General features: G+C 58.4%; 3 protein-coding genes across 4 annotated transcripts; 1 reads left to right on the top strand and 2 right to left on the bottom strand.

Moving 5' to 3' along the window:
• Window positions 1-10,798: 10,798 nt before the first annotated feature.
• On the bottom strand, window positions 10,799-72,916 carry MORN1 (MORN repeat containing 1). Its single transcript, XM_087446977.1, has 14 exons — window positions 72,834-72,916; window positions 71,548-71,619; window positions 70,350-70,448; window positions 69,648-69,758; window positions 68,211-68,301; window positions 67,493-67,580; window positions 55,718-55,814; window positions 53,614-53,724; window positions 44,700-44,823; window positions 44,029-44,201; window positions 26,215-26,348; window positions 26,005-26,084; window positions 13,162-13,208; window positions 10,799-10,983 (listed from the first exon to the last, which is right to left on the bottom strand). Exons 1-14 carry the CDS (start codon window positions 72,907-72,909, stop codon window positions 10,835-10,837), a joined length of 1,452 nt encoding a protein of 483 aa, XP_087303103.1. The 5' UTR covers window positions 72,910-72,916; the 3' UTR covers window positions 10,799-10,834.
• Window positions 72,917-73,138: 222 nt separating this feature from the next.
• On the top strand, window positions 73,139-84,856 carry RER1 (retention in endoplasmic reticulum sorting receptor 1). The gene is made up of 7 exons (XM_004425503.3): window positions 73,139-73,341; window positions 76,548-76,635; window positions 77,887-77,991; window positions 79,948-80,047; window positions 81,850-81,928; window positions 83,321-83,456; window positions 84,183-84,856. Exons 1-7 carry the CDS (start codon window positions 73,154-73,156, stop codon window positions 84,270-84,272), a joined length of 786 nt encoding a protein of 261 aa, XP_004425560.2. The 5' UTR covers window positions 73,139-73,153; the 3' UTR covers window positions 84,273-84,856.
• Window positions 84,857-85,068: 212 nt separating this feature from the next.
• Window positions 85,069-93,039, bottom strand: PEX10 (peroxisomal biogenesis factor 10). Of its 2 annotated transcripts, XM_087446975.1 has the most exons (6): window positions 92,911-93,039; window positions 92,044-92,124; window positions 91,115-91,521; window positions 88,824-88,999; window positions 88,515-88,650; window positions 85,069-87,247 (listed from the first exon to the last, which is right to left on the bottom strand). In XM_087446975.1, the coding sequence occupies exons 1-6, from the start codon at window positions 93,020-93,022 to the stop codon at window positions 87,179-87,181; spliced, it is 981 nt and encodes a 326-aa protein (XP_087303101.1). In that variant the 5' UTR covers window positions 93,023-93,039; the 3' UTR covers window positions 85,069-87,178. The 2 variants fall into 2 exon arrangements, with proteins under 2 accessions (XP_087303101.1, XP_087303102.1); XM_087446976.1 differs by lacking the exon at window positions 88,824-88,999.
• Window positions 93,040-105,051: the final 12,012 nt, after the last annotated feature.

Raw genomic sequence — 105,051 nt, 5'->3', positions numbered from 1 at the left:
TTAGGGTCCCCCTCCCCATGAGGCCCCCATTAGAGGCCATGCATCCAGGGCCACCTGAGTCCAGGTGAGGCTCAGGCAGGGATGGAGGGGGCAGGGCCACACTGCAGCCCAGGGGACAGACCCAGAGAGGCAGGGTGAGCTGTGGGCTCAGCCACAGCGTCCACGTGTGGGTGTGCATGGGAAAGCCAGGTTGGCTTGCACACGAGCCTGCAAGTGTCAGGCGCCTGCCCCCTCCCCTCCAGGTCCCCACTTCCGCCCTCCTCCCACGTTCCCTCACCCCCCTCCACGAACCCCTCCCCCCTCCACATCCCCCATCCCCCCTAGGGCCTCTTCCTGGTGCTCAGAACCCTCTGGCCCCTCCTGCGAGGCCGGCCCTAGCCAGGCTCCTTGGAGGAGACAGTACCAGGCCGGGGCAACTTGAATGAACGCAGACTCCCCGGCCAGGCCCACCCCACGGGCCCCGAGCTCTGTCCTCCATCGCCTTAGGGTTCCCAGGCCCACAGCGGGGGCGAGGTGGGATGGGGCCCAGCAGTGACCCTGCTGGGCCTGGAGCTTGGCCTGGCCCGCTGCTGGGTATGCAAAGGGATGTGGGAGGGCTGAGTCGGGTCGCTGCTCCAGAGTGCCTCAAGTTCACATCCAAGTCTATGTCCGTGGTGCACCTCCACGGGCTCCTGGCCAGAGGAGCTCGCAGCGGGACCGCCAGGACAGGGCCTCCCGTGAGCGCACAAGGGTGTCAGACCTGGGGACAGGAGTAGAGTCGCAGACTCCCACATTGCCCAATGAGCAGGACACGCAGGGCCTGGGGCCTCCGCTAGACAAGAGAAAGGGTCTGGGGCACCAGGGATGGGGACGGGGTCCCAGGTCCTCCGGGGAGCTGGCAGAGCTGGAGGTGCCCAGGAATGGGAGGGGCACCTCGTCTGGGGCAGGCGTCTGCTCCAGCGTGTATGCATGCTTGTACACACATGTGTGTGTTTGTGCAAGGACATTCCTTGACTACGGGACTGGGGACTGGGAGGAGGAAGAGCGGGACCAACAGCAACACACGCTCTGCGCTCCTCTGTGTCTGAACTCGTTGAGACGGCACCGAGGGGGTTGAGAAGGGACCCCAGTGCTGGGGCTGGCACCAGTTTAGGCCACGGCCCCACCGAGGCAGCCGGGCATCCTCCTTCCCCTACTCGTTCCTCTGTCTGCTGTCCCTCTCTGCTTTGGTATCTGGGGTTCCCACGGGCACTGAAGAAGCAGGGCAGGGTGACCAGTTCCCCTGGGGTCCAAACCCCCAGCCTGCCCTGTTCTTGGCAGGGCCTTGACCTGGTGGACGTGTGGCCCACACCCCAACTTCCTGTTTCTAAGAAAAAACAGTCCCAGAAAAGGCTCTGGTGGTTTGTGGGGGAGGCTCCCTGCCAAGGCCTGGGGCAGCTGGGAGGCCTAGGGTGGGCTGGGGAAGGTGGGGGAGGGCTGGGGTGGCCTGCCGACTCCTGGGGAGGACTTGGCGGGGGGCAGGGAGGCCTGGGGAAGGCTGAGGAGGGCTGGGGAAGGCTGAGGAGGGCTGGGGAAGCCTGCATTCGGCTGGGGAGGGTTGGGGTGGGGTGTGGTTGCATCCAGAGGCCTGGGGAGGGCTGGGGGGAAGGCTGGGCAGGGCTGCAGTGCGTGCGGCCAGGTGGGTGTCACTGGCCCCTGACACTGGGGGAGCCATCTGCCCTCCCCCACACCTGCTTCCCCAGGCATATGGGCCAGACCTAGTGTTGGTCCCAGCCAGCTGGAGCTCTTTGGGCTCAAGTGTGGCCACCCTGGGTCTAGTCTCCCCCACCGCAGTGTGCCCTGGCCTCCTGGTAGCCACCCCTTTCAGGACACCGGCCCTCCCCCCAGCCATCCTACACCCCCATGCTTGGGGTTGGCAGTGGACAGGGGTGCCCAGGCTGTCCCCCAGTCCCTGTTCACCCAGCACACACAAAATCTTGTTTCTGGCCAGGGCCTGCCCCTGCCCCGCAGTAGCCCCGCCAAGCAGATGCAGATGGAGCTCCTCTCCCTCGCCCGGCCATCCCTGGGGGAAGGGCAGGGGCAGAGAAGCCGCCGGGGGAATTATAACGCTGGTTCAAAACATTCCGAATTCCTGCTCCTTCCGGCATGGCCGGAAGCCGGACCGGGGAGGGCTGGGCTGGGCGCTGTCCCCTCGCGGGGCCCCCAGGCCCGAGGAGCACGGGTGTACTCTCCGGGGGCGCGGGCTCCTGGCAGGCTCTTCTGGGGTGAACCTAAACCCCTTTGCCACCTTCCACAGGATTCCGTGTTCCCTGTCCGGCCATTCCCGGTCCGGAGTCCAGGATACGGATATGGGGCCACGCCCTGCTGGTCAGAGGCAGGGCGACCCCCCAGCCGCGCAGCACCCCCACCAGGGCCCCCTAGTCACGCAGGCTAAGAAGCCCTGCAAATGCACGATGGGGGGCAGAGCGAGAGCCCGAAGTGCGCCCCAGCACGAGGAGCCCCTCTCTCCGCCTGGGCTCGGCGCCCAGTGAGTCAGGCCGGGAGTGGGTGTCACCGGTCGGCGTGAGTCACCGAGAGGGTGTGCGCCCCTCGAGGGCGGTGCCAGGAGCCTTGGGGGACTGACCGCGGAGCGGGGGAGGGGGCTGGGCCCTCCCCAGCAAGGCCCCGCCCCCAGTTGGGGGGGCAGGGCAGACACCCCCCCCACCCCGCTTCCTTCGGCGCAGTTGCCTTTAGGGATCCCGCGAGGCTGGAGCGGCTGAGAAGGGGAGGGTCCTGCGCCCTCCCCCTAGTCGCCGCAGCCGAGCGGGCTTCCCGGCCAGGGCGCCGGGCGGCGGGAGCGCAGCCGGCTGGGCCCGAAAGGACCGCGCAGCTGTCGCGGCCCCGCCCCGCGGCCTCAGTTTCCTATTACAAATCTTACAGAAAGCCCGACCCAGCCCCCGGGGCTCCCCCGGGGCGCCCCCACCGCCCGCTTTCACTTCCCCTCCCCCCGCCCGGCTTCTGGCCGCGGGGGGCGCGCCTGGCACCCGGCCCCATTCCCGACCGCCGCCCGGATTCCGACGGCGGGGGGGGGCCTCCGGCCGAGGGGCGCCCTGGGGGCGAAGGCTGCGGTGGCGACACCACACGGTGCCCTCCCTCCAGCAGCCCCACCGCACCGGGGCCGGCCCTCTCCACGCCTGCGCGGGGCGTCCCGGGGGTGGGGCCGAGCGGTCCCCCAGCGGCCACAGGACCGATCCCTCCCTGCTGCCCCCTCGCGAGGGGCGGGCCGGGCTCAGGCCTGGGCGGGGGTGGGGCGCGAGGGCCAGGGGCGCAGGAGGGGGCCGGGGGGCCCCGGGCGGCACGTGCTTGGGAAAGAGGCGCGGGCCGGGCAGCAGGAAGTGCCCCACCCGCGCCCCCCCACCCCTCGTTCTGAGCGCGGTTAACTCCTCCCGCCCCTGCGCGGGGGAGGGGCGGGCTGGAGGGAGAGGAGGACCCTTGGGGACGGAGAGGGCTTGGGGGCACGTTGCGCTGGAGCCGCAGCACTCCCCCGTCGGGGCTAGGAAGGGGGCGCCTCCGCGCCGTCAGAGCGTTTCCCAGCCCCCTCCGCTGACATGTCCACGTGTCCGGAGTCCGAGCGCCGCGCGGCTTCTGGGGGGTGAGGTGGGGGTCGCCGCGACCTCCGGCGGTGGAGGTGGGAACTACCGCTACGGGCCGAGTCCGGGGAGGGGACCGGGACACCACGGGGATGATGCCTGGGCGCGCCTCTCCCTCCCCGCTGCCCCGCTCCGGTCTGCGTCCGAATCCGCTTTCCGCAGAAGGTTCCCGCTCAGCCTGCTTGGATGCCCTTCTCTGGGGTGCCGCATCCCATTAATGCGAGATCCGTTGGAAAACCGAATCTTTTATGACCCCCACCCCCACCCCGCAGCCCCCTGAGCCCTGGGAAGCGCGTCTCGCTCGTGTGGAAAGGCGCCCCTGCACCCAGATTCCTACCGGGGCTCCATAGGGGTCCTGGCCCCTGCCCTCCCCAGTGCCCCCCAACCAGGCCAGCGGGCCCAGACTTGACTCAAGCCACCTCTCAGAGGGGCAGCCCCACGGTCCCCAGCTGCTTTCCTCTCTGAGCCCTGCCTCCCTTGGTCCCGCCAGTGGCTTGCCCGGCTGTCAGGGCCTGGCTGGGAGATGGGGTGCAGGCCTTAGAGGATGCAAGCACAAGAGACCCCCAAGACCACAGAAGGCCACATGGGGTGGCCTGCTCCCCCCTTTAGAAATGTTCCTCCTCTGGCCTCTCCCCTCCTTTCCTCTTCTAGGCCTGGCCTCCCCTGACCCCTGGGCCTCACTGTCATCATGATGGCGACGCCCAAATCTACACAGCCTGCTTCTCCCTTGAGCTGTCCCCTACTTGGGCCCCCACCTGCCCCCTCCCCAATCCACATCCAGGCCTGGCACTGTCTTGCCTCTGGAACCTCTTGCCCTAAGCCCCTCCCCTGCTGCCCAGGCTGCCTCTTCCTGCCATTCTGCTGCTAAGGATTTGCCGAGGAGAGAGAAACCCCTGGAGGGCCAGCCCCTCCTCGCCTGTGGCTGCTGTGGCCTGTGGCCCGCACCTGTGCTGCAGGGACCGCCAAGGAGGCTTGAGGGGTTGGGGGTGGGTGGCACCCCTCCCCAGGCCACCCCAAGAGGTCCACTGGGGTCCACCCGCTGGGCTCTAGAGCAGCATTCATGGGGGACACCTTGTCCTGGTTCCCCTGTCTCTGCTTGTTCAGGGGGCAAGGCGGGAGTGGCTGATGGTTCCCTGAGGCCCTGGGAGGAGAAGGGACATCCAGAGTTTTGGGGAGTGTCGCTGTCGGCGGGCCACGCAGGGGGGTGGGGAGAGCTGGCCTGGTGGCAGAGCCCGGCACATCTGGTGGGTCCTGTCAGGCTGCCCGGCCGGCCAATGACAGTGCTATTTATAGTCTCCACCAGAAACTGTCCCTGGCATGGCAGTGGGGTGGCCGCCTGCTCCTCGAGACCCGGGCCTTCATGCCAACAGGAGCCCAGGCTGGGGCAGCTGTGGCCGGTGTGGGTCCCCGCCTGGCCAGCTCACTGCTGCCCACCCACCCCCAGGCTTGCTGAGGGACCGAGGCAGCCCTGGGCCTGGGGCACTGGGACCTGGCGTTACCCAGAGCTGATGGGCAGGGGGCCCAGGGCAGCCCCTCCCCACCTGCTCGGGCCCCTGCTAGGATCCCAAGGTCCCCTGTGCCTGTCTCAGCCGGCCTCTTCCATCAGAGAGGCCCTGGGCGGACCTTTGCTGATGGCAGGAAGGGGAGGGCCCCGGGCAGCTGTGTCTGCAGAGCACTGTCTGCCTGGCAACTCCCGCTAACTCTCCCCCAGGGCTGAGGGCTGCCAGGGCGCTGAGGGCCACCTCAGGCAGGCAGTGAGCTGGCGGGCGGCGAGGCTTCACAGAAACCAGTCTGGCGGGCTGGGTCCCCAGGCACCCTCCAGGAAGCCCTGCTTGGGGGGGGTTCCACACAGCTGGCCTTCCTACCCGCCTGGCACCGAGACCAGGCGGCCTGCCCAGGCTACAGAGAAGAGAGGCCTCCCCTGGGAGCGTCCTGGTTGACCCGCCGGCCAGCGGGAGAGGAGGCCAGGAGGAGCCGTCTGTGCCAGGCGGGGCCCAGTGGGAGGACGGGCACAGACAGGGCGGGCTCTGTCCTTTGCTGACCGCCGGGCCAGCGGCTGGGTGGTCTGAGAGGCTGTGCTTGCCAAGGTTCCACTGGGAGGTGGGCTGGGCAGAGAGGGGCAGGTGCCCCCACCTTGCTGTCTCTCTGTCGTCTGTCTGTGGGCCCTGCTGCCTCTGCGGTGCGGTGGACCCAGACGCCAGAGTGGAGGGACACGGGAGCTGTGGGGGCTGTGTGGTTCCGTGGACAGTCTTGGGGCCGAGCCTGGGGGCACTGTCTCCAGGTGGGGCCCTGGCCTGGCCTGGGCCACCTTGCTGCCCTGGCTCTTCATGGTCACTGAAGACGCTGGACCTTGGACGCTGCCGTCTCAGGCTCCTTCTTCTCTCCGCCCAGCACCTTACCCAGCAGACTTGATGGCCAGCGTTTGTGGCCACACAAGCCTCTGCTGACCTCTCTCTTTTTTTGTGTGAGAATTCGAATTTCATAAAGATTTGCCTGTGGGTTACAGCGTGAGGACCGGGGGTCTGGTCAGGGTGGGAGCAGCTGCCTCTGGCGTCTGAACCCGTCCAGCACCCCCACGCCTTCAGCAGAAGTCCAGGCGAGTCCCAGGGGCTGTAGGCCGAAAGGCCTGCCGTCCATGGGCTCAGAGGTGCACTGGCCAGGAGAAGCACCCCTTCGCTCAGCGGCACGGCCGCTCCCTCACCGGGAGTCCTGGCAGAGGGTGGGCAGTGGGGTGAAGCAGGGGACAGCCTGCCTGCTCCACGCTGGGACCCTGGTCCTGCCCAGACACAGCTCCCTGGGGTCTGAGCTCTCCCCCACCCTGCTGGACAGCCCCCACCCCCACCCCCGCCCCGGCAGCAGCAAGAGGCCTGTCTTGTCACCTCATGGGCCCTTCAACTGGGCAGCCAAGGGGCACAGGGCCAGGAGTCCTGCCAGACCCTTGGGGCGGCCGGAGGCCCTCAGGTTTGCTCTAATGACCTTGGAAAGTAGGAGGTTTCAGGGTCACCTGTTTGCAGAGATTTACTGACTGAAGAGCCAGCAGCTCCGTGTCCACAAAGGAGTCCACCATGGGGCAGACCCTGCATCGGGAGCCCGCAGTCCGTGAGGGGCGGCGACTCGGCGCTTCCAGCCCTGGCTTTGTGGCTGAACTCGCCCTGCTGACCGGGAACCGAGCGCCAGGGGCACCTCCCGATGCACGGGGAGCATGCGGCTGCCTCTGTTCCAGAGCTTCCTTCTTTCTAAATGAAGACGTCGTTTTCGTTGTTTTTCTTTTGACGGAGACGTGGCTTCGTCTGGAAGAGAAGAAAGAACTGCAGAGCGATTTGCCAGATCTCAGGGGCAGGCCCCAGCGAACGACGGGGCGCAGACGTGGCAGTTCCAGGCAACTTCAAGGGCGGCCCTTCCGACTTCTGCCCGTTTCCCCGGGCTGCTGCCTGAGGCTCTGGCCCCTGTGTTTATGCCGCCGTGTGTGGACACAGCTCCCACTGCAGCTTCTCTGCCACCCCCTCCGGAGGGGGCTCTGTCCCGCAGCCCCCGTCTGCCTCTGCACACTTCGGGCAGGACAGGGACCCCCCCACCCCTGGCCCGGCACTCTGACCCAGGGGTCAACGGTTCCCGAGGATGGGCCCCTTCTGGGGATTCACCGCTGGGACACCTGATGGACAGTCAGAGGCAGAAGCCCTGCTGAACCAGGCTGGCAGCATCTGTGGTCATGTGTGCTCCTGGAACCAGAAGGAGGCTGGCAGATGCGGCCTGCTCCAGGTGGCCCCAGCTGCCGCCCCATCTCTCGGGCTCAGAATTGCATCGAGGCCCCGGTCATGGAGATTCTGGAGTCCCCTTCCCTCACTGGCTGTCTTTTCTCCAAGCTTCCACAGTGGTCTGCCTCGGCTGTCAAAGCTGGCCCTCTGGGCGGCTCGCTGCCTGGCTGCTCCACTGGGTCTGGGAGCCGGGAACAAGTAGGGGTGAAGAATCATCTGTGATGGGGGCCCAGCTTCTCTGGTCCTGCAGGGGGACCAGCTCCCTCTGGGCTGCCCCATCTACCAGCCGTTGATTGGCATATTGAGGCAGGCAAATTGTTGTTCAGTTATGTTGAGGAAAAATTGGGTGGGAAACCTACGAAGAGAAAAGCATGAGGGGGGAAGTGATGGGGTGGCTGCTGGGGGCACGAGGGAAAAGGCTCCCTGGTTCCATTGGTTTTGATGTAGGAATGCTTTCTTCATCTGCCGCCTCTCACCTTTCAAGTAGGGACAGAATTATTCCACGTGGACGTACCTCCTAAAGACAGACAGACCTGTGCTCCATCTATCCGTAATTACATCCATCACACATCCACCCCCCTGACCATTCATCCATCTGTATGTCCGTCCGTCCATCCATGTAGTCATCCATCCATTCGTTTATCCACACTTCCACCCAACCGCCTGCCCACCCACCATCCATCCCTCCATCCGTCTGTCCAACCATCCATCCATCCATCCCTCCATCCATCCATCCATGTGCTCATCCATCCATTGGTTTATCCACACTTCCACCCAACCGCCCACCCACCCACCATGCCTCCATCCATCCAACTGTTCAACCATCCATCCATCCCTCCATCCATCCATCCATCTGTCCAACCATCCATCCCTCCATCCATCCATCCCTCCATCCCTCCATCCATCCATGTGCTCATCCATCCATTGGTTTATCCACTCTTCCACCCATCTGCCCATGCACCCACCATCCCTCCATCCATCTGTCCATCCATCCATCCATCCATCCCTCCATCCCTCTATCCATCCATGTCCGCATCCATCCATTGGTTTATCCACACTTCCACCCATCTGCCCATGCACCCACCATCCCTCCATCCATCCTTCCATCCATCCGTCCTTCCTTCCATGTACTCATCCATCTGTTTATTCATATTTCCATCTCTCCAGCCACCCACCCTCACACTCGTCCATCCATCCACCTCCCTTCCATCAATTCATCTAGTTTTCCTTTTGTTTATTTACCCACCTATGATCCATCTATCCACATGCTCTTTCTTCCCTTCGTTCACCCGTCTGTCTAGCCCCCACCCATCTTTCCAGCTATTCAGCCATCAGTCCTTCCTGCACACGTTCTCTGCCCTGTTCATTCTCGGTGCCTCCAGTACTGCCTGGCACAGAGTCAGTGCTCCAAATTCACCCACTCATGCAGCAAATATTTGCTGAGGGCCTCCTGTGGGCCCCTCACTTCTACAGACTGACTGCAAACAGGATGAGTAAGTGCGATGCATGGTGCAGAAGGGGATAGGAAGCGTTGCTGGAGGCAGGTGAGACTTCGGAGCAGGTGGCCAAGTAAGACCTTGTGAGAAGGTGATATCCAGGAGACGAGCTGTCCAGGCAGAGGGCAGAGCCTGTGTAAAGGCCCTGAAGCAGAAGCCTGCCTGACATGACTGAGAGTCTGCAGGGACCAGTGTGGCCTGAGCAGAGAGCAGGGGATGCGGGGGCCAGTAGGTGAGAGCAGCGAGCCGTGTGGACCAGCTCAGGTTGGGCCTGAGGTCCTGGTGACAACTCGGGGGTGTGACCTGCTGATCCCTGCTGTGCAGGGACGAGATTGCAGGGCATGGCGGAAGTGGGGGCGCTGCATGGTGAGGTGGGCTCAAGCTGGAGATGAACTTTGAAGGCAGGACCAACGAGGCTTGCTGGTGGACTACAGAGTAAGAAGGAAGTGAAGGCAGATGCCAACAATTTTGGCCTGAACAACAGGGTCACGGTCTCGTCAGCTGAGCAGGAGGAGCTGGTTTGGGGAGGAGCGGGAGCTCAGTTTGGGGTGTGTAAAGTCTGAAGTGCCCTTGATGCCCTAGGGAGGCTGACCCGGCATCGCTGTACCCTGGGCCTTGCAGCTGGCTGTACGGGTCTGGAGCCGGGAGAGGCCCGGCCGCAGAAAGGCGCAGGGGTCGCTGCCCAAGACCAGGGATCGGGTGAGTGCACCAGGGAGGTGGAGAGTGAGCCTGGGGTCCCAGTGCCAGGCGGTCAGGGAGATGGGGGGGGCAGTGCCAGGGCAGCCAGTGGTGTCCCGAGGAACATCGGTGTAGAGAGGGGAGGTGGCCCTGCCGTGTGCACCGATGGTGACGTTCTCATCGGGAGGCTGGGGAGGGGTATAGACAGCAAGTGTGGGGGGGAAATGGGTGCTGGATGGAGGGGCATGGGGTCAGTAGAATTTTTAGGACAGGAGTAGCAGCATGCTCCGTGGCTGGGGGCTCGGATGGTCCACTGGGGCCCAGGGGTGACTGTGCCGGCGAGAGGCTGGGGGTTCCGGATGAACCCCCACCCGCCAAGTTCACATTTCTGCAGGAAGGAGGAAGCAGGTGGGCAGCTGAGACGATGGGGAAGAGGTGGTGGGCTTCTAGGCAGAGGGGTGAGCCCAGCCCGTCCAGCACGCGGGCAGGTAAGGGGTGAGCCCCAGGGCGCGGCCTTGGACCAGGGTCTCTGGAAGGTGGTGAGCCCGTGAGTGGAGGGAACGGTAGACGCAGGTCTGGCTGCCAGTGGGCCTCCTGGCGTCTCCCCCACTGGCATCCCCGCCGGCCTGGCTCAGTGGCCGTGGGTGCATTTCAGAGGCAGCTGTGAAATCCGAGAAGAGAAGTCATCCCTGCAGACCCGCAGCCCATTTCCGGAAAACCAGTCACCTGCTCGCTGCCTCTTGATTTCTCCTTTGGGAGTTGGGTCCGACTTCCCCAGGCCGCCCGTGGGCCCCTGTGCCCCCCTCCTAGGTAGGGATGGTGGGGAGGAAGTAGGCGCTGGCCAGCCAGGCTCTGGACAGTGCTGGGCGGAGGCTGAGGGGTCAGCTGAGCCGGCTTTGCTGCAGGACTCTGTGGCAGGGGACCAGGACTGCCCTCTCCCTAGCCTGGCCTGGGCTCACCCTGGGGAGAGGGTGGGTGGGGCAGACGTGGCAGCTGAGACGGGCTTCCAGTGACCACTGCAGGCCCCGGTCCTGGGGTGGCCAGATGAGCCTGCACATGTGTCTGGGGTGTGTGGGACAGGGCCTCCCCGTCGGGGTGAGGTACCACTCGATAGTTGGTGTCAAGCTTTTTATTAAAGCCGGCAGCCACAGGGCAGGCAGCCCGCGGGGGGAGGTGGAGGACGGCCCCCCCGGAAGCAGAGGCGGTGTTTCCTTCCATTCACATGGAGGGCGGTCTCCCGAGGGGTTGCTGCATCCCCAGGGGCTGGTGACTCTCGTGTGCACCAGGGGCAGCCCTCTTAGCTGGGGGCCTCTGGGCCTTCTCCAGGGACGCAGGGCTGCTGTCTGGCCCCCTTCGCAGAGATCCGAAGGTGTTTGAAGGCGGTGGGCAGCGTGCGGCCCAGGAACGGGGGGGTAGTCACGTCACGGATCATGACGACGTACTCCCCTGCAAGAGATAGATGCTTGGACGCAGCCCCCAGCGGCCACTGCTGCCCAGGCTCCTGCGCCTGCCCGCCCCCTTCCTCTGGGCTGAAAAGGTACAGATTCCAGCCCCAGCTCTTCACTCCCCACGAGGCCCTGCCCCGCCTGCCCTGGGACCCCGGGACCCCAGGACCCCAAGACCGTGCCTCCATGCCCCGCTCGGGGCTCCAGGCCTTCTTCTTGGGCCTGTGGGAGTGGCCACCATCTTCCCTGGGTGCCGGGCGCACAGTCAGTGTGGGTGAATAAATGAATTTTGGGTGAAGGAAACCACCTCGAAGCTCAGGACACAGGCCCAGTGACGGCCCCAGCGTCCTGGGGGCAGAGTTGGGGTGGACACAGGGACAGCTCGGCAACTGGGCTGGTCAAAGCCCCCTGGGAGGGCGGAGAGTCTCCCACTGCCAATGGGGCCTCGGGCAAGGATTCTTTTGAAAATACTTTCTTCTCTTTTTAGGAGAAAAATAATTTGTTTCCTCTAAAACAGTTTTTAAAATAGTTAAGCCTCTGAAGACAAGGTCGTCTGGTTGGTTCTGAAGCCCCCGCCCGTGGGCTGTGGGAAGCAGTGGTTGGGGGTGGGGGGCTGCCTTGCTGGGGACTCCAGAGAGAAGGGAAAACACTTTTCCCCTCTGCAGTCTGTAAACTGTCTGGAGAGCTTCAAAGTTGGAGAAACCATAAAAAGGAAAATAAGAAATAACAAAAAGTGAGGTCGCCATAGAAACCGTCCTCTCCCCTCCCCGAGCCCGCTGGGGCTGGCACCGGAGCGTGGAAAAAGCTCGCCAGGCTGGCCTGGGCTCACACCAGGAATGCGGCCGCAGCTGAAATGGGGCGCAGGAGTCGGCTCGCACCATAAGAGAGAACATTCCAGCACCCGGTCTGGAAAAGAGGCCGCTCTCCTCGCTGTGTGGTTTCCCTCCGCCCCAGGCCAGCCCAGGGGCCGTGGACACCGTGCATTCCTGGGGCAGGACAAGAAAGGGCCTCGGGGGCCGCCAGGAATTTGCTCGGCCTTGAGTCAGTTCCTTCAGAGAAAACCGCGGTTCTGGGGGCTGGGGGCCGGGCCGGGGCGCTTGGGAGGGGGGCCCACATTCCGCGGCCGGGCCACCAGGCCTCCCTGGCCAGCCTGGAGGAAAAGCCGTGCATAGCAACGCCGAGTGTTTCCAAGCAGCCGGTTTCTAGGTGTTCCCGAGAACACAGCTCCACCAACGCGGCCAGGGGGCCGCCGGGGAGCCCGCTGAGCTCAGTGGGCAGCGGCCGCGCAACCGAGCCCCAGCCCTCATCTGACCTCGTCCTGAGGCCTTTCTCTCGCAGATGGGAAAGGGTCTGGCTGGTGGCCACCCTGCTGGCCTCAGAAACCACCAAGCCCATCCCCGACTGCCCTGTGGTCCCGTGGTGAGCCCTGTGCCCGGCTCCCCGCTGAGCCCGGCCTGGCCCGCATCTTGGGGACTTGGCCATCCACCTGGCTTTGCCCCTCACAGCCTGGAAATCGCTTCTCCTCAGGGCTGGGCAGGGTCCAGCCAATCCCCTGCCACCCCACCCGACTAGTGCAGGGGGCTGTCCTGTCTGCTCACCCCCACCGCCTCTTCTTTGGGCACACATGAGGGTGCCGGGGCCCTGAAAGGGGTGACTACAGTGCCAGCTCTGTTGGCCAGTCAGCAGACAGTGTGGCTGCTGTAGGGACGGCCGATGCCAGCGCAAAGGAGAAGGCGGAGGCACCTCCCCCCCTGCCCTCCACAGGGGGACCTTTCTGGCGGCAGCCGGCCAGCAGGGGCTTGCGGGCCACAGGCTCTGCTGACAGGCCCAGCTGCTCGAGGGGGCAGAGAGGGCCCGGACCTGGAAGCCCGCCGGCCTTCCAGTCAGGAACCTGGAGACAAGGAACCAGGGCCATTCTCCTTGGCCAAGGGAACAAAGAGGCACCCAGGATGGGCGAGTGTCCCCCAACCTGACACCCTGCCTGGCGCCCACAGCTGTTCTAAGGGACCGAGCCTTGGGAGGGCCCTGGGCCGGTCGACATCCCTGTCCACCGGCCCCGGGCCGTCACGGTCCTGCCTCTGGGGGTGCCTGCAGAGGTCGACATAAATGACCCGTTCGGATGCTGGAGTGACAGCTGGAGATGGCCTTGCTCAGCCACGTCTCTCCACTGCCCGCCTACCTGGGAACGTCACTGCTGCCAGCTCTGCCGTGGCCGCCCTGTCAGGCCTGCAGGAGGAGAGAAGGAAGCTCCTGAGTGCACTGCCCAGGGCCCCCCTGCCTGTGGCTTGCCCCCAGATGGGGACCACAGCTCCTGGGGCCCTGAGGATGCAGTGACCACAAAGTCCCCGCCTGCAGGCCTCGGGCAGGCGCAGGCATGACCGTCCTCCGAGGCCCCATCTCTACCTTCAGGCGGCAGTGTGGCCGCTCTGCCGCACCTGGAGGAGAAGCCCCCTGAGGCCTGTGACCCGGCTCCCTGCCCCTCGGCCAGTGCCTCACTGTCTAAACCCAGACGTGCCCGAGGAGCTGCCAGAGCCGGAGTGTGGCAGACCCACTCTTGTCTCCACAGTCGCAGCTGCTTCGCGCAGAACGGAGGTGCAGCTTTTGATAAGTTACAGTCAGATCTGCGCCGAGGCCTCACCACGCGAGCGGAGGAACCGTTCGGAAAACAGCTGCTGCACAGAGCCTGTTGGGAAGTGATGTAGGAGTGCGCTTATTTTCCAGCAAGAAGTGACAAGTGGCAGCCGGGGTCAGGGGGAGTGGGGCTGTGGGGCACCCTCGTGTGCCCCTGGAGGACTAGAGACCGTTGTCACCTCGTGAGGCGGGAAAGAAGAGGCAGCAGGAGGAGACAGGAGGGGCGGGGGCCCCAGGGGCCTGGCCCACATCTGAGGGACGGAGACCCTCGCTCTGGCCATGGCTGCCATGAGAGGCCCCTGCCTCAGCTTCCCGAGGGGGCTGCAGCCCCTGCCCAAGGCCACAGACGAGCCGGTCAGCGTTCCCACCTTGGCTAGAGGGTTTGGGGGGCACACCACCCACATGGGTTCCCGCTGCACTGAGTGATAGGCCCACCTCGCCTGCCCACTGGGGAGGGTCACCTGCCCGGAGGAGCCGGCTGTGTCCCTGATGAAGACCACTTGGACTCTGTTGTGGAGGGAAGCGCAGGTGGGAGCACGTGGCGCAGTGCCCCCAGCTGAGCCCTGGCCTGCGTCCTCGCTTCTGCCCCTGGGTCAGGCCCTCCGCCTCCTCCACGCTTCCTCGGGGGGACCAGGGAGCTGGCGCCGTGTGGACGGCCACCCTGAGTCCTCCAGCCACCGGACGTGCTTTCTGGGTGGCACGGAGGCCCCAGGTGTGATGGGCTGGGCTCTGCCCTCAATTTTCCATACAGAGGGACTTAGGGGAAGCCAGGAGGGCTCCCCACCCCTGCCCTCCTTGCTGGCGGTTTCCTGTCCTCCGAGCTGGGGGCAGAGCGCCAGGGTCTCCCTGGCATGGGCGTGGTGACCCACCAGGTCCGACCCCTTGCCAGACTGAAATACCACGTGCATGGTTTGGGCAATAAAAAATTAAAGACAAAAGATTTTTAAATTACTTCACTTTGAGTCGGGGAAAATGGGCCTTGGCTCAGACCCAGGAGCCACGTTAAAGATTCTGAAGTGTGGGTGAGGAGGGAAGGCAGATAAATAATTTAGCACTAAGAATAACCAGAGTCTGTCAGGCTGCCAGCTGTAAGAGAAACAAACGGGGTTACAAAAATCCTGAGAGTTTTCACAGAACCCCCAGGGCTTCAAGAAAACAGAGTCAGAGCCAGGAAGGAGTTGGGGAGTCTTGGCTGAGGAGCCACAGGGGCGCCCATCAACTGGACGGTTCTCTTGACCCTCAGGGTCAGGGCCTGGTGCCCGTGGAATCGTGGGAGGTGCGTCCTGGGCAGTGGTGTGAGGTGGGGGTTCTGTTTGACCCCAGAAACATTGATTGGGCACCAACTGTGTACACAGCACTGGGCTGAGCCTCCAGGCATCGGGAGAGATCAGAGCCAGGACAGCTAACGGGCTTCCTCTGGGAATCCCCCTCAAGTCTACATCGGCAGAAGAGGATGCTGGCGACTCCGGAGCTGGGCTGGGGTGGGGTGGGGACAGGGAGTGAGTGGGGAGGGGCCGTGAGCTGGAGAAGGGCTGGCCTCCCCCTCCATCCTGCACATCACGTTCTAGGTTCTCCCTTCATCTGTGGTTCGTGTCCTCATCTTCATGTTTCTTGTGCTTGGGGTTCGGTGAGTGTCTTGGATCCATGGGTTTATAGTTTTCATCAAATTTGAAAAAATTTTGCCCATTATATCTTCAAATATTTTTTCCGTCTCCTCCTCCCCTCACCACTCTGGATCCTCCAGTGTTGTGTACGTTTGGCCATAAAGTCTCTTGCAGTTTAATCAGCAAGTGCAGTCCTGTTTTCCTTGGTGGGGTTCATTTTGGGTAGTTTCTTTGGCTGTGTCCTCATGCTCACTTGTCTTCTTGTCTGTGTGTCTCCTCTGCTGTTGATCCATCTGGTGTGTGTTGTAGTTTTCATCTCTAGAAGTTGGATTCGCCTCCTTTTCACATCCTCCATGTCTCTACGTACCATGTTCCCTCTTTCCTTCCGAACACAGGGAATCCAGTTATAACCGGTTTCACGTCCTTGTCTACCAATTCTCTCATCTGCGTTGCTTCTGGGTCAGTGGTGATTGATTGATTTTTCTCCTCATTATGGGTTGTACTTTCCTGCATTCTTTGGTGCCTGGTAATCTTTGGTCAGATGCCAGACATTGTGAATTTTATCCTCTTGGGTGCTGCATATTTTTGTATTCTTATAAATATTCTTGATGCTGTTAAGTTACTTAGAAACAGTTTGATCCTTGTGGGTCTTGCTTTTAAGGTTTGTGAGGTGGGATTTAAGATGGGGCTAATTATTCCCACCATGAAGGCAAGACCCTTGTGAGTGCTGTAACAATGCCCTGTGAATTCCGAGGTCTCCTGCCTGGCTGTTGGAACGAGCACTTTTCACGGCCCTGTGTGAGCTCTGGACAGCAGTCCCTCTGATCCTCTCGGTGGTTCTTCCCCCTCCTTGGGCACATTCCTCGCCCACACGTGCTGATCCGTGCTCCACAGACTCCGGGGCTCTCTCCTCTCCAGTGCTCCGTCCTGTGAACCCTAGCCATCTTGGATTCCCGGGACGCCCAGCTCCATCTCTCTCCTCAGGGGGACCCCTCAACCCGCCTGGGTCCCCTCACTGAGCCACAGCTGGAAACTCTCGAGGCGGTGAGCTGGGGCGGTCGGAGGGCTCTCCGTCCTTTGTCACCTGATGTCCAGTGTCTTGAGGGCTGCTGTTTCCTGGATCTTGTCCAGTTTTTACTTGTTTACCTGTGGGAGGGCAAATCCAGCCCCTTGCACTCCATCCTGGCCAGAAGCAGGACTTCGTTTCCACAATTACAGGCCAAATGGAGACGTGGTGCCCCGACTCAAGCATCAACTCATCTTTCAGTGCTCCGTCCTGACGGGTGGGCTCCTCAGGGGAGGGCAGCCTCACACTCCCGCCCCCCTCACCCTGTGCCTGCAGCACGAGGCTGTCCCTCCAGGGCCCCCAGTGGCATCTTGTCCTGACTGGATGTGTCCCAGTGAGATGGGGCCTTGCCCAGCAAGAATCGCTCTGTAGTGAGGCTCCGTGGTGGGTCCCCCAGTCCCCCATGAGGCCTGGTGGGCCTCGCCCTCTGCCTGCCCCTATGGAACATATGGCCAAGCTGGTGCACAGAGAGCTGGACCCTCTCAAGGAGCAGAGCTCGTTGGCCTCTGTGATGGTCAGCACGGTAACCTGCTGGTTTCCACTAGGTGCTCAGCTACCCAAGTGACCCACCAGTCCAATCGGCTGTCCCCTCGGCACGGGGGGCCCTGGTGCTCCCCTGGCCCTGTGGCTAAGCCTTTCCCTTTCCTGAGGCCCTGAGAGCGTCCTGTCAGAGCCGCGGGACCTCGATGGGCCCTCCTGCCTCCACCTCTCCTAGGACAAGTGCGTCCCCTGGGGACTCCATTCTGCTGAAATTACCACAAGCACATCTGACCCTAAGCAGGTTCCCACAGCAGCCTGGGCAGGGCATGGGGGCCACAGCCCATCTCTGTGGCCTGTGGCTTCTTGTGTGCTTCTCTGCATGGCCTGGGTCAAGAGAACAGATGGCAGAGCTGAGAAGACGACCATAATCAGAGAGGAGGCCTGAGACCGGTCAGCCAGACCCCAGCTGAGTGGGGCTGGAGCCCAGAGACCCACTCATGCCTCGCTCTTTCTCTGGGGCAGCTGAGCAGAGGGGGGCACCCAGGGAGCGGGTGGCAGGAAATAGGGGTTCCCCTTCTGGAGTGACCACTGCCCTAGTGAGTCAAGGGTCTCTAGAACTCCATGTGACCCGGGCCTGTCCACCCACAGGCCCACTGAGAGACTCACCGGGGTGGTGGCTTGGCGCCCCATGGTCAGGCAGAGGAGGCTGGTGGCTACAGACCAGACTTAGAAACCTGCAGACTCCGGCTGGGCTGGACCTGGGGACGCAGCTCTGGGCTCTGTGGCTCTGGGCCCTGACCCGTGTCGTCACTGGTTTTCCAGTCTGTGAAGTGGGCACATGGGCACGGCATGGGCTGTGGATCTCCTGAGACCTGACCTGGGCACGGGGACCCCATCCTGCAGCCTGGTCAGGGGAGGGCCGCCTGGGGCCGTCTAGGTCGAGGGCCAGGATCCTGGGGGCAGGGGCATTTGCCCCCAGCCATGTGGGCATCACGCGCAGCCTCCAGTACTAACAGGCTGTGCTGACTTAGGGAGCTGGGGAGCCACCGAGTCAAGTGCCAATCAAGACACAAATTGGGGAGAGCTGTCAGCCTGAGGGTGCATGGGTGCAGAGAAGCCGCCTGGCTCTCCCGACCTGCTCAAGTAGGATGTGAGCCCCAGGGCTTTCTGCAGCCCTCACGGAGAGCCCATGAGAAATTTCCAAAATTAGAACAGTCAGTTAATTGCCATGGCACGGCTGGCCTGGATTTGGGACCCAGCTGGAAACCGTGTTGCCTCCCCGGGACCCCAAGAAATGGGGTCCGCAGGGCCCTGAGCAGGCGAGTGAAGCCACAGGCACAGACTCAGACGGGAGCCGGCGCCTGGCCCCGGGCGGGCTCCTCTCCCAGAGAGCTCAGCCCCTGTCTGCAGAGGGTCCTCTGCCCCACGGGGCACCCGGGAGTCCTCTCCTCACCCAGGCCCACAGGGAACCGGGGGGGCGCGCTCCACGGTGGCTCCTCCAAGCGAGGCCCCCCTTCACGGGGCTGGGAGAGCAGCTGATGGTCAAGAAAGTGGAGGTGCAGACGCACTAGAGACTTAGTCACCTCTCGACCCTCGCCCGGGGACGTGGGGGCCCGCCGAGGTTCAGCTAGGGGCTCCTGTCCCCAGTGGGCAGTTGGCTCTGAGCCCTGGAAAGCCTGCAGAGTGTTCTCTGTTTGGGGGTGCCTGCTTGCCTGCCGGGCCCTCCCCGGGGGCCGTGAGCGATGCCCCAGCCGGTGGTTGGAAGTGGGCATGCGAAGGGTTAACAGCCCCGCCCGCCCACCCGCCTGCCAGCCTCCATCTGCCCTCAGGCGATTACTCCAGCTCTGCATCACGTCAGGCGGGAAATGTCCCGCTGGGCTTCGTGGGGGATTAGGCAGACCCTGCACAGCCACGTCCCAGCTGTTCTTGCCCGGCCCTCACACCTGCTCTGGTTTATTATTCCTGGTCGGACAGGCACTCATTTCTCAACCTTTAAAAGTTTCTAAAGAAGTAAAGGACCCAATCAACCCTTTTCTCTTGTTTTCCCTGAACACCCACCCCAAGGAGCTTCCAGCAGAGGGCGGGAGGCCAAGGCGGAGCCCACCCTGCGAGGGGTCCAGGGCCTGGGTGAGGGAGCCCCGAGGGCCGGCCCTGCCTAGGATGGGCTCGGGCAGCAGAGGCCCCATGTGGCCCTGGGACCCAAAGCCCCGGCCGCCCACATGGGGCTCAGCCGTCCCCTATCTTCCCGCTGCCCTTGACGTGGCACCCTGTTGTCCTGAGAGCCCCCACCCCCGGGCACCACCCAGGCCCTCCTGAGCTAACCGTCCCCCCCACCCCCTGCACCAGGTCTGGCCTCCGCTCTAACGATTTGCCACGACATTGCCTGGGCGCAGGCTGCCCCGAAGCAGACCCAGCGTGGTGAAGAGCCCTGAGCACATTCCCTGGAGAGGGAGGCGGCGAGCGTAGCAGGGCCTTCCCAGCCGAGGATTCAGCCTGTGCCAGAGGCCAGAGGGCACTGTGTGTGCAGAAGTGGGGCGAAGGCACAGGTGAGCTGGAGGCGGGGCCTGTGGACTTGACCCCGGATGTCACACGGGGTTTCTTTGGGTCATTCTAAACTCAATTCAAAATCATTTGCCTGTGGGCCCCTGGGCTGGGCACTGTGTAGGACACGGGGTGGAGGGAGAGGCCGGGGGGCACCCAGAATTGGCCCCCAGAGGCTACTGTGCTGTGGTGGGAGGCAGGCATCTGTGGGCCTGCAGTTGGAGGCCTGGGGGTCCTGGGCCAGGTGGGCCTCTGGCCTGTGGCTGAGGGGGTTGCCATTTACTCTCTGGGGCGGAAGGGGCAGTTGCTGGCTGAGGCCAGCGAGGAGCCCAACCCCGTTCCATGGCCCGGCTGAGCCTCCATTGAGGGGTCTGCCCTCTGTGGGGGCCTCCCAAGGGCTCGTGGCTGTGCTCTGCAAGCCCAGGCTAGGTCTTGCTGCACCAGCTAGACTGTCAGGTGCACACCTGGCACTGGCTGCTTCACCGGCCAGGCCCCCCAATTGGGCCCAGCACACCTGCTGGGGCTGGCGCTCAGAGAAAGGACAGGTCACCACCCTGAGCCTGTCCCCTTTGGGACCCCGCTGACCCTGGTGGCTCCTGCCCAGAGCATCTCTGGTCCTGGTGGGGCGGCCCGTGGTGGGCTTATAGGACAGCACTCCCACCCCCCAGGGCTGTTCTGTTGACTTGGCAGATGCAGGGCGGATGGCAGGTTGTTCTCCGTCCCCGGGTTGGGGTGGGTGAGGAGCCCAGGATGCTGGCTCAGGCGCTCCGCGGGGCAGCCTTTCGAAGCGGATGGAAACCTGCCTTCGATGAGCAGCGGTCGCCCACGACTGTGTGAGAGGGGGCTGCACAGGCTGCGAGCATCAACTATCTATTCAAGGAAAAAAAGTTAATTGGCTCCATCTGTGTCGGCCTAATGACTGATTAAATGACTAATCACGGAAGTCTTAATTAAAGCCATTTTTCTCTGAGCGCGCAGGGGGAGGGGCTCTGTGGCCGAGTGTGTCAGGTTCCGGGCGGGCCTTTGCTGAGCCGTCAACAAGCAATTATGGGCAAGGTCGTGCTGCAAACTCCCGCACACATTACCAGGCTGACCAGTCTCCTCTAGGGCTGACAGCATTGCGGGCGGCGTCACAAAGCAGGCATTTAGGATTTCTGGGGAAAATGCAACCAGAGTCATGTGCCCCCTGCCTCAGTGGAATTCTCATGTGTGGCTGGGCAAACTCACAGCCACATTTGTGAAATCGAGTCCATCTTTTGCAGCTGACACAATTTCACATCATGCAGGAACTGACAGAGCTCTGTGTCATGTTGCGAAATTCCGTAATATGCCAGGAATGTCTCCGCAGGAATGCAGCGGGAGGCCAGCCACGGAACCCTGCTCGCCCAGGGAAGCAGCGCCGCATGCGGGGCCTTCCGCTGACCCTCCCGGTCCCGGTCCTCATGGAGCGGCTGCCCCGTCCATGCACGTCTCCCCTCCAACGAGCTGGTCTGGTGCTGGGGGTGGGTGACCAGGGCAGGCCCACCGACCGAGGTGAGGCGGCAACTCAGGACCAGACTTTGAGACAGCGAAGCAACTACTTATGTAACAACAGGGAAAGGCCAGAGTCCTGTCCGCAGCAGTGCACCCCTCTGTGACCCCCAGGACTCGGCTCAGGACGCCGGCCGGCCCCTCCCCGTCCTCCACACCCAGCGCCCTACCAGTGGGGACTCTGCCCCGGGGTGGCCAGCGTCAGGGCAAACCCTGCCTTGCTCCCTCCGAGGGGTGGGGGAATGCGTGGTGAGGGGCCCCAAGGCGGCCGGGGGCTGGGCCCTCAGGATTGGCTGTACTTGGGCGCCCCTTCCCAGGGCGGGCTCGCCCCCCCGAGAGCAGGTGGTCAGAGCGGGTCAGCTGGAGGGGCAGGGCCGGGCTCCGGGAAGGCCCCACAGTGCCCGTCCCTCTCCCAAGGGTGCGGGTTCTGCCCCAGCAACCACGGCCACTGTGTGTGCGGCACCCTCGCGCCCCTATTTTAGGGAGCACAAAGGTAATGTTTCTAGGTCAAAGAAGATATTGCAGAATTGTGCCCGAAAGTTGTTAACAAAAGGCAAATGGTTCCTCCTGAACACTCTCCCCTTCTCATGTAAATTAAAAACCGCCACTTGGCTCCGAAATCACAGGGCGGCTGTCACTCCTGTCTCTGTGGCGATGAGGAGGCACTTCCTCAGTCATTTCTATTGTGTGAGCCTCCTGGGTGCAGTGACAACGGCTGACGTGGGCAGAGACCAACTTGGGGTGAAGCTACTAAAGAGCAAACACAAGGTCCACTGTGGCTTTGAGGGGTCACCAGGCAGAGGGGGACAGGCGGGGGCACAGGTGACCCGGGGCCCCCGGCAGATGCGGAAGGCAGCTCCCGTCTGTGGGGCTGCACAGGGCCGCGGGCACAGCCGAGGCTGTTTTGAGAGAGAGACTGTCCCCAGCCCCACAGCCTGGCCATCTTGACTACTCCCACAGACACCCGCTGGACTGCCCTTGGTCCCCACTTGGGTGACCCCAGGCAGGATGGTGGCCACCTGAACTCAGCTGCTTCTCCCTCCCTCCCTGGACCTTGGGGTCCAACACTTAGAGGCCAAAAGCTGCACACGGGCCGGACATGCGTGTCAGCCCAGTGGCTCTGCTGTCCCCCTGCCAGCAGGAGCTCTTCATCCTGGTGTTGGACACCACGCAGGCCACTGAGCCCCCCACGACCGACAGCCCAAGACCAGGCCGCTGGGCGTGGGGTCTGAGGGAACGGGAAGTTTCCAGTGTCGCTGCACATTTGCTGACAAGACGTTGGGTGCAGCGTCGCCTGCACATCGGCCTGGGTGGGGGCGTGGAAGCCATCTACGCACACTTACATCTTGCTCCCACAAAAATTCTTAACACCGTGGGAACCTTGTCCCTGGAGCAAGTGTCTGCCAGTTGGCCCAAGACTTGGGACGAACAGGAGACACGTCTGTGCAGTTTGTAATTAGCTTCTGTCAATATCTGTGTCTTTAGCGAAGTCGATGAAACACGTCGGGAGACAGGAGGGAAAACATCCCTGCGAGCGAGCGGAGGCTCTGAGGTTTGCCGGGAGGCAAGAGGGAGGGTGTGAACCCGGGTCTGGGGGTGGCTGTGGCAGGTTCTCAGACTGGCCTCGGGCTGTACCAGGAGTGACCACTGCTCTCTGTCCCTGGGTTGTTTTGGGTGTGGCCCCTTTGTGGGCACAGGGTGAGATGGCGGGCTGACCCCATTCGGGCCTCTCCCAGCATTGGCCGGTCAGCCACTTCCCTCTGGCCATCCCCCCAACATCCCTTCCCCGCAGGGAGCTCACTCTAGAACTGGAGAGGCAGATGGTAAACAAATGGACCAATGCAGGATTACTGATTGTGATGCTGGGCAGGGGCCGCCCTCGCTGGACAGAGGACCAGCCCTGTGGGCTCTGCCTTTGCCTGAGCCAGCCTCGGGGGGAGGACACCAGGGCGAGACCCGACGGGGAGCCTTGCACCCCACCTTAGCACTGGGTTAGGCCCAGCAGGCCCACTCCCCGTTATAGAAAGAGGGGCTTCCCCAGGAAGCTGAGACGTCTGGGAGATGGCACCGTGGAGGATCCTTGGGATGGGGAAGGAGGCTGCCGCGTGTTGCGTTGAATGGGAACTGGGGGTGGCAAGAGCATCCTGGGCAGAAAGCGCCGAGGGCCCGCTGGCCACAGGAGCCCACGCGCCCTTCTCCACCCGATGTGGGTCCATCATCCACAAACAAGAGCCCCATGGGGACCTGGCAGCGCAGGGTGCGGCTTCGCAGGGCGTCCGGGGCACCTCATTTGCGGGCCCTCACCTTAGCCCCGTCCACATGGTGGTGAGGTTGCCCTTAGCATCCACGTGCCCTGCTCCCAGCGGACCCAGCGGGGAACGTATGCCCACGACTTTGCAAGGATTCTTCATGCAGACCAGATGCGGCGTCTCCAAGTGCAAGTGCTTTAGATCTGCCCGAGCCAGGAGTGGTTGCTAGAAAGGATGGTTTTCTTAGAATCCCAAAGGGTGGGCTTTTTGGGTCAAGAACCAGGTTTGGATGCTGATGCAGGGAGCTGGTGCCCAAACCAGAGTAAGGAAGCCAGCGGGGGACAATCAGGACAGCCCATGTCCCCAGGCAGAGCCGGCAGGGGGCGCTGGGGGCACGGGCAGGCTCCCCCACACTCTTCCCTGGGTGGAGGTCAGGGGTCGCACATACACCCAGATGGGGTCAGGAGACAAGGGAGCACAGAGCTGGGGGCCCCCGGAGGAAGTCTTGGGTTTGCATGTCAACACTCAGACGTGTCTGTTTAACCAGTGGCCACGCCAGGCCGGCGAGAACTCTGCAAACGGGGGCCCTGCACCTCCACGGCTAGGGGGGCGTGAGCTGCAGGAGGGTTGAGGATTAAAAATCTCTCTCCAGGGTTTCTGTATCCAGAAAACAGAAGCTCAGCTGCACCCCGGGGAGAAGGGGCCAGGCCTCACCCTCGCCCGTCCAGCCCACACCTCGAGGCTCGGCCCCCAGGAACCTCAGACATGGGTAGAGATGAGCCGCGGCCGCTGGTCACAAGTTCACACTCAGAGAGACGTGGAGCCTTTGAAAACGCCACTCCCCTTCCCTCCTGAGATGGTGACGACCCGGGTGCGAGGACGTTGTTTCGAGTGCTTTGAAAGTTCTCAGTGGTGCCAGCAGGGCCAGGAGGGTGAGCTGGCCGCTCTCTCTGTTTTCTGGAGAGGAATCGGACAGCGAGGGCCTTCTTTTTGCTGAAATAAGATGTTTCAACATCAACCTCAGCGGCCGAGTTGCCACAGTTACAAAATCAAGCAGAAAGTTTGCCCTGAGCATTTGGGTCTGTGCATATTGATGTGGCTTATTCTTGGTGTGTTTCAGCTTTTGGCTCTCACGTACGTTCCAGAGACCGAAACACTGCGCACACGTGGGAGCTCTCCGTTTAGCAGGATCTTGGCTGTTTTTTTGGTCTGTGCTTCTCGTTATTGTGTCAAGCGAGCTTCATATTTAATTCACAAACCGTGACTCAGAATAACACAGGAGGGCGGCACCTTCCACTGGAGACGCCGTGCGAGTGGGATCAGAGGCTTGTCAGCCTGCCGACACCGTGCCAGCCTCCAAGCGTTCCCGGCTCGTCCCATGCCCACTGGCGTCACCGATGAGCAATCTAATTGCAGGAGCATCAGCAGGCTGTGGTGGCTCAAGATGGACACTGCAGGCTCTCTTCCCATTTCCACTGAATTCCTGATTTTCCTAGAGTCTCCTGGTTGGGTCTGTGCCCACAGGCTCTGCTCTTTTGCGTGGCTATCTCAGCACGTGCCCCGAGCGGGGGCGTGAAGACAGGCACAGTCATCCCAGGCAGTGTGAGGCGTCCACGGCACGCTGACTTTGGCTTCTGCGGGCTGACGAGGCCTCATGCTTGGGTCAAAGGCCTGGCCTTGGTAGCTGATGGGCATCTTGGAAGGCCTGGCACCTTCTCTGGCCCTTGAGACTCTTCTCTGCCACCTGAGGGGCGATGTTCTCCCACCCCCCGCCCGGTGCCTGCCTGTCCCCAGGAGGTTCATGTCTTTCAAGGGCAGGTGATTTTCCTCAGGGTCTGTGCACCGTGTTGTCAGGATGTCCTGCTTCCAGCCCCAGGTCTGCTCCGCTTGGGCCGCAACCCACAGCTTCCACAGGCAAAGGAAACCACAGGCAGCAGGGGCGGGCGAGCGCGGGCCGCTCCGCAGGGACTGACCGGCGCTCTTGCTCTGCAGCGCTCTGCAGCCAGCTGCCCATGGCTCCAGGTGCTGGGGGAGTGGGCGGAGGGAGGCAAGGGTCAGTCCCTCCTGAGCCTTCCTGGGCCATGTGAGTTGGCGGGGTACAAGCTGCTCCCGCAGGCAGAGGCCTGGAAACCTTTCTTGGGAATTCAGCCTTCCTCCCCGCAGGGCAGCAGGCTGGAAAGAGCGCGTCACCCAGCGACAGAGGGGGTATCTCCCCAGCTCCCCACATGGCGACATACAGCCCTCTCTGATTTGTCAAAGGAAAATCCAAACTGGATTTGGAGGAGCCTCAGTCCCCTCTTCTGCAGGATGGGCTTCTCATGGCCCTGGTGTGTGGCGGGCCCGCGGTGGCCTGGTGCGGAATAGTGAGGAATACGCGACCACAGCGCCAGGCCAGCGCGCTCCGCCCGCCTCTGCCTGCCGGGCGGGCCCCTCTTGCCTCTGTGAGTGGCCTGGTGAGGAAGGAGGCCCCGTGTGGCCACGCTCGCCACCAGCAGTCTTCCGCAGGAAGCAGGCGGCTCCACTCTGCCCACCTTGGGCCCATCTGAGCGAGCTGCCGAGAGGACTGTCAGCCATGGGGGCACGGCCCGGCGACACTCCTGCTGCCCCTGTTCCCGGGCGAGGGCCCTCAGTGTGGGCAGCATCGCCGTCCTAGATTAGGCCTGGGGCTCCTGCTGAGAGAGCAAACCTGACCCCTTTCTCCAGGCCACAGACGCCTTTGCAACCCCTGGGCAGATGGAGGCCTTGCCCGCAGTGTCCACGTTGTTGCACAGCTGGGAGAAACCAAGGCAGGTGTGTGGAGAAGGGCATCCTCGGCCCCTGCCCGTGAATGGGCATTACTGGGAGGCCCCACCCATGTCCCAGCTGGTGGGGAGGCCAGACCAACCCCCCAGACACCCATGAGTGGGGTTGATCTCTCCTACCTGCTGCCTCCTGGCGCGTCCTGTGCGGTGGGCGCTGTCCTCCTGGGGCGCAGGCAGCCTCTGGGCCTGCTGCCTGCCTTCTAGAAGGAACAGGGGTGGGAGGGGCTCAGGGGGGCTCTCTGGGGCGCTCCGCTCCAAGCACCCCAGACACACTGGGCTCAGGGTTGGGCAGCGTGTGGGCTGAGCCACGGGGGTGTCTCCTGCCCCTACCTCATGGGGGCCATCCAGGAACAGCACGGGGTGGTACCCGGGCGGAGGTGGCCCAAGGCGGATGTCCTCGAACTGGGCACAGCCTTGTTCCACTCGCCGACAGTCCGCAGGACAGCTGGGCTCGCATCCCCCGGCTGAGGAGAAAGAGGTTTTTCCAGAAAAATGAAGACCAGAAAAGCCTTTTAAGCATCACGAAGCAAAGATCAGAAAGAACTGTTCACTAGGCTTCTCTGAAGTGCGGTTTCTGCTGCTGAGGTGGTCGGGGCACAGGCGGCCACGTGGGCCCGGGGGCGGGGGATCATGTCTCTGCTGCCCAGAACTCTGGCCACACGGCCATCCCCAGGTGAGTGGCCAGGTGGGGGCAGGACCGGGACAAAGAGGCGCCTTGGTCCTGGCGCTCCCCTGGCTGGCCCCGGTGTAGACAGAGCAGGCTCCGTGGTGCGTGTACTTTGGGACTCATGGCCCCTTGACGCCTCCTTGTCTGGGGTCCACCACTAGGGCCTGGCAGGCCGATGCTTGGGGTTGGGAGGGTCTTCTACGACAATACTCCCACCGGCTAAGGCCTTGGGTGTCCAGGGCAAGGCCTGGACAGGCCCCAGGTCAGTGCCCCTGTGCTCAGCCCAGCAGAGCCCAGCACCCTCTCCTGGACAGTGTGACCAGAGGAGGACGTCTCTACGTCATAATGGTGGCATGCTACGGATGACAGCAGGCCACATACGTGACAAGCGTGGAGCGTGGAAGCTGCTGGCAGCCACCAGCCCCCACAAGGGGCAACAGCCCCCCAGGAGACCTCGAAATCTTCTGGTGCCCGAGAATGGCAGAGGGCTGGGCTTGGCCTGTCTGTCCGCACAGGGGTACCCCCACTGTGGATCCCTGCCCATCCTGGTGGATCCCTGCCCATCCTGGCTTCCTGCATCTCTCCTCTCCCAGGGGTCCCAAGGGGTGAGGGTGATGGGGGCATTCCTCTGGCCGTCCATCCCCAGGCTCTGCCCCACTCGCAGGGGGAGCTGCAGCCTTAGCCGCCCCCTTCCCTCCATCTCTCTTTTTTTTTCCTCCTCTGAGGAAGATTTGCCCTGAGCTAACATGTGTGCGGATCTGCCTCTATTTTGTATGTGGCCTAACGCCACAGCATGGCCGCTAATGAGTGGTGTAGGTCAGTGCCTGGGAACCAAACCCGGGCCCCTGAAGTGGAGTGCGCCGAACTTAACCACCAGGTTATGGGGCCAGCCCCTCCCTCCATCTCTTTTGCACAGAAAATCAGTGGCTGAAACTAGACGGTGATGACTGCGATGTTGGGTTGGTGCAGGGGCCACCCTAGGACCATCCCAAACACACATGCAGCAGGACCCTCTATCCTATGGGGCCCGGCTCCCTGGCTCTCCCGACTGCCCTCTGTCCTGAGGGCCCCTACCCAGCTCACCATCGGGGAGGAGCCACCAGCAGGAGCCAGCCAAGCCTGGGGGAGGTGGCTGGATGGGGCTGTGGGGACGGCTGGAGGGGGGCAGGGCGGACTGGACGCTCCTGCTTTAACAGAGTCTGCAGGGGGGACCATCGAGGGAGCATTGGATGGGGCCTGGGGCTGCAGACATTAACGCCCAACTTCCCCAGAGCCCAACTTCTGCAGAGAGAAGTGGAGACGGGCCCCAGAAGTATTTCCAAATCATAGGTGGGGAGTTATTTCTCTCGGAGGTGTCTTAATTTCATCATTATGGCGCATTATAAAAAGTAAAGTCTTTCCTTCTGCAAGGACATTCTTTAACTAATGTCCTTCTCTCCATTAGCTTTTGCTGTCCTCGCACTATTTACGTCCTGGGCAATGAGTGGGAACCGTATTGCTGATGGTATAATTTCCATTTCTTAACGCACTGAGGGTTTCCATGCGGACTTGAGAGGAGCGAACTTTGACTACCTCTTTTATCGACACCTCCGGACAATAACGACCCCAGCTCTGTATCCTGATAACCCTCTGCCAAGGTGACCGTGCGCGAGTGGGTCCCAGAAGGAGCGAGCTAATGCTGCTAGTTCCTCCAATAGCAGTGGCTTCAGACCTGAACCCACAATACACCGTCTCTGCAGGACGGGGCAAGGGAGGGCTGGAAAATGCATCTGGTGTGCAAATCAGCGTCCGTCCACACCAAGCCTGGAGTGTGTTGCCTCCCTTGGGCTTGGGCACTCTGACGGAGCTGTGTGAAGAGCTCTGTTCTCTCAACAATCACAGTAGCTGAGGCACCAACTTGGCACCAAGCACTTGCAGGCGGATTCTCAAGGAAATCTCAGGCCTCCCTCGGAGCAGAGGTTCTGTCATTATTGCCACTTGTCACGTCACATGTCATATTGACACGTCAACCACCATGCTCTATCTGGGTAGCACCGATGTCACTGAAATCAACCAGTTGACTCGGCAGGGAGACAACATGGAGAAACAGATGATTGCTCAGTAAAGCCTCCGTCTTTCAGCTGACAAGGTGTGACACTTGAGCACGCAGGCAGAGGCTTCCCTCTGTGCCATTCATTGTCCAAGGGCAAAAGAGAAGGAGGCTCTAAGACGCTTTTTGTTGCAAGTGAAAGAAACCCAATACGAATTGGCTTAAAACAAAAAGGAAGCTAAGCCTGCAGTCCTGGGAGGGAATCTTCTAGATTCAGGCCACTTGAACTCAGGTGTCCACGCCATGTCCCTGGCCTGGACTGGGAGTAGGGAGGCTTGTCTGACCCCGTGGGACAGCCCTACAAAGAGGGGAGTTCTGCTGTGAGGGGGATGGGAGGAATAGCGGGCGACAGGTGCTGCCTTTGGAAGTGGGACCACCTGGACACAGAGACCGAGGGGCGCCTTTACTGTAGACGAGCACCCGTTCTCCACAAACATGACCGCAGCACGCTGACCACACTGGGCTCACACATCTGACTGCCCTCCTGCCCTCTCCACTTGTTGGTCTCACATACTTCTCAGATGGAACCCCCAAATCTTCCCACCACCTTTCCTGGTGATTGGCACCCCAGCTACGAGCGCCTGAGCCAGAAGTGGGGGGCAGCCTCCAGTCGACCCCTCCCTTCTTTTACCCCCAGCATTTCTGCAGCAGCAGCAGCAGTGACATCAATTCTGCCTCAAAATACACTCGTATCTGAATCCACTGATGCTCTCCCTCGCCTGCCACACCCTTGCCGGCCTGGTACTTCCCACCTGACGCTGGCACTGCCCTCAGCAGGACTCCTGGGTCCTACCTCCCCCTTGATCCATCCTCCATGTGATTGCAACAGTGGCCTTCACGGGAAGCCAGGCTGGCCCCCCTCACTGCCACCAGAGCACAATCCAGGCTGGCTGAACTCAAGCCACGCACACCGACCTCTCTTCTTGGACACCCTCCCTGCCACCTCTTTCGCCTCCTTAGTCTCAGCTGGACCATGGCTTCCGGCCTGGTCCATCCAATCAGTCACTCAGCTTCTATTCACTCTACATGTTTGATGTCCAGACAGGCCAAGCCCACTGTCCCCAGCCACCCCACCCTAAGGTGGCCTGTGCGTGGACTGTGGTGTGGAGCATCCGTGGGGTGGGTGGTGCCAAGACCAGACCGGATACAGCTTGGGGAGACAGCATGGTGGCTGCAGTGGCACTTCAGAAGCACCTGGAAGCCTTGTAGGGAGCTTGTACTTCCCTAACGGAGATGAGGAGCTCATGAGAAGTCAGGAGAGGCCTGCAGGTTCTGTCCTCCCACTGAGCTGTGACAGGGCTCTCTGGTTTGCTCAGGAGTTTAAAATCATTCAAAGCTGCATCTGGTCAGAGCACCGTCTGCCCGGTAGCAGGAGGTCGGTCAGCGCAAGTCTTCTCCGTTTGTTGAGATCCAGGTTTCCCACGACTGCGGCCCAGTGGCCCCTACCCCTGACATCAGCACGGCCTTGCCCGGGCCCCACATGCTCTGTAGCCACAGCTGATCTCTCCCCCCTGCCTCCGTTTGTCTCCCTCCCCGGCCCCTTTGCCGGCCGTCCCCGGTGCAGGTGGCCTCTTCTCTCCTTTGTCCACTCCCCCTCGCTCCCCATGGAGGTGAGCACCGTTTCATCAGATGAGCCCCCAACTCCTGCCTCCTCTGCGGGCCAGACGCCCGGCTCCAGCTCCCTGCAGACACCTCCACGTGCTGTCTCTCGGACATGGAGCTCTGGGTCCCCAGACCCAATTCTCATCCCTCCTGCAGCTCAGTCTCCCACTCTGGGTGAGAGGCCCCACCCTTGACCTGGTGGCTGGGCCAGGAGCGAGGGTGACATCCTCGATTCTGCCCCACCCTTCGCTGATGCCCCCAATCCTGGTCTCTCCACGGCCACCATCTTGGAGTCCAGCCCACTGCCTGGCCTCTCGGCCCCCACTCTGGCCCTCCATACACCCCTGACACCCCAGCACACAGATTCACAATCAGGCGCTGTCCCCACCTGCTCCAAACTACCTTGACTTTCTCCTGCATCCTGAGCACAAGTCCAGGCTTCTGGCCGCAGGGCCTCCAGGATCGCCCACGCCCTCAAGGCCCACGTCTCCTCGCTCACGACTGCCGCCACGCTGAGCCTTCTGGCCTCTGCTCACGTCCTGACCTCGGGACGCTGCTGCAGGTGCGATGTCCAGGCCACCCTGCCCCTGCTGCCACCGGTCTTGCTGCCGCGGGGTCGCCGAGCATGCCCACGCCATAGCCCCTTCCTCACCCTGCCCACCCTGTTGGCAAACACGGTCCCATTAGGCCAAACCACCAAAAAGGCTAAAAGTCTGCTGGTAGGTCACCCAAAGGAAGAAAGACCCGACTTCTGATAAAAGACAAAGTGGCAGAGACACCACCAGGCACACAGCGTCGGCCATGCGAATCCCGCTCCTTCTCACTCGTGGGCTTAGCAGCAGGCCAGTGTTCTCCTGAGCGCAGTCTCCACTCAACCCTGATGGAGCTACTTCAAAGTCATCAAATTCCCTGGTGAACGCAGCAGGTATTCCAAGTCTGGGCTCCGTGGGCCCCAAGGGAAAAAAGTGTCCTGTCTTCCCTCGGGCTCTGGAGGGGACAGTGTTCTTGGCTGAGGGTCCCGTCTTCGCCTCCAGGGACCCTTGGAGCTGCTGCGGTGTGTCCTGGGGGACACGCCCCAGCCAGGCCGACCCACCAGGCAGGGCCCCCTGCAGGCAGACGCCTGACTCCAGCTCTGGGGAGTTACTTCTGAAGCCTTTCTGTCGATTTTAATTACAACCATTATGGCTTTATCAGCAAGATAAAGGTCACCATGCTGCCTCCAGGGAGGGGTGACGAGGAACTGGAGGATGAGCCGGCCAGGGAGATCGGGCAGCTTGACCTCTCTGGGAGGGAAATGTCAATTAATTATCTTTTTACAGCAGACTCAATTAGACTCCCTAATCACCTGTGTAGGACATCCAGGCAGGAGGCGGAGAAACCGCCGGAATAAACAAGGCTCGCAGGGGCTGGGCCATTACTGGCAAATGGCCGCCGTGGGCCCAGGATCTTGCCTGGCAGAGAGCCAGCTACAGCCCGAAATGTTTTCTTCATTTACATGAATCAAAAAAATAAAACGTTATTGGCCCTAAGGGGACGAGAGCCGTCTCATCTGGAGGTGACCAGACACACCGCGTTAGTCTTTAGGGCAGATAATGAGCCAAGGAATGAGTTCGTTAGAAAGACACGGGCCACACAAGCACCTGGGAAGTCAGCCAGGCAGAGCGGTCTACGTGGGGAGGACACCCGGGAAGGACACACGGGGCCATGGGTCTCCATGGCCCAGAGGGAGAGAAGACAGCCTGAGGGCTGTGCAAGACCAGGCAGGCACCTTGTGGTTCCTTTGAGAGCTGCCCAGGCCTCCGGGTGAGGGCTCCCTCTGGGCTGCGTGCCCACGCCTCCCTCTGTTTGTCCAGTGGCCACATGCATCTCACTGCCTGGCTGGTGCAACTATGGCCTAGGGGCTGCCCTGGAGGGTCTGCTATCAGCTGGCCGGGTGCAGGCAGGAGAGAATGTGGGGGCACCTGTACCCTGGTTCCCTCCCCACCAGGCCACACATAGTGGGGCCTGCCTTCCTCTATCCAGAGTCCATGGTCATCATCACCACCATCACCATCACTATCACCACCATCACCACCATCTTCACCACCATCACCACCATCATCACCATCACCATCATCACCACCACCATCACCATCACCATCACCACCATCACCATCACCATCATCACCATCACCACCATCATCACCACCGCCATCACCACCATCATCACCACCACCATCACCACCACCACCATCATCACCACCATCACCATCATCATCACCATCACCACCATCACCATCACCACCACCACCACCATCAATATTACCATCACCACCATCATCACCGTCACCACCACCATCACCACCATCACCATCACCACCGTCATCACCATCACCATCATCATCATCACCACCACCATCACCACCACCATCACCACCATCACTATCATCACCACCACCATAATCACCACCATCACTGATGTCACCACCATGACTGTTCCCGCCTCCACAGCACGTCACTCAGAACTTTCCAGGGGGCAGATCCTTTGCTAAGCTCTCCCCATGTGGTTTACACCTACTTACCCCTCACCTGAACCTATTCATAGATGAGAAAACTGAGGGCAGCCAGCTCTGGTCTAGGTACCAGGCTGCTCTGCAGGTGCCCAGGGCTCTCCTGGCTATGGGGACACCTGTTTTCTGGCCTGGACACTTCTTTGTGTTACTGAGGTGCAAATGGATGCACCAGATCTCATCTTTGAAGACAGCCTGGGGCTGGACCCGTGTGCTTCTCAGGAGCCCCTACGAGGGCACTCCTCCGCCACCTCGCCCCATTTCTCCACGCTGTCTGCACCCGGTGGAGACACCGGCCTGCAAATCAGCCCCAGAAACCAAATTCACCGTGAGGGGAAACATACCACCACATCTGTAACCGCAGGCCCTCTGCCTCACTCCGGCGTGAGGCTTGGTTTATTTTTTTATCAAGAGATTTACAAATTCGAGAATTTCCAAAGCTGTGTCTGTGTGAGAACAGGGCCATGAGGGAACGCGTGGCCTGGCGTGACTGGGAGAGGTAGGCACGGCAGACATGTGGAAGGTCCAGTCCCTGTGGTGGGCAGTTGTGGGTCAGGGACCCCAGGCAGAGCGAGGTTCTGCGGCCACCGACACTGAGCACCCTGCCAGTGCCTAGGCCTCGCAGCCACCTTGGGCCAAACTCAGCAGATCCGGCCTCTGGGGCCACAGCATCATTTACCAAGGAGAAGCCCAATGCTGGCGTCTCCCTTCCTTCCCTGAAGCATAGAAAATGGATGTGACACAAAGCCATTGTCCCCATCAGCCCATGTCCCTTCCGAGTGCTCAGAAAAGGAGCACCGTGTGCTCCTGGAACGTGAGCCATGGAGCCCTCCTGCTCCTAGACATGTTCTCTCAGAGGAGCTGTACATTCTGTGCATAGCCAAGCTCAGCTGAAGCACCCCCTCCAGCAGCGTCGCCCTGATGCTTCCCCACCTTGAGGGCACGCTGCTGTTTGCAGTCTTGCCTTCTGGTGCTCTGATGTGCCGGAATCGCAAAGGGGGCGTGTTTCTGGCAAACCTCCAAGATTGGGGGACTAATTTGGAGTTCTTTCTGAATCTGTTTTTGACGCCCCCGCCCACTCCTCGCCTCCAGAAGTCTCCCCCAGCCAAGCTGTTTGTACACGGCTCGGCAGAGCAAGGCTGGGCCAACACCGTGCTCCTGGGCCGGTCCTGCTAGCCCGGAGAGGGCTCTGCTGGGGGCACCACCTGGAAGGGTGAGATGGGCAGCCAGCCACCCACACGGGGGCTCCCTGAGGTGCCTACTAACCCACGATTCCTGGTCTGTCCCCTTGGCCAGAGACTGGAAAGCAGCCAGACGGACCCTGGTGTCCCCAAATTTTCACTTTGTCTTGTCTTGTGGAGGCGGCTCAGGTAAAGAGCAGCAGCCTCATCCTGGGTGGAGGAGGAGTGGGAGGAGCAGGTGACCAGGCCCCAGGGGCGGCCGGAGGACATGGGCTCTGCTTGCGTGCAAATACCGGATGGGAGGCTGTGTCCGAGGGCTCTCTTCGCAGGTGATGTGTCCTGTCACTTACTCGGAAGTTGCCGTTCCTAGTGCTTCAGCCCTGCTGCCACATTGACGACGTCCATCCGGGAACGACTGGGCGAGAGCTGCTCTGTCCACGGCTGGCCTGGGGTCTCTCGGACGGCCCTGCACAGAGGCCTCAGGGGCCATGAAGTGGCCTGAGGTGGAGCAGCTGGGAGCAGCTTTCCAACCTGAGGGCCACTGCAGGGAGAGGTCACCCAGCCCGATGGTGTGGGTCGTCAGGAGGTGGAAGAGGCCTGGACGGTGGCGTGGGGCTCTCCGCTGGGGCCCATCGGAGAGGGAGGTCTCCCGGTGGAGCAGCATCTTCCAGGTTGGTGGGGTTAGCCTCAGGTTGGGGTTTGTGCGTCTCAGCAAAAAAGAACTCATTGCCCTCTGTTCTTCCGGGAAAGATCAGAAGGGGTGTATTTGTTGCTGTCTCCAGGAGGAATTTGCACAGGCTGGCTGCTTGGAGACCATCAGGCCAAGAAGCTTGTGGCTGGCACACTGCAGAATGGCCAAGGGGAAGGCTGGCCCCCCAAGTCATGCTGTCTCTGCCTCCGGCCTCTTTTCCTCGGCTCAGGACAGGGCTGCCCCCCAAGCCTGGGAGAAAGGAGAGAACCGAGCCAGCAAACTGCCTTTAAAAAGAAAAGATGATTCCCGAGGCTTCGAGAAAGGACCTGCAGGGGCTCCCGCGGCCTGACCCACCTGGATGTCTCCCCACTGCACGGGCGTTGCTCTGGTCCTGGAGCGGCATCTGAGGAGGCAGCGTGGCTTGCACACACTTACCCGGACACTCCCACTTTCACACCTGTTGGCGAGTGTGCACACCACTCACACATTCTCACATACAGACTCCACCACACCCGTGCACACATTCACACGGGTGCACACAGCCCCCCACTCCAGTGCAGGCACATGTAAACACACGTGCACGAATGCAGGTCACTTGCACATTTATACACACAAGCATACGTGCATGCACACTCACCCACGTGCGCAGACTCACCTGGCCTGTGTGCTCACACACCGTAAACACAGCCACACACACGTGCACGCCCACGTTCCCTGATGCGCAGGCGCGGCCCCTCAGTCGGGGCGACCCCTCAGCTGAGCCCCAGACCTGTGTGTCCAGCTAGCCCTGGGCATCTCCTCGTCAGGGTGCCCTGTGCCTCGAGGTGCCCTGCTAGCCCAGCCCCCACCTCCGCATCACCCCATCTGGACTCTGCCCCCTTCCATGGGGGCCTGGGCCAGGCCTGCACCACCGCCCACCAGGACAGCAGCAACCCCTAAGCAGACCCCTACCCGGCACCTTCGGATGAGGCTGCCAGCAGACTCAGCCATGTGCTTCCTGGTGGTGACCGGGTCCTGGCCCCTTGCAGAGGGATCCTGCCCAGGTCAGGACACAGAGCACCTGCCTTGCTTCCTGCCCTCCTCAAGAGTCTCCCTGCCCGGAGTGGTTCCTGAATTACAGGGGCCACGCCCTGTACCATGAGACCCCTGTGGCCGCGCCAGCAGGGCCGTGGACGTGCCGACCAGCGGCAGCGTGTCAGCCGATGCAGGGCCTAACCGAGCCCTCAGTCTGCTCCTCAGTGGACAGAGACCCGCGGGCAGCATCATGGCTGACAGAGGAAGGCCACTGGTTCTGTGACTTGGGGGTGACACAGGAGCAGACTGTACGTGGAAGGGCCCCTGGGTCGAGGCTTCGGGCAAGCGGGGCTCTGACCACAGAAGACCAGGGAGCCCCCGTGGCAGTGTCCAGGTGGGCGGCAGAAGGGCTGACACAGGGGCCCTGGGCACAGGGTCATGCAGGGGCAGCTGGCTGGGCAAGAGCTGCTTTGTCTGGTGCGGGAACAGCCAGCGGCCACGGGCCAAGTTCACTTCTGGGCCCCAGCGTCAGAACCTGAACGTGAGGGAGACCGGGACACAGACGAAGTCGGCGTCCCTGGCTGGTCTGCTGGTTCCACGTGGCCTGGGGCCTGTCCAGCAGACAGTCACAGGGTCACTGGGGAGAGAGCCCACCCCGGCCCTGCCCTGAGCAGGGTGTCCTCCCCGCTGGTGTGAGCGTGGGAGGACCCATCTGCAGACCGCCACCTCTCAGCCACGTCGGGGAGCTTCCCCCGGCTCCCCCTGGGGACGGGCCCCTGAGGCCACACCCGGGGTGAGAGGAGAACCCCAGGCAGGCACTGTGCCGAGGGGGCACACCTGGGTCACCCGCCTGTCAGTCCTACAGACCCTTTGAGAGGCACATCCACGCAGGGGCAGATTCGCCCCCTGCAAGACCTCGGCTCCGCTGAAGATCTACCCCCAGCAAAGCCAGATGGAACCCCAGGTGCCCGCCCGCCTCCCTTCTTTCTCTCCAGGATCCTAAAACTTCTCCACCCAGTGGTTTCTACTAAACGGCCAGCCAAGATCTGCTGTTAGGGGCTGACTGGCATGGGGTGTCTGAGGCAGATCCAGGGTCCTGCGGGCACTCCATGGGCTCCTGCCTCTGCTGCGCCACGTGGCTGCAGGACACAGAGCGGCTGGCGCTCCCCAGCTCTCTCCTGGCCCCAGACCAGGCGTGGAGCTGCAGGGAGGAGGGAACGACAGGGGGAGCTCCCACCAGACCCCAGGGAGTCGGGCCCCCCACAGCCCTACTGGCGGGCTGCTCCTCTTCCTGGAGCTCCCAGATCGCGGGGCAGCTGCAGGGACAGACATCCAGTGTCCAGGAGAGCGGCCGGCTCCCGAGAGGTGTGGAAGGGGCCCACCCAGGTGCTGTGGTCTGCTGGTGGTCTGAGGGGTCTGCTGCCCCCACTCCACTGCTGCTTGGCTTGAGGCGGACACGCCCCCGAACATCTGAGTTCACTTCCACTATCATCACCCTGTTGGCACCGGAAACAACGCAATAGCTTTTTCTACTTTTCTGGGACATTCCCTCTATTCGGTACGGTTCCTAGACAGGAAATTTATAGCACAAATTTTCCTTTAAAAATACGGATCTTTCATGCTACTCTGCCATAATTAACCATAGACAATTAATATTAAAACGTGTTATCACTCCTAGAGGCGATGAAATTTCCAGAAGTTCTCTGCTACACATTCCGTCACTTTTATTGGCGAGATTGGATTAGCAGCAAAGGGCACCTTGATTTTAGAATCATCCTACAATTACAGATGATTCTTTGTAGATCCCATCTGATGAATACTCAAAACCATTTGTTCAACGCATGAAAAAGAGAATTCACTTGGATCAATTGGAAACATTTCCTGGGAGGATTTTGTGTGTTTAAAAAAAAAAAAAGGCAATCTGAGGTTCTCTCTCACTGCTACGGCTTTTTTAGGTTCCCAAATCCAATTTATGGGGGATTGTTTGAAGCACTCTGGCTCAGCCAGCCTGACAAGGTCCCTCCAGAAATTATCAGCACCTGCATTAGGATTCAATGCGCCTAAATTACCGGGGTGGGGGTGGGGGGGGGGTGTTGCGGCAGACCCCCCACTGGCAACAATTAACATAAAACGGTTCTAATGTTTAAAGCTGTGGGTGGGAATTACAAAAGGTTAAGAGACTAAATATAAAAATCTTTCTGAATATAAAATCAATGTGCTTTGTGACTAAAATCTGGGTGCTGTAATTTAACCAGAATAGGGTTTAGAATATCTGGCAACTGTCCATGTCTATGAAGTCGTCTTTTCTTCTCAACGAAAAGCAAATCGTCTATTCGAAAGTTAGAAACAATTAAACAACTGAAATATTTCCTATCAACAAAATAATAAAATACTGAGTTTTGCAATTACGTGTCACTGACAGTAGGCCTCTGGAAAGAGAAGGGTTTTCTCTCCTCATTTTACTTATTTGTATAATTGGAAACCAAGTTTTTAGAGGATTTATTTTCTTAACTGCCCATCAGATCAGAGAGGAGAGAGGTCAATCCACTGTCTTTGAGCGAGAACCTGGTCCTGGTCGGGCGTGGGGCGAGGGCTGAGGGCCCAGGGCAGGTGCTGGGCTGCCTGGAGCCGTCCAGCCCACCTGGCAGCCCGGAGATGCTGGGTGAGCCCCGGATGGCTTGCCCCTGCGGGGTGGGGACAGGGGTGGGCGATGGGGCAGGATGGAGACCCCTGTGGCCTTGACTCAGTGGGGTGGGGTGCCTTCCGGGGCCCCTCTCCTTTGTGCACAGAGGCGCGTGGTCCCACGTGCCCGGGGCTCTGAAACAGGGACTCAAGGGGCCAGGCAAACACATCCGGCCATGCTGCCTTCCGTCCACAGCAATCTAGGGGTGCGGGGGAGGCGTCGAGTGCCTGCAGCTGGGGGCAAGCGGGTCCCCCTGTGGCTGCCCCTGCCGGGGACCGTGTTCCATGTACCCCAGCTGTCGGCCCGCGAGCCTCAAGAACACGTGAAACATGGATAATTGCTTTAAAATGTGAGACAACGCCCGCTCTGCTTGACTCGAGGCCGCCTCACGCCGCGACGCCTCTCTCTAAGCAGGCGAGGAGCCTCTTCCCTCCCTCCTCCCCCCGGCAGCCCCACCTCCCGGCTGCTGAGAACCGAGACCCCTAACTGCTCAAAGGCTGGAATCCAGAGGTTCACAAGAACATTCTGTTCGATCTCCACATCACTTCCAGTCTGTGGTCGCAGCGGCAGGCGGGGAGGCCGCCAGCAGCACGTCCCTACTCGTCAGGGGGTCCCCGCATGTGCCCCCGGTGCTGGCCACCCAGACCTCACCTAGCACTACCTCCAGAAGCAAAGGCTGCAGGTGAGACCTGCCATGTGTCCTGCGATGCCGAGTCCAGCTGGGACCTGGTGGGGGTGCCATGCCAGGGTGGCTAGGGAGCAGACCCTATGGCCAGGGCTCCCGGCTCCGCTTCCGCCGGCCAGGGCCACTGCTCAGGACCCTGAGGTCAGAGCCCCGAGGGGTCACCATCCATGACCAGGGTGGCCACCCCAGGGTACTGTTTCTCATCCACAAGTGAACCCGGTGACAGGGAAGGAGGGCAGGTCAGGGCGTCGGCTCCTCACCCCGCAGCACTCAGCACCGGCCAGCCCGCTGTCTGGTGGGCTGCCTGCTCCCGGGGGCGCTCATCAGCTCCTGACGCTGCGAGACCCTGGGGGCCGACTGCAGCCATCTTCACACTCCCCACTCTAACAGAATCAGCATCTTCACCTCCAGCCCGTTTCACCAAACCCATCAATCATCGCCTTAGGTCCTGCTGTGGGGCTGGAGGGTGAGGCCACAGGCGTGGCAGGGTCCCACAGGGCACGCTTCATCAGGCAGGTGCGTGGGTAGAGGGAGGTGCACAGGGAGGGCGCCGGCCTCTGGCCTCCTTGGCTGGTCCTGTGGAGGCGGCAGGAGGCCCAGACCCTGCCCACCAGGTCCCCCGTCTGGCTGTGCACCCAGTAGGGCCCAGCAGTGTAGGATGACAGTGAGATTTGTCATGTGGGCGTACAGACCATTTGGAAAGATGGCAGGTTGATGTGAAATATCCATTCTCCCCTCTTCTCTGGTAACAGAACCTGGTTTTAGCTGGCAAATTGCTTTTCTTGTCTCATTGTTGCTAGTATGGTCAAGTAACTGAGTTCTGGCCAACGAGGTGTAGTCAGCAGTGGGTGCAGCACCCCCAGGAAGCTTCTCAGAAGGCAAGGACCCCTTTCTTCTATGCTTCCCCCTTCCTGCTAGCTGGAATAGAGGCATGATGGCTGGTGCTTGTGCAACCCTCTAGGTCCATGAGAAGGATGACAGAGTAGTAGAATAGGAAACAGGAGCTGGGGTCCCTGGTGATGATCAGGCGGGAATCCTGCCCCCATCACCCCTGCCTCTGAACTTTCACGTGAGAAGATGGACCTGAAGACACTATTGTGTTGTTAGAAGCAGCCAAACTTCATCCCGAGCACACAGCCTGCCCAGGATGAAGTCAACCTTAGCAGGCACGTATGTGAGCTCAGCACCATGTCTCAGTCAGCTGGAGAGAGACGAGTAACCAGAGTGGGAGCTGCTCCTGGTGAGCGTGAGGGCGTCCTTGTGACGAGGCCTCGGCAAGAGCCACCAGCACATGTTCAGTCACCGGTGGGCGTTCAACAGCGCCTGCGACTCTGGGCGGAGAAGGGAACCCGGACCTGGAGTTCCTGCCCTGGATATCCAGCTCGGGGTCATCATAAGTGGCTTCAATAGGGACAGACACCTTGGAGATGTTCTGGCCCGAATTTATTTCAGGCCTTGTTATCGAATTAGCTTTAGACCTGAAACTCTCTGGCTGAAGTCTCTGCCCTGTGCTTCAGACCTGTCCAAGAGGGAGATCCTGGCTGCTGGCCTGGCGCCACTCGGGACGCTCCCTGAGACTTCCAAATGCATGCACAGGTGCCCCTTGGGAGGTCGCAGCAGGTGCTGCCCTCCGCGTCCTGCATCCTGGTCACCCAGGTGAGCACAGAGGCAGTAACTCTTGGCTGAACCAGCACAGGCCCCACGACCCCTAGACTCACCCCAGGCTTGGAAAAGGCTCGAGGGTCCTTGGCAAAGGGAGGGACGCTGGAGCCGGGACCAGGGAGGAGGCGACTGCGCTGGGGAGACGTGAGAGGGACGGGCTGATGTCTCCTGTTCTGAGAACAAACGGCGCCCCGATGAGGACAGGATCCTGGTTCACGTCCCTGCACACGCGGGGGCTGCCTCAGAATGCCGCGCTTTCCGCTTTCTCTCAGGATAACAAAGAAGAGTTATAAGTTAAAGCTATTTATCTCCATATAGTCATATGCCCACTTCCCACCCCAGCGGCTCTGTGTCCCCCTCTGGCTGTTTCTGCGGTTTTGCTCTGCAGCCCCCCTGCAGCTAGGAAGAGCCATGGGGCCATGCCCCCTTCCTGGCTGACTGAGTGAGGGGTGACACCCGCTGGACCAACAAGGTGGACACCTCCAGGCCTCCTGGACACCAGAGAACAACTCCTTGCTTAAGCCATTATTATGCTAGGGTTTTCTCTTACTTGCGGCCGACCGCTATCCTGCCCACGGCAGAACTGAAATTTGCAATGACTTCATTTAATCTTTGCAGAACGCACCAGGAGGACAGATGGACGGCCAGCGTGTTCCTGACCTGGAGCAGACTCAGGCTCTCCTCCGACACCACGTGTAGGAAGGGCTCGGGTGGGGGCGAGGGGCCGAGTGTGGTGGGGTGGGGGATGACGACGATGGACGCTCTGCAGGCCGCATGTGGAGAGGAGACTTTCAGCAGGAGTGATCCTGCAGAGCGGCGAGGGGTGAGCTGTTTCCGCGAGGGAAATGACCAGTTTTTTTTTTTTTTAATAATTTTATTTATTTACTCCCCCCCCCCAAAGCCCCAGTAGACAGTTGTATGTCATAGCTGCACATCCCTCTGGTTGCTGTATGTGGGACGTGGCCTCAGCATGGCCGGAGAAGCAGTGTGTTGGTGCGCGCCTGGGATCCGAACCTGGGCCGCCAGCAGCGGAGCACGCACACTTAACCGCTAAGCCACGGGGCCGGCCCGAAATGACCAGTTTTAAGAGAAGTGAAAGCAGAGTGGAGCCCACCTCCCTGACCCCGCTCCCCCAGGGGGCTCCTCCTCCCTTCTCAGTGTGCGCTTCTGGGGTCAGACCCCGGGATGGGGACAGGAGCCAGGCGGAGGTGCAGAGAGGCACTCGGTCAGCAGTCCTGGAGGCAGACGCTGTTATACCCTCATTTTACAGAAGAGGAAACTGAGGCACAGGGAGGTCCAGCTAGAAAATGGTGGAGAAGCAGCAGCCCCACCTCTCACGGTTGGTCCCCAGATGCACCTGGCGGAGGACCCAGGGCCCTCTGATTAGGCCTCCGATTTGGCCAGGGAGCCTTTACCAGGCGGCTGAGACGCCTGCGGGGCTCAGCACCAAACCTGGGAGGCTGAGGGCTCAGACCCGCGCAGGTCTCACAAAACCAAAGACGTGTCCCCTCGGCCTCCCCACAGGTGACTTTCTACATCCCAGCAGAGCTGGAACCTCTCAGGTTGCAGTGGCCCCCACCTGGCCCCGCGCCCGAGCAGTGGGCCCCCACCTGCACAGCGGGCGGCATGTGAGGCTGGTGACCTTGGCAAGTGTGAGCCCCTGGCACCACACAGCGGGAGCAGATGTGGGGCCTCGCATTCCAGGGCCTGGTTTCCATCGAGACTGAGACCTCGTTACTGGTTCTGAAATCCCTCCAAGTGAAGGCGTGGCGCCCAGCAAGTGTTTTTATGCAGAAATATGAGAGCTCTTCCGCCGACATGGCGTAAAATTGCTTTTATAAACTGAGGTGAACGCAGACGCGGGGGTCGTGGGCCAGGCCCCCAGGTTCCCTTGGACCCGCCGGGCTGACCAGCTAGCTGGGCTTCACTCAGCCTGGCGCTCAGGGCCCCATGGCCCCTCAGGCTTGCAGCCCCAGGAGGAGGAAAGGACCCAGCCTCCACTGCCCCCTCGTCCAGCCTCGGTCTGGACTGTTCACATCCGCCTCGTTTTGCTCCGTGACGGAAACCTGCAAGTCTGTCCCCTGACCTGGCAGCGCCCAGGGCTGGACTCCTAACTGGGGGACGGGGGCCTCCTCAAAGGGCTGAGGAGAGCGCGAAGGCCCCAAAGCTAAAGTGTGGGTGAATTAGCCCAGTGGGGACCCCCGAGCCCCGTTTACTGAGCGACCCCACTCCCCTCGTCGTGGTCCCGAAGGATCAGGGTGCAGCTGTGTCTCCTGAAGTGACAGCACAGGGGCCGGGGGGACCCCATGGCCGACGCCCGGCTGGGATGGTAACTCAAAGTCTGCCCCTGTTAAGATGCCAGTGGTGGGTCTGCCACATGAGTTGTACGGGAGGATTCAATGTCCCCGAGCACAACAAACTGGTGATTCAACTCTGATTCAACCCCTGAGCTCCAGCACCAGTTCTGGGAATAGTTTCAGAACAATCTGTGGTGAAGGAGGCTGAGCATTCTACGGAAGCAGGTTTTCCCCTGCCCGACCTGTGGCTGGGGGGGCTCTGCCTGGGCACCAGGAGCTGCGTCTCCATGAAGAATTGGGGACTGAGTGCACATGGAGATGCTGCCTGACTGTGCGCTCCGGGCAGCAGTAGAATCAGCCAGAAAACCAGGCAAATACACGTGACCAGTCAGGCCGCAGGCTCCCCACAGAGCCGGGGGGTCACCTGGGTCGGGGGCCTACATGGCAGGAGCCATCGGGTGTCCTGTCCAGGCTGACCACAGGCCTCATGGTGGCAGAGGCCTCGGGGAGTTTATCACCCTCCAGGCCCAGGCCTTGGCCTGATGGACCCAGAGACAGCTCTGAGACCATCAGGCCAGGGGGCTGCATCCCACCGGCCAGCTCATGGTAGACGGACAAAACAACTTCACTTTGCATTTACAGCAACGACAGGATCTGCATGTGGAGAGCACAGGACAGCCACCGCGGCCGCCCGCTGTGACTGCCCTTCCCCCACGTCGGCACGGTGAGGACCTGCACACCAGCGGCCTGGACGCTCAGGAAGGGCAGCCCCCAGCCTGCCTTCTAACGCATCGCCATGGTGACTGGCCCTGTGGAGGAGGGTCCTGCTCGCTTTCCGGCCAACGCCTGTTCCGGCCTGGGCACTGTCCTCTTGGGATGTCCCGTCTCTCCCAGGTCACTGTGCCGGTTCTCAGGGGTCAATTTCATTTTCTTCCGGCCTGGGTTCTGGGGCACCTGCTGTCACCCCATGCACCCCTAAGTGTTTGTGCCATCCACCGATGACCAGTTGGCCAACTCCACTCACCAAGCAGGCCGCCGGGGGTGTCCTCCTGGCCATGCAAGGTGTCTGATGCCAGCACTGGCTCCAGGTCTCCCTTGGGGAGCGGCGAGTCGGCTCCGGCACTTTCCAGGGCAGCTCTGGGTTCCAGGGCCCCAGACTTGGGGCTGGACAAAGGATAGGCGATGCACTCAAACCCACTGTGAAGGGAACGGCAGGGCGGGCTCTGCTCACACCAGGCTGGGGTGACACCTGGCCACGGGGGGACACAGTGGCCCAGGGGCCATTCCAGAGAGGAGAAAGGGCCAAGGTGGCCTCTCTGAGACTGAGGTGGTGCAAAGGAAGGAGGGAGGGGGGAACGGAGACTAGGAAGTGGGGAGGGAGGAAGGAGGAGGCTCTAGGACCACCTGAAACCAGGCCGCGGCCCCAGCTTCAGTCCCTCCCTGTCACTCTGCCGGGCTCCCCTTCCTGTCCGGCCCTCATTGCCTGACGGTGCCTTTGTTTCCCCTCCACTAGACTGAGCATGCCATGTCTGGAGGTCACCGCTGTGTCCCCAGTGCCCGCAGCGTCTGGAGGGTGTGGAAGCGCTTGGGGAGGGGCTCCAGGTGGAGCAGTTCTGGGCCATTCCTCCTCAAAGTCGAGGAAGGACCCCCTCCCCCCGCCCCACAGGGGCATCGCCTGGGGTCACCCTTACTCACAACGGGGTCTGGATGGGCATCTCCTGGTTGTCCTCGTCCACTTGGAAGAAGCTGACCTCCGAGTAGGCTGGGAGCTGCACGTATCTGACGCCCGCTGAGATCTTTAAAACCCGGCCATCCTCACCTTCCGGAAGGAGAGTGAAGCAGACTGTGCCAAGGAACGGCACGACACCCAGGACCTGGGTCTCTCTCCTCCTCCCTAGCCTTGCCCTGGGCAGGGACTCAGGGCTGAGGGTGTTTGTGAGGGGCATTTCAGCAGAGCCTCCCAGGAGCAGGGTGCTGGCCCCAAGCCATGACCACATTCAATCTGAGATCATGCTTGCCTTCCCATTCTGTCCCCCCTGGCCCTCGGCTAAACCGTCCACGACCTCCCCAACATCTCTGCCCCCTCACTGTGAGTCCCGACCATCTCCAGGTCTGGGCCTCAGGGCACCCACCGCACCTCTGGCCCATCCCTACACCCTCTGGGAGGGCCTCTCCTTGCTGGCCAGCCCTCGGGTTCACCAGCTGCATACCTCAGCCTCAGCCCACTCAGGGGTGTGGGGGATGGCTTGCCTCCCCGTGGTCCTGGTCACCCGGGGGGACGTCGCCGCTTATTACCTATCTCCCACCTTGACCCAGGGGATGGGGTCTGTCCTACTCGCCTACACCCCTGGTCACATGGACTTGGGGGTTCAGGGTCCAGTGGAGAAGGAGAGTCAACAACAACCAGTGTCAGTGAAGGCCTGTCACCCAGGCTCTTGTGTTGCTAAGATCTGGACAAGGAGACATGGCGGGGAAAATACTGGAAGTACTTTGCCGTGGAAAGAGAAGGTGCCAAGTGCAGCATAAAAACCAACCACGGTTTATCAGCCTCCGTTTCTGGTAAAGATGGAGAAACTGGAACCAATGTCCCTTTTACTCGCAGCAACGAAAGAAGCAGATGAAACATGACGAGACAACGACTTTCAAGATCCTAGACCTCAGGCAAGGACAGCGGCCCCCGAAAGACGTGGCCTCTGTAACTGCAGGTCGCTGCCCTGAGTGTGCGGGATTGGGTGCAGAGCGGAGACCTGAGCAGAGCTCAGAAAACCCCCTCCCTCGGGTGAGGAGACACGGCTGTAAGTCGGGAATAGCAGGCACACAGCAGGAGTCCTCGGGTCCCAAAGACGAGGGGCAGAGAGGAGGGGGGACCCGGCCGTCTGCAGGGTCTGAGGGCCCCTGGGTGGACAGCGGAGCACAGCTCCACTGGGTCCTGGGCAAGGAAGAACCACCCGGAGAGCGGAGGGGACAGGGCTGGGGGGCCTGTTCCAGCCAGAAGGCACGCATACGGGCAGAGCTCTCAGACGGGGCTTGCTTCAGTAACGAGGAATAGTCGGTCTTAGACTGAGCTCTCCTCTAGGCCTAACCAATCACAAAAGCAAGACCTGAAAGGAAGGCATTGCCTCCCAATAACTTAACTGTGCCTGGAGCAAAGCTCAAGAACACTCACAGGAACACGGAAGTATCCAGCCCCAACAAGGTGAAACTCACAGTGTCTGGCGTCCAATCAAAGATGACCAGGCTCACAAAGAACACAGGAGAGCACAGCCCACAACGAGGAAGAGCTCAGTCAACTGAAAGGGACCCAGAACTGACACACATGTTAGAATTAGCAGTGGGGCTGGCCCCGTGGCTTAGCGGTTAAGTGCACCCACTCCGCTGCTGGCGGCCCAGGTTCACATCCCAGGCGAGCACGGACGCACTGCTTCTCCGGCCATGCTGAGGCTGCGTCCCACATACAGCAACTAGAAGGATGTGCAGCTATGACATACAACTATCTACTGGGGCTTTGGGGAGAAAAAGGGAAAAAAAAGGGGAGGATTGGCAATAGATGTTAGCTCAGGGCCGGTCTTCCTCAGCAAAAAGAGGAGGATTAGCATGGATGTTAGCTCAGGGCTGATCTTCCTCACACATACACACAAGAATTAGCAGAAAAGGAAACTTTAAACAGTTATTACAACTGTATTCCATGTGTTCTCTGGACATGGTCAATGACAGATGAGACATTGAAGAAAAAAATATTCATGAACTTGAAAACATAGCTGTAGAAACTATCCAAAATGAAACAATGACAGAAAAAAGAATAAGGGAAAAGAAGGAAGGGAGGAGGGAAGGGAGGGAGGGAGAGAAAGAGAGTCCATGAACAGTGAGGTAACTTCAAGCAGCCTAATATGTGGGTAATTGGGGTCCCTAAAAGAGGGAGGGAGAGGCTGTGACAGAAAAATTATTTGAAGAAATAATGGCTGAAAACTTGATGAAAACTATAAACCCATAGATCCAAGAAGCTCAATGGACTCCAAGCACAAAAAACACGAAGAAAACTACACCATGTCACATCAAAATCCAATTGCTCGAATCAGTGATAAAGAGAAAATCTTAAAAGCAGCCAGAGAAAAAGGACATGTCTGTAGAGACGCAAAGACAAGGATGACAGCAGATTTCTCACTGGAAACAATGCAGACAAGAAGAGAATGGAGAAATCCTTGAAACGCTGGAAGATGAACCAGAAATCTACACCTGGTACCAATATCTATCAAAAATGAAAGTAGGGGCCGGCCCTGTGGCGTAGCTGTTAAGTGTGTGTGCTCCACTTCAAGGGCCCGGGTTTCGCAGGTTTGGATCCCAGGCGCAGACCTGCATATCTCTCATCAAGCCATGCTGTGGTGGCATCTCACATATAAAATAGAGGAAGATGGGCACAGATGTTAGCTCAGGGCCAATCTTCCTCAGCAAAAAGAGGAGGATTGGCAATTGATGTTAGCTCAGGGCTAATCTTCCTTATCAAAAAAAAAAAAAGAGGAAGACTGGCAACAGATGTTAGCTCAGGGCCAATCTTCCTCACAAAAAAAAAAAAAAAGAAAGTAATATCAAGACTTTCCAGACATATGAAAGCTGAAAGAATTCATCACCAGCAAACCTGTATGACAAGAAATGTTAAAGATTAAGTCCTTCAGGCAGAAGGAAAATGGTACCAGATGGAAATCTGGAGGTCCAGGAAGGAATGAGGAGAAGAAATGGTAACCACATGAGTAAATAGATGAGATTTCCTTTTCTGTTTGTTAAATATTCTTTAAAAGATAAATGACTGTTTAAACAAAAATGATAACAATGTATTATGAAGTTTATTAGACATATGAATGTAAAATGTTTGAAAACAACAGTATAAAGATTGGGTTTGTAGAAAAAGAAGTATGTACTATTGTAAGATTCTTATACATGTAGTTCAGTATCACTTGAAGGTAGACTGTGATAAGTTAAAGACGTATATTGTAAACCTTAAAGCAACCTGTAAAATAACAAAACAAAGAGTTACAATTGATAATCAACAGAGGAGATAAAATGGAATCACAAAAAATACTCAGTTAATCCAAAAAAGATAGGAACAGAGTATAAAGGGAAAAATAAACCACTGGGGCAATTAGAAAACAAATAGTAAACGGTAAGATTGAACCTGCTTTATCAATAATTATATTAAATGTGAATGGTGTAAACACTTCAATCAAAACCTAGAGACAGTTTGATTGGAGAAAAAAGCAAGACCCAACTATATGCTGCCTACAAAAAGCACACTTTAAATATAAAGACACAAATAGGTTACCAGTAAAAGGATGGCCAAAGATGCTGACACTGTCAAAAGAAGACTGAGTGACTATATTAATATCACAGAAAGTAGATGTCCGGGGCTGGCCCAGTGGCGTAGTGGTTAAGTTCGCGTGCTCTGCATCAGCGGCCCAGGGTTTGCAGGTTTGGATCCCGGGCATGGACCCACACACCGCTCATCAAGCCGTGCTGTGGCAGCATCCCACATATAAAAAATAGAGGAAGATCGGCACAGATGTTAGCTCAGGGTGAATCTTCCTCAGCAAAAAATAAATAAATAAATAAATAAAATAAAAAATAAACGAAGCAAAAATTGATAGAAATGAAAGCAGAAATAGACAAATCCACAATTACAATCAGAGATTTCAATATACCACTGTCAATAATTGATAGACAAGCAGACAGAAAATCAGCAAAGATATAGCAAACTCAAACAACATCAACAAAACTCACCTGATTGATATTTATAGAATAGTCTACCCAATAAGAGCATAATTCACGCTCTTAAGAAATTAAGAGTTAGAAATCAATAACAGTTAAGTTAGAAATCAATAACAGAAAGATCTCTGGAAAATCTCCAAATATTTGGAAATGAAATAACACTCTCCTAAATAACTCATGGATCCAGAAAGAAATCAAAAGAGAAATCAGAAAGTATTTTGATTTGAATGAAAATGAAAGCACAACATGTCAAAACTTGCGGGATGCAGCTAAAGCATTACAAAGGGGGAAATTTATAGCAATAAACTTCTGTTCTAGAAAAGAAAGGTCTGAAATAAAGAACCTTAGTTTTCACCTTAATAACTACAAAAAGGAGAGCAAATTAAACCCAAAGTAAGAAGAAGTAAGGAAATAATAAAATCAAGATAAGAATCAATGAAATAGAAAACAGACAACAATAGAGAAATCAACGAAGCCAAAAGTTGGTTGTTTATCAGTGACACTGATAACCTCTAGCTAGACTAGTCAGGAAAAAAGAAAGAAGTCACCAGTAATCCATACTGGGATCAAGAGAGGTGATATCAATGCATTAAAGGGAGAACAATGGTATATTATGACAAGCTTATGCCAATAAATCTGACGACTTAGAAAAAATGAACAAATATTGCTTGAAAGACACAAAACACCAACCTCACTCTAGAAGAAATAGGAAACCTAAATAGCCCTATATCTAGTCAAGAAAGTGAATTAGGAGTTAAAAATCTTTCCACAAAGAAAACTCCAGGCCCAGATGGGTTTCATATTGAATTCTACCAAACATTTAAGAAAGAAATAATACTAATTCAACACAAACTCTTCCAGAAAATTGAAGAGGAGGGAATTTTCCCCAACTCATTCTGTGAGGCCAGCATGACCCTGATACCAAAACCAGACAAAGACATTATAAGGAAAAAAAATTCAATACCAATATCCTTCGTGAACAGACATGCAAAAATTCTAAACAAAATTTTAGCAAATGGATGCCCCGATAATTCAATGGGGGAAAGAACAGTCTTTCAACAGATGACATGGGGACAACTGGATATCCACATGTGAAAGAATGTAGTTGGACTCCTGCCTCACACCATACACAAAGATTAACTCCAAGTGGATCATAGTCCTAAATGTCAGAGCTAAAAATATAAATTCTTAGAAGAAAATATTGGAATATATCTTCATGAGTCTGGGCTAGGCTGCCTTCTTAGATATGACAGCAAAAGCACAAGCAACAAAAGAAAAAAATAGATCAAGTGGAATTCATCAAAATTTAAAACTTTTGGGGGCCGGCCCCATGACGTAGTGGTTAACTTCGGCACGCTCCGCTTCAGCAGCCCAGGTTCATGGGTTCGGATCCCAGGCGTTGACATACACCCCTTGTCAGTCATGCTGTGGTGGCATCCCACATACAAAATAATTTTATTTATTTATTTATTTTTCCGCCAAAGCCCCAGTAGGTAGTTGTATGTCATAGCAGCACATCCTTCTAGTTGCTGTATGTGGGACGCGGCCTCAGCATGGCCGGAGAAGCGGTGCATCGGTGCGCGCCTGGGATCCGAACCTGGGCCGCCAGTAGTGGAGCACGAGCACTTAACCGCTAAGCCACGGGCCAGCCCCACATATAAAATAGAGGAAGACTGGCACAGATGTTAGCTCAGGGCGAATTTTCCTCAGGAAAAAAAAAAAATGTAAACTTGCGTGTTCAAAGGACACCATCAAGAAACTGCCAGACAACTCACGTAATGGGAAAAAATATTTGCAAATCAGATATCTGACAAGGGACTTGTATCCAGAATATATAAAGAACTCTAAATAATTCACAATAAAAAGATAAGTGGGCAAAGGATCTGAATAGACATTTCACCAAAGAAGATATACAAATGGCCAATAAGTCTGTGAAAAGATGCTCCACATCACTAGTCACTAGGGAAATGCAAATCAGAGCCACAAGGAAATTCCACTGCACACCCTCTAGGATGGCTTTCCAAAAGATAGACAACAAGTGCTGGCGAGGATGTGGAGCAATTAGAACCTCAGGGAAGGGAAAATGGTGCAACCAACAGGAAGAAAATATCCAGACTGGAAAGGAAGGAGGAAAACTGTTTATTTGTAGATGACATGATACTGTATATAGAAAATCCTAAGAAATCCTCAGAAAAACTAGTAGAACTAACAAATGAGTTCAGCAAGGTCAAAGGATATAAGATCAATACACAAAAATCAATTGCAGTCTGGCAATTTCTGAAATGAAGAAAAGGAAACAATTCTACTCATAATAGCATAAAAGAATAAATCCAAAAAATAAATTTATTGATAACACATTATAATTAAATAACTAATAATAAATTATTAATCATTTATTAATAAATTTCACAAAAGAAGTGGGAGACGTGCACTCTGAAAATCACAAACCCTGGTGAGAGAAGGTAGAGATATAAACAGACAGAGAGCTGTTTCATGCTCACGAACTGGAAGATTCAGTCCTGCTGAAGGCAGTTCTCCAAGCTAGAGTCAACGCAATTCCTAACAAAACCCCAGCAGGCCTTTTTTTTTTTTTTTGGCAGCAATTGTCAACCTGATCCTAAAAAATTTATACTGTATGGAAATACGAAGGTCCCAGAATAGCCAAAGAAATTTTGAAAAAGAACAAAATTGGAGGAATCTCCAATTTCAAAGCTTACTCCGAGGCTACAATAATCAAGACAGTGTGGTGGTGGTGTAAGGACAGACACCTAGATCAACAGAACAAAATCGAGAGTCCAGACACAAACCCCAATCCTACAGCCAAGTGACTTCCCACCAAGGTGCCAGGCAATTCAGTGGGGAGAGGACAGTCTTTCCAACACATGTGCTGGGACAACCGGACATCCACACGAAAAAAGATGAACTTAGGCGTTTACCTTATCCACAAAAATTAACTCAAATGGATCACAGACCTCAATGCATGAGCAACATTTCTGCAGGGAAATAAGAGAAAATCTTTGTGAACTTGGGTTAGGCTAAGAATTCTTAGATACGTTACCAAAACTACAATCCATAAAAGAAAAAATTGACAAATTGGACTTCATCAAAATTAAAAACCTTTGCACTTCAAAAGACAGCATCAAGAAAATGAAAAGATAAGCCACAGACTGAAAGAAAATATTTGCAAAGATGTATCTGATAAAGGACTTGTATCCAGAATACATAAAGAACTCGCATAACTCAAAAATAAGAAGACAAACAACGCAATTTTTAAAAATGGGTAAAACATTTGAATAAACGTTTCTCTAGAGAAGACACACATGGCCAACAAGCACTGGAAAAGCTGGTCATCATCACCAGTCGTTAGAGAAATGCAAATCAGAACCACGAGGAGATGCTACTGACACCGTCGGACGGCTGCTGTGGGGAGTACCAAGTGCTGGTGAGGACGTGCGGAAATCAGAACGCTGGGACGTGCTCAGGGGATCATGAAATGGGGCAGCCACTTTGGAAAACAGTTTGGCAGTTTCTTTAAAAGTTTAAACAGAAACGTACCATATGATCCAGCAATTCCATTCATAGGGAGGGACCCGAAAGAAGTGAAACATATGTTTACACAAAAACTTGAACACACACGTTGAAAGCAGCACTATTCATAGTAGCCAAAAGGTGCAGACACTCAGATGTCCATTGTGGACGAATGGTCAATAAAACGTGGTGTCTGGGTGTGGTGACTATCGGTCAGTAAAAAGGAAAGACTGACTGACAACTGCCACAGGTGGACCTCAAATACCCTGTGCAGGTGAGAGCAGCCGAGGAAAAGGCCCCATGTGGAAGGACTGCATTCACGGGACACGTGCAGAAGAGGCAGATCCATGGACAGAAAGTGGATGCGTGGTTGCCCGGGGTGAGGGTGGGAGCCGGGCTGCCAGCAGGAACGAGGGATCTTTCTGGGGTGAAGGAAATGTTCCGAGCTGGAGGTGTGGCATGGTGATGGCTGCCCTACTCTAAATCTGCTAAAAATCACTGTATCACTTAATACAGGTGAATTTGATGGTATGTAAATGATACTGCAATAAAGTTGTTAAAATAAACCAGTCGTGACTAAATGTGTTTGATATACACTGCTCACCGAGGCCTCCTCGTTAACGCTTATTGAACTAGGGTGAATTCACGTCCATTAAGAATCCTGGGCTTTCGTTTACTAACGGGCGGTCCCACCCCGGCGATGGCACAGGTGCCAGTGTGGGGGCCACTGCACGCTGGGGACCCTCTGCCCTGCTGCCTTGGCCAGAACGTCCAGCTCTGCACCAGGCCCTCCGCTCACCGGGCAGGAGGGCTTTGGGAAGTCAGCTCGCTCATCCCTCTGCATCACCGCAGGGCTGATGAGACCACTTAACAAGCAGCCCAGGAGGGCGGAACTCCGTCCCTCCTCGATTCCCCGTGGAGGACAACAAACTCTCCCCTTGCTAGGCTGTGACTGGCCCTACGCCGATGCGTGCAGCACTGCAGATAGTCACCTGTCCTCTGCATTCTGTAAGATGCGTGATAACTGCAGGCACATGCACACACACACAGAGCACATGTGCTCGCACACACATGTTCACACACATGCAGGCGTGCTTGCACACATGTATGCACACGCATGGCTGCCTCCCACCAGCCGGAGGGCGCACACGCCTGCTGTCCCTTCTGCAAAGGCTCTGGTATCAAGAACATCTAAACAAAGTGACCTTGGAGCGTGCAGGATGCCAGAGCCACATGCCGCGTCTTGTTTGCGTTCCCCCGACTTGAGAACCTGACACCTGTTTATCTTTCCGAAAAGTTCAGTCGTCATCTTGGAGATGCTTACTCTTGGCAACTTCCCCGTCGTCCTGCTGCAGCTGAACCCTCAAGGAGAAGGAAGTTCCTGGGGCCACATCCATCACCTCCGGACCCAGAATCACGATCCTTGTGGCTTGTGCTGGGAGAGAACAGAGCGCGGCATCAGAGGGAGGCTGGGCCCGCCAGCCGCTTGCGCCCAAAGTGAGAGCCACCAGTACGGACCCCACACCCCTACAGGTCCTCTCACGGGCATGAACGTGCGCATGGCCGTAAAGGCTGGCACGTCCCTGCCCGAGCCGCCTCACCAACAAGTGACCCTGGCCATCGTGAAAACTAAGACGTGACCCGCTCGGAGGGTCAACTATAATTATCTAAAGGAATTCATTTCAGAAATGCCTTGATCATATCAGACAGACTGCAGACATCTACCAAATGTTGAAGAGGTGGAGGTGGTGCACAGCAGTGTTCAGGTCTGCACACAGCGGAACGTTCCGGCACGTCCTCCTGCTGGTTGGGACCCAGGTCCTGCATTCCCTGCATCTGAGTCAGGGACTTGCTGTGTGCTGGACGAGGCGCTGAGGCCAGCTGCCCGGGAGCCAGCCTGGCGAGGGTGGGTCCCCCTGCAGGCCGGTCGGCCAGCACCTCCTGGTGGTCAGGGCTGCCCCTGCTCCACTAGGACCTGTGGGGGTGTCTTCTGGGGTCTGAGCAGCTGGATACGGCATTTTCGCACAGCGTGGGCTGCCCCGAGTCTCTGACTTCCCAGAAGCGATGACCTCGGCACAGCACAGCTTAGGGTCTTTAAGCAAACGCTGGGGAAGCTCAGGATGTCAGGCCACCGGAAGCTCTACCCACGATACGCCAGCTGGGAGGAAGCACCCACACGAGCATGTCCAGGGCCACAGGTGCTGGTGGGACTTCGTGACGACTGTGGGGCTGGAGGGCAACAGCTCATGTGGGCGCAGCCCTGCTCTGCTCCAGGGGACCGCCCGGCACTCAGCAGGGTAAAGGCAGAGCCCACCTTGGCTCCGGGGAGTCCGGGGCATGGCCCGAGCCCATTGTGGGGAAGCAAGGCCATGTCTCATGCCTCTTGCCAGCGTCTTTCACACCCAGGGGTTCCGACTGGCCCCTAATTTGGGCGGGGTGGGATCAGGATTCCTTCCCAAGGTGAAGTTACTAAGACGCTCCTGGTGGACCCAGGGCCCTGCCTAAGGCCGGGGGCTGGGAAGGATCCAGGAGCCCCTCAAAGCAGACCCCGCCTGACCTGGGCTTCGGGTGGCTGTGGCACCCCCGGGGGATGTGCTGTGCACTGTGGGTGCCAAGACCCCCCCCAAGTACCCTCAGCCACTTCCCTTCCCAGACCTGCACCCCCACCAAGGAGTCCCGCCTGGCCCAACAGGTGCTGCGTGTGCTGAGGGTTATTAGTGCACTGTGGCCTCTCCCAGCCTGGAGGTTCTGGGGACCCACTCGAGGTACGTGGGGGCTGCCTGGACCAAAGCCTCTCAGGGGCATGGCTCGTCAGCAGCTGCACCCATGGACCTGGCACCAAGGTTCTGACCAGTCACCCATGTCCCTCGCCAGACTGACCCCTGGGGTGGCACCTTTGTCCTGGAGTCTAATGGGAGGCCTCCCCAATGCCCAGGGGGCAACACAGGGAGGCCCATGCAGGCCACAGGCCACCTGTGGTCATGTCAGTGCGGAGAGCTCGGGGTAGGGGGTCAGCTGAAGACCTCGTCAGGGGCACCAGACGCCCAGGGCCCTGTGCTGGGAGACCCCGAGGCTGGGAGACCCCATGGGTGGGAGACCCGAAGGCTGGGAGACCCCGAGGCTGGAAAACCCCGAGCCTAGGAGACCCCCAAGGCTGGGACATCCCGCTTGAAGCAGGACCACTTGGGTCCAAGGTCTGATGGGGGCCTCTGCACATCACGAGCCCTTTAGAAACCACATCGGAACGTGTTTTTCCTAACAGGGGGTGGGATCTTAGCTTCCACTGCACCCCAGCCCCCCCAACTCCTCGTGGTCCAACACCTCCCATGTGACTGCCCAGGGCCACCTGAGAGAGAACACGGCCGGACCCAGGCATGACCCCACAAGAGGACCTCACAAGGCCAACGGAGAGGCGGGGGGACACCCACCTGCTGGGTGGCCATTGATCCACATTCCACGGTAGACGACCCCAGAGCAGTGAGCCATGCTGCCCAGTCCACTGAAGACGTCGCTGTGCCACTGTCCCTGCAGAGAGAACTGCGTGGGTTCAGACGGGCATGAGGTCAGGGGGCACCTCCATCCCCGCACAGCAGGGCGGCCCCCTGGCTCCAAGGGGCCCCGGGCATGGAGGCTGCTGGGAAACCACGCTGTCTTGAGGGCGAGAAATTACACTTTATTCGAATGCAACCCAACTGGCTTTGCAAAATGCACTCCTCTTTGAGCTTTTAGAATCCAGGAAGTTTGGGACCAATGGCACTTATACAAAACGCAAACAAAACACAGGCTCAAAAGGGCACACTTGTCAGCACAAAAATCCTTTCAATACAAGGACATTGCAGTTGTACAGAGTGTGTCATAAAACACGCCAGGTCTGCGCGCGGCAGCAGCGTGGGCAAAGGAGCCGTGAGTGTTCGGCACACGGGCCCTGATGGTGAAAAGGCCAATTAAAAACACAGCGTGAACCCACACAGCCGTACAGCTGGGGAACGCCGACTCTGCCTCCCCCACAGCAAGCCTTGCTTTCTAAACCATACACACGACTCGGTGGAAGAACAATGTGAAATAGCAGGACAGGTATTTTCCTGGAAAATTTCAAGATCCTATTTTATTTGACTGTGAATCACTCCTATTGGAAGGAGAATTAGCCAAAGGCACCTCCTGGTTCTGTTCCCTCTGCTGCGGAAGCTAATGGGGCTCTCACTTTCCTGCCCTGCGTGTGGGCCGAGGCCGCTCGGCAGCTGGGGCCGGGCTGCAGTCAGGGCGGCTGGGGCCTCTTCCCTGTGGAGGGCGCTGCCCGCAGGGGACCCTGGGCCTGGGACAGGCGCCACAGACTTGGGGAAGGAACGCAGGACACTCAAGGACGAGCAGCTGAGGCCGGGGCCCGAGGAGCCGCAGAACAAGTCGACCCCACGTGCCCAGGGTCTGGCCTCCAGGTGACAGGGTGGCCCCAGAGCTCTGGCAGGCCCTCGGGAGCAGCCATTCGGGGCTACATGGCAGGCATGGGAACAGCTCCCGAAGGCTGCAGCCCCAACGAGCTCAGACACCCCAAAATCTGGGGAAAAAGAGCTTTGCACAGGCTATTTGGAACACATGGTCCCTGTGCACGAGGGGCTGGGAGCCTGATCACGTTAAGAGATGATGGCAGCTCCGTCATCCAGGCCACGTCAGCTGCTGGCCCGACCACAGCTCACCCTCAGGCCGGGGGCACAGACAACTTGCAGCCCTCGGGGGCGCCTGACAGCAGCAGTGAAACAACATCTCTTGGCTTCGGGGGGGCCATGCTGCCAGCTGGGGGTGCCAGGTGGGCAGAGGCACAGCTGCCTCTGACGGGGGCCTGGCTGTCATGGAGCCGCAGGGCAGCCTCATCCCTCCAGCCCCAAGACCCGGAGACTGAGTTCCCCGAATGGTCAGTGTTGAGTGCGGCTGACATCACAGAGAGTGTCTTGATGTCCCCTAAGATGCAGCTCACGTCTGCAGGCCATGGGCCAGATCAAAATGGAGGGAAGGCTCTAAGGTGTCATGGCAGACGGAGAACCTGCAGCCACCCAGTGGGCCCTGTGCTGCCGTCCTGGGCTAGGGGTGGGGAGGGGGACTGCCCCAGAGTCACCAGCTGACCACCCCTGGTGCCAGCACGGGCCTCTGAGCATTATCTGTGGGTTCTTAGGGCCTGCTACCAGGAATGGGTTACTGTGCACGTGTGCGTCATGGGGCGTGTGCGTGTGTGTCTGTGTTGTGTGTCTGCGCGTGTGCATGCATCTGTGTGTGTGTGCATGTGTCTCTGTGTGTGTGCGAGAGTCCGTGGGTATGTGTGTGTGGTGGGGGCAGCAGTGCTCACTGACCACGATGGGCAAGGTGATCTGGAGGGGTGGGTAGCAGAGCAGGAGAGTCCTGGGCCAGGCCGGGCTGCTGTCCTGTGTCGGGGTGGGGACAGCCCTGGAGCGTGCGGGGCACGTGAACACGGGTGCCAGAGCTCTTCTGGCTTGAGCCCAGTTACGCTGTGTTTGCTGGGACGCGGCGGGCGACTCTCGGCGAACAAGTCGCTCGAATGCTCTCCTTACTGAGGAGACCGTTCTCCCCAGGACACCATCCCCAGGCCAATCAAATGCAAACCGCATGTGAGCCAAACTGAATCCATCACCCTGACCCCGCCTGGCCCGTGAGCCTAGAATTCATGCCCTTTTCTAAGGCCTCAGGCCTCATGCTGGGAGCTGGGGATGCAGAGCGACGTTGGCTCAGTCCCTGGGCCCAGGCATCCATAGATGGTGTAACGGGACGTGGTCAGGCCCCAGAGAAAGCCTGGGCAGAGGGTGGTGGCCGCAGGGAAGGGTGGCCACCTCTCGGAGCAAACTCCTTCACGTGGGGCTGCGCTGCCCTCGCCCCTCCCCGCCCTGCCCCTCCCACAGCAGGAGCTCTGCTCACTGCACCACGCTGCGCCCTGGGCAAGCGTGCCAGCTGCCCTCACAACTGCCGTCCTCATTCCCGTCCCTGTGCAGGTGTGCTGGGCTCAACCCATCCTGCGGGTGGACGTGAGCCCCAGGGCCGGGCCATGTGCCGAGGCTGTTCAGGGGCAGGTGGGAGACTGGGATTCAAGATGCCGGAAATCAGCTCCGGAGCTCAGCTGCACCCACCACTGCCAGCTGCCGGAGCTGGACATGTCGTGCACCAGCACGCAGGACCTTGTTTCAGCCTCCCTGTCGCCGTTCTCCATCACATGACTCAAGTGTTCCCGCCAAATGGCAGCAAGGTCCCGAGGCACTGGCTCAGCACCTCCCAGCGGCCTTTCCCTTCCCTCCGGGTTGTGGTCACGTCCACGTCTCATCGCGTGGCAGGGAGGGGGGCTTCCTGGGGGCAGGAGTCACATGTCCACAGGGGCGGACGGCTCATGATGAACTCTGGCTCCATCAGGACAAAGTGCGGCTGAATCACCTCAGGCCAAGAGACTGCACACAGCACGATGACCACCGGCCCGTTGGCCGGGTTGGGTCACAGTCACAATGAGAATGGCCATTTCTCCTCTCTGGTCACCCTCCCCATCTGCTCGGCCCTCTGCAAAGCACCAATGGGGGCTTCCAGAAGGAAGGCCAGGCCATGGGGTGAGCCCGGGAAGGAGAACACTCAGGCGGGTCATTTAACACCAGAACGTCGGCTGATGGTCTGTGGGGAACGGGGCTTCCACCGTCAGCCAGGGAACAGCTGCCTGACGAGTGTGCAAACCGCTGTAAATGTGCCCGTCAGACAAGACCTGCACCGGCTTCAGGGTGAGTGGTGTCAGGCTCGCAGCCGCTGTTCAGGCTCTTGCTCCCAGCATTTAGCCTGGTTATCAATGACAGGCCCCCGTCGATCACACTCCCAGAATCTGAGTCCACACCACAGTTCGGGGTGAGCTGGATATTCATGGCTTTAATGCAGAACTTCACTGGGACAAACACATTCTGGTGAGCAGTGTAACTAACCCAACAGCGCAGAATCCTTTCTAATTAGTGTTATAAATCACATGTCTGAAAATCCTGCCCTTTCTCAGTTAGCTGACGCACTCCCAAAGCACAAACAAATGCATATTAATGGATCTGACCGAGGAGGCCGGCACCCCGGGGGTGTCATGGGGCTCCTCACCACAGAGGCCGAGATCATTGCTGACACCATGCCCGGGGGCACACACACCTGGTGTTGGGGGCTTCCACCGCTCTCCCCGCTCCTCCCTGCCCACGTGAGGACCTGTGCTCAGCAGGCACAACTTGGGACAGAGGCGATGACGACAGGGCCAGTGTGGGAAGGGCCACCCCCCAAGTAAAGCGAGACTGAGGGGAGCAGGAGTCCAGCCTTAGGATGTGGTCCTGCAGGATGAGAGGGAGGCGTACCTAGTCACCCCGTGGTTGCTGAGGCGACCCTGGGACCCTGAAGCGGACGCTGTGGGCCGGTGGCCCAGCCTGGCCTCTCCATCCCAGTGTCTCCATCCTGGCCGGGCTCAGGGACACGGCTGAGCGCTCACAGCTCCCAGATCTGGACCCGCGTGCTCATAGCTTCTTCGATAACACTTTGTCTCGATGACACTGTTTCACTGAGCACAGTCACCAGGTGGTGGGAGGAGGACAAGGGGCTCCTTCAGTGCCTTCCCCACTACAAATGAGTTTGAATAAATTGTGAGCAATAAGTACTTGACTCTTCTCGTTTCAGGAAGCACTTGATACTCCTGTTCTTTCTGAGGGAAAAGTTACTATGCTTTTATTGGAGTTTTTCTGCAGCTGTGGTGCCCCCTCTTGCGTTTTTGGGTGCTCCCAGGAACATACTGAATCTCCACTCCGGTCAGAACCCACTCTCCCCGGGCCTGGCTCTCCCAGCCGCTGCCCCAGACAGTATTCACAGTCTGGAGGAAGGAATCCTCCCCCACCATTGCCAAACCTCAGACCTGAAGCCAGTGAGGACCTCCTCTGAGGTCACGGGCTCCGAGACCAGGTAGCAGTGGTCTGGGGTCAGGTCACATACGAGGATATGGCCCCAGGTCACCTGCCTGGGCCCTGCGACTGTCCAGGGGGCCGGGGTCTCCAGCTTGCGAGGCGGCCTGCTGGGGCAGCAGTGGCCACATGGGCCAGCGTGTTGGTGGCACAGGTTGGGTATGTTACCCATCAGTCTTTGTGGATGTAAGTTCCCTCACTTTCCAATTAACAGCAGGTCCACAGGGTGTCGTGTTTGACCTCTTTGATCCTGGTCATACACTCCTCGGATTTCAAAGTGTGAATGTGATGAGTTTTGCTGATGCAAGTACAAGCTGCCTTCATGTGTCTGGTTCTGACATCCGAACCCCACAGGGAACACGGGGCTCCGGCAGCCCAGACCCCTCCTCCCACGTGTGCTCAAACCAGGCCAGATGCTTCTCACGGTCTTTCTGTATTCAGTGCACCCTTGGAGTCACTGCCCCACATTCCTGGACTGTGACCTCTTGGCTGGAGGATGGTGGCATGGGCACAGAAGGCCCCTGGCATTCCTGGAGACACACAGGTGAGGAGAGGCAAAGCTAGGAGCCGCCCGCAGGTGAAGACTCACATAAGGCGGGCCACCTGCTCTGTGCAGCCAGCAGGTGCACCAACCAGCAAGCCTCCCTCTGTGAAAGCCAACGTGAGAAACACAGCCAATGCACATGGAGCGGCGCCCAGGGACAGCCCGGAAGCCGGCAGCTGCTGACGGGGACCACGCCGCAGCCACACAGGTAGGGAATGCTCTGACTTGCAAACACACGCGCGGCTCACAAAGAGCTTAGGCTTGCCTCCCTTCCACCAGGCATGCTGCTCGCCTCCACGGCACACACATGGTTCCTGGGCTCCATCAAGGACTTGCCAAATGATGCCACTCTCTGGGGGGCTGCCCTGCGCCCGCGGGGGGTCACCAAGCTTCGGCCATGTCCTCGGGAGGAGCTGATGAGCTCGCTGCCACTGGGTCCAGCAGATGCAAACCAGGAATATTGGGAGTGACCCGCACAGAAACAGGAGGGTAGCAGAGGCAGGAGACGCTCTAGGGCCCCAAGATGAACCGGTCACAACCACTGGCCACCCAACCTGACCGTGCAGTTCCCATGATGAGAGAAGGGAAACCCTTTTGGCTCGGGAAACATTGTTTTTATTTTCTGACAGAAGATGCTATCACATTTATTTTCAGGAATAAATTTTTTCTAGGACCAGTTTAAATGTTCATTCTAAAGCTCTGTGTCAAGGAATACTGGGGACAAGGTGGCAGAGATGGTTTGCAAAAGGCACACCTGCCGCTGGAAGGGAGTATCCACTGCCAGGCAGATACAAACAGCACGTCCTCTGGAGTCCCCGCCACCCCTGCGCCACGCGGCCGAGCCTCCCGCAACCGCCGACCTCTCCTGGAGCCTCTCCCTCCCCGGTCTGGACGGTTTTCTGTCGGACGGGCTGGGCCAACATAAGGGAGGGCTGCGGAGGGCTCCGACGTGAGAGCACCCACAGAGAGACTCACTGCTTTCCAGTCTTTCCACAAAATAAAGTTACCTCAAAATACACAAAAAGCAGATGCTGGTAGGTCTGCAGTGAGGGGGTGCCCAGGGCCGCCTTCTGGAGGAGACTTGGTGCCGAGAGTGGAGATCCGAGGATGCTCCGTGGCCTCACTTTGGGGGAAGAAATCAAAAGATGGAGGAATCCCGCCAGCCCTACCTGGACCAGGACATTTCACATGTCCTGGCCGTGACAATGTGTCATCATGGAATCAAGAGAGTGGTGATAAGTGCTGGTGGCCCAGCCAAGGGAACCGTGGAAAAGAAGAGGGTGTGAGGAACCCCACAGAAGCCTCCAGCAAAGGATCGGAGTACACGCTCCCTGACAGCTGTGACGGCTGGCGGGGGATGAGGCTCACCTCTCAGTTATTTTTGTTGTTAAGAGGGCTGACATCCAGCAGGATGGCTATTTTCAAAAAAACAGAAAATAGGAAGTGTCGGCAAGGAGATGGAAATCGGAACCCTGGTGAGCTGTTGGCGGGAATGTAAAATGGTGCAGCCACTGTGGAAAACGGTATGGCGGTTCCTCAAAAATTAAAAATAGAATTACCATATGACCCAGCAATTCCACTTCTGGGCATATGCAAAAGAATTGAAAGCAGGGTCTTAAAGACATATTTGCACACCCATGTTCACAGCAGCGTTATTCACAAGAACTAAAACCTGGAAGCAACCCAAGTCCATCAAAGGATGAATGGATAAGCAAAATGCCGTCCATCCACACAATGGAATACTATTCAGCCTTAAACAGGAAGGAAATTCTGACACACGCCAGAACATGGATGAACCTTGAGGACATTATGCTGAGTGAAATAAGACAGACACAAAAGAACAAATATTATTTGATTTCACTTATATGAGTTCCCTAGAGGGGTGAAATTCATAGAGACAGAAAGTGGAACAGTGGGTGCCAGGGGCTGGGGGAGCAGGGTGGGGAGTGAGTGTTCACTGGGGACAGAGTTTCAGTTTGGGAAGATGAGGAAGTTCTGGAGATGGAGGGTGGTAATGGTTGCACAACAACGGGAATGCGCTTAACACCACTGAACCATACACTTAATGATTAAAATGGTAAATTTTAGGTTATGTGTTTTTACAATAAAATTTTTCATTTTAAAAGGAGGGCTAAATATTTCCCTTGCTAAAGCACAGGGAACTGTGCCTCCTGGGGGCCATGCCTCAGGTGTAGCGCCCAACTGGGGGCTCCGTGTTTCCCAGGTGACCCTTCACACCCAGAGGTCGGGCGGAGGAGGCATCCTCACACGGAGAGGCCGGCGCTGAGACCCGAGAGCAGAAGACAAATCCACACACTGAGCCCCTGAGAGCGCCGCCCGCAAGACCCTCCGCCTGGCTCATTGACCAGGCCAGGGACAGACAGGATTGTTTTTCTCGCACAAACGGCTGTGTGGAGTGTCTCCGGCTGCTCTGAAGTTCACGGTCTGCAGCAGTGAGCGTGCGCTGTCTGAGGTCATCCCGTGGGCGCGGTCCTGATCCCAAGACGACCCCCCAACCCCCGAGGCTGCTCCCTCCCCACGCCTGGGCCAGCTGGCTGCACAGCCAGAAACAGCTTCACCACTGCTCCTCTGGGCCTCGCCCCTCTCTGTTCACCCTGTCCACAGCTGTCTAGAAGCTGTCTTTTTATTTTTTTTGCTGAGGAAGACTGTCCCTAAGCCAACATCTGTGCCAGTCTTCCTCTATTTTGTATGGGGGATGCCGCCACAACATGGCTGACAAGTGGTGTAGGTCTGTGCCTGGGATTCGAACCCACGAACCTGGGCTGCTGAAGCAGAGTGCGCCGAACTTAACCACTATGCCATGGGGCCGGCCCAACAAATCACTTTTAAAAGGTAGCTAGAGGGATGGAGGTCAGCAACTGACTCCAGCGCTGGCCCACCCTCCTGGACCCTTGTGCCAGATTCGGGTCTTCTGGTCCCCATCTGTGACTGCAGGTGAGAGCGGAAGCTTCAGTCCATGCCATTGCTTGCTGACCGGTCCTGAGTGCCTGGGACAGAGGCCTGGGGCTGCCCACATGGGACACTGCATGGGCAGTGCTCCAGCCGGGCCACCCACACGACCGAGGGACGGTGTGTGCAGGCCGTGCTCAGGGCTCTGGGTGGTATCAGCCCGAGATGAGACCAGCTGAGGTCGTCAGAGCGTCCGAGGTCCCCTGAGCACAAGAGGCCCCGTGGGGTCAGGATGTCGCTGAGCAACAACAACTGCAGTGGACAGTGTTTGAAGCCCGGGAGACGTGACATGCGAGACCAGGCTCCTGCTCCAGGAGGAGCATCCACTCAGCTGAGGCGCCTAATGTGGACGAAACTGCCGCCTCCCTTGCAGGCCTCCAGGCTGGGCCCGCGTGGCCTGGGACCCCGAGGGGGCGGCTGTCCAGGCTTTCTGATGAAGTGGTCGGCTGTGGGGGGTGCAGCCCGGGGCGTTTCCCCCTCTGAAATCCAGCCGCCAATCGACGGTCAACTTGGAGCAAAGCGTCTCCAGCTCCCAAGCAGGAGAAGCCCCGTGCCAGGCGGGCGGTCCTGTCGGCAGGGCTAGGCTGCCCCCTGGTGGAGCGCGGTGGGCATCCAAGTCAGCCTGGCGTGCGGAGTGCCGTCCCTGGCCTGTCCCTTCTCGGCTGAGCCACGATTTGCAGGGGAGGCCTGGGTGGGGCCCAACAGTGCCCAGACCGCTGATGGGCACTGACCCAGTCAGTGGGCAGCCATGGCCCTGTGGTGAGACCCTGGAGGCGGCCAGTGGCCGAGGGACAGGACAATCCTGGGGTGGGGCCGTACTGGGGAACATAGAGCTCCCTCTGCCAGCCCCGCCCCCGGCTCTCCTGCACTGACCCCAGAGTCTCCCGGCCCAAGGCCAGAACTGGGTTCAGGCCATGCCACTCTGCGGCTCCCGGGTTGGGAGGCCTCTGTGCTTCGGTTTCCTCATCTATAAAATGGGAAAGAGGGCACTTCCTTCGGAGGTGTTGAGAGACCTGGCGAGTCAACATGTGAGGAGGTGAGGATGGTGCCGGCACCCGGGACGTGAGACCCAGTACCACAGCAAACGATCCTTCTGTGCGCTCTAGAAACTTGACCCCTGGACACCATGGGGTGACTCCGGCGTGGCAGGGTGGGTGCAGGGAGGAGCAAGACTTCGCCCAGGACCCCCGCGTTGCTCTGGGGGGTTGAGGCGAATGAGTGGCAGCTGCTGTGGCTGCCCCGACGGCTGGTCCCACAGGGATGGATGATGTGCCCTCGGGGAGAAGGGACGCAGCTTCTGCTGGGTCACACAGCGTTTCCCAACAGGCTCAGGTGCAAAGTGCCGACTGCGCTAGCCCAGGCTGGCAGGGCGGCTGCAACGCACGCGGACTGAGGACACTGCCTGTGGCCAATGGCCTTGCCCAAGGCTGCGGTCGCAGGAGTGGCCTGGCTGGTGGGTTCACCCATGCAGAGCTCAGTCTCACCAGCAGGGAAGGCAACGCGCGGGGTTTCCTGCGTCCTGGGCCCCACATCTAAGCACGGCTGTCGGGGAGCCTCCCAGGCCCCCACCCCCAGCCGCTCCATCTCAATAAGGGCCCTGTGCCAGTTACCAGTTCATCGCCTCTCAGCCCCAAATCCACCCTTCTTCGCCCGGCTTTGTGCTGCTGAGCGGCACTGGTAAGGTTTCCATCTGTGGCTGGTGTGATGCTGGGCTCTGCCAGCAGAGGGCAGAGCAGGGCCCTGCGGGGGACAGGCCTCCCCAGGGTCCAGGTGTGTCCACTCCTTACTCCTAGGGCTTGGGCGGCGGGGGACCCAGTGATGTTGTCTCTGCATCCGGGGCGGCTTCCCGCAGACCAGCCCCGGCAGCTGGCGCCTGGGACACTCCTGCCCCTAGCACAGCCCCCACACCCTGCCTGTCTCTGCGGGGTCTGACTTGGAGGGCTGGGCTTGCCCTGTCCAGGGCCCAGCCTTTCCCCATCTTCGCTCTAACTTGGATGTGAGAAACCTGGCGAGGATGTGAATTCAGCTGACACCATAATTCTGCAACCCCCACAATTACATCCCGTTTCAGCCCTGTGAACGTGAGAAAGGAGGTGTCCTCTCGGGCTGCTGTGGGGTCTCTGCTTCTCTGGCTGTGACCTGAGCGGAGAGTTCAGAGACCTGAGCTTGTTGTCTCCTCCCTGCACGTGCTCCAGGAACTCAGGAGAGCCGCCCCACAGCCGTGCCTGCAGCTGTCACCACTGCCCTAACAGCCGTGTGCAGCCATGCGTGGGTTCCCAAGGCCCTTGACTCAGCCAGCAAGTCACAACCAACCACGGTGACAGCCCCATCAGCCCCACTCCTGAAGCCACTGCTGCCACGGATTCACGTTTCCAAGGAGCTCGGCCCCCAGCCAGGCCCAGGGACCCACCAAGCCAATTCCTGAATCCCACCTGTGGACGTGTCCCCGGGGCCACTTTTGCATTTGCTATTTCCACACTTCTGCTTTTACCCCCTGCAGTGGCTCACTGCCCTCCACCAGTCGATCATGGTCACATTAAGTTAGTGGGGTGGTTTCTGTTTCCCAACTGGATTCTGGTGCAGGCACCACATCTGTCCCTCTGACGCTCAGGCCACCAATCCAGGAGTCGTCTTCACTTCTCCTCCTGCCTTCGCCTCGACATCCAATCCGTCAGCAAGTCCGGTGTCTTTACCTCCAAACCACCCCGAATCTGCCCTCTGCACCCCACGCAGGCCATCATCACCTCTCCTGCAGGACCCTTGGAATAGGGACCAGAGGGACCCTTCAACACAGATATCAGACCTCCTTCCTCCCAGCACTTGCGTGAGCTCAGAGGGAGACTGCAACCCTACCACAGCTCCAGGGCCTGCGCGACGGCCGCCTGCCCCTCCCACACCCTGCTGCGGCCAGCGGACGGGTTCCTGCCTTAGGGCCTCGCCCCTTCTCTTCCCACTGTCCATAACAACCTGCCCTTTGATCTTCAAGCGGCGGCTCCTTCTCGTCACTCACATCTCAGCTCACACTCAACTCTTTGGTGGCCCACGGTCTCTGCAGGGCCGACGGTGCTGCCTGTCCACTCCTCGTGGGCTCGTGCGAGTCGCCACTGACCGGGCACAGGAGCGACGTGTCGACAGGACACACGTCTGTGGCTCCTGCTCAGTTTGCTCCTGGCCAGGCACACAGGCCCGCGTCCAGGAAAAAAAGAATGATGGCTTCTGGGGGCCTGGAAAGCTCTTCCCACAAGCCTGCATCTCTCCCACCCACCTTGTAGCACCTGAAACCCCACCCTCCACCTCCCAAGACGCAACACCTGCCGTGATGAGGGGGTAAGCGGGGCTTGGAGCCTCGCTCACACAGAGAGGAGAGGGGCAGTCACGCCTGCTTCCCCATGTGGTCACGGGTGCACCTGGACTCAGGGCATCTCTCATCAAAAAGCTTCACCGGGTGGGCGTGGGCATCCTCAAAGGAGTGAGAAACATCACCTCATTCCCACAAAGTGACAGCATCGGGTCATGAGGGCATTTCAGGAACCAGACTGGACGAAAAGGTATTAGCCAGGGCCCCTAACCTCTTCACGCCTTTGTCTTCTCATCAGTAAAATGGAAACAGTCGCAGTCCCAACCTCGCAGGGTCATGAAGAGCAGCATCTGAGCTGCACCCTGAGAATGCCCCGGGACAGAGCAGACACCCCAGAGGGGCTCCCGCGAGCCTGGGGTCCCGGCAGGTTCCCAGGTACCTGGTAGGTGGAGCCGTCGGCGCGGCAGAGCACCCCGTGCCCCTGACGCTGGTCCCGGACCCAGTCGCCGTCATACTTGTCACCATTCCTGAGGGACAAACACAGAGGCTGCTCTCAGGCCGGGGGAGAGCCAGGTGGCAGCGCTGACTCAGACCGGCTCCTCCGACCGGGGCTCAGCACGCGCCACCGGGACCAAGGCAAAAATAGGCCCTGAACAGATGGCCGTGAGCTCCTGCCTTGCCAGGGCCCAGCCGCGGAGGGGCAGGAGGCCTTGGCACTCGGCAGGGGTGCGATGACAGGAGCCCGGTCCTGACGTGGACACGGCCACCAGCCTCCGCTTGCTGGGCCCCCAGGTGTGCAGGATTTGACAACGGAGAAGAGAACAGAGAAGAGGGGAGGCGGGCCCGCAAATTCCAATGGCAGGACTTTGCATGAGAAACTGCCCCAGGGGTTGACGAGGCAGGCTTAGGGTGTCCAGCACTGCGCCTGAGAGAAAGCCTTTGTGCCCACAACCCTGCCACCACCCGCTTTCCCAATTGCCGCCTTCTCTACTAAGTACACGAATAACCAATTTCAGTAACTAAAGGAGAAAGTACAGAATCACACCAAAACCACACACCCTACTGTGATGACCAGGCACAGGCAGGCAAGGAGCAGATGTCGGGGGGCGAGGGGTGGCTGTGGGGTGGGTGAGGCTGGCATACTCACTGACACTCACAGAAAGACCATGTGCCCCCGGCCGTGCCGCTTGTTGTTGTGGAACGCCCCCTGGTACACTTGTCCGTCCTGGTCCACCAGACACCCGTGTCCTAGTGAAGGATCCAAGAGCCGAGCGTCACCTCGTGTCCCTGTTGGGCAGACCCTGCTCCCATGAAGGGGTTTGCGGGCCCTCCCAAGAGGAGGAGCGTGGTGTGGTTGGGAGAGGCCGGGGTCAGCGCCCCCCAGAAGCCAGGCTGTCCTTCCAGGCCGGCTGCACAGGGTCCCTCGGCACCGTCCAGCGCTGCCCAGGACGAGAATGGCAAACTTGATTTGGGACAGCGCCGGCAGTCGCAATGCCAGTGGAAGTGGCTCCCGGGTCCAGCTGTCAAAGGTCCTGAGTGAGGGTGGGAGGGGGGCATTTAAGGGGTCCCCTAGACCCCAACATTTGAGACTGAAGTGCTCTGCTGTCTGGCTGGGACAGCGCTGCTGTGCAGTCAGAATCTGTTTGCAGGCGTGAGTAAGTTCACAGTGAGTACGGCTGTGCTGGGCCTCGAATGATCTACCCAAAGGGCTTTGGTCTGAAAGGCCAGGGGACACGCTCATGAGGATGAGGCTTCGCTAAGCTCTGGTGTTTTCAGGTTTTGGACAATTTGGCAGAGCGAGCGTATTTCTACTTCCCATGTAAGCAGACATCGGAAGCACAGAAGGAAGTTGCGTCCACGATCAGATTTGTGGTGACCGCTCTCTGGTTTCTTGGTGGCAGCTGCTCTCCCAGGAACAGTGAGCGCTCTGGTCTTCCGGCCAAGGTAACTGCCCGCCTGCTCCTCCCCTCCCGGTGCGCCTGCCCCGCCCTCCTGGGGCAGAGTCCCTCCCCCCGCCCCGCTCAGGAATGTGGCCTTTGTCCGGCAGAACGTGGAGGAAGTGACTGAGCTGAGGCCTCAAGAGGACCTGCAGCTTCTCGTCCCTTGGGAGACCCCAGGCCGAGGGTGAGGACGCTGGGGACCGCCAGCCTGGTTGAGGCAATGACAGCAGCCACATGGGTGACCCTAAGAGAGGCCAGAAGACCTGCCCAGCCCAGCCCAGGCCAGACTGCTGACCCCCAGGATCGTGAGCAAATAATAAAGTGGCGGTTGTTTGGAGCCGACAGGTTTCGGGTGGCTTGTCATGCAGCGGTGGCTCACTGATGCACGACCACGTCCCACGCCCAGCCCCACACACACTCAACCGCTCAGACTCTCCCCGCCTTCCCCACCCCCAGAGTCAGGCAGGCTGGGGCCGTGGTTCCTGCACCCGAGTGGATGTGAGGCTCCCTGGTCAAGCGCAGACTGAGCCCATCCAGACCCCCTGAATCGGAAACTCGGGGAGGGGTGCTGATGTCCAGGTTCCCCACAAAGCATCCCGCCCTGCACAGCCCCCGGCACGCAGCCACACTCAGCGAGTTCCTGTGGACACAGACCTTCTCTCATGCCATGGGAGAGCTCCCCTTTGTAACGTCCGCCAGCTTTGTACTGCATGATGCCATGTCCTTGAGGCTCTCCCAGAACAAACTGGCCCCAGTAGGTGTTCCCTGGTGCGGACAAGGAGGAGGGGGAAACAGCGTCCAGGGTTAGAACTGTTGCCTGAGCCTCGCAGGACCAATTAGTTCCCGCCCGTTCCCTGACCGATGGTGGCAGCAGGTGCCCCTTCAGATGAGGGTGTCTCTCTATCTTCTTACTTACTCTGGTTAATGAGAGAAAACATGATTAGGTGGTCTGGTCCTGCCCTCCAGGGTCCTGCAGGGGCGTGCAATTCCCTTCCGCAGCCATGTAGGTGCAGCCTCCTGCCTATGGTGGCCCTCACCGTGGGCATCCACGTGCCCGAGGGCAAAGGCCTCTCGGGGTCAGAGTCTGTGGGGTGAGCCTTCTCTCCACTAAGAACCGACTATCATGCTTGCCCATGAGGGTCTGGGGTCTGGAGACAGCCCCTGGCTACGCTGGGGGCAGCACTGTGGTCGCCCTGCCCAGGCTGGCACACTGTGGTTACGGGATACCTCAGGGAAACTGGGGATCCCTAAGTTACAGATAGAAGTGCCTTTTGCATCCAGAAGGGAGGGACCAACTTACGCCAGAGACAGTTTATGAGAAAGAAAGGACACCCGTCACCTGTCTCCAGAGCTAACCTGACGAGGCCCAGTGCCGGCAGCCTTCTCCCATGATCTCTCCATCCACAAACTGGCCTTCGTAATAACTTCCGTCTTTAAACACCAGCTTCCCATGACCTGGTAAAAGAAATCGTGATGTGAAGTCAGATAGCGGTCGGGAGTGACCGCTGGCGCCCGTGCGTGGCAGGGCTCATTTCTTAGAGAGAAGAGCTGGGCTTCAAAGCTCTTAGGCCTCTGTGTTTGGCTCCATCTCTCGTCCAACATTTGCTCTCTGTGAACTCACCCGTGTACATACTTATCAATAAAAATGTTCTTGAAACATGACTGAGCTTCCTGCTGCTCAGCCAGAGTAACTGCAGAGCCATCAAAGGTGCAGAGAAGACCCCACCCCCCAATCTGCTCAGAGGGACACTACGGTCACCTCATCTCCGTCAGCGCAGGAGCAGAAAGAGAGAGTCTGTGGGTGCAGGGTGACACCGAGAATACATTTCACAAAGGAGGAACCACTCTGTCCAGGCCAGGCTCTGACAGGAGTCTCAGAAAGGAGCCTTCACGCCTGGGCTGGAGGACCAGAAACAGAGATTTCAGCCCAAAATTGAGAAACATCTATGTGGCAAAAACACTATAACAAAAGTCAAAAGGTTAAAAATGTAGAAAATATTGGTAGCCAACAGATACAAAAAGGGCTCGTATGAGAAAATACCAAAAGACCAATCCTCCAGCAGAAAAGCAGGCAGAGGCTATGAGCAGGCAGCAACCCCAGGCAGAGATAAAACTGTGTGAGCATAAACTTTGGAAAATCTGGACCCACCCCTGGGGACCCCGGGTGACAATCACTTGATACGTCTCTCCACTGCTACTACGGTTTTCTACAAAAATAGGGAGTCCCTTCATCATCAGAAATAAACCATTAAGGCAGTTTCCACTTTGGCAAAGACGAACTAAAACTCCAGGGAGTTTTGCCAAGTTGCAGCTTCCCTGCAGACGGTGCCCCAAGGCCCAGGAGAAGGCAGCACACTGAGGGGCCTCCCAGGACACCAGGGTGGCCTGTCCAGCAAGCTCCAGCAATGCAGGAAGTGGCCTTTCATTGGCCCGAGTGAGCGTGAGGGCCCAGTGCCGCTGGCACCAGTGCCACCCGCCCGCCCAAGCTCCCCGAGGAAACAGTCTGTCAGCTGCCAGGTGGCGGCTGCAGGAAGAGGCCACAGATGTCTCTTACCGTGTTTCTTCCCTCCTTTCCATTCTCCTTCATATCTAAAGAAAGAGTTCGGGTATATGTAGACACCGTAACCTGAATATTGAAAAGAAGATGCACAGGTGAGCATGTCACACAGAGACCTGGCTGACAAGCACCAAGCACTCAGGAGGGGCGGGCTCGGGCAGTGAGGGAGAGCATGCAGCCCCCGGGGCCTCTCATGGTCTCTGAGTGCTTCATCTCCAGTGAACTCCCCAACACTGCTGCCCAAAGGTTCAGTTTAGGAGTCAGGACTTTTCCTGTTTACCGTCCATCCATCCACTCATTCATTCATCTATGCAACAAACACAAGGAGCACCGACTTGGTGCAGAGAGGCAGGCCCCATGTGAAGTGGGCTAGGATGAGTGAGTGCAGGGTCTTTGAGAGGTGGCGGGGTGGGGAGGGGTGGTGGGAGGGTCCAGAGGCTTCCTGGAGAGGGGAAATTTGAAGTGAGTTGAATTAGCCAGGGGAAGGTGAGGACACTCCAGGGTGTGGGTGGGGTGAGCCGGACCTGCCACTTCTCTGCGGGAACCCTCCAGTGGCCTCCTGTCCCCTCAGGACAAAATTCACACTTGCATTCAAGGTGGACATGCCCAGCTTCATCTCCTGCTCCTCAGCTGTTGGGCGCACTACCCTCCACTCCCCACACCCGCAGTTCCTGGAATGGGTAGGGTCTCCTCCCTCACCAGCCCCTCTGGTTTCAAGGCACAGCTTGAGGGGAGCGGTTCTAGGGAAGCGTGGGGGTTACCAGACCCCTGTCTCTGCCATAACCGAGGGTCAGCTTGTACCTGCAGGTACCGGTGTGGACTGAATTCACCCCGGTCCTGCTTCTTTTATTCTATGAACAGCTCCTATCAAATCTCCTTCCGAACCGCGCACCCAGGACGTCGGGAGGCGCGGTCCTGCGCCCGCCCTGACACCCGGGGCCGGGCTCGGGGTGCTCTCCGGCTCGGTCTCCAGGCCCGGCTGGTTCTGCTACTGTGGGCCAGGACCCCTGCCCATCCCGCAAGGCACCAGCACACACGGAGGCGCGCCCTTCCCAGGGTCGGGGGCAACGAGGGCTCCCGAGAGCCGACTTGGGGTCCGGGGAGGCGCGCGTGGGAGCCCCGCTGGGATCGGAGGCGCGGGTTCTGGCCCCGGCTCCGGGACTTGGACTTCCTAACGTGAAGATGCGGGGCCAAGGGCGCGCAGCGATCGCTGGAACCCTGCCTGCCTCCCTTCCATCCCGACGAAGGCCTGCCCGTGCCTGGCCCGGGGCTGCAGCCATTACCGTCCCGCGGCGGCCGGCCCGGCGCGTCCCGGCGCGGCAGGAGGGAGATCGGTCTCCCCTCGCTGGCGGCTGCCATCTTGCCGCTAGAGGTTTCCCTTAGCAACCAGCAAAGCCCTCCTCCATTGGGTTGCTGGTCGAGAGGGGGCGTGGCCGCGGCGGCCCCGTCCCTGGGCGACAACAATCTCTGGAGCGGAGCTATCCGGGCCCGGAGCCAGAGAACGCGACTGCGCCTGCGCGACACGGTGCATTTCCGCCGCTGACGTCCCGTCCGACGAGAGGAAAGCCCCACCAACGGCCGGGCGCCCGCACCGGAAGTGGAAATGGTTGGAGGCTCTCGGCCCCGCCCCGGCGGCCATCTTGGAGGCCCCGGAGGCGGCGCCGCGCAGGAGGGAGCGGAAGTGCTCGCTGCCCGTTCTCGGACCGAGCGAAGCGCCGGCGCGGCCGCCTTCCCGCGTCCTCCTTCCCGCGGCCCTCGGGAGACCGCGCTCGGCCGCAGCGGAGCCGCGAGGTGCGGCGGGCGGGGCTCCGGCCGGGGCGGCGGGCGGGCAGGGCGCCGGGATAGGCGGGGCCGGGCGGATTCCCGGGTCGCGGCAGTGACCGGCGGCCCGTCCTGGGGGTCTGCGCCCGCCCAGCGGTGTGTCCTCGCCCGTGGCGGGGCCGTCCGCGGGGTCGGGTCGGAGCGCCGTGGTGAAGGGTCGGGCCGCTCGGTAATGGTGCGGACCGAGGTGGGGCCGCGAACGCGGGCTCCCGCCGCCCGGGCCGCCCTCCTACACCTGCTCTGGGCTCCGGGCCGAGGCGGCCGGTTAGCCCCCGAGTTTTCCCGAGGCGCGTTCCCTCGGTTGGGTTGGTCTCTCCCTTGGTAGGACTCCCGTGAGTGCAGAGGTGCCCGCGGTCGGGCGCAGTGTGCCTAGCCAGGCGGGGACATCTGAGACGGTCCGGCGGGAGGAGGGAGGGGTCCGGCTGGGATGCGGCCTCCCAAGAAGGAGCGGATGAGGTCTAGCAGGGCAGGTCAGCCGAGGGAGCAGCACCAGAGCTTGGAAGTGTGTGGACGTGTGGAAGTGTGTGGTCGTGTGGAAGTGTGTGGACGTGTCTTGCGGGGACCCCGACGAATGAGGGGAGGGAGCTGAACAGAGAGTTAGTGGGACCAGACTGTCGATGAGCCGCGTGCGGAATCCTCCGTGGCGTGCTTACTATTTGAGGAGTGGTGACCACGTCCAGAAACGGTACAAGTAATGGCTCCGGAACTAGGCACATGGGGAGTTGTGCTACAGTTTCAGGCGTGATACTCATGGTCGCTGCTTGGAACGGTTTTATCTTGCTTTCTTTTGTTTTCTTTGTGACTGTGCATAAAGCAGTTAAATCGAACAGATAATTTACCGCGGCCTGCGACGTAACAGGCCCTCTTAGGCAGTAGGGCCCAGCAAGGGAGCAGACAAGTTTCCCTCTTCAAGGAGCTTGCATTCTAGTAGGAGGAAATAGAGAAAGAAACCAGAAAATGAGTGTTACACAAAATGAACACAGGGCCATGTGACCTAAGGGGCTGAGTGGTCAGTGTGACTGTCATGGAGGGCCGTTCTGAAGAGGTGGCCTTTAAACTGAGCAGAGGGAAGAGGACTGCAGACAGAACAGCTGGTGTGGGGCTGGCCCTAATTTGGGAACAGGTCTGACGTGTTTGAGGGAGGCTCCCAGGGCCAGGCCTGGTGCTGGGTGCTGACACGGCTGGCCTGGCCGTTAACTCCACACAGGAAGCCTGCGAGGAGGGCGCTGAGGTGCTGTTGCCCCCATTTCGCAGATTGGACTGAGGTGTGCTGAAATGGTTGCCCAGGTCATACCGCTAGAACGTGATAGAACTGGACCCTATAAGCAAGCTCTTTGACTCCAAAGTTCACATTCTTAATGTTATTTATTATTGACGGTGAGTTTAATCAAGATGTCGAGCTGTGTTTTAACATGTACGTTGTTTGTCGGATAATCAGAAATTGGCTAATGTGTTTTTGGAAGATTTCCACACTTTCAGTTGAGAGAAGGGGACGGTGTAAGCAGTCATTTTTTCTTAGAGGACATGCTTGAGAGGGATAGCCAGGTATTTTCTCTCTTATATTACTCTTATCGCCTCAGTTGAAGTAGAGGCATTTTAGTGGTAAACACTTTGGTGTTAAAAATGTAAAGTAAGGGAAAATATGTAAGGAACCATAGGATAAAGAATATGACTGATGTAGCTTTCTGCTGGCCTGGCTTTGGCCTAAACAGGGTGGCCGGCCATCCTAGGTAATGAGTTCTAATTTAGCGCATTTTAAAATATGGAATTCTCTCCAGTTGAATGTAAAAACGCACTTCCCAAGAAGACAGGGAGCCGTCATTCATCTGTTCAGTTCAGTCATGTGTCTCATTTACGCGTCTCCCATGAGAGCAAAGGGCAGCTCTTGGTCCCTTCTCTCCACTTCCTGGCACTCTGCCCCATCCACACGATGGCTCCAGGAAGTGGTGTCATAGAGTCACGGTTACACTTTTAATGCAAATTTGGTGTGTCGTGGTGGGACTGCTCAGATTATTTTCATCTCTAAGTCGTAACTGGAAAGTTTTACACTTGAGATCCAGGATCATGTCAGGAGCCTGCTGACTTCCATTTCAAAAAGAGGGCGTTCTGAGTGCTCGCAGCGAGGATGTGATTGAGAAGCGTGGTGTCGGGCCGCTGTGGGTTCGGGTTCCAGCCCTGCTGTGAACAGGCTGATGGACGGGGCAGCTTGAACTGTTGTGAGCCTGTTTGCTGTCTGAATGGGAAGGGCTGCTGTGTGAGCGATCACTGTTTGCTAGATGAGGAAACTGAGGCCGCGTGGCCACGCTGCTCATGGGCCTTGGAAACAAACTTGGAGCCAGACTCCCCTTCTTGTCCTGAGGTTGTGGTGGCGGCGTGCTCCGCTGGAGGGGCTGAGGTCAGCCGGTTCCGGCTGCTCAGGAGCACAGCTGCTCCTGACCTCAGGCAGGCAGCGTCAACTCTCTGAGACTCGATCCTCCTTTGTGAAGTAGGGGGAGGCTGCTGCTCTGCTTGGTTATCTGGTTCTCACAGGCTGACTCCTCAGGGGTCACAGCAGTATGTTGAAGTAGTCAGGAGCAGATAGGATTACCTTCACTTACAGATAAGGAACTGGGACACCGACAGTGGACCACCGGAGAATCGTAGGTGACATTTTTCTGTTCATGGAGTGGAGGACCTGGCCCTGAGAGGACCAGGAGATGCACAGCTGGCTGCTGGTGCCGTGGAGAGTAGCCTGGACAGAGACCAGGGCAGGTCCTAGAGAAGAGGGCGTGCTGAGGGGAGCCCGAGGAACGGACAGGAGGAGGTGCTGGAGGGAGGCGCGTCTGGGGTACCCGGGGGAGGCGTGGGTGCGGCGCCCGTGCTGTGGACAGGACTGCATCGTCAGCGGGCAGTTCCTGGGGACCAGCAGGAGGAGTGTGACCCAGGTAATATTAGCAGAAGCGAAAGTCCACCCAGTGCTGCTTTGCATGTCACGTGCCACCTGCTTTCCACTAAAGCATGGCACCGGCTTGTTCCTTTTTCTTGGACAACTCATGGTAAAGACACACAGAAGAAAGAAACGGTGTGGATGAAATATTGAATACCGAAAAAAGCTACTTGATAGTATTGACAGAAATAGGGCAAAGTGATCAAATGCTTGAATGCTTTTCATGGAAAATATTTTGTGTTTCTCTCAGTTACAGAATGTCTGAAGGGGACAGTGTTGGCGAGTCCGTCCACGGGAAGCCTTCTGTGGTATACAGATTTTTCACAAGACTCGGACAGGTTGGTTTTTCTGTAGATGAGTTGTGTAAATATTTGAACGGGAAACTGTTGACCCTGGGCCATTTTCCTGCGGGGCATAGGTGTGCCAGCGTTCCTGATGGAGAGTGGATGACACCTTGTCCCAGCCTCACATTTCCACTTTCAGAAACGTGAACGCGCACGTCTTTCTGTAGAGGGCCAGGTAGTAAGTGGTTTAGGCCTTGGGGGCCAAATATGGTGTCTGCCACATATTTTTTTTTCCAGGTTTTTTCCAACCACCTTTAAAAGTGTGAGAACCATTCTTAGCTCCCGGGCGGTACAGACTTGGTGGTGGCCCCTGCTCTGCTGTTGCTGTCCCCTCTCCCAGCCACCTGTGTCCACATCCACTTGGCTCCGGGGTCTGCACACCATCATTGGACCATACCGTGGGCCGTGAGGAGGCCTGCACTGGCCACCGGTGCCTGAATCTATATTCACACACTGTGTGTTTGAGTTTCAGTCTTAGAGGAAGAAGTCCAATTCAGTGAACAGTTGCATATACTGATGTCTTGGCTCAGAATCAAAAATGTATCAATTTTTAAAATTAAAAAATAGCATTTGAAGACCTTGATTATTGAAGCTGAGTGATGGGTATGTGTGGGCTCAATATTCCCTTTTATGAATGGTTGAAATTTTTCATGATTAAAATTTAAAAACTAAAATTAAACAATTTCAAAATTAAAATTAGACAACACACGTATGCGTATGTAATTACCTATACACAGATACACACACACGTGTATATGTGTAAAACTAAGGGTTCCTGCAGTGCCCTCTGCAGCTGCCTTGGTGCCCACCATGCGCAAGCTCCATGCAACCAGAGGTCAGGCTGTGGCCAGCCGGCCTGAGACCAAGGGCGGGGGCCAGCCAGGGGCTACTGGGCAGGGCTGGGACCTGCTCCGTTGGGGAGGGCTTTGGGACGGGACTTGTGGGCTGAGTCCCATATGTAGGACGGTGACTGGAAGGTGCGCACATTCTCCTCTCTCAGTCCAGTCTTCTCTTGGGTTGAAGTTAGGTCTCCCAGTCGTGACCCCTTTGGGCTAGTGCTATAGGATCCTCTGCTGTGAGAGATTGTTCTGTGATATTTTTGCTTAATGGATGCACTTGCCTCAGTGGGTTAATCGTAGTCACAGCTTTGGGCCAGCGCCTTAGGACCCGAAGCAGATGGTCTCAGGAAGTGTCCTGTGCAGTAGGAGTTGCACAGTCTTCGTAACACCGTGCACTGTCTTCCAGATCTATCAGTCCTGGCTAGACAAGTCCACACCGTACACAGCCGTGCGATGGGTGGTGACGCTGGGTCTGAGCTTCGTCTACATGATTCGAGTTTACCTGTTGCAGGTGGGTGTGGGCTGAGATGAGACACGGCTGTCTCCACGTTATCCGAATTGTGGTTTGTTGGGATGGGGTTTTTTCTGTCTCTGGATTAGGAGGGTTTATGGTGAAAGAAATGGTCTCTAATCATTGCTTTTCAGTTAAGCACCAAATGTAAGAAAAATTACAGAGACTGTCTTTTAAAATGAAATTGTTTACAGTTCACCCTAAGTGCGTCAGATTCTCTAGCTAGAGTTCCCAGGACAGTCTGGACGTCAGCCTCTCCTTCCTGCTCTCCACTGTCCTGGTCTGGATGGTGGACCCCCTGGCATCCTGTGACCGTGCCTCAGAACTCGCCACAATTACCGTCTGGACCAGCCACCTCGTTCCTTGGGTGCCGTGAGCGATGTTGGTGTCTGAGGGTTCAGCAGGTTGTTGAGTACGAGATGGAGGAACCGCAGGCGGTTTTGAAGGGCTTTTCTCCAGGTCAGCTGATGTCCTCCCAGACTTAACCTTTGGTGTCGCTTATTCTCTAGTGACCACATGGCTCCTAGATGCAAATTCTCTGTGGACCTTGCGAGGAAGTCACTGAATCTTTGCTTATGTCCAGAGGAAGGCAGGTTAGAGGCCTTGCCCAGAGTTGTTTCTCTGGAGCCGGGAATGCTGTTTCCTCATTTAAAGCAGGCACCTTCCTTCCAAATATCTCCCCAGATTAAGGAGGACAGGGGTCCATGGATGGACACGTTTATTTACTGGACACTGCAGTGCGTCCAGTGCTGTGGGAAGCTCTCACTTAAACTCAGTGTAGACACCTGTTCTTGGATGTTAGTACTTAGGCCATGTTCCTGCAGGTGACCCTAGTGAGGGTGCAGTGTGAGGCTGGGGTCACTCCTCTGTGTTGTAGCAGATTGGTCTGTACGGGTGTCTACAGTTAATGCTGAGTTTACTGCAATTGACTTTAGTTTCTGTTAAATTGGACTTGGTCCTTTCTCTAATGGAAAGAATGACCTAGAAACCTTGATTTAGGGAATTCAGGTGGGGGTGGGGGTACACAGGTTAGTTTACTGTGTTCTAAACCAAATTTATCCCTAATCGGGCATCTCTTCCCGGCCTTGCCCTGTGACATGAAGCTGTGTAAACATTAAACTATGTAACTTGTCACATCTACATTTTAGTTGTCTGACTTGAAAAATTTTAAGGCAGACAGATTTCATCTTGTTTGTATGAAAATTTTAGGATTTTAAAATTGATCACACAATGCAGCCTGGTTCTAATTGGATAAACTTGCTGCTTTTAAATGAATTTAGTTGCAAGAAAGTGTGTTGCACTTTCAACGACAAGTGTGTTGTATGTGTTGTAACTATTCCCGCTTTTTGGATCTCCTAAGGAAGGTCTGGCTCCAAAACACGTTTTTAACCTCATTCTTGATTTCCTGATTTTTTGTCCTGGATCTCTTCTGGGCATAGATCACTGACCCTCCTGACAAAGTGTGGTGATGGAGGTGCCTCCTAGAGGGAATGTGAGCCAGCACATCTGGAGTGATGTTCAGATCCTACGTTCTGGTTCAGGTGGCTCTTGCTTAAGGCAGGGCTTCTGGACCGGGTGTGCACACCACCGTCCCTCAGTGCCCGGGCCGCACCGTCTTGTGCGTAATGAGCCTCGTGCTGCCACGTGGGCATGTGGCTTTGAGAAGATCCTTTTCTGCTGCACTCCTGGGGGGGAGCTGGTGGCTTCAGGTGTTTTGTGCATCTGACTCCCTTGGAGAAGTTTGCTGTTTGGGCCCTGGCTTGTCCACTGTCAAGACCCGCAAAGTGATTGGAGATAAACTGTCACCATGCACGTCACTCTCCTTCTTTGTCACTTGTTATAGTCTTCATACTGTCAGTAAATTGTGTGTGATTTCCAGTTCATTTCCAGGTGGGAATTGGTGGCAGAGGCGGATGGTGGGAGTGTGCCGCTGACCGTGTGTCTCCTCTCTTCCAGGGCTGGTACATCGTCACCTACGCCTTGGGGATCTATCACCTAAATCTCTTCATAGCTTTCCTTTCTCCAAAAGTGGATCCTTCCTTAATGGAAGATTCAGGTAGAGTAGAGATTGTCCACTTTGGGGAGAATTGCAGTTTTTGTCTACTTCACAGGATTGCTCCATTTTCTCTAGAAACATTTGAAATCCAAACTTCTGAGACTGTTCTCTTGGGATTTAAAATGTGCCTAGAGCTTTGGTGATGAGGATAAATCTGTTTGTAGAATGACTCATTAAACCTTCTGGGGTCGGCCCCATAGCTTAGCGGTTAAGTGCGCACGCTCTGCTACTGCCGGCCCGGGGTTCGGATCCCGGGCGCGCACCGACACACCGCTTCTCTGGCCATGCTGAGGCGGTGTCCCACATACAGCAACTAGAAGGATGTACAGCTATGACGTACAACCATCTACTGGGCAAAAGATAGTTGGGGGGGAAAAAACAAAATAAAAAAATAAACCTTCTGAACAAGCATGTGAGGTCGGCGTTCCTTCTGTTCCCTCGTTTTGCAGATGAGGAAACTGAGGCACACAGGGTTCTGTAACTTGTTCAGGGTCACGCGGCAGATGAGTAGGAGCAGGGATGTGAACCTGGACTGTGTGACTCTGCCCTCAGACACGCTCCTTCCTACGCAGCCTGTCTTTGAGTAATCTCTAATCCCATTGGTCAGGTCCCTTCTCACGGGCAGCTCACTGTGTCTAACCCTGGCCGCTCATGGTTGGGCCCGGTGAGGGTGGTGCTTTCTGATTCCCCAGGGTGACAGATTGAAATATTCTTGGCTTCCGCTGCTCCTGGCCATACCTGGGCCAGGTGGGGAGGCCGCGTTTACGCCTGACTGGCCAGCCTGGGAGGGGGAGGAGAGGGAGGCGTGTGAGCAACCGTGAGTCACTCATTCCAGCACGTCTGTCGCACTGTTGCAAAAACCCGGATGCTGCTCCTTGCCGGTAGCATCCTCCTTGTCTCGCGAGGGACACAGTCTCTGAGTGCTGGATGGTTTCTTGAGACTTTTAAAATTGTGACCATAAGCCTATGATTTTTCTCTATGGAATATTTAATGAAAATATTAAAGGAAACACAACCCTTTCATTTAATGTTGCCATTTGGGGGCCATTAGAAAATAACTGAGGGGCCGGCCCGGTGGCACAAGCGGTTAAGTGTGCGCACTCCGCTGAGGCGGCCCAGGGTTCGCCAGTTCGGATCCCGGGTGCGCACTGACGCACTGCTTGGCAAGCCATGCTGTGGCGGCGTCCCTTATAAAGTGAAGAAAGATGGGCACGGATGTTAGCCCAGGGCTAGTCTTCCTCAGCAAAAAAAAAAAAAAAAAAAAGGATTGGCAGATGTTAGTACAGGGCTGATCTCCTCACAAAAAAAAAAAAATAACTGAGAGACCCTTTCTGTGGGCCTCCGTTTCTCTGTGCATGATTGGGGCTGGCGCCTGCCTGGTGGAGGAGGGGAGGGAGAGGTGGAGGGGCTGTCCCCACGAGCCCAGTCTCTCGAGTGCAGGTACAGCTCTGCACACGTCTTGTGTTCTGTAAACGTTCCTTCTTCGTGGTTTTCTTTGTGTGCCTTTGTGTCAGACTGTTGATGTGTTCCTGAAAATTGGTGTGTAGTTCAGTTTTTATGCAGTCATTCAAAATGTATACAAGTTTTTAAAAAGAAATTCTAATACGAATCTTCTAAAGCAATGAATTGATTTCTAAATCGGCTAGAGAGCCCCATTTTATCTTTGGTTAAATGATGTAAATCTTTATTTCATATTATAGGCATGCTAGTTCATAAGCTTTAGGGAAAAACTTAGAAATGTTGTGATAGAAATAAAAAGGTGAGACGTGTGCTTCATCCCAGATTGCTGCTCTGCCTTTCAGATGACGGTCCCTCGTTACCAACCAAACAGAATGAGGAGTTCCGGCCCTTCATTCGCAGGCTCCCAGAGTTTAAATTTTGGTGAGTTAATTCCTAAAGGTAGTTGAGAAGGATGCTTGTCCTCAAGTGTGGCTAATAAGACTGAGAATAGACGATCTTTGTTCTAATTAGCCAGCAACTTAGATTCTTAAAGAAATGAGAGTTTTGTGGTCTTTGTTTTTAACATTCATTCACCCAAAATGCGAGTGCTGTGCTCGCTGGGCACGGAGTTGGGTCACAGGGGCCCTCTGTAGGAGTGCCCACTGCCTAGTGGCTTCTCTTGGCTGCAAGTTAACACCAGCGCTCTTTGAAGCTAGCAAAAAAGAGGCTGCTTCCGGGACAGAGGGTCCCAGATGTGTCACAGACCTGGGCCTCAGGAGGGATGGGCTGCACGGCCAGTCTCTGCCTCCCTCCGTAGACTAGCTGGCCTTGGTGCTGCTCCACACACTGTGCCCCTTCCGGTCGCCGGCAGAGGTGGACCAGCTCTCTCCCGGCTCAGTTCTGGAGGGAGACTTGAGTGCAGGGTGGGGAGTGTCTGCACAGATGCAGGGCTAGGTCCCCTCCAGGGCAGCCACAGCCTCCAGGACGTCTGCTGCCGTTGGAAGTGCTGTGCTCTGGGACGGGGGTTGGCTTTTCCCCCAGCACTCCTAGAAGCGGTGACATATGTGTGATGTTGCGATGAGGACGAGTGTGACAGGTGGACAGGTGACCGCACACTGTCGGAGGAATGGGGGCTCTGTGACCTCGTCTGTCCTGCATTTGTTGGATCAAAACACTGAAGGGAGCAAGCCACCACACCTTTACTTGCCATCCCTGGTGCTTTGTGTGGGACTTGGTGGGCGCTCTGCCAGCCTGTGGAGTGGGTGTGAAGTGCTGGGGAGAAGGGGGCCCTGCCAGCCCTCCAAGGAGGTTGGCTTTTGTTCTCTAGGAAAGGGAGAGCTGCAGAGGACTTTAAGTAGGGCCGGGAGTCTGATAGGCTGGCCCTGAACAGGAGGGAGCAAGGGTGGCCCTGGGTCCAGACTCTGCCTGGGTGCTGCCTGATTCTCCTCAGAAGGCTGCTCAGCCACTAGGAGAACTGCTTGCTGGGCATGTGGGACTCGAGCGTGAGGCTCAGGGATGGGGGTTCACTGCAGACGAAGGCCCAGGCAGCAGACACGAGCCTTCACACCTACTGTGCATCTGAGTCGTCCCTGAGCTGCCGGCCTGAGTAGCATCAGCACCTCTTCACTGGCGCTTTATACTTCATGGGATTTTAGAATGCTTTGAGGTTTCAAGGGACTGAGAGAATGCTATATTTGTGGTTACATGTAGGACCGTCATATATAAAATACATGCAGTGCCATCACAGCTCCCTGGGTAGAGATGTACACTCTCCTCGTGGGCCCGAGGGCGCTGGGTGCCTGGTGCTGGCTGACCTTCTCTCCTTCCTTTAAGGCACGCAGCGACCAAGGGTATCCTTGTGGCCATGGTCTGTACCTTCTTTGAGGCGTTCAATGTCCCAGTGTTCTGGCCCATCTTGGTGATGTACTTCATCATGCTTTTCTGTATCACGATGAAGAGGCAAATAAAGGTAAACACTGAGACGGTGCTGCGCTGAGAGAGACCACAGTTACTGCCCTGTTACCGTGGCGCTGAGAGGAGAGCCACGCTCAGGTCTGGCATGGGGGCGATGCAGAGTCTGCCGTGTGTGCACATGGAGCCTCATGAAGCTCCGTGTGGGTCTGTGATGGGATACGGTGCCCCGCTCCCCACCAAGGTCCCCCAACACGAATCTGTCCCACAGTCCAGCTGTCAAGTGAGGGGGCCTGCAGCAGGCAGCTCTCTGGGGGCAGGGAGGGGAAGGCCCTCAGTTGTGCCCTCAGGTCTGCCGTGTCGTCTTCACTGGCACATCGTCCTGTGAGTTAGAGCCCAGGACCTGCCGGAGGATGACAGTGTGGTATGCCAACGTTACCCTAAAACTGGGCAGACATGACAGTGTAGCTTCATCCCCTTCCTCCCCCAGCGTCTGTCATCAGCAGGGACCCGGGCGCCTGCGGACCTAGGTCCTCAGCCCAGGATCTCTAGCCCTCTCTGCGTTCCAGGGGTCACAGAGCCTCTCCCAGACCCTTGGGGTTTCTGACAGAGCTTGGCCGGCTCAGCTGAGCTGGGGAGGTTTGCTGTGTCGACGAGGGGACTAGAGCTCGTTGGAGTCCGGGTTTCATTGCCTGATGCATAGAGAAGATAGGGATTCAGATTTGGAGAAAACGTGGCTCCTCGGGAAGCTGTTGTGAAATAACTTGAGTCTGTTTGTCCCCAGCACATGATCAAGTACCGGTACATCCCGTTCACACACGGCAAGAGGACGTACAAGGGGAAGGAGGACGCGGGCAAGACCTTCTCGAGTTAGATGCTGGGCTGGACCCGCCACGCGGAGTCCGAGGACGGTTTTGAGCCATTGTAACAATGCCTTCTTCACATAAAGTAGTTGGTTACGAGGGAATCCAATTTTCTTTTTAAAAAGGAGCTTCAGTGATTTGTAATGGAGATATCAGGTTCTTGAAGAAACTGGCATTTAAACCGAATTGCATTGATTTATTTTTCAGTGACGTTCACGTGTTCAAACGGATGGAATTCTAGTAAACCGCAGGCCGGGCAGACGCGGGCGGGAGCTTGGGGTGGGCGGGCAGGCATGGAGTGCACCGTGGAGCGAGCCCAGAACCGGGTTGCACCCCAGCTGCCGCCTTCCCGAGGACGCTGGTGGTCTCGCCCCTGCCTGAGGACGATGCTGGCCTGCTGCCTGTGCTTGAAGGAGCTCAGCACCTGAGGGCGGTTCCGGTGACTGGGTTCGAATGCCAGTTTCCTCATTTCATCTCACCAGAGATGTCTCAAGTTGGCCTCTATCATAATGACTCAAAACTCTGTTCTTAACTACCATGATTGCTTTTGAGGTCCTGGAATTATAAATATATATATTATATTTTGATTGTTTGAGATTATTTTGACACATTTCTTTGATACGTAGAGCCGTTTTGTTTTTGATTAATTGACATTTGTTCTCATGCAGCTGCCCCTCTACAGAGACACTGGTAAGAGCAGACCGGTTCTGTGGGTTTTAACGTGGTTTTTCACTTTCTATGGAGAAACACAACTCTGACCTGCATGTCAACTTTTTTTGATGTGATAAAAACAAATACTCGTAAACATTTTACTAAGTGACTTTTTAATTCCAACTTTATTAAAGACAGTGTCCCCTTTCTCGCGTAGTCTTTATGTAAAGCATCCAGCTCGCTGCACATAAGCCAACCCAGCCCGGAGAAGTGTTGGCTCTCTGGAGGGCGAGCCATTTTTGCCAACAGCAACAGAACAGACATCAAACATGACCACTGGTGTCCCTGGGGCACACATGCTGCAATATGAACCAGTCTCTTTCCTCCCCAGTCTTCAGGCGGGCCAGGTTCCACCCTGAGCAGTTTCCCATCATCTTGGGGTTTTAGACATTGAACAAGTTTACTATCTGGCTTTTGTTTGAGGAAGATTAGCCCTGAGCTGATGCCCGTTGCCAGTCCTCTTTCTGCTGAGGAAGACTGGCCTTGGACTGACATCCGTCCCCATCTTCCTCTACTTTATGTGGGACACTGCCACAGCGTGGCTTAATAAGTGGTGTGTTGGTCCGCACCCGGGATTTGAACCTGCAAACACTGGGCAGCTGAAGCAGAGTGCACGTGCTTAACTACTACACCATGCCAACCCTGTCTGGCTTTTCTTTTGCCGATTTTCGCACATTTGAAGTTGAGCTCCTCTTGTTTTTAAGAGGCCATTCCTATTATATACCTGACCCTGTACCTTAAACTTCATATTAACGATGTTCCAAATCAGTACTTTCATTACCACGTTGCAGCATTTGAAGTACTCAAACTCTAGGCATTTTTTTAATTTTTCAGTTTTCCTAGTAAATGCTCAGGCCTAATGTTTGTCGGGAAATAGTGTGCGCTTGGTCAGAGCCTAGGTGAGGATTTCGGGAGCCGTGGAGGCGCTCCCTCGGGGCCCCTCCGTCTGGAGGTCTACTCCAGTCCGGCCTGTGGTCACAGTGGCCTGTCTGGCAGCTGACCTTTAGTAACCGAGGAGTGTGGGGCCACCTCTGTGCTGAACACCTGTGTCCACTAAGTCACACTCAAAAGCAGTCTGTGTGTGACACTTGCAGCAGGGGAACACAACATCCTGCCAGAAGGCCTGGCAAGGGCGTCTTTACAGCACCCTTCAGGAAACCTGATGTTCAGTTCACCCTGAAGGTGTTCTTAATGTACTAACGCTTCTATGGAATTCATTTAAGGACGCCTACAGCAAGGTCCTGTCTCGGGCACAAGTTAAATAGTTATAAAATCCTGAAAATAACAAAAAGGTGGCAGGAAGTAGGCTGGACATAGCAGTGACCTGGTATAAGCAGCTGTCTCGCCCCCTGGCCTCTGGGAGATTGCTGAGCCTGACAGAGGCGAGTGTGTATGGCCTAGGCATTAAGAGAACTTGTCACTCAGACTGGCTCTGCCCCACCAACCCTAAGCAGGAGGTGGCCTTTTGGTTTTTGTGTAAGGCCAAGATGCAGATTTCCATTTTTCTAAAATGGGAAACAAACTTGACATGTGCTAAAAGGTACGTGCTAAATATTTTAGGTGGACATACAGCTCCTTGGTTTCTTCCTACTCCTGTGAGCTGATGTGCCCGTGTCACTCAGCAGCCTGGGTCTAGTGACCACGGCGAGGTTTGCGGGTCACTGGGGCCAGCACACCGTCGAAAGCAAATTGCTCCGTTCCCGGCTCTCCCTTGACACTTGCCGGTTCAGGCCAGACCCCACCACACGCCTGATGTGGAATCATTTTTTCATTGTCTAAGTGAATACAGTTTGTCCTGGCCTATTTATGAAGGTAGTTCTCACCTGTATGGTTTGGGAAATGTAGGGAACCTAAAACCTTGTCCAAAGAGTGAAGTTCCTGAAGAAGTGACTAAACTGTGCCACAGTGGGGGTGTGTGGGGCTCTCAGCTGAGCCTCCGCCCCTGGCTGAGTCTCGCCATCAGCGTCCCCAGGCTCGGGGTAACGGAGCTGGGTGGAACCCGTACCCAAACCCGGCCCTGAAGGCCCTGGACCAGCTGTTTTGCAGCCAGGTCCAGCTTCTGTCCTGAGCTGCTGGCATACTATCTTATGTGACAAAAAATAGAAATTTGAGAATTTTGTGATTTCTGTGCAAGTAAAGTTCATCTTGAGACTAACTTAAGTTTTTTTCCTGACATTAAGACAGCCTCCTGGGTTCCTCCATCGGGTCAGCGGAAGTGCCGCAGGTAGATGAGCTTCTGGGGAGGGAACTTCTCCCTGCAGAGAGGACACTCCGTCTGTGGGGGGAGGAGCAAGGTCACACGGCTGTGACTAGCACAGCCCCCGCCACAGGCCCTGGGGTCTCCTGCAAGACCATTTTGGGCCCCCTCCCACTGGCATCTACAGTAACTCAGGGTGGGTGTAGTGTCTCTATTAACTTCAACTTAAGACAGAGAAAAAAAAAGTCAGCCCTGTTTTCAGAAGTTGCAAACCTGAAGGGAAGGCCTTAGCCCTGAGGCGTTGTGCAGTGGAGCAGGGAACAGTGACCGAGCCAAGGAGATGGCCAGTCTGTCCGTGCCGTGACTCAGGGCCAACTGTGAGGGCTCTCCCCCAGGAAGGTTGGCGCTCGCCTGCCAGGCATCCTCACCTGGGCCAGCCACTCAAGGCAGGCAGCACCTGTGCTCCTGGGGGAATCCCACAAAACGGGGACCGGGGAACCCAAAGAGGAGGCTGCCCTGATCCACGGTGACCCACAGACACACAGTGGCTTTCACAGGTGCTGGTTCTAAATCAGGTCCAGCTGGGCTGTGAGGCCGCAGCCACTGTGAGCCCACCCCATGGGCTCTGAGGAAAGCCCCTTGGCCAACGCGTGGAGGTGGACGTCCTCAGGTGAGAAACAGGACAGAGCTTTAGAAATGTGAGGAAACAAGATGAGCATCACATCCCTTGTTTACCTGCCTCACCTGTGTGCCCCACCCCCCTCCCAGAAAAGCTGGATTCAGGCTGAGCTCACTGGGGAGGCGTGTGTGCGCCCAGGAAGCGGATGCTTCCTTGGAGTCAGCGCGGAGGCAAGAGGTGGCCCACAGTCCCCTGCTCCGGTCACCTGGCTTGGCAGATCCCAGCACCATGAGGTCTGAAAAGGCTGGGGCCGGCGGCCCCCAAGTGGGCAGTCATGGCAAGCGCCAGCCCCACTGGAGAGGAGGATCTGGCCTGGGCTCGAGGATTGGGCCCTTTGTGTGCGGACAAGCCAAGGCTTCTAAGGCGCTGGGGGCAGACTCGCCCACCACAGCTTTTCAGGAATGGACCCTAACAGGCACCAGCTGCCACTCCAGCGTGCTTCCAGCAAAGCCTCGACACACACAATCACCACACCCTGACTCCAAACGTGGCCCCATGTCCAGCTTACCTGGGAGCTCTTAAAGAGACGCCTGCCCACCCCTCCACCCCAGACGAGAGGAGGTTTGAGAGGCAGACTGCTTGGTTCTGCTGCTGCCACCAGGGCTGCAGCCCTGCTGGGGACCCTCACTCCCCTAGACCCCAGCTGCTGGCCCTGGAGGTGCCCACCTTGGTGTCGCACCACTGGGTGATGCACTCCCAGCAAAAGAGGTGGCCACAGGGTGTGGCTGTCGAATGCCTGCGTTCCTCCAGGCACAGGGTACACACCGAGTTTCTGGAAACTGCCCTCTCTTCCACGTGGCTCCTGGGGGAGGGAAGCAAACAGAATCGAGCCTCAAAGTCTTTGTGACCCCTGCCCTGAGCCCCAGCAGCAATGCTGAGCACAGGGATGCTCGGCCCCCAGCCCCCACAGGTGGGGGGCACACTTGAGCTGAGAGCCCCCCACAAACCCGTGCCCTTGCTGAGGCCCCCGTGCACCTGCGGTGAGACAGGCTGCGATGCAGCTTCCACTCCCTGCGGGCGCGCTGCCTCTGCTGGAAGCCGTACAGCTGCAGTCCCACGGACAGTGCCAGGTGCAGCAAGGAGACGAGCCCCAGCAGCCTGTAGCTTGTGCGGACCCTCGGGTCCTCTGCAGGCGGGCGGCGGACGCAGAGCTGTCAAGGATCCCAATGGGACAGTCATGTGATCAGCTAGCACCAAGCACTGCGCTGCTTGGGGGCCAGACCTTCCCTGGCACTGGAGTACCCCGTCGAATGCGGCCAAACCCTGCCTTCCCGGCACAAGGTGGGGATAGAGTGACCACAGGCCTCCTGGCTGGATGAGGGGGGCAGGAGAACCTGGTAGGATCTGAGCACTGGGCAGGCAGGCAGGGGGCACCTGGACAGCTCAGGACTTTGCTCCCAGTAGGAGCCAAGAGTGAGCCAGGAAGATGGCCTCGGAGCTCCAAGCCTGCAGGTCACTGTGGCTGCAGGTGAGGATTCAGGGTTCGTGGGGACATCCAGAGACCCACAGCCCAGAGAGAAAAGGAACCGGCAAAGAAGCCTGAGAAGGAGTGCCCAGCGGGCGGGAGGAGAAGCCTGACAAGCAGACGCTGCGAACCAGCTTCCCTGTTGTAGGAACACGAGCTCCCCACTCTCAGAAAGGCACCTGAATACCCCGTGACACTATGCTACCCGGTGACCCCGTGTTCCAGATCTCCTGCAGCTGGCCGCGTCCTTGAAGAGAAAGTCGGTTGCCATCCACTTCCTTCCCTCGGCTGGAAATGGAGACAGCCAGGTCAACCAGACTAGCCAGGGCCCTGGGTACCCAAGTAGAGAAGAGCCTTGGATGCCCTAGGAGAGGGAAGAGCCCTGTCTGGGGCGAGCCCATGTGGTTCCAGACCCCTTTGTTATGGCAGCTCAGCAAACAGCTAACAGACCTAGTGGCAATGAGCTGTCAGCTCTCGTGGGAGTGAGCGTGTGAAGAACCGATGGGCCTGAGAGGAGGAGGTGGTGCAGGTGCCCAGGATAGCGCTGCCAAGGGAGGTGGAGGAAGGGGGTGGGATGGGCCTTTCTCAAAGGGAGCATGATGCTGAGAGTGACACAGGAAAGAGCCTGGAGACCCTCTAGCGGGCAGAGGGCCTGAGCTGAGGCTTACTGGGTGAATCTGGAAGCCAGGGCATCAGCTGAGAATCAGGATGGGAGAAGGTACGAATGGCCGTCTAGTGGGCAGGTGGGGATGCTGGCAGCAACAGGGCCCATGTGCTCACTGTGGGGTCACCATCAGGAAGACATCCCCACACCTGACCCTCCAGCAAGGCAGCCTGGAAGGTGCAGGTACAGGACCCAGGAACCTGGAGCCACAGGCCTGTGCTCAGAGGAAGGAGCAGGGTGCTGGGCCTGGCACCCAGGTGGCCCAAACGTGCTGACTGCAGGAAGGCAGACTCACCCTGCCTCAGGGTTTGCAAAAACTGGACTTCCTTGGGTCTTTTAGCAAAATGTGACCCAAGAAAACCCACGTGTTTTTTGTTTTTGTGAGAAAGATCAGTCCTGAGCTAACATCCATGCCGACCCTCCTCTTTTTGCTGAGGAAGACTGGCCCTGGGCTAACATCCATGCCCATCTTCCTCTACTTTATATGGGATGCCGTCACAGCACAGCTTGACAAGAACCTGGGCCGCCAGCAGCGGAGCGCGCACACTTAACCGCTCCGCCACAGGGCTGGCCCCCCTCATTCTTTTTTTATCACACATACTATTCCACGTGTGGCTATGCCATTCCAGCTAGATGGAAACTTTGGTTGTTTGCACTCTTGCAATGACCGATAATGCTACAACAAAAACTCTGCACTCACTTTCTTCTGTATATATGCAGGTGTATCTGTAACATAAGTATCTAAAAGCGGAACTGCTAGGTCAAAGGGAAAATGCCAGTGTGGTTTTTTTTTTTTTTTTGTGAGGACGGTCAGCCCTGAACTAACATCTGCCAGTCCTTCTCTTTTTGCTGAGGAAGACTGACCCTAGGCTAACACCTGTGCCCATCTTCCTCCACTTTATGTGGGACGCCGCCACAGCATGGCCTGACAAGCGGTGCGTCGGTGCGCGCCCGGGATCTGAACCCCGGCCGCCAGTAGCGGAGCGCATGCACTTAACCACTAAGCCACGGGCCGGCCCAAAACCCACGTTTTTTAGTCAAGGATTTTGGCTCTGGCCTTGTGACTGTGACAGTGAGGAGCCAACTACACACAGGTAAGGCAGAAGTGAGCAAGTCTGGGCGGCACCTGCTACTTACATAGGTGACTCCCGTGACCCTCTTGGCCAGGTGGTAGAAGGTGCCGTGGATATAGAACCAGGCGACGTGGAACCGCTGGAGGCAGCTGAGGCCCTGCCTGAGCACCAACGTGGCCCGCAGGAGTGCCTTCTGCTGCTGCTCCGTCAGGGTGGCTGCATGCTGGCGCACCCAGTGCCTTGCCCCCGACCGGCTGCGCACGCCAGGTGCCAGGCTGCCCTGTGAGGGCCAGGTGCCAGTGCTGTCAGCCTGCAGCTCGTGCTCCAGGTGGAGCAGGGCCTTGTCCAGCAGGTAGGGCAGGACAGTGTGCAGTGCGACCAGCACACCACGGCGCAGCATCGAGGGCACGCGGCTGTGGGACGGGTCCACCTGGACGACACCGACGTACTCCTCCCCGAGGGTCTGGTAGCCTGGGACGGGGTGGGGGGGAGCGCCCATGTGAGAGGCTGAGGTGGAGACCCACCAGCAACATCCTTCTCTCCACACCAGATCTTGCTCTCTACTGGGTCCCTGCCTTTCCTCTAAAGGATGACTCTCCGCCAGGGCCTCACTGCCCATGTCCTGTGACAGGGCTCAGTGCTGGGACCCCTCTCAGGTGACTCGATTCAGCTACGGAAAAACGGTCCCAATGGCACCCTGGGCAAGGTCTGGGACGAAGGTCACTAGGGACAGAAAAACGATGAAAGGGGAACACAGACGTGACAGGTGAACCTCAGAGCTTTCAGAGGCCCAGGGTGGGGCTCAGGGCTTGGCCTCCCCTCTAAGAGACGGTCTTGGGGTCCCCTCCTTCCCTGAGTCTGCATCCAGGCCAGCTCCAGGGACACTGGGAAGCACCCGCAGGAGCTTCTCACTCTGCTGGCAGCCCCCTCCTGTCCTCTGGGCTTGGCTGTGTTGTGGGCACCTCAGTCCCAAGGTCCTGCTGGGGGTGCTACCTGCAAGTGTGGTGAGGCCAAAGTAGGCTACATCCGACAGCAGCTCAATCTCTTTCCTCCACTCCAGCCACTTCTTTGCACCTGAGGGGAGAAACAGCATTATTACTGTGGGGGTGGAGGCAGTGGGGTGGTAAGGATTAGGGACAATCCTCCCCTCTTCTTCCCACTGCAAAAGTCCAGCCCAGCCTCCACGAGGCTGAGACTGTTCTGAACCAGACTCTTCTCTCCCCTGGCCTCCAGAGCTGTCCACTCTGCTTCATCTGCACCTGACCCCGCCTGGGCCACCTCCCCCTCCAGGACCCAGAAGGGACCCAAACACAGACAGGGTAGTATAGTGACTAAGAGCACAAGCCAAGACCACTGTCCAGCATCAAATTCCAGCTCCCCACCTTGCTGGTTGTGACCTCAGGCGAGTTTCGAGATCTCTCTGCAATCCCAATTCCCTGTCTGTAAGAAGGGGAGTAACAACAGGTCCTACGATGTAGGAACGTTTTCAGGATTAAGTGGGTTACCGTCTGTAAAGCACCGAGAACAGTGCCTGGCACAGAGTAATTCAAAACGTCTGTAAAATAAGCTCATAAACCACTTGTCGTGACCACCTCTCTCCACACCCGGACCTCGCTCCCACCCCCACCCGGGGCGCAAAGCCCCACGGCTCCTTCCTCCCGCTGAGCCGGGCCGGGCCCGCCGCGGGGGAGCGGAGCCGGGCGGGTCTGCGGCCTCGTGCCCCACCTCGCGGCGCGGCGCCCGGGGCCACGGCGCTAGCCCCTCCCGGCCGCGCGGCCGCCCTCGCGGCTGACCCGCGGGCGGGCCGGGGCGCCCGCTCGCGCCACCCCGCGCCGCCCACCCGCCCCCGCCCGCGCTCACCCGCCAGGCCGTGCAGCGCGGCGCCCGCCGCGGCCCGCAGCCCGCCGCGGTAGTAGTCGTCCTTCTGCGCCGCGCGGACCACCGCCGGGACGCTGGCGGCCGCGGCGGCCATGGCCACCGGGACCCGGACGGCCACGCCCGCGTGGGCTGTGCTTGATGACGGAGCCCGGGCTCGGCGTGCGGCGCAGACTTTGTGCGTCACAGCGCGCGGGCGGGGCCGGGCCGGGCCGGGGCGGGGCCCGAGCCTCGTGGGGGCGGGCGGAGGCCCAGGGTGCCCTCGCCTCCGTCGGCGCCCTGCGCTTCGCGGTCCGGCCTTCCCGCGGCCAGCGAGCCGCTGCGCGAGCTCAGTCCCTCGGTAGCTGTGGTCTCACGCCGCCGGCCCACCCTGCGGACGCGGAGACTGAGGTCAGAGGTCCGGCTGTCCGGCAGCATCACGCTGTACCGGGGAGCCTAGACCTCAGCAGGCCGCCGGCCGGTGGTGGTCTCCCCGCTGCGCTCTTCCAAGCTGCGAGGACCCTCGGGAGCCCCCGGCTTGCTTTGACCATTCCCTGGGCGCCCATGGGTGTTGGGGTCAGAGTGCTGAACTACGCGAGACCCCGGCCCTGCAGCCCCAAGGACTTTCTGCCTCCTCAGTCCTGCTCGAAAGTGCCATCGCCGGCCTGGGTGTTGACACCCTGCCTGGGTGCCGGGGTGTGTGTGTGTGTGTAAACGTGGACCTGGCCTCTGGGCCCGCAAGGGAAACGGCCCAGAGTGTGGGAGGGCAGTGGGCCGGGAGGGGCGGTAGAGGAGGAGAAGGACATGGTGGGTTTCTGGATCTGAAAGCTGATTTGGCTGCTTCGTGGTCATGGGGACAAACCCTCAGGTACGCTGACCTCGAGGAGGCCGTGGGGCCGGACAGGCTGCAGCTCTTGGCCTCGCCTCTGCTGCCATCTCTGGGGCTCAGCTGTGGGAACATCCTCAGGCTGGCACAGCCCAGCCACACCAGGCCAGGCGATGGCCAGGCTGTGGATACTGGCTCAGAGCTCGTCGGGGGCCACAGCTGCAGGCAGGCCCCTCTTGGAGGGAAGGGGCACGACCTGGTGGTCCCACAGTCTCTACTGCTATTATAGCCCCTGTGCCCCTTTGGAGCCATACGCCTGCCCCATGCATGTTTCCTGGACGCAGAGGCCACCCACAACTTCGGTTTGCAGCCCAGGGTGGATGGACCCTTTGGCAGAGCTGGGCAGAAGGCATGGCCCATGCAGAGACGCTGAAAACTTCACAAGTTTCTGGCCGACTCATCTAACCGTCTGAAATGTATAGCTCATTCCTGGCCCCGAAGACGCTCTGGCCTGTGGGTTTGCCCCGACAGACTCAGCATCCATGGACGCCAAGTCGGATTTGAGGGAGGTTTTGTTCCCTCCCTCGGGGTCACCGGCTGGCTGCTTCCGTCAGCCCGAGGCGCGGGGCCTGCCCTGGGCACAGTCTCTCACTCGCTGGCCCTGCTCACTCTGCTGGCCCCCGCACGGAGCTGCACCTGCCCACGCCTGAGCAGGGCAAGGCCAGAAACGACGTGACTGTGTGTTGTTCTCAGGGAGGTGGGCCCTGGGGTCCACCCGGGGCCAAATGGCCTCAGCTTCCCCACCCAGGCCATGGGGCTGGTTGTTCCAGGTTGTCCCAGGCCCCAGGGCCCTTTCTAAGATGACACTAGTTTGGGGTCAGACCATAGAGCGTCCAGCAGGTGGCGCCACCAGCCCATCTGTTCTACCAGGTTAGCGGTAGAATCTTAGGGGATTAGGGAGTGAGTTCACACCAAATTGCGAACCTGGATCAGAACCAAAGATGAGCAGAGTGACCGCTCGCCGGGCCACAGTGTAAAGACAGGGACACGGCCGAGAGGAGGGGTGTGACTGACGCTGGGTTTCAGAGGGAAGTCCTTGCCTGTCAATCAGTCATCTCTCTGTGTCCCCGGGCCATCAAGCGGCCTGGAGCCCTGTGTGCTGCCGTTGTCTCGGTTCCGGGATTCTGGGGTGGGCGGGCGGAGATGAGGCCTCTGGTCAGAGGAGGGGCATCTGCCCTTGTCGCCCCTCACCTCCCTTCCCCTGTGCCTCTGTGTCTTCTGACGAACTCTGGCTCCTCTGGCAGGAGGTGAAGAGCCATGTGGACTTCAGGGAAAGTGGCCACCCATGCTGAGCGGAGGTGGCTGATTGGGGTCCAGCCCCAGGGTGGGGCCCTGACATCCACCTGCTGGGCCTGCAGCAAGGAATCGTCCCATTTTTAAACGGTTGAAGCTGAGCCGTTTCAATGGTGATGAGGAACACTTCTGGGCTGGCCTCTGAGTTCACCCGCTGTGACCTCACCTGGCCCTTCGTCGTCCACAGGGAGCTTTCACCCGTATTCCGTCTCCACCCCTGGGCCTCTGTTTTCTGGTCTGTGGAATGGGAATGCTGATATAATTAGCTGATATTTATTAAGAACCTGCTGTGCCAGCACACACATCACCTGGGTCTTGTGAAAACGCAGGAGTGGGTGGGTGGCTCTGGGGCAGGGTGGAATTCTGCATTTCTGACGAGCTCCGGGCCGTGCCTCTGCTGGTGCAGACCGCCCTTTGAGCGGAGCCCGGCTCTCAACACTCGCCCACTGCGTTTGTTCACTTCCTCACAACAACCCCGTTGTTGGATCGTCCTGTCTGACATCCCTCCTCCTCCGGGACGCTTGCTCTGGCCCCTCGTTGAACCCGGTTCCAGCAAGAGGCCCTGCTGCCTTGAAGCCGGTTCCAGCAAGAGGCCCTGCTGCCCGCTCTCCTGGTTCCCGTCTCGTCACCCACCCTCCAGTCAGCTCCACCCGGCAGCCTAGTGGGCAAGCCAGGGGTCAGCTGGCCAGTTGTCTGTGTCCCTCTGCTGGGAGGCCGGCTTCCCCCGACACGGCCTTCCTGCCTGGGTGGCTGCTGGCTCGAGTGCACTTGGGAAGATGGTGTCGGAGAAGGAGAGAGGGACAAGCAAGTGGGGTCAGCTTGCCAGCGCCTGATTCTAACTGAGGTGGTTTCACTGTGTGACCCCTCCCCCCGAATCTCCAGGGCTCAGGGTCCTCCCAGGCCGACTGGACACTGGGTAGGGTGTCCCCCTGCCTTGGGGGAGGGGGTGGGATGCTCCCAGGCAGAGCCTTCCCTGGACCCCCTGCCCATCCTACAAGAAGGAGTAGGGTGCTTCTCATTGTCCAGGGATGGCAGAGGGGCCAGTGAGGCTGAGATGCCAGCCTGGGGATGAGGGGCTGGGGGACGCAGGAGACTGAGGGATGCGGGGGGCTAGGAAGGCTGTGTCCTGACGCCACGCTCCTGGGTGCCAGGCCTGGGGCTCTGACTGGGCAGGTGCCCAGAGGTATGGTGCAGGGTGGGCGCTGCTGCCCTTTGTGGGGGAGGCTCCTGTTCAGGGTGGGGTGGGGCGCGCCATGCAGCCACCATTCTGGCCCCAGGCGTGGGCCGGAGTGGCCCGTTTCTCCCTTTCCCTGCAGCCCCCGGGCACAGGGCAAAGGGGCAGGACTGTTGGGGTGCGGCGCTCACTCGGAACAAACCCACAGAACAGGTTCTTCCGCCCGCGGCGACCGGGAGGCCCGGAGCACACCTCACTCCACTCGGCGCCTGGCGGCTGGCGGCGGACCCAGGCCCTGGAGGTAGGGGTGGGCGCGGGGTGGGCGCGGGGTGGGGCAGCCCGGGGAGGGAAGATGAACCCTGGGCGCAGGTGGGCGGTGGCCCCAGATGGTGCCCCCAGAACCGAGCTGGGGCTGCGCAGTGTTTGGGCCTGCCAGCCCCGCGGGCAGAGGCTCCCTGAGTGGAGCGGTGGGAAGGGCCCTGGCGGCAGCTCCTACAGCCGAGCCTGTCGGGGGGCTTGTTCGGTGGGGTCATGCCAAGGGGCTGGAGTGCAGAGCCTGGGCCTGGGGCTCGGGCTGGTCTGGGAAGTGATGTCGGGCGATTCCAGGGCACAGGCGGGTGGCCGGGGGTTCTGCCTGTGGCCAGGGCCAGTGTGTCGCTGTGCTGGCTGGGGACAGGAAGGCAGATTCCTGGCAGAACGGTGCATCTGACCGGAGCAGAGCCAGCTCTGGTACACTGTCAGGGCCTCAAGGGAGCCTGGGGGCTAAGGAGGGAAGCACCGTCCGTGTGGCAGAGCCAAGAAATCAAAGCTCAGAGAGGCTGTGTCTGGTCCAAAGCAGGCACAGGGTGAATCCCAGGTCTGTCTGGTTCCACTTCTGTACCCTAATGGCTTTGTCCACTGCTGGGGGTAGGGGAGGGGTCCCCATGTGTGTGCAGCCATCAACGTGGGCTGAGCTGGTTGGTAACTAAGGGCTGGACACTAAGGGCCTAAGGAAGAGGCAATCCAGGAGGGCTTCCTGGAGGAGGAGGCTTTGCACTGGCAGAAGGAGAGGGAGGGCGCCATCCAGACAAGAGGCTAGGGTGATGGGCCATCCTTCCAGCTTCCCATGGGGCTGGAGGGAGGGCGGGCAAATCCAGGACCCTGTAGGGTGGGGGGCCCCAGAAGAGTGAGGACCTGTGGGCGCCGGGCAAGGCCAGGGATGGCCTGAGAGGGAGGCCTGAGCAGAGCCACCTGCTGAGCAGGGGCGTCGAGAGTGGCTGGCACAGGTCATCCACACACTGCCTCACTCCAGCCCAGTGGAGCAGCGTCCATTCCGGCGTGGGCGTTTGCACGGACACACGGAGGTTGGGCCTGTCCTGGGGGCTCTTCCTGGATGGGGCTGTGGGGAGTGTGGCTGGCTTGCGAGGGGTTGTGCTGGAGGCTTCCTGGAGACGCCCTCCCCCAGTGCCACTGTCTTCATCACAGCATCCTCCTAATGGGACAGGACTGCCACCTCTGCACTGCAGGTGTGACCTTCCGGGGGCCTCAGTTTCCTCATCTGCCGGATGGCAGGATGGCGGTATCACCTCCCTGGGCTGTGAGAGACCCCAGGACCCGTGTGTGTGCAGTGCTGGCAGGCGTGGGGCTTGGGGGTGCCCTCCTGGCCAGCCCGAGGCTCGCCGTGGCTCCCCCATCCGGGTGGGCCCGTGGGGCGCTGAGCGGGCTCAGGGTTACCTGGGGGTGGTAAAGGCCTCAGACTGCAGGGACTTGCAAGCAGTTAGCAGTGGAAGTGTTTGTCTGTGGACTCGGTGATGGAGGGTGAGTCCTGGGGGCGTCCCACGAGCGCCTCGTCCAGGCCGGGGCTCTGGGAGGCTGCTCTGCCTTCACCCTCCGCATCTGGTTGGCTCCCGAATTTGGGTTTCCTGCATTTGTCCTGATTCTCGGAGAAGGAGGAGCAGTGGCAGCAGCCTCTCGAGGCTCCTCCGGCAGCCTCAGCACGTTCCGAGCCCGAGGGAGGAGACCGGGCCCTTTAGTCTCTAAGGTGAGGATCCGACACTGTCAAAGACCCACAGCCCTCCTCATCCTAGCGTGAGAGTCGGGAAGCCACCAGGGCCTGCGGTGCCGTGTGTGCGCCGGGCAGGGCTCACGCAGGCCCGAGTGCGCCTCAGGGCTTTTCCCGTGAGCAGGCGCTGAGTCCCTCCCATGTGGAGTGAAGCTGGAGGCCTGGGTCTGCTGGAGGCCAGCGGCCAGGAGCTTCCTGCCCCTCTGCTTGCTCATCAGTGGGGCCAGTTTGTTGGCTGTAAACTGACAAACGGGTGACCTGCCCAAATGTGTCGCCAAAGGCAGGGCTGAGTGGGGGCCCGATGAGGTGTCTTCAGCTGGTTTGATTTGGTATCGTGGCTGGGCGCGTGGTGGCGATGTCCACCCTCACAGGTCAGCACAGGTCCCTGCCCCACTCCTCCTGATAGCGCCCAGCCAGTCACTCCCTGCTCTCACTCTTCTGCTCTGGAACCTTCAGGGGCTCCCCAGTACCTGGTGGTTAATTTCTGTGTCTGACCCTGGTACTGGAGACCCCCACGGACAATATGGGCATCATAAAAAGCAGAGACACAGAACACGGGGTCCCTTGTTGGGTGAACGTTGCCTCCGCCCGTGGGGCGCCTCCACACTGGCTCTCCAGTACTGTCCTGAGGGCCAGTAAAATACCCCGACCTCCTGCCCTGCTTGCTGTGTCCCCACAGATGAGACCCTGCTTAAAGTCTCACATAATCTCCTGTCTGCTTCTTTGAAACATGAGCCATGTAGTGTGGGACTTTTGGTGGGTCCCTGTTGTGTCCCCAGTGCCAGGAGGGGCTTTGGAAGTTTCTTTGAACAAACAGAGGAAGGAATGAATGACCTCCCATCTCAGTTCTGAGGGCAGGCAGGGGTGCCCCCTGCAAACAGCTGATCCTGGGATGGAGGCCGGCAGGGTCCTTGGCATCTTCTCTCAGCCCCTCGCTGCCCCAGCACCTCAGGGCACTCCCCACACACCTCCCAGGCCTGGGTGTCCCGCAACCCAAGAGCGTGAGGCCCTGGCCCCAGAGGGGGACACAGGATGGCCTCTTGGCCTCCCACGCCGCGACCCCCTGGGAATCTGGGTGGAGGTGAGGGTGGGTCTGGCTCTCTGGCCCCAGTGGGTGGACTGAGCAGACTGGACCTTTGGAGGAGGCCTGGGAGGCACCTCAGGTGAAGGAGGAGCTTGGAGGGGAAAGGACTTTAGAAGTCATCTCCTCTTACAGTCCCTGCTGGAGAAGGCGCCGCAGGGTGACCTCCTGTGCTGTCTGGCCCTGGGGACAAAGGCGGGGGGCGATGCCTCCTGGACAGCACAGCCGTGTCCCTGGGCTGGTCCGTGGGGGTGAGTAGCAGTGGGTGGCCATGTGCACAATTCCTCCAGCCTTGCTCGGTTCTGGGCACCTGCCTAGGACTACGAGGGCAGGGCAGGGGAGTGCATCCATGAGGGCAAGGTGGGTCTGTCCCCTGGAAGCCTGGTAGGCAGTGCAGGAAGCCCTCTGTGGGCCAGCCACAGCTGCTCCCAGCGCTGTGATGACATGGGCACCCGACGGGAGCACAGTGCCCAGAGCACAGGGCGGGGAGATGGATGCCAGGGCCGCCCCATGGCCTCCGGTACAGCATTTCCCTGCCCAGAGCCTATTTCCCGTCTGTGCAAAAGGGGGTGAGCGATGTCCTGCTGTCTGTTTAGGACAGCCACCCCTGTGCCCACAGCCCCACCCCAGCCCCTAGTCATTCCCACTCTGCCCGCCCCGGGCCTGCACGGTCTCGTTGGGGTCGTAGCCAAATAGTCCTCGATGCTCCCCACTGGCCCCCAGTCTCCATGCTCCCACCCCACAGTCAGAGGATCCCCCCCCAGGCCCCGACGCCCCTCCCTGTGCTGGTGTCCTTTCTGACCAAGGTCGCCGTGTGTGCATCTCAGCCTCTGCAGTGCTCCCCATCCCTCATCGGTGGCTCCAAAGTCCTCCCGCTGCCTCTCTCCTCCTGCCGCCCCCACCAGGGACCTCAGAACTGCTCAAAAGGATGAGCTGCGCGTGCTCTCTCCGCGTCCTCTCCTCCACGCTCCAACCCCCCGGGAGCTGCTCTTGTTGGGGTCACAGCACCCCCCACGGCCAGGCCCCCAGGCCTGTGGTCCTCGGCTGCCCTCACCTTCCTCAGCGGCTCCGGGCCCTCCTCAGCCTCTCCTGCAGCCTGCCCCGGGGCTGGGGGGTGGTGTCTGCGGAGGGCAGGGCCCACCCACTCACAGCACCTGCCCAGCTGGCCACCCGGGCTCGTGCTGGTCCTGGGCGTCCTGTTTGCCTGTCGTTGAGTTTCCTGCTGAGTATGAGGAGACAATAAATGTCCAGAAGAAAGTGGAGGGGCGAGAGCGACGGACGCGGGGTTGAGGTCAGTGAGCCTTGGATGGCACACGTCCACAGCTACAGCTGCCACAGAGGGAGATGGGACTACAATGTGTTGTTGGCTGAGTGCCCACCCGGCAGCAGGATGTGGGGCACCACAGCCAGTCTCCTCTGGGGGAGCGAGGACAGTGAGGGAGGAACAGAGACAAGTGCCCCCGGCCACAGAGGTGACAGTCAGCCAAGAAATGCTGAAAATGCCGACAAATGCTTTCCCTTGGCTTCCCCATGTTAATCTTCGGAGGAGGGCCTGGGTCGTCTGTCTGTGGAAGCCCGACTGGGGCCCTGAGCCAGCCCCGGGGGCCAGCTGGGCCTTTCCTGCCACAGGGCCTTTGCACATGCTGCCCCTGCTGCCTGAAGTGGCCCCCTCCAGCTGAGGGCTCCTGCTCTCAGCTGAAGCCCAAGCTCAACCAGGACCCCCGGTCTCCTCTGAGCCCCACACTGGAGCTTTGTGGCAGCTGGGCCTGCTTCCCTACTAGCCTGGGTGTTGCTACGGTGGGGGGTGGGTGCAGGGACCCACCTGGCTGCCTCTGGATCCTTGGTCATTGGTCAGGAGCTCAGTGAGTACTGGGTTAAGGACACAGGGACACAGGGACATGCCCTGCGCCTCCCTCCTCCCTCCTCCCGACCCCCTACCCCAAGCCTTGACTTACCTCTTGCTCTCGGCAGACCCCCACCTCCCCCCAAGGACTCGAGATTCCACTTGGGGCTACGGAGAGCTGACGTGTGATGGAGGCACCCCCAGCGCTGTCCGTCCTTGGGCCCCGGGGCCATTTGATTGATTGTACACCAACGTTCCCCCCCCACTGCCCCTGCAGAACACAGAGCCGCCTGTTGGGCCCCGGCGATGCTCTCGCTTGAGAGGATGGGGTTCAGGCAGGGGTGCAGGGGCTCGGATCTGCCGGCGGAAGGTGGGGGCTTCCTGGCGCCGGTATTTGTTTGTGGGGAGGAACCCAGTTGTTATAGCCCGGCCCCCATGGGGCATGTTCTGGACACAAGCATGGGGAAAGAGCCCCGGGGGCAGGGGGCCCAGAGCATACAGGCACGGAGGGGCCTGGGCCTGCCCGCTAGTCTGGGCTTTTCTGGAGCCGGGCTGGTGGACGCTACGCCTGCGATCTCCCGTGGTGGGGGGGCGCTCTTTGCACCCCACTTTACACACAAGGAAACCGAGGCTCAGAGAAAGAGTTTCTCTGCTCCACGGAGGCAGGCTTCAAACTGAGTTCTGACCCGGAGACCTCCGCTTCCCCTCATCTCTCCTCCAGGCCTCAGCCACAGAGGATGCTCCTCGATTGACGAGCACATCAGCTGAAGGATTGCCGCTTGCCCCATGCCCCATTGGGACACACTCTCATGCGTGTTCCATGTGCATCTGTATTTTTCAGAAGGTGTGGTGTTCTGTTGCAATTATTTTTAATTAATATTAGTGGTGAGCAAGCGTTTTGGTCTCCGGACCCCTTTCCCCTCTGAACGATTGTGGGGGACCCCAAAGAGCTTTTGTTCGGGAGCATTATGACCGGTGGTGCCAGAGCTGCTCAGACCCACTCACGAGAGCTGGCTGTGAGAGCTCCAGTAATTCTGTGAGCTGGTTGTTCAACACAGCCATTATTAAAATCAAATTAAACGACTTAAATTACGTAAAGCATGTAAGTTACATAAAAAACAAGGTAATAACACTATCTGCATGGCGGACATCCCAGAGGATGACATGCCCCTGTCTCTGTCCTCCCAACTCTGTGCTCCATAACCTCACCTTCGGAGCCTGAAATTGGCCCTGTGGGCGTGTTTACACCATGGAAGTCGGCGCGCACCACCCCTCAAGAGCTGGTTAGTAAATCTTGACCAGCACACCTCTGGTGATTATCATTTGATATTCACCACATTAGAAATGAAAACTGATCATTTAAAAGTATTTCTTGATGCAGTCTTACTAAAAATAACTATCAAATAATTACATGTTAAAGCAAATAACAGGGCCGGCCCCGTGGCTTAGTGGTTAAATGCGCACACTCCACTACTGGAGGCCCGGGTTCGGATCCTGGGCGCGCACTGGCGCACATGGTGCACGTGGCCGCTTCTCTGGCCATGCTGAGGCCGCGTCCCACATACAGCAACTAGAAGGATGTGCAACTATGACATACAACTATCTACTGGGGCTTTGGGGAAAAAAAGGAGGAGGATTGGCAATAGATGTTAGCTCAGAGCAGGTCTTCCTCAGCAAAAAGAGGAGGATTAGCATGGATGTTAGCTCAGGGCTGATCGTCCTCACAAAAATAAATAAATAAAGCAAATAACATTTTATGAACAATAACTTTTTCAAAACAAAAACATTCAGTGAGAAGCGTGACATTGTTTTATGTTGTTGCAAATGTCTGTAATGCCTGGCTGGTAGAAGACAGCTGGAATCTCCTGTCTGCTCCTGCTTTCCGTCTGTCAGTGTTGTTGTGGGTGAAGCCATGACAGAATCCGCCTCTCCAGATAACTGTGGGAGTCTTCCTTGATGCCACACCAAAACCGAACAAATGACAGCTTCTTAGAGGCCGTGGCGCTATGAGAGCCGAGGCCGCACCTGTGGCCACTGGGATTCTGTTACACCACTGGTCTGTTTCCTGCTTTGAATGGCCCTTTCCCTGGGTGTGATTTTGGAATATCATGGTTTGGTCATCTGGAAAATACTGGTTTGCTGAGTTAGGCAGATTTGCCAAACATTGACACATGTCATTACACATGTTAACATCACCACTGCTGTCATGAGAAAAAGCCCTACATGTTTGCAAGCTGTCAGACTCACGGCACTGGATACAGGTTCTCCAAAATGCTAATATCCACGCAAGCTTGAATTTTACCATTGGCAACAGATCCTGTCGCTTTGTTGTCGCTTTGTTTTTCAAGTGGCAGTCTTACTGTATTTGTTTTTGAGGAAATGGCCACCAGATGTTATGCAGACGCGAGCCGGCGTGACCGTGGTGGGTCTGCCCGCTGTTCTTTCCAGTAAAGACAGTTGCGCGTGTACGCGGCTGGTTGAGCTGGCGCCTCTGCTGCCCTGGAGAGACCAGCCTTTGCTGCCGCAGCTCAGTGTGTTCTCCCCCGTGTCCCTGCACAGAATATTAGAAAGATATGAACCTGGAGTTGAGGTTTAATAAAGTCCATCATTTACTGCTTCTCCGAGGACTCGCTCAGGGAAGGGGCTTTTTCTTTGTTGAATTCTGAGTGTGTGGTGATGTGAACACCATGAAGTGACCTGGTACCACTTGGAGCCGCGGCTTGGATCTGTGCTGAGTGTCACCCTCTGTTGTGCATGTGTCGGCACAGGGAGAAAATATTATCATGAAAATGATTCCGACCCCAGGGCCCCTGGAAGGTTCTGGGGACCCCTGGGGTTCCGTGGGCCACACTTTGGGAAGCAGTGTACAATGGCATGGGATCAGTCGTATGCCTCATTCTGATCTTTGCTTTCTTTCCTTGGCACTACGCTCCTTCCCACGGGAGCCTCTCTCTCTTCTTGCTTCTAACACTGTGTGTTGTTCCACGTTGCACCTCCTACCCCAGGGGCCTCCAGCACCCCACCCAGCAGGGCTGCCGGAACATCTTCCCCTGGCCCCTTTGGCGCCTGGGGGGCTTTCCCTGCAGAGCAGAGCAGCTGAGCCCCAGGCTGCACACACGTGCCCTGGCTGAGTGACCCCTACTCTTATCCAGGATTTGAGCATCCACAAAAGCCCTTCCCTCCTGCCCTGGCGTGTGGGGTCCGCTCCGTGAAGCCAGCCCCTGGCCCAGACGTGCAGCTGCATCACCCTCACTGAGCACGAGGCCGGGGCACCATTGGCACACGGCTCCTGGGGCCCGGCCCTGCCCCACACTTCCTACCATGGCCTTGGGGTCAGGGCTGCTAGGTCCACTGCTGCCACGTGCAGTCCAGCAGGCCCTGGCAGTGGGGCTCTACGCTGGGCTCCAGCTGGCTCCACTGGCTTGCACGTGGCAGCCGAGCTTGCCCAGGGCCCACCTCCACTCTCTGCTTTCTCATCCACCAGGTCCAGGGTGGGGAGCAGGGGGGCTCTGGGCAGCTGGTGGCTCCTGTAGAGGGTCCAACTCCAGACTCGCCGGCCAGAGGGGTGCCCTGACCTGCCTCCCATGCCCAGAATTCCTCCATCTTGGACCCCACTCCCAGTCTGGAGACTGTGCTTGGGGGTGGCAGGGATGCAGGAAAGAGACGGATCTGTGTGGGAGCGGGCATCAGAGGAGGCATTGGGCAATGAGGGTCCCCCGTGGAGTGGAGACCCCTCAGGCAGCATTGGGGCCAGTGAGTGGGGCTGGGATGGGGGACCCTGGCTGCCGGGCCCCGGACGAGGAGGGGGTTGAGGGGGGCAGGCAGACAG

This window comes from Ceratotherium simum, chromosome 22 (assembly GCF_057802395.1).
Source record: "Ceratotherium simum simum isolate JZ-2026a chromosome 22, ASM5780239v1, whole genome shotgun sequence".
In the NCBI taxonomy this organism is placed as follows: domain Eukaryota; kingdom Metazoa; phylum Chordata; class Mammalia; order Perissodactyla; family Rhinocerotidae; genus Ceratotherium; species Ceratotherium simum.
The sequence above is the reverse complement of the archived record's forward strand: the minus strand, read 5'-3'. Positions and strand labels throughout refer to the sequence as shown.

Excerpts from the sequence above, each read along its gene's own strand:
- MORN1 (XM_087446977.1), bottom strand. The coding sequence starts at position 72,909 with ATGGCAGCCGCCAGCGAGGGGAGACCGATCTCCCTCCTGCCGCGCCGG. Across the intron at positions 69,759-70,349 it reads CCGGCACTGGGCCTCGTCAG|GGAACACCTACTGGGGCCAG; the intron begins GTTAGCTCTGGA and ends TGTCCGCACCAG. Across the intron at positions 44,824-53,613 it reads CGACGGGGAAGTTGCCAAGA|GTGAGGATGGCCGGGTTTTA; the intron begins GTAAGCATCTCC and ends TCCTTCCGGAAG.
- RER1 (XM_004425503.3), top strand. The coding sequence starts at position 73,154 with ATGGTTGGAGGCTCTCGGCCCCGCCCCGGCGGCCATCTTGGAGGCCCC. Across the intron at positions 81,929-83,320 it reads CTCCCAGAGTTTAAATTTTG|GCACGCAGCGACCAAGGGTA; the intron begins GTGAGTTAATTC and ends CCTTCCTTTAAG. Across the intron at positions 83,457-84,182 it reads CGATGAAGAGGCAAATAAAG|CACATGATCAAGTACCGGTA; the intron begins GTAAACACTGAG and ends GTTTGTCCCCAG.
- PEX10 (XM_087446975.1), bottom strand. The coding sequence starts at position 93,022 with ATGGCCGCCGCGGCCGCCAGCGTCCCGGCGGTGGTCCGCGCGGCGCAG. Across the intron at positions 89,000-91,114 it reads GGGTCACGGGAGTCACCTAT|CTCTGCGTCCGCCGCCCGCC; the intron begins GTAAGTAGCAGG and ends GATCCTTGACAG. Across the intron at positions 87,248-88,514 it reads CCCAGTGGTGCGACACCAAG|ACGGAGTGTCCTCTCTGCAG; the intron begins GTGGGCACCTCC and ends CTCCCCCCACAG.